General features: G+C 44.4%; 2 protein-coding genes across 4 annotated transcripts; one reads left to right on the forward strand and one right to left on the reverse strand.

The window, feature by feature from the left end:
- Positions 1–6,529: 6,529 nt before the first annotated feature.
- On the reverse strand, positions 6,530–7,624 carry LOC145357140 (venom peptide isomerase heavy chain-like). Its single transcript, XM_080210295.1, has one exon. It carries the CDS (start codon positions 7,622–7,624, stop codon positions 6,530–6,532), a length of 1,095 nt encoding a protein of 364 aa, XP_080066421.1.
- A 10,811-nt stretch (positions 7,625–18,435) lies between these two features.
- Positions 18,436–120,389, forward strand: LOC145356840 (tyrosine-protein phosphatase non-receptor type 22-like). Of its 3 annotated transcripts, XM_080209764.1 has the most exons (21): positions 18,436–18,632; positions 38,735–38,843; positions 46,116–46,192; positions 47,849–47,944; positions 59,808–59,846; positions 61,820–61,891; positions 65,655–65,714; positions 68,746–68,888; positions 70,556–70,622; positions 71,120–71,197; positions 77,308–77,400; positions 90,245–90,327; positions 95,520–96,367; positions 100,887–100,958; positions 102,180–102,292; positions 104,705–104,732; positions 107,384–107,422; positions 111,226–111,320; positions 112,777–112,807; positions 114,947–115,027; positions 119,859–120,389. In XM_080209764.1, exons 1-21 carry the CDS (start codon positions 18,543–18,545, stop codon positions 119,918–119,920), a joined length of 2,376 nt encoding a protein of 791 aa, XP_080065890.1. In that variant the 5' UTR covers positions 18,436–18,542; the 3' UTR covers positions 119,921–120,389. The 3 variants fall into 3 exon arrangements, with proteins under 3 accessions (XP_080065890.1, XP_080065891.1, XP_080065892.1); XM_080209765.1 differs by lacking the exon at positions 61,820–61,891; XM_080209766.1 differs by lacking the exon at positions 47,849–47,944.
- The last annotated feature ends 5,678 nt before the right edge of the window (positions 120,390–126,067 follow it).

The following is a 126,067-nucleotide window of genomic DNA, read 5'->3' on the forward strand; positions in this document are numbered from 1 at the left end:
TTCAGGATTGTAGGGATCCAGCACAATATGTCCATCATTATATTTATAATACTTCTAGCACCTTACACTTCCCTGGATGTGTGCAGTTCTAGGAACACCCAAAGGGCTGAGTAAGAAGTCTCACAACACCAGGTTAAAGTCCAACAGGTTTATTTGGAATGACAAGCATTCAGAACATCGCTCCTTCATCAGGAGAGTTGGGTTCACAAGCAGGGCATATACAGACAAAGACACAATTGCAAGATAATGGTTGGAACGCGAGTCTTTACGGGAACAGACAGTGCAAGTGGACAGAGGGTTAATCACAGCTTGGCACCATCCAGGTCAAAGCAGCTCATTGGTTGGGCACCCCATTTACCAGCTTCAACATACATACACTCGCTCCAGCACTCTGGCTGCAGTGTGTACTCGTGTGGACACAACAGGCTGTTGTACAGGCAATGTGTACATTGCCTTAACAATCAGATTGAAGAATTGGGAACTGAAGGACTGAAAAGCAAGTGGAAATTAAAACTACTAAATCCCATATCAGATCAGGTCCAGAAATAGAAATAAAGAGAAAGAAAACAAAAATGCATTAAGACGGTGTGAGAATAGAAGAGAGAAAGGACATTTTTGAAGAAAAAAACTTATTAAACTTTATATTCTTTGGCACAGTGGTTAACACTGCTGCCTCATAATGCCAGGGACCCGCATTCGATTCCCGGCTTGGGTCACTGAGTGTGCAGAATTGCACATTCTCCCCATGTCTGCGTAGGTTTCCTCCAGGTGCTTTGGTTAGGTGCATTGGCCATGCTAAATTCTCCCTCAGTGTACCCGAACAGGTGCCAAAGTGTGGGACTATGATCTTGTTGAATGGCGGGGCAGGCTCGAAGGGCTAGATGGCCTACTCCTGCTCCTATTTCTTATGTTCTTATGACTAGGGGATTTTCACAGTAACTTCATTGCAGTGTTAATGTAAGCCTACTTATGACACTAATAAATAAACTTTAACTTTAATTTAAAATCTCCAAAATTAAAAGCTGAAATTCGTCTTCCATGCCGGAGAGCTAACTGGCAGGAGTCGATATTTGATGCACGTGTTAAAGTAATACGTAGTCTGAAATAGACAATAGTTATCTTTCTGTGATGAGTTTAGTTTGTGTCAAACACAAATTCAGGAACTTCACACTATTCAAGTGTCACGCTACTGTGCCTTCAAGAAATGTACTTATTTCATATATCTTGTGCAGAATTTTTTATTAGCAGGCAGTTTTATGTATCGGTGCTATTTTGCCTCTACACAGCAGTCCCTGTTGTTACTGCAGCAGCACAATTGATCTTAATTGCTGGAATGTTTGTTCTGATCTGGAATAATGCAGGATTATCATTCTTGAGGTCTTCCCTGGGGTTTTCCAAAGTGTGGCTTGAATAGATTTTGACAGGAGAAGTCAGGTGACTGGGTAGGGCTGGGCTTACAGAGTGAAACTCAGTTCAGTTGTTGTTTTGGAACTAAGAAGGGAAGTACCTGTTTCAGTCTCTGGAGTCTGGAGACTTAGGATCTGCCAGAATGTTGGTCTCTTTCTCTGAAGTTGTTCGATTTGAAGGTAACTCTTTCTCTGACAATTGCTGTATGGGAGTCAGAAAAGCAGGTGTCTTTTTGTCTCTGCCCAGAGGGATTAAAAGGCTGGAAATCTGGCACTCGCGTATACATATCTGTTCTTGATGCTACTTGGTTCTGAAGAGGGATGTATGTCTATGGGGATATTGATTACATTGGAACCAGTGGATAACTGTTAAGAATTATATGCTGTCATGTTTAAGTATTTCAAGTGGTAAAAGTTATGTTAATTCTTTTTGTTGTGTTTTAACTGCATTGCTAAATAAACAAATAAAACAAATAAAAGCTTCCTAATGGGTCAATCACACAAAACCTGGAGTGAAATATCTTATGCAGCCCCAGGCAGCACAGTGGCACAGTGGTTAGTGCTGCTGCCTCACAGCGCCAGGGATCCGGGTTTGATTCCCAGCTTGGGTCACTGTCCGTGCAGAGTCAATAGATTCTCCATGTTTCTGCACCCTGTCGGTGTTCCTTACTGGTATCTAGGGCATGGGAGCATCTCATTGTCAGCCGCTCACTGCTCAGTGCCTGACCAAGGGACCTCGCATGAGAGCTACCCCATGTCTTTTCTTCCCACTCCCCTCCCTTTGCCCTTTAGGGGATTTTCACAATAGCTTCATTGCAGTGTTAATGTAAGCCTACTTGTGACTAATAAATAAACTTTAACTTTAACTGTGGTCTGGGTCCATCATCGATCCTGGGCCTTGATGCATGTATTATTTGGAGCAATCACTGCCCTCCCAGGGGTACTGCTGAGCAGTATTGGCCAGCGGCTCTCGCAGGGTGGGATTTTCACCTCCAGAACTCTTGATCCCAGGTGAGGACCACCACTGCCCAGTTAGAGGCACCAATACAGATAATGGGTGAGACCCCCATCACCTACATCAAATATTCCCATAGTTTCAGGATTGGACAATGGATGTAATTATCGCGACTACTTTGAGCACATTTAAGAAATTGTTATTCCGGACACTTTTACCCTTCTTCTGTCTTTGAATTCTTTACATCCGTCTAAGAAAGGAAATGAGATCTTGGTTTTTAAATCTCAAACAATAAACAATATTCCTGAGAGCACAATATTCCCTCTGTACTGTCAGTGTCAGTGTGATGATTGACCCTTATCTGCTGTGGTATGGTGATTGTCCCTTCAGGGGCAACACAATCAGCCTGGATTATGTATCCAGGTCTCTGGCTTGGGGCTTGAACCCACGATCTGCTGACTCAACGTGGCTGCATCAACAGACTAACCAGAAACATGTTATTTGATAGGATCGTCTGTGCATATCTGCTAAAGCAATCTCTAGTGCTCTGTATACACTTGTCTTTCTCTGTGGGCTATTTCATTCACCACAGTGAAATAGTTAAAAGACTAATGATAAAGAATGTTGATTAACAGAGCCACACAGTAGAGAATCACAAAGATCATTTTGTTTTATTCATTCGTGGGATACGGGCATCACTGGCTGACCAGCATTTATTGCCTATCTCTAGTTGCCAGTGTGCAGAGGGCAGTTCAGAGACAACCACATTGCTGTGCTTTTATTAAATTCAAATTCTACCATCTACCTTGGCAGGATTTGAACCCAGGTCCCCAGAATATTAGCTGAGTTTCTGGGTTAATAATCTAGCAATAATATCACCAGGCCATCATCTCCCCTACATCATAATATGTTGGCCACTAGGGTAGAAAATGGACGGTATTTCTCCAGAATTTTGGGCAACTGATGGAGACAAGGCAAATAAATTTAGTCGTGGGACAGCTTCTCAGATCTGCCGAGGTTTATTGCCCCACTGCCAAAATTGTTGAGCCCTTTAAACCTCTAGATCAGGTGCATCAACTTTATTTCTCATGGATATGCTCATTCAGGGTCTTACTCTGCTTCTGGATCTTTGAAGGAATTTATCACTGAGGCACAGAGCAAGCATTGTGTCTTGTGTCCTATCATAGATTCTACCCTCCACTAATCCCTACTCACAGCCCTTGAATAGACTCTTCCCTATCACATGGTCGATCTTGATCCCACAACCTTACTGAGTCAAGATATGGATCTGCTGGTGTTGGACTGGGGTGGGCACGGTAAGAAGTCTCACAGCACCAGGTTAAAGTCCAAGAGGTTTATGTGGAATCACAAGCTTTCGGAGAGCTGTCCTTCCATCAGGTGAGTGGAGATTTGTGTTCACAAACATATAGGCAGAGACACAATTGCAAAGTAATAGTTGGAATGGTTGAAATTATAGGTAATCAAGTCTTTACAGATACAGACAGTGTGAGTGAAAAGAGGGATAATCACAGGTTAAAGAGATGTGAATTGTCTCAAGCCAGGACAGTTAGTAGGATTTTACAAGCCCAGGCCAAATGGTGGGGGCTACATGTGGTGTGACATGAACCCAAAATCTCGGTTGAGGCCGTCCTCGTGTGCGGAACTTGACTCTCAGTTTCTGCTCTGCGATTCTGCATTATAGTGTGTCTTGAAGACTGCCTTGGAGAACATTTATCTGAAGATCAGAAGATGAATGCCCTTGACTGCTGAAGTGTTCCCCAACTGGGGAACTGTGGTCCAGGATGAAACACACGAGTTGTAGAATTGTGCCTGGAGATTTACAGTTGTCAGTATTGAAAAAAGATGAGGACGATCATGACAGATGCTGAAGGATGCCTCATTAGAATGGGATATGGCGCTCAACTCATTGATCAACAATTCTGATGGGCCACAGCGAAAAACTGCACTGACCTCCTCAGAAGACAAACAGAGTACCACGACCAACAAGAGTACCCTTTGTCATCCAGTACTTCCCCAGAATGAAGAAACTACAACATCTCCTTCAGAACTTTCAACATGTCATCGATGAAGACAAACATCTCTCCAAGGCCATCACCACAACCCCACTACTTGCCTTTAAACATCTGCACAACCTCAAACAGACCATTGTTCTCCAGCCTTCAGGAGAACAGCGACCACAGCAACCTCTGAGATGTGTCAGGCCATCGACATGGATATCATAGAAATAGGAATCATAGAAACCCTACAGTGCAGAAGGCCATTTGGCCCATTGAGTTTGCACCGACCACCACCCCACCCAGGCCCTACCCCCATATCCCTACATATTTACCCATTAATCCTTCTAACTTATGCATCTCAGGAGTCTAAGGGGCAATTTTTAGCATCACCAATCAACCTAACCTGCACATCTTTGGACTGAGAGGAAACCAGAGCATCTTTAGGAAATCCATGCAGACACGAGGAGAATGTGCAAACTCCACACAAACGGTGACCCAAACGGGAATCAAACCCAGGTGCCTGGAGCTGTGAAGCAGCAGTGCTAACCACTGTGCTACTGTGCCGCCCATATCACCATTACTCATGAGAACACCACCCATCAGGTACACGGTACATACTCATGCCACTCAGTTAATGTTGTCTAACTCATACACTACAGGAAAGAATGTCCCGAGGCACGGTACATCGGTGGGACCTTGCAGACACTACGACAATGGATGAATGGACACAACACAACAGTCACCAGGCAGGAGTGTTCCCTTCCAATCGGGGAACACTTCAGCGGTCGAGGGCATTCAGATCTTCGGGTAAGCATCCTCCAAAGCGGCCTTCAATTCACACAATGCAGAGTCGTTGAGCAGAAACTGACAGCCAAGTTCTGCACACATGAGGACGGCCTCAACAGGAATCTTGGGTTCATGTCACACTATATGTAACCCCCACCATTTGGCCTGGGCTTGCAAGATCTCACTAACTGTCCTGGCTTGAGACAATTCACACCTCTTTAACCTGTGATTATCCCTCTCTCCACATGCATTGTCTGTACCTGTAAAGACTTGATTAACTGGAGAGTCTCACATTCCAACTGTTATCTTGCAATTGTGTCTCTGCCTATGTATGCTGTGTTTGTGAACCCACCTCTCCAGTCATCTGATGAAGGAGCAGCGCTCCAAAAGTTATGATTCCAAATAAACCCAGTGTTGTGAGACTTCTTACTGGGTCAAGCCAGTGTTTAAGTTTGAATGAGATGCATCAGCTACGCTAAATTCTCCTTCAGTGTACCTGAACAGGCACCAGAATTCGGCGACTAGGAGATTTTCACAGTAACGTCATTGTAGTGTTAATGTCAGCCTACTTAGAACATAGAACATAAAACATAGAAAAACTACAGCACAAACGGGCCCTTTGGCCCACAAGTTCTGCTTAACATATCCCTACGTACTAGGTTTATCTATAACCCTCTATCTTACTAAGTCCCATGTACTTATCCAAAAGTCTCTTAAAAGATCCTATTGAATCCGCCTCCACTACCACTGCTGGCAGCCGATTCCACTCCCCCACCACCCTCTGAGTGAAAAACTTACCCCAACATCTCCTCTGTAGCTACTCCCCAGCACCTTAAACCTGTGTCCTCTTGTGGCAACCATTATAGCCCTGGGAAAAAGCCTCTGAGAATCCACTCAATCAATACCTCTCAACATTTTATACACCTCTATCAGGTCACCCCTCGTCCTTCGTCTCTCCAAGGAGAAAAGACCGAGCTCTCTCAACCTATCCTCATAAGGCATGCCACCCAATCCAGGCAACATCTTTATAAAGCTCCTCTGCGCCCTTTCTATGGCTTCCACATCCTTCCTGCAATGAGGCGACCAGAACAATAATACTTGTGGCAATAATAAGTATTTTTAAAAATTTAAAGCTACAATTTAATGCCGGAAATAAAAAATCCAAAGCAATTTGCAAGTCTGCATTTTCTATTCTGATAAATATTTAATATTCAAATTTAATCAGAAGAAAAAAAATATATAGTTCATAGAAATACACATGAATCAGCTTTGCACTGCATCATGGAACAGTGAGAGACTTGGATGCAGTTTGGAAGTTGCTTTGCTGGACTGTGCATTGGTCCTTTCCACTGACAGCATCTCTGTCAGATTGTGAATATGGTGACCAGCAGTGAGCAGAGATGGACCAGCACAATCCCAATCGCTGAAAAGGTGTAAATGTTCCCGCTTGCTTTCAGTCTAAGTCTTAGTGCGGCTTCTGTCCTTGTGTGTAGTTTGACGCTTGGACTGGGTGTGGCTATAACTGAATGGTTTTCTACACCATGAGTGCTGACATTATGTATATGCACCTTTATCATGACTCTATGCTTTCGATTTGCCAGCTGTGCCCCGTACTCCTTGAAATTGAACCTCCTACCATACCGTCCGGTGATATGCTCAATCCAATTAAGGTAAGACTTGGCCACAGTGAAGACTCCAGGCCACCGCTTCTCACAATCACTAACCCAGCTTACCAACCCTATTAAGAAATATTGTTCTGTTTCATTGACTTTACAGACTAAGGGGCCTCCACTGTCCAAGTGACAACCAGTAGTGTCATCTTTTTTGAACTCCATACACAACATTGTTGGTTGGAGACCGCCACTGAAAACTGTAGCATTGCATTTTTTGAAGGAGAAAATCTTCACAGGTATTTCTTGCAGAGTGTCGATGATGTCTTCGCCTGTCTTCATCCAGCCTGTGATTGTACAGTCAACCCAGATATTCCCAAAGAAGATCTCATCATTTGGGAAGCACACAGGCATGGCATATCTTCCAAAAGAGATGCGCTCGCTCACTCTAACCAGTGCGACATCATTTGCCCCTGTTTCCTCATCGAATCCTTCATGTAAAATGATGTTCCGAGGACTGGAATAGCGTACCCAGGTTTCCGGTGTCAGTTGCTTGTTCAGTCCAATGACCACCACAAGCTCCTCCAGGGTTTGTGTTATTGGTGGCATGAAGCAATGGGCGGCAGTGACAATCCAGAAATCGTTGATGATTGCCCCACCACAGAAGTGCTTGTTCTCCACTGCCAGCTCAATGCTCACTTGCCAAGGCCAGGTACTGTACAGGGGTTCCCCTGGGAAAAGTTTGCTGTTACCCCATCGGATTCCACACGTGGCACGGCTCGCAGTCAAGAACGGGACAGCCTGAAGAAACATCAAAATTGCCAGAGCATGGAGCAAGACCAATGTCATTGCGTCTTTGTCTTAACACATTTTCCTTTTGGTCATAGAGAGGCGGTTAAGCCTTCAAACGTGAGGCTGGTTTGAGTGCTTTGGCTTGTATTGCTTTGGGTGTATGCTCTATTCTGTAACAGGGGGTGGGGGGCTGCTGGTGACATGATGATGAATGAGTTTTGCATGAGCTGGAGGTTTGTGTTTGTGAGGTCACACCTCTTTTACATAGAGAAGGTCATGTGATCAGTCAGCACATGATGACGTCACTGGGAATTATGTTGTCACTTCAGGAAATGCTTCATAAATTGAAACTATTTAGGTCTTTCTTTTCATTTCAACCCGCACCCGACTCCATAACCAAAGCTCCATCAATGTCATGACTATTTAATCTTACCCTATCAATGACTTGCACTCTCATCTCTCAGGTAGAAAGAACCTCATTCCAGAGATTTGAGCAGAAAGTCCAGGTTGACAGTGGCAGGGAAACTATTGGAGAAAATGCTGAAGGAGAGAAAAGCTTGGGTTAATTAGGGATATTCAGCATGACCTTGGCAAACAGAGATCAAACCTAACAAATCTGAGAACATTTTTTCAAAAATGTGAACAAGGGTGTGGATGAGCATAGTGCATTTGATGTAGTTGATCTGGATTTGTCAAAACCTTTGACAAGGTCCCACGTGGGGTACTGATCAACAAGGTTGAAGCACAAGAATTCAAGAAAACTCAGTGAGATGAATCCAAAAGGATGGTGGTAGAAGGCTGTTCAAGTGACTGGAGGCTGGTGTCCAATGGTGTACCACAAGGTTCAGTACTGGGACCCTTATTGTTGTTATACATAAATGATATAGATGAGAATGTGGGGGGAATAACAACCAAATTTGCAGATGACACTAAGATTGGGAAAATGGTAAATAGTTTAGGTTACAGGAAGATATGGATGGGTTGGTCAGATGGGCAGGGCAATGGCAGATGGTATTATCCCTGATAAGTGCGCAGAAGACGTAAGAAGACAAGGGAGTGTTTAATGAATGGCAGGACATTGGGAAGCTCAGAGGAACAGATGGATCTAGGGGTACTTATTCACAGATCCCTGAAGGTGGTAGAGTAGGATAGTTAAGAAGACATGGGTGACACTTGCTTTTATCAGTCAGTTGCACAGAACATTGGTTAGGCCACAGCTAGAGTACTGTGTGCAGTTCTGACCACCTCACTATTGGAAGGATGTGATAGCATTAGAGGGGGTACAGAGGTACACCAGGATGCTGACTGGGATGGAGAATTTCAGCAATAAGGAGAGATTGGATAGGCTTGGATTGTTTTCTCTAGAACAGGGAAGGCTGAGGGGGGACATGATTGAGGTGTATAAGATTATGAAGGTTATGGACAGGGTGAGTAGGGAGCAGCTGTTCCCCTTGGTTGAGGTGTTAGTCACGAGGGGGCAGAGTTTTAGGCTACGAGGCAGGAGATTCAGCGGGGATTTGAGAAAAAAACTTTTATTCAGAGGGTGCTGGAATCTGGAATGAGCTGTCTGGGAAGGTAGTGGAGCCCTGAAACCTTACAACCTTTAAAAATTATCTGGATGAGCACTTGAAACGTCATAAAATTCAAGGATATGGGACAAGTGCTGAAAAATGGGATTAGCGTGACTTTAGTGGTAGTTATTGTTGGTGCAGACTCGATGGGCTGAAGGGTCTTTTCTGCACTGTATGACTCTATGACATCCCCAATGATGGTACAAAGGGTCAGTGCTGAGGGAGTGCCGCACTGTCAACGGTCAGTACTGAGGGAGTGCCGCACTGTCAGTGGGTCAGTGCTGAGGGAGTGCCGCACTGTCAGTGGGTCAGTGCTGAGGGAGTGCCGCACTGTCAGTGGGTCAGTGCTGAGGGAGTGCCGCACTGTCAGAGGGTCAGTGCTGAGGGAGTGCCGCACTGTCAGAGGGTCAGTGCTGAGGGAGTGCCGCACTGTCAGAGGGTCAGTGCTGAGGGAGTGCCGCACTGTCAGAGGGTCAGTGCTGAGTGAGTGCCGCACTGTCAGGGGGTCAGTGCTGAGGGAGTGCCGCACTGTCAGGGGGTCAGTGCTGAGGGAGTGCCGCACTGTCAGGGGGTCAGTGCTGAGGGAGTGCCGCACTGTCAGGGGGTCAGTGCTGAGGGAGTGCCGCACTGTCAGGGGGTCAGTGCTGAGGGAGTGCCGCACTGTCAGGGGGTCAGTGCTGAGGGAGTGCCGCACTGTCAGGAGGTCAGTGCTGAGGGAGTGCCGCACTGTCAGGGGGTCAGTGCTGAGGGAGTGCCGCACTGTCAGGGGGTCAGTGCTGAGGGAGTGCCGCACTGTCAGGGGGTCAGTGCTGAGGGAGTGCCGCACTGTCAGGGGGTCAGTGCTGAGGGAGTGCCGCACTGTCAGGGGGTCAGTGCTGAGGGAGTGCCGCACTGTCAGGGGGTCAGTGCTGAGGGAGTGCCGCACTGTCAGGGGGTCAGTGCTGAGGGAGTGCCGCACTGTCAGGGGGTCAGTGCTGAGGGAGTGCCGCACTGTCAGGGGGTCAGTGCTGAGGGAGTGCCGCACTGTCAGGGGGTCAGTGCTGAGGGAGTGCCGCACTGTCAGGGGGTCAGTGCTGAGGGAGTGCCGCACTGTCAGGGGGTCAGTGCTGAGGGAGTGCCGCACTGTCAGGGGGTCAGTGCTGAGGGACTGCCGCACTGTCAGGGGGTCAGTGCTGAGGGAGCGCCGCACTGTCAGAGGGTCACCCACAGTGAGAGGCTGATTGGAGTTATCTCACTGGAACTAGAAGCAATCTCATTGAAACCTGCCATTATGTTTTGTAAAGCATTGCATCACTGTGTGATTAGTCACATGACATGCTGTGACATCACCAGAGGCAGTCATGGGTTTTTATCTCTCTTCCTGGACTCCATTCAGGCAGAATCTTGTAAATAAAGCTGCATTGTGTTGTTTGCACAGTGTGGCACCTCAGAAATCCATTCTCCTTGTTGTCAGGTTAGTCACTTTACACAAATACAGCAAGGAAAAACTGGCGATGAGGTTGATTTTAAACAGAAATTAACCAGGTTCTGAAGTTTTTTTCAAACCGTGACTTTAGCACAAAACTGAGTAACGACATCGGGAAGACAAAAGATAAAAATAACTCAATATCTCAACTCTCACGCAGGTCAGAATAAAACCCTCCTCTGCAAGAAGACCCTGAGTAGGTCAAGAAACATGAGGAGTGAGCGAGCGTTTACCTCCGTCATTGTCATTCGTGACCTTGAGGCCAGAAACTTGACTGGAGTGATTCAGTAGTTCTGGGAAAGATGGGATCAGATTTTGGAGGTGACAGTATTTTCAAGGACCTTGAAGAGGAAAAAAAGTTTGGAGGTGGAATGGTAGTTTGCAAGGATGGTGGGGTGAAGTGTTGTTATTTTTAGGAGAGGGGTGCAGGCAGAGGGAGCGCACAGACAGAACATTCCCTGTGACCCAAGATCAGCCCCCAGTGACTACGGCTTGACTCACTCATAAGAACATAAGAAATAGGAGCAGGAGTCGGCCATCTAGCCCTTCGAGCCTGCCCTGCCATTCAATAAGATCATGGCTGATCTGAAGTGGATCAGTTCCACTTTCCCGCTTTCTTCCCATAACCTTTAACTCCCTTGTCTATCAGAAATCTATCTACCCGTGACTTAAATATATTCAACAAGGTAGCCTCCACCACTTCAATGGGCAGAGAATTCCAGATATTCACCACGCTTTGAGTGAAGAAGTTCCTCCTCAACTCTGAACTAAACTGCACGCCCCCCTCCCCTTATTTTGAGACTGTGCCCTCTAGTTCTGTTTTCCTTTCTAAACAGGAAGAATCTCTCTACCTCTACCCTATCTAGCCCCTTCATTATCTTATATGTCTCTATAAGATCCCCTCTCAGCCTTCTAAACTCTAACAGGTACAGGTCCAATCTATTCAATCTCTCCTCATAAGCTACCCTCCTCATCTCTGGTAGCAACCTGGTGAACCTTCTCTGTACTCCCTCCAAGGCCAATATCTCCCTTCGCAAATAAGGGGACCAAAACGGCACACAGTACTCCAGTTGCAGCCTCACCAGTGCCCTGTACAGTTGCAGCAAGACCTCCCTGCTTTTATATTCTATCCCCCTCGCTATAAAGGCCAACATTCCATTCGCCTTCTTGATCACCTGCTACACCTGCAGACTGAGTTTTTGCGATTTGTGCATAAGGACCCCCAGGTGCCTCTGCACTATAGCATATAGCTTTTCACCCTTTAAACTCTCAGCAGTGTTTTAGATAAGCTGAAATCTAGAAGACTGGGGCCAATGTGGGAAGCACTAGAATAGCTACACCTGGAGGCAATAAAAATAATGATAATGCTTTCAACAGCAGATGGACAGGGGCAGATGAGGAGTCAGGCAATCTTACAGTTGGGCATATCAGTGGCTCTGGTAATGCATAGGTGTGGGGTGGAACATTTGATTTGGCCTGAGACCGCAGTCAGGGTGTGGGGTGTGTTATGGTTCGGGTCAGAAACTCCAAAGAGTCTTATGGAGCCACCTGGATCATAAGTTTTGCATCTTGAATTTGGCTGGATAAGCATGAGATGTTTCACTTTGGATATGATTCAAATGACTGACTAGGGAGCTTTTATCAAACAAAGTTTATTTAAGAAAATGGTTAACATGTATAATAAGAAAATTAGCAATACGTTTTATCAATTATAAACAAGAAACAGAACAACCGCTAAAATATATAACCTTTAACAAATATATCTCATCAAAACCAAAACCGTTCATCTGGATTCACTCAGAAAAAATTAAAGTCAAAACAGCTTCTCAGAACTCCAGGGAGAGACTCTCTGGTCAAGCTATCAACTGCAGAATCTTTACTACGGGAAGGTAAGACTTTTCTCTCAGAAACCAGCAGAGTTTCCAAAACAACAGGGAGAGAGGGAAAACATTTCTTTTTAGCTTGCTGTCTCTTCTAAAGCTCAACTCTAACTGCAACCAAACACAAAATGAAACCTTGAACTTACTGGGAAAAGAACTGTCCAAAAACATGTGACTGTCCTCTTAACAGTGCAGGATTGTAAAACTTTAATCCCAAAGTAAACACCAAGAACCCCATTTAAGCCACTTAAGTAGCAATAAAAGGACATCTCCAGTCAGGACATCACTGAAGTTGTGACAGCTGCAGAAATCATGATTTTAAAAAAATCTCTTAAAGGTACACTAACGTTACAGGTGGCATTCATGGTGATGTGCAAATCTATCAACTTATTTCATTTTTTTAAAGCTGATATCCAGTCCTCTTGTCTGCAATCATTTACTCATGATTACTTACTGTTGTGTGAGGGGAGTTACACAGATTGAAGGCAAAGTTTTGATCCCTAAGATAGGAAAGTGGCAAAAAACAAAAATGGTAAAATAGAAATCTTCACTACAGTTGGTTGTTCCTCTAATTAAACCGGAACTCAATGAAGGAGTCATTGCAAAGATATTCATTAAATATTTTCTTTCTAATTCGCTCAGGAAACTGCTTCTGAATTTTCAGCTGAAATTATTATTTGGTGATTAAACCCAAGAGAAGGAAGGAAAGTTTGGATTAAAATAGAGAGAAAAGAGACAAAAAGAAAAAGTCAAAGAAGATTTTTTAAAATTTTTCTTACTTTAAATTTCCAACAACATTTAAGTTGTTGCTTGGTGGAAAAATTTGAATATTACAGAAAAAGAAGAGACATGTTACTGAAGCATTTTATTTGCACTGATCAGGCTGACCGTATAAATATCAAATTCCATCCCATCACAACAATTCCCTATAGTATACATTGTTGTGAATATTTGAAATTTGACATTTTTGCATTTGGCAATGTGTCTCTCTTTACAGCAGTAACAAATAAATTCCAAAGGAATGAGATTCCACAATCTAAAGATTAATTTTCAATGTGATTGTGTGTGTGTGTGTGACTTAATACGTATCTAAGTGCGTGTGTGCCTCCACGTACGACCATGCATACGTGTGTGTGTGTGTGTGTGTGTGTGTGTGTCTTAATGTGCATCTGAATGTGTGAATATGTGAAATATGTGTACATGACTGTGTGTTGGCATTCATGATTGCCTGAGTGTGTGTGTGTTTATGTGTGTGTGTGTGTGTGCGTGATTGATTGTGTATGTGAGTGTGTGTGTGTGTGAGAGTGAGTGATTGTGAGTAAATGTGTGTGTGAATGTGTGAGAGTGTGTGTGTGTGTGTGTGTGTGAGTGTGAGTGATTGTGTCTGTGAGTGAGTGTGTGTCTGTGAGTGAGTGTGTGTGCGCGAGTGTGAGTGAGTGTGTGTGCGCGAGTGTGAGTGAGTGTGTATTTTATAATTGTCTAATGTTGGGGTAGTTTCTTATCTGATATTTATACTATGAAAGCTCTGGAAAGTTAAGCAATATTTATATTAGACCTTATTGCGTTGCTTGTTTTATTAAAATATTCCTTTAAAACCAACTGTCAGTGTGTCACCTCCAAGACAATCTCAGTTTTCTACCTGTAAGTGACAGTGTACCGTTCCATTGAACGGCTGCTTATGGAGACAAACACAAACTTTTCAGGTGAGTTTAGTGCATATTGCTAAATACAATAATGTTGTTCCCTAGTGAGTTTCTCAGCGAGATATTGTTAGCGTGTAGCTTCTGAAATAACAGGGCATCTCAGACAGCAACTTCTGTGTTTCCACATTCATGTGCAGTTGCCACAAGTCTGATTTCAACATTAATATTGGGGAGAGAGAGAGAGAGCACTGTCCACATCACCGTCACTTCTGCAAAACCCAGTCTGATGTGATCTCTCAGCCACTAGATGGTGGTGTTGCACACATTAGAATTCAGCATCAAGCTAACTGGTCAATAGTGGACGGCATGTTTTAACAACTCTCCTCCTATCCCCCCATCTCCCACCATCAACATTGCTGTAATAGCATAAGATATTAAATTTAAGGAATTTCTGTTCCCTTCTCCTTCATCCATTTATGTAACTAGCTTTAAATGCATCAATACTATTCATCTTACCTGCTCCCTGGGGTGGAGACTTCCCCATTTCTCCTGAATTCCCTGGTTGATTTGTTGCTTGCTCTCTTATATTTATGGCACCTAATTTTCATCCCAATATTGACCTGCTCCAACCCCGTCACAACTTTTAAGGACCCCCGGTCAGGTCACCCCCTCAGCCTCTCTCTTCAGCCTGTTCCTGGTTGCATCGGGCGTCCACATCAACCACAGGAGCGAGAAGTCACAAACACAAAATGAGTGAATGCCCAGACAAACTGTTCCTGCCCATGTTGTCTGAGGGGTGAATACTGCCAGTGTGTGCATCTCTAAGTAAACAAACCAGATACATGCCAGGTTCTCTGTGGTTACTCATTCCACTGTTTCTTGATAAGCTGTAAAATTTCCTCCAGAAAGGAATCAAGGCAAAAGTTTATTTATTAGTGTCACAAGTAGGCTTAGATTAACACTGCAACAAAGTTACTGTGACAATCCCTTAGCCACCACACTCCGGTGCCTGTTTGGGTGTACTGATAATGAAGTTAGCATGGTCAATGCACCTAACCTACATACTTTTTGGACAGTGGGAGGAAACTGGAGCACCCGAAGGAAACCCATGCAGACATGGGGAGAATGTGCAAACTCCACACAAAGTGACCCAAGCCAGGAATTGAACCTGGATCCCTGGCACTGTGAGGCAGCAGTGCTAACCACTGTGCCACCATTAAATCACCACCAGTCAGCAACTTATGGTCATCTGGGATTCTGGTGACTTTATCTTTTACATATTTGACCAATCAAATAGTTAGCGTAAGAACTAGATCCCTCGAGCCTGCTCCGCCATTCAGTAAGATCATGGCTGATCTTCTTGTGGACTCAGCTCCACTTACCCACCCACTCACCATAACCCTTAATTCCTTTACTGTTCAAAAATGTATCTATCCTTGCCTTTAAAACAAACAAAAGGATTCACTGTGATACAGATTAAGAACACTTTGTGGGAATCTCTGAAATTAGGGTGTTGGTTCCTCAGAAAGAAATTGCAATTAAAGAAAACATTGATTTTGCTGCTTTCATATTATCGAGAAATCCCCCTGTCAACCGGAGTATGGCAAATAACGGTGAAATTAACGGCCAGTCCATCTGATTTGGATGAATGATAAGTGCTGATCAGGAAATCGGGAATAATTCTTCTGTATGAGCTATAAGGAGAGGCTGGATAACCTCAGTTTATTTTCCCTGGAGCAGCAGAGGCTGAGGGGAGACCTGATGGAAGTTTATAGAACTAAAGATAGAGTTGAAATGTCTAATACTAGGGGGCACGTATTTCAGGTGAGAGGGGGAAAGTTCAGAAGGGATGTGAGGGGCAAGTTTTTTTACATACAGGGTGTCTGGAACATGCTGCCAGGGTGGTGGATACGATAGGGGCATTTAAGGAGCTTTTAGATAAGCACGTGAAATGTAAGGAATAGAGGGATATGGACCTAGGACAGGCAGAAAAGGTTCGTTTAACTTGGCATCATGTTCAACACAACATCATGGGCCGAATGGCCTGTTCCTGTGCTGTGCTGTTCTATGTTCTTCTTCAAGTGTCATGAGTTCCACATGAACAGATAGACAAGACATCAATTTAACTTTTCTTCTGAAAGGTAGCACGTTGGACAGTGGTATTAGGAGGTGGCATCAGCATGGATGATGGGTTGAAGTTTCTGGAGTGGGCCAGGACTCCACAATCTCCTGACTTTAATGAGAGAGAACCTTCCACTGACTCAAGCTGACAATATTTTTGTTGTTTTTCATGGAGTTGTTAAAGATCCTTAATCACCCTCAAGAAAGTAGCGGTGAGCTGCATTCTCAAACCACAGCTTTCCATTAGACATTAGCACAAAAATGATAAAACTATCCACCTGACCCAATAAAAGCAAGGACAAACTGGTTAACAAGCTGTTTAAACTTCCTTTACAAGATGGAGCATATGGAACAAACTTGAGAGGCCGAATGGCCTGCTCCTATGCTCAATTTTGAGAGTTGAGGATTCCTACTCTGATCAATGCGTCAATGTGTAAAATCCCATAGAATCATAGAATTGTTACAGTGTAGAAGGACGCCATTCAGTCCATCGGGTCTGCGCCAACCACAATCCCACTCAGGCCCAATTCCCATAACCCCATGCGTTTACCCTAGCTAGTCTCCTAACACTAAGGGGCAATTTAGTGTGGCCAATCTACCTAACCAGCGTGTCTTTCAGACTGTGGGAGGAAACCCACACAGACATGGGGAGAACATGCAAACTCCAAACAGACAGTGACCAGAGGCTGGAATTGAACCAGGGTCACCGGCGCTGTGAGGCAGCAGTGCTAACCATTGTGCCACCGTACTGCACACATTGCACAGTCAATAACTAATAGATGATTTGAAGCATCCCAAACATGTTGGATGAAAGCAGCGAGTTGTGTTACAGCTCATTACATCCCTCATTACTCTGCATCTCTCAATTAGGAATGAAAATCTTTGCACAGCAAAGCCACAGAAAAACCTAAGACCCAAATACTGTTCAGAGAGTCTCAGAGATCAGGAACATATTGAGGAGATAAAGAATTGGTGACATAGCAGAATAGTTATGTAGCTGGACTAGAATTCCGGAGGTCCCAGAAATGAGTTCTGACTGTAACAGGAGGGGAATTTAAATCCAATTAAGTAAAATCCAGAATAAAAACCTAGTTTCAGTAATAGTGACCATGTAACTAGTCACTTGTAAAGACTCACCTGGTTCACTAATGTCCTTCAGGGAAGAAAATCTGCCATCTTTATCTGGTCTGGCCTATGTGTGACTCCAGACTCACAGTAATGTGGTTGACTCTTAATGACCCTCTGAAATGGCTGAGTGAGACAATCCATTGTCAAGAAAGTGCCAAAGGGCAGGGTTACAATGGGCGGACAATTGGCCGCCAGCTACTTCACTCCAGTGCCAAACTTGAATTCCAGTCCTAGGGTCTTTCAGCGAGGCAGGGTTAGAGCGCATGGTAAGAATTACATTTAAAGATGGCACAGTGGTTAGCATTGATGCCTCACAGCGCCAGGGACCCGGGTTCAATTCCGGCCTTGGGTCACTGAGAGTTTGGAGTTTGGATGTTTGCCCCGTGTTTGCGTGGTTTTCCTCCGAGTTCTCCAGTTTCCTCCCACAGTCCAAAGATGTGTGGGTTAGTTTGACCAACCATGCTAAATTGACCTGAGTCTCAGGGCATTAGCAGGATAAATATGAGGGGTTACGGGAATATGGCCTGGGTGAGATTGTGGTCAGTGCAATCTCGAGCGGCTGAATAGCCTCCTTTTGTACCGTCGGGGTGGTACAGTAGCGCGGTGGTTAGCATTGCTGCTTCACAGCGCCAGGGACCTGGATTCGATTCCTGGCTTGGGTCACTGTTTGTATGGAGTCTGCACATTCTCCCTGTGTCTGCATGGGTTTCCTCCGGGTGCTCTGGTTTCCTCCCACAGTCTGAAAGACGTGCTGGTTAGGTGCATTGACCCAAACATGTGAGGCAACTAGGGGAATTTCACAGTAACTTCATTGCGGTGTTAATGTAAGGCTACTTGTGACTAATAAATAAACTTTAAAAGGGTTTCTACGATTCTATGAACTATTACAAAATGCGTTTGCCAAACTTTTTTTTTAAAATTTCAACAATACCCCTTTAAATCTCCCCCCCTGCTGACAGAGACAGGCGGCACTAGGACCCATGGAGAGTCTATCTATGTTCCCCTCTCTCTGACCACAGTAACAGTGACTGATTATTTCCCTCTTGCTTTTGTTCAAACCGCAGACATGCAGCGTAGAGTCCTGCCCTTCTGGCCAGTTGAGGGCTCAGCCTTTGTCATGTCCTGTAGCAGCTGTCCGGATCTGGCAGCCGATTCCCAGCTCTCAGCATGGATCAGAGTTCCATCCTGGTGAGGTTCCTCAGGCAGGTCCAGCACAAGAGGAGCAGCAGCGAGGAGAGCATTGCAGGGGAGTTCCTGGTAAGTCTACTCTCCGAAAGAGTTTCTGGAGGCAGCCGGCACAGCGCACGCAACAAGTGCCGGGCTGACTGGAAGTTAAGGTAAGAAGGCTGGAAGGGGTGGACAGAGGAACTGCTTTCCCATCCAGTGAGAGATCTGAACCTGGGATCCTCCTGTGCCTTCAATCATCAGAAGGTCTTTTTCCCCCTCTCTGAATGTCTGACAGAGGAATAAAACTCCTGCAGCATCAAAAAAAATAAGAAAAGTTCGTCTGCAGTGGGTCATTCCGGCAGAGGATGAGGCCATTCAGCCCATTTATTTCATGCTGGCTGACTCTGTGGAGTCAGTCCCACTTGATGACCTGTCCTGTAGATGTTTGGATTGGTGGCCCAGTCGATTGAGTCAGTTTTTCTAGGGAAAAGAGACGTGAGTGCTCTGAAAGAATCTCAATAACTGGAGGGTTACCTCAGAGTGTCAATAACAGCTGTGGGTCAGGGAGTGTGTCTGTATACACAGGGAATCTTTGTGAGTATGTGCCAGACCTTAGTGAGGCACCTGGAGTACCGTGTACAGTTTTAGTCACCTTAAGGAAGGATATGACTTCAATGGAAGCAGCTCAGAGAATGTTCACTCAACTGGTTTCTGGGACAACCGGGTTATGTGGAAAAAAGATGGCGCTCGAGTGAGGCAACTTGTTGCAAGCTGTGGCCAGCATATCTTCTAATTCTATCTTTCATTCTCGTTCACTGCTTCTAAAACTTTATTCTAATTCTTTTAAACTCTCTAACGATGCTTTAATGCAATATTTGTACCTCGCATTAAGTTGATCTTTCCCACCACCCTAGCTATGACTTTAACACTACATTCTGCACTTTCTCGTTTTGTTCTCTGTGAACGGTATGCTTTGTCTGTATCGTGCACAAGAAACAATACTTTTCACTGTGTGTTAATACATGTGACAATAATGAATCAAATCAAAGGGTGAACAGTTTGGAATTTAGAAGAATGAGAGGTGATCTTATTGAAAGATACAGGATAGTGAGGTGATTGTGAGTGAATGCTGAGAAGTTTCCCCTTGTGGGACAGTCTTCAACCAGGGAACCCATTTTAAAAATGAGGGGTTTCCCATTTCAGACTGAGATAAGGGGAATATTTTCCTCTCAGGTTGATAGCCTGTGGAATTCTCTTCCACGGACAGCAGTGGAGGCTGGGTCATTAAATATATTCAAGGCTGAGTTGTACAGAGTTTTGATTGGAAAGGGAGTCGAGAGTTGGGGGGACAGGCAGGAGAGCGGAGTTGAGGCCACAGTCAGATCAGCAATGATAAAGAACAAAGAAAATTACAGCACAGGAACAGGCCCTTCAGCCCTCCAAGCCTGCACCGACCATGCTGCCCGACTTAACTAAAACCCCCTACCCTTCCGAGGACCATATCCTCCTATTTCCATCCTATTCATGTATTTATCTAGATGACCCTTAAAAGTCGCTATCCTATCTGCTTCCACTATCTCCCCTGGCAGTGAGTTCCAGGCACCCACCACCCTCTGGGTAAAAAAACTTGCCTCATAAATCTCCTTTAAATCTTGCCCCCTTGCACCTTAAACCTATGCCCCCTAGTAATTGACTCTTCAGCTCTGGGGAAAGGCTTCTGACTATCCATTCTGTTCATGCCCCTCATAATCTTGTAGATTTCTATCAGGTTGCCCCTCAACCTCTGTCATTCCAATGAGAACAAACCAAGTTTCTCCAAACTCTCCTCATAGCTAATGCCCTCCATACCAGCCAACACCCTTGTGATTCTTTTCTTACCCTCTCCGAAGCCTCCACATCCTTCTGGTAGTGTGGCGACCAGAGTTATTATATTCCAAGTGCGGCCTAACTAAGGTTCTATAAAGCTGCAACATGATTTTCCAATTTTTAAACTCAATTATCTTATTGAAACATATAAGATGATTAGAGGTTTAGATAGGGTGGACAGTGATAGCCTTTTTCCTCGGATGGAGAAAGCTAGCACGAGGGGGCATGGCTTTAAATTAAGGGGGGGGTAGTTATAGGACGGATGTCAGGGGTAGGTTCTTTACCCAGAGGGTGGTGAGGGATTGGAATGCCCTGCCAGCTGCAGTTGTAAATGCGCCTAGTTTGGGGGCATTTAAGAGATCCGTGGATAGGTTTATGGACGAAAAGGGATTGGTTTAGGTTAGTGGGTCATTGTTTTTTAACCGGTCGGCGCAACATCGTGGGCCGAAGGGCCTGTTCTGCGCTGTTATGTTCTATGTTCTAATTCCCTGACCAATGAAGGCAAGCATGCCATATGCCTTCTTGACTACTTTATCCACCTGCGTTGCCATTTTCACTTTCATCTGTACACCCAGATCTCTCTGCCTATCAATACTGTCAAGGGTTCTGCCATTGATAGCATATTTCCTAAACTGTATTAGATCTTCCAAAATGTATTACCTCACACTTGTCCAGATTAAACTCCATCTGCCATCTCTCTGCCCAAGTCTCCAACCGATCTATATCCTGCTGTATTCTCTGATGGTCTTCATTGCGATCCGCAAATCCACCAACCTTTGTGTCATCTGCAAACTTACCAATCAATCCAGTTACATTTACTTCCATCTTATCAAATGGCAGAGCAGGTTAGAGGGGCCATATGGCCTATTCTTAAATCTCATGTGTCAATCATTGTCATTTTTTTGAGGTGCTTCCACAGAGAAAAAAGTCTGAAAACTCGATCTTTGGAGTTAACCTTTGCAACAATCCTCCTCTAAAATGTAAAGATAATGTGAAATTTTGGTCAACGTTGGTCCAAACCTTTTTTTAATCAGGACTTTTGTCTTAATATAATTGTGTCTCTCCATAGTGTTCTCCAACCACCTGAAAGGGGTTTGAAGACAGTTTTGAAGATAGGTTACTGGTTTATTTTTAGTGCTTTTGTAGTGTGTGACTGCTTACAGACCACTGTTCCATATAATGGAGGGTGGTTCAAAACGGATATCTAGGCTACAGGAGCTAACAGACGATCTAGATGAGTCATGTAATCTGGCTAAGAATGTAGAGAATCCAGACTCATGAAAATATCTCTTGCAGTCTTGTGTGTGTGTGTGTGTGTGTGTGTGTGTGTGTGTGTGTGTATAATACTACTGAATAGCTCATGCTGATAAAGCAGACAAGACCATTTGGCCTATTGTGCAAGTGCTAGCTCTTTCAAAGAGCCAATCACAGTGTCAGAGACCTACGTTTGATTCCCAGCTTGGATCACTGTCAGTGTGGAGTTTGCACGTTCTCCCTGTGTCTGCATGGGTTTCCTCCGGGTGCTCCAATTTCCTCCCACAGTCCAAAGATGTGCAGGTTAGGTTGATTGGCCATGATAAATTAGCCTTAGTATCAAGGGGATTAGTTGTGTGAATATGAGAGATTACAGGAATAGAGCCTGGGTGGGGTTATGTTCTATGCAGACTCGATGGGCCAAATTGCTTCCTTCTGCGCTGTAGATTCAATGATCATTTCAACCCACTCCCCTGTTCTTTCCCCGTACTGCTAATAATACTGTATTTATCCAGTTCAGCTTTGAAAAATTACTATTGAATCACCTTCCACCGTACTTGGAAGGGATATTGATTCGCCAGAAGGTTTACTGGGGCTCCAGTTATAGGGAGAGATTGTATTCCCAGGAGTAGTATGGAGGTTTAGGGGGTAATTGTAATTGCAGTTTTTAGGGTTTTAATAGGAATTGGTAGGTGTGATAGTGTGACCCCTTTAAGGGGCAATTGGTCATGGGTCACATGACCAATCCAGAACCTAAAGAAAAGAGAATTACAGCACAGGAACAGGCCCTGTGACCCGCCAAGCCTGCACTGACCGTGCTGCCTGACTTAACTAAAACCCCCTATGTTTCCGGGGACCATATCCCTCTATTCCCGTCTCATTCATGTACTTGTCAAGATGCCCCTTAAAAGTCACTACTGTCTCCGCTTCATGGCCTGTGGCACGGTAGAGTATAGGTTCGTCGAGAAGAGACCCAAGTTGCAAGCAAAGGAATCAAAGGGACAGGAACTGCATCTGAGCTGAGCTTGTATATATTGCTTTGCTGCTAGTGTTTAACAAATCACCATTGTGATTCAAAACTACCTCATCTCGTATTACCTGGCCCTACAATAATAGGGTAGATAGAGAGAAAGTTTCTGCTGACGGGTGTGTGTAGTACCAAGGGACATTATGTTCAAATCAGACAATTCTGCAAAGCACGTCTTCAGGCAAAGATTGTTAGAAATATACAACATTTATCCATAAGAAGCAATAGATGCTCAATTAATGATTTTAAATCAGAGATTGATAATACATGAACATGTGAACTCGGAGCAGGAATAGGCCACTCAGCCCCTTGAAGCTGTTTTCCCCATTCTATGAGAACATGGTTGATCTGATTGTACGGCATGGTGATATTGTGGTTAGCATTGCTGTCTCACAGTTCCCGGGTTCGATTCCTGGCTTGGGTCACTGTCTATGTGGAGCTTGCACCTTCTCCCCGTGTCTGTGTGGGCTTCCTCCGAGTGCTCCAGTTTCCCCCCACAGTCCAAAGATGTGCGGGTTAGGTGGAGTGGCCATGCTAAATTAGCCTTAGTGTCCCAGGATGTATAGGCTATATGGATTAGTGGGGTAAATGTGTGGGATTGTGGCAATAGGGCCTGGATGGGATTGTGGTCAGTGAGACTTGATGGGCCAAATGGCCTCCTTCTGTCCTGTAGTGATTCTATAATAAGCTTTTTTTTCATTCTTTACGCCAAAATGGATCATTTCACATTTGCCTGCTATGTAATCCACTTGCCAGATGTTTGTCCACTCATTTAAACTATCTATATCCCTTTCTAGCCATCTTATGTCCTCTTCACAACTTACTTTCCCATCTATCATTGAGTCATCAGCAACCATCCCTTTAATCCCTTCATCCAAGTTATTTATATAAATTGTAAAGAGTTGAGGCTTCAGCAATGATCCCTGTGGCACACCACTAGTTACATCCTGCCAACCAGAAAAATACCCATTTATGTGTACTCTCTGTTTCCTATTAGCTAGCCAATCTTCAATGCATGCCAATGTATTACCCCCTACACCAAGAGCTTTTATTTTCTGTAATAACCTTTGACATGGTATCTCATCAAGTATTTTCGGGAAGTTAATGTACAACACTTTATCCACAACACTTGTGAATCCCACAAAGATCTCCAATAAATTAGTTAAACATGATTTGCCTTTCACAAAACCATGTGGACTCTACCTGATTGCCTTGAATTTTTCTAAGTGCCATGCTATAACATCATTAATAATAGCTTCTTAACTTTTCCCTCTGACAGATGTTAAGTTAATTGGTCTGTAGTTTCCCATTTTCTGTCTTCCTCCCTTTTTTGAATAAAGGAGTTGCATTTGTTATTTTCCAAACAAATGGAATTTTCCTTGAATCTAGAGAGTTTTGGAAAATTAAAACTAATACATCAACTGTCTCACTGGCCACTTCATTTTAGATCATAGGATGAAGTTGACCCGGGAATTTGTCAGCCCACGGCCTCAAAAATTCACTCAGTACCACTCCCCTGTAATTTTCCTGAGTTCCTCCCTCACTTCCTTCCATTTCCCGATTTACAGCTATTTCTGGGAGGTTATTTGTATCCTCTATAGCGAAGGCCGTTGAAAATACCAGTTTAATTCATCTGTCATCTCCTTGTTTGCCATTATCAATTCCCCAGACTCATTTACTATAGGATCAACTCTCTCTTTTTTAACTCTTCTCTTATTTAAATATTTCTCTATCTTTATGTTTCTAGCTAGCTTTCCTCATACTCTAATGTTTCCTTCCTTATTAATCTTTCTTTGTTGTTTTTTATATTCTGCCCAATCTTCTGACTTGCCACCCATCTTTGTGCAAAAATATGCCTGTATTTTAACTTTGATGTGGGCTTTAACTAGTTTTGGTTAACCATAGATGATGAGTCCTTGGAATTTTTCTTTCTCTTTGGAATGTGTCTATTCTGTGTATTCTGAAATATCTCTTTAAATATCCACCACTGCATTTCTATTAACCCGTCCCATAATCTCTTTGACCAGTTCACTTTAGCTGGCTCTGTTTTCTTGCCCTTGTAATTACCGTTATTCAAGTTTACATATATAGGGAAGCCTTGCTAAAATTTTACAGGGTTTTGATGAAACCACACCTGGAGTACTGTGCTCAGCTTTGGTCTCCAGATTTAGGGAAGGATATAGTTCCTCAAAGCCCTAATGTACAGTAGTTGTCACTACCCTCCTGTACTGCAGTGAGACCGGTCTGTGTCAGTGATTATGTAAGAGTGCTAGAGAAATGTTATCAGCAATGCCTCCATCACATCCCCAAGATTCAATGGGAGCCACGGCGAGCAAATACTATGTATCTCTTGAAGCCAGCTCCACAGGTCTTTAGATAAAACTCCTGAAAAATCAGTTTTGACAGATGGTGGCATGGACAAGTTGGGCCAAAGTGCCTGTTTCCATGCTGTAAACCTCTGTGACTCTATGAATGAACAGTGTATCCAAATGGTCGAAAACGGTGGCATAGTGGTTAGGACTGCAGCCTCACAGTGCCAGGGACCTGGGTTCAATTCTGGCCTCGGATCATTATCTGTGTGGAGTTTGCATGTTCTCCTTGTGTCTGCGTAGGTTTACTCTGGGGTGCTCCAGTTTTCTGCCACAGTCCAAAGATGTGCAGGTTAGGTTGATTGGCCATGCTAAATTGACCCTAGTGTCGATGGATTAGCAGGGTAAATGTGTGGGTTTACAGGAAGAGGGATCTGGGTGGGATTGTGGTCGGTGCAGACTCGATGGGCCGAATGACCTTCTGCACTGTGGGGATTCTTCTCCTGCAGGTCCTGTTTTCTCAATTCTCGAATGGTCAATATTCCAGGGAATGACAAAGAAAATATTAGGCTTAGCTGCACTCTTCTGTCTCTCAAACTGAAAGTAAAATTCAATGATATTAGGATCACTGCTACCTTGGAATGCCTTCACTATGAGTTATCAATTAATCCTATCTCATTACACAATATCAGAGTATAGCCTGCTCCTCAGTTGTCTCCAAAATGTGCTGCTCTAAGAAAATGATCCTTAAAACATTTCATAAACTCTTCAGCTGAGTTTTCTCTGTTGCCCGATTTTTCAAGTCTATATGTAGATGCAAGCGCCTGTGATTAATGCCATACCTTTCTGACATGCTCCCAATATCATTTTTACCCTGTCCAACTCAGTGGTTACAATTAGGGGGAATCTAGATCACTCCCACAAGTGATTTCTTAGACCATAAGACACAGGAGTAGAATTAGGCCACTCGGCCCATCGAGTATGCTCCGCCATTCAATCATGGCTGATTTTTTTCTCATCCCCATTCTCCTGCCTTTTCCCCATAACCCCTGACTGCCTCCTTATTGATCAAGAACCTAAATTCTTGCCGTTATTATTTCTCATCCCAATCCAAACCACTTCTACATACAGTCATCCCCCTCTAATGTGCTAACACCATCACTAATTAACAAAACCATCCTTCCATCTTTTCCTAGCTTCCTGTTCTTCCTAAACATCAGATACCTTTCAACATTCAGGTCCCAATCTGTGTCATCCTGTAGCCATATCTCTGCAATTGCTATCAGATTGCACTCATTAATCTCTACTGTATCATCAGTTTGTCTGTTTTGTTTCGCATGCTATGTGTATTTAGATACAAAGCCTTTACATTTTTTTTAATTGTTTTACTAACTTCTAACCTTATCTGCTGATTTACTCTTAAATTTGTGCACTCTGTTCCTTCCTGTCATGGCCTGTTTATCATTTCCCAGATTAGATAAATTCCTCTGCACCCTGAAGAAATGTCTCAAACTCTGGTACTGGACAGGAAACACAGCCTTAGTACAACACTCTCGCTTCATGCTACAGATAACAGTGTCAATCCCCCTCACCATCCTCTCTCCTACGACCACTACACTCTTTTCTGCTTTCCCCCACTTGAATGGCCTTCTGGACCATGGTGTCGTGGTCAGTTAGCTCATCCACCCCGCAGCCCCCATTCTCATTCTAACTAGCTGAAAGAACCTCAAACCCGTTGGACAATTACAGAGGCTAATACTCCTGCCTTCTGGCTCCTCTTACCTGCCTCAGCTGCAGTCACACACCCCCTGTCCCTGATCACTTCCTAACCCAGAAAACCCTACCCTAAGGTATGTGACCACATCCTGAAACAGTGTCCAGGTAACTCTCTCCCTCTCTGACATGTCGCGTGTCTGCAGCTCAACCTCCAGCTCAATCACTCTCAGCCAAAGTTCCTCAAGCCACAGACACTTACAGCAGAGGTATTTGCCGTGGATCACAATGTTACCCAGGAGCTCCCACATGCTGCAACCTTAGCACACCACCTATAGTCTCCTTATTTGAGAAAGGATATACTGGCACTGGAGGGGGCGGCAGAGGAGATTCACTAGATTGATTCCAGAGTTGAGAGGGTTGGTTTATGAGGAGAGACTGAGTAGACTGGGGCTATACTCTTTGGAATCACAAGAACGAGGGGAGACCCTTTAGAAACATATAAGATTATGAAAGGAATAGATAAGATAGAAGCAGGGAAGTTGTTTCCACTGGTGGGTGAAATTAGAACTGGGGGCGTAGCCTCAAAATAAGGGGAAGCAGATTTAGGACTGAGTTGAGGAGGAACTTTTTCACACAAAGGGTTGTGAATCTGTGGAATTCCCTGCCCAGTGAAGCAGTTGGGGCCTCATTGAATGTTTTTAAGGCAAGGATAGATGCATTTTTGAACAGTAAAGGAATTAAGGGATATGGTGAGAGGGCGGGTAAGTGGAGCTGAGTCCACAAAAAGATCAGCCATGATCTTATTGAATGGCGGAGCAGAATTGAGGGGCCAGATGGCCTATTCCTGTTCCTACATCTTATGGTCTTATCCTGCCATTCTTTCGTGTTTTAATCATTTAATTGAATCATTTATTTTCTTTTATATATTTTCTTAATCCTACCACAAATTCCTGTGCTATTTTAATCCTTAAGAATAGAATGGAATCATACAATCTTAGTGTAGAAGGAGGCCATTTGGCCCATCGAGCCTGCACCACCCACAATCCCACTCAAGCCCTATCCCCATAACCCCATGCATTTACCCTAGTTATTCCCATTGACATTTCGGGGCAATTTAGCATGACCAATCCACCTAACCCACGCATCTTTGGACTGTGGGAGGAAACTGGAGCACCCAGAGGAAACCCACGCAGTCATGGGGTGAACATGCAAACTCCACAGGGACAGTAACCTGAGGCCAGAATTGAACCAGGGTCCTTGGCACTGTGAGGCAGCAGTGCTAACCACTGTGCAGCCATGCCGCCCATATGGACCTTACACCCTCACCAAACAGTTAGCTTCTTCCCTTACAGTAGAGCAAGAACCAATTCATAAAGAATGAAAAGGTTAGAAATGAGAAGGAGCTCCTCTTTCTAAACTCCCTCAACTCACCAACTCTAGCACTCCATTCAAGGTCACAATTCAGTGATGTGTTTATGCTGTACAAGGGTAGGCTGTGAAGCCAAGGCAGGTAGATGGGGTTAGGAGGCTGGATCAGCTGTGAAAACACAGTAAGATCCAAGGAAACAGAAGCAGTAGGCTGCCATGTGGATTTTTGAATCTGCTCTTCCATTCATTACGATCATGGCCAATCTTCAGATCAGCTTCACTTTCTTATCCACTTCCTGCACATCCATTGATTCCTCGTTCCTATGTTCCAGATTCACCAACCAAGGGAAACAACTTCTCAGTATATCCACCCTTCAGCATCTTATTCACTTCAATTAGATCACCTCTCCTTCTTCTAAACTCCAGAGAATGTAGACCCAAACATTCAGCCTATCATCTTAGGAAGGCCCCCTCACCCCGGGGTCAATCTTGTGATCTTTCGCTGTACTGCCTCCAATATAAGTCATCATCATCATTGTTGGTTGTCCCTCAATTCAAGGGTGACATCTTCTCGAAATCACAGGTTTCTGCAAAGCGCCCTCATGTGACTGAACAGGCCAATTAATGTCCCACAGATATTTGAGAAATGGGGCAGAACGTCCCATGAAATATTGGGATTTTGAAGTGTAGAATTTGTTTCCTTTTCTTTCCTTCTCTGCCTCATTATTAAGATGTTGTGACTCAAAGCGCGGTGCAGTTTCATAGAATTATACAGTGCAGAAGGAGACCATTTGGCCCATCGAGTCTGCACCAACCACAATCCTACCCAGGTCCTATCCCAATAAACATTTGCCTTAGCCCTGACACTAAGGGGCAGTTTAGCGGGGCCAAACGACCTAACCTGCACATCTTTGGACTGAGGGAGAAAACCGGAACACCCAGAGGAAACCCACACAGACACGGGGAGAATGTGCAAACTCCAAACAGACAGTGACCCAAGCTTGGAATCGAACCCAGATCTCTGGCGTTAGTAGGCAGCAATGCTAACCATCGTGTCACCATGCTGTCGTGGATGACAAATGATCCCCATTTTGAATGCTTGTTAGCAAGTTTCTCCCAGTAATTAATGCCAATAATGCAGTGCTTCCAGGAGATCTTCAGAGAGCCTTTGAAGTATTTTCTTTGTCCTCCCCTGGGATAATGGTCATTTGAGAAGACAGGACCTGCTGGAGAGATGGTTTTCGCCATCTGGGCACAGTGTCCAGTCCATCAAAGCTAATTTTTTAGGAGTTTTACCTGAAGATCTGTGGAGCTGGCTTCAGGAGATACAGTAGTGTTTGTTTGACCTGGCTTCCTGTGAATCTTGGGAGTGTGTTGGAGGCTTTATTGATAACATTTTTCTAACACTCTCATGTATCACTATCACAGTCCAGGTCCCACTGCAGTACAGGAAGGTGGTGACATCTACTGCAAATTAGGACTTTGAGGAACTACATCCTTCCTCAAATCTGGAGACCAAAACTGAGCACAGTACTCCAGGTGTGGTTTCATCAAAACCCCATAAAATTTTACAGGGTTTCCCTGTTCGTGTCCTCCAATTTCCATGTAATAAGGCCAATATGCTGTTTACCTTCCTAACCACTTGCTTTAACAGCGTGCAAACTCCCTGTGTTCCTTGTGCAAGTGTGCCCAAATCTCTCTGAACATCAACAGTTTCAAGTTTCATGCGTTTTTATTTTCAGTACCGAAGTGAATAACCTCACACTTCACCGCACTACAAACTACCTGCCACCTTTCTGTCCGCTCACTTAGCTTGGGCCTATACTCGTTGGAGTTTAGAAGGCTAAGGCGTGATCTTATAGAGATACGTAAGATAACGAAGGGGCTAGATAGGGTAGAGGTAGAGAGATTCTTCCCGCTTAGAAAGGAAACAAGAACTAGAGAGCACAGTCTCAAAATAAGCCGGGGTGGGGTGGGGGTCAGTTTAGAACAGAGTTGAGGAGGAACTTCGTCTCTCAGAGGGTGGTGAATCTCTGGAATTCTCTGCCCATTGAAGCGGTGGAGGCTACCTTGCTGAATATGTTTAAGTCACAGGTAGATAGATTTCTGATCGATAAAGGGAATTAAGGGTTATGGGGAGCAGGCGGGTCAGTGGAACTGATCCACTTCAGATCAGCCATGGTCTTATTGAGTGGCGGGGCAGGCTCGAAGGGCTAGATGGCCTACTCCTGCTCCTATTTCTTATGTTTTTATGTTAGCTTGCCTATGGGCGGAGGATTCTCTAAACTTGGCAAAATGACAGCGGGTGGACAAAGTGGGCTTGCGTGGCTTTCTCTGCTGTCCCATTCAGGGCTTGAATAAAGCAGCAAGAAGCAGGTCCCATGACCCCACGCAGACAGTGGACACCACAGAAGCAAGGGTGTATCCCCATCCCGTGAATGATATTATTGTTTGACTAATTACGTTTCCTTTGACATTTTGATTTTTTTTTACAGTGCCTGTCATTTTCATTTAACTTACTGATTTTTTAAAGTTATATTCAAAATGAGCGTATATAAAGAGAGTGAACTGGGACACTGAGTGCATAGTTAGGAGGCAGAGATGTATAATGATGCGTTCTGTGAATAAACCTAGTATCAAGGAAAAGATCAAAGTCACAGGTGAGATTATCCACTCATGCGCCCCCAAGACCAGAAACTAACCCCCCTGAATTCAATGTATCTTTACCAAAGTTTCTGCCCCCACTCACTACGATTCCATTGGGGGGCTGGAAGGGAAAATTCCAGCCCTTGTTTCAAACTTTACCATCTGGCTTCAATCTTTCTGCTCCTATTTCTTATGTGTACGCAGTCACATTTCCAATTAAATTACAGTTGCTGCAATTCTGCACAGATGCATAACTGAAGCCAATCTATTTGCTTGTTGCTTGGGTGGCACAGTGGTTAGTACTGCTGCCTCACAGCGCCAGGGACCCGGGTTCAATTCCGGCCTCAGGTCACTGACTGTGTGGAGTTTGCACATTCTCCCCGTGTCTATGTGGGTTTCCCCCAGGTGCCCCAGTTTCCTTCCATAGTCTAGAGGTGTGCGGGTTAGGTTGATTAGCCGTAGTAAATTGCTCTTTAGTGTCAGGGGGATTAGAAGGGTAAATAAGTTATGGCTGGGATTGTAGTCGGTGCAGACTCAATGGGCCAAATGGCCTCCTTCTGCACTATAGGGATTCTATCATTCTATGTAACTTCACAGTCAGTTCTGCTCCTCTCACTAATTCTCAATTGCCAGACTTGCCTTCAGCTGCCTGGACCTAAAGTTCTTGAACTCACTTCCTCAGCGTCTCCACCTCTTTATTTCTCCCGCTATCCTCCTATAAGATGCTTCTTTGACCATGGTTTTAGTTATCTGCCTTAATATTTCTTTCTGTGACTCAGTGTTAAATTTTATCTGCTAATGCTCTTGTGAAGCACCTGGGAGTGTTAAAAGGGGCTATATAAATGCAAAGCTGGTATTGGTACAAATTGCAATGCAACAAATGGAACTTCCTCACTTTGTAGAAAAGTCTGAAAGGCGAATGATGTTTGGTGGTTTTGATTTTGATCTTGAAATTGGCAAAACAATGGTTCCTTATTTGCTGGTTTGACTGCACTTGGCGCGAAACAATAGTTCTTCATTTCTGCAGGAAACACAAAAATAATCATAAAACATAAATTCACAAAGACTGCTGCAAATTAGCTGCTGCTGGAGATGGCACGGTTATATTGAAGGGGAAGCTAGAAGCAGACAGGAGGGAGAATGCAGTAGAATGAGACGGCAGATTAGTTGTGAAGACGCAATTAGATTGTAAGGAAGCTCCGGTGTATCAGCCCCAGTAAAGATATCAAATCACTCTCAGGTTTCCTTGAAAGAATCCCCAGATTGCTAATCATTCCTAATAGCTACACACTCTCAATTCTGCTAACAACCTTGGTAATCTTTTCTGCAGTCTTTCCAGGCGGGCAGCATGGTGGCACAGTGGTTAGCAGTGCTGCCTCACAGTGCCAGGGACCTGGGTTCAATTGTCGGCTTGGGTCACTGTCTGTGCAGAGTTTGCACATTCTCCCCATGTCTGTGTGGGTTTCTTCCGGGTGCTCCGGTTTCCTCCCGCAGTCCGAAGATGTGCAGTGAATTGGCTATACTAAATTCTCCTTCAGTGTACCCAGACAGGCGCCAGTGTGTGGAGACTCAGGGTTTTTCACGCCAATTTCATTGCAGTGTGAATGTAAATCTACTTGTGACTAATAAAGAAACTTTACTTTCCAGTGTTTCAGTATTCTGTTTCTGATCTGTGGCACATCTCCAATTACATAAAATATGCCTCCAGTTGCACACACAGTTTTTCCTATTTTGGTTTGGAATTATCTAATCAATGGAGCAATGTGTCTTAAGAACAGCCTTTCAAAACCTCCTCAGAGTTCAATCAGGGCTAACTGGTGACTTTCACACTCATTGGCTTCAGAGCTGGTGAGAGCCCCACATCACCCCCATTCAGGAAGTTCCACCGTGTTAATCAGGCAATGGTAAACCCAACATCGAGAATCCCTGGGAGGTGGGGGGGAGGGATGTGATTGTCCTGCCCATCAAGAGCTATTGACCAATCAGAGACCACCAGCTCTTCATTGATTGGCGACATCACTGGATAGGCGGTGTCTGCTGTCCACCTGAGGTCTCGGGTCATCACTAGATCCTGGATCACCCCCTCCCCTCCTCCCCGCCACCCTCCATCTAAAGCTCACAAGCAAATACACCAAGGCTTTGGGTTTCCAACAGGGCAAATTAGATGATATGGTGGCACAGTGGTTAGTACTGCTGCCTCACAGCGCCAGGGACCCGGGTTAAATTCCCGACTTGGGTCACTCTCTGTGCCGAGTCTATACGATCTCCTCATGTCTGTGTGGGTTTCCTCCGGGTGCTCCAGTTTCTTCCAAAGACATGCGGGTTAGGTGCATTGGCTGTGCTAATTACTCATTCGGTTTACCCAAATAGGCACCGGAATGTGGCGACTAGGGGATTTTCACAATAATGTAAGCCTATTTGTGACACTAACAAAATTTTAAAACAACCCACTTGCCATTGGGTGAACACCAGTGACAATGGGTTAAGGTTTTTAATGGACGTTAATTGCCTACTTTAGGGCTGCCATTGGCTCTGGGACGGAAGAGCCACCTACAAACCTTTTGGTCTCAAATTTAATTGGGTCCCCGCCCATCTGATTAAATGTCCCAGACACACCCAGGGAGGGGGCATTACATTCCACCCGTAGGGACCACACCCGCTAAGGGGGGCATGCAAACTGAGTTTAAAAACAAACTTGCAGAACCAATCAACAGCACTGCCCTGCACCGCACCCACCCCCCCCCAACATGTCCAAACCCCACCCATCTGTATTATGTTCAATTGTCCAAACACTGGAATGAATTCAAAAGAACATTGAACACTGCACAAATAATTGAATCCATTTTAAATTCACAGATCCAATCTTGAGTACCGGTCCAGACTCAATGGCCAGGATTTTACAACCTCACTCAGACAAGACTCGTAAAATCCCGCCCGAGACCAACAGCGAATTCCATTCTGTGAGCCTGGATTTGGGGTGGACTAGGCGATAAAATTCCGATCAATATGGCATTAAATTCTGTAGTATCAACACTGAAATTAATTAAAAAGAGCATCAGCCTCTGTATGAATAATTTAATCCACTTGAAACCACTTTAAAATTAAAAGCAAATTCTAAGTTTATAAATTTAGAAACTTTTATTTGAGTATTGCTAAAAAAGTCATTTTATCAAAGCTTTTTGTCTTGCACTCATCAGGACAATTGCAAGAATACCAATGTCAGGGGTAACAACAGCTTTATACTGTATGAGAAGATGGTGTTGATTGGTTGGCAAGTGGACTCTAACTGGTAGAGCTGTTGCCATGGAGAATGCACCAGTTAATGGTGCCTGACAGTTAACTGCCAAGCATTGTTTGAAAATTTAAATCAGGCAGCTTGACCTGATTGGTTAAAGCATTGCCCTGAGGAATGAAACAGTGAATGGCTGTCACTTATCCTGTTAAAACGGGCGCAATGTGCAGACAGAAAAAGCATGTATACACACACATTGCATATAAAGTTCTTGTTTCCACTGACATTGGCATTCTTGCAATTGTCCTGTTGAGTGCAAGACAAAAAGCTTCAACGCAATGTATGTTTTTTTAGTAACAATCAAGTCCTGCATTGCCAAACAATGATTAAACTTTTACTTATTCTGCTAGGCTACACTTATAATATTGTAAAATACACTTTACCACATATTTCATTTAAGTACTTTGAAATTCATTTCAAGACTTTTCTTTGTTGGCTTACAATAAATTAAACGTTGTATAAATTTATAAAGATGATTAAAAATCTGAAAAATTAAAAGTAGTTTAAAAAATGCTTAAGAATGTGAACAAATATGCATTATAACACTACAAGGCCTCTGACCTCAAGGGGAATGTGCCTCAGCATTCCTGGACCTCACCAGTCCGTCTCATTGTTCTCTCCAATGACCATTACAACCTGCAGCCAATAGAAATAATCCCTAAAGCTCCAGCACAAAATGGTAAGGCCGAAGTTTAAACTGTGGCCAACAGTGTGTGCCCACAAATCTGAAGACCAAACCCAAATTCCAAGCAGAAGATTGCACCTTCAATGTAGCAGTCCTGCCAGTTATAGACAATCATCTTTTTCACTTTGGAGTAATATCAACAACCTACATTTATATAGCATCTTTAATGTAGTAAAACATCCCAAGGCAAACACAGCTGAAGTGTCATATAGGGAGACTTTAGGATAGTTGGCCAAAAGCTTGGCTAAGGGTAGAGGAAGGCAAGTAGATTTGCATTCATAAAGCAATTTAAATGCCGCAAAGCATCATTTACAGCCAATGAAATGTTTTTGAAGCATAGTTACTGTTGCAATGCAGGAAATACACCAGCCAGGTCCCACAACAGCAATGTGATATTGATCAGATAATCTATTTTTGTGATCTTGGGATGTTATTTGAGAATCTGCGCTCACGTGCTGCAGTGGGTCTCGAACTTATAATCTTGAACTGATGCTTCTCAATTAATCACTGATTGTCAGTTGAGCGAAGTAGTTTGTGGCTCTGGTATTACAATGGTAGAGGCTTTTCCAGTGTTCTTCCCTGCTGTGTCCCTGTTCTGATGCCATATCCACTCCATCACCAGGACTATCTCAGCCCTCATTCAAAACATTCATCATAATATTGCCAGACTTCACTACTCCAATGCCATACTGACCGGTCTAATGTCTTGTATCCTTCATAAACTTGAACTTATCCCAAATGTTAATGTTCATATCTCAGCTCACACCAAGTCCTGTTCAGTTATATTGGCTCCAGTTCAAGCATCAATCACCTCAATATTAAAATTTCATCTTTGTTTTCAAACCTCTTGATAATCCCACTCTCGACCTCTCTTCGTAACCTCAGCCAACCTGACAACCTTTAATATCTCTCTGCTCCTCCAATTGTGGACTCATGTGCGACCCAGCTTTGGGTTGTTCCATTACTAGTAGCCATGTCTTCAGTTGCTAGACAGTAAATTCCTTCACTAAACCTTTCCACCTCTCTCTTCTTAAAACTTGCCATTGTTGCCCAGTGGGTCACATTTTCACTTCTGAGTTAGAAGGTTGTAGATTCAAATCCCACTTCAGAGACGTGGGTATAAAAATGTAAGTGTCCACCCACAGTGCAGTACTGAGAGCGTGCCACACTATTGGATGAGGCACCTTTTGAATGAGATGTTGAGCAAAGTTCCTGCCTGCCTCCTCAAAGGGGTGTAAAGTTTTCATGTCACCAGTTCAGAGAAGAGAGGAGTGTCCCCTAGTCTGCTGGACAATAGTTATCTCGCAAGCAAGATCACAAAAATAGATTATCTGGTCAATATCACATTGCTGTTGTGGGACCTGGCTGGTGTATTTCCTGCATTGCAACAGTAACTATGCTTCAAAAATGTTTCATTGGCTGTAAATGATGCTTTGTGGCATTTAAGTTGCTTTATAAATGCAAATCCACTTGCATTCCTCTACCTTTAACCAAGCTTTGGCCAACTATCCTAAAGTCTCCCTATAAGACACTTCAGCTGTGTTTGCCTTGGGATGTTTTACTACATTAAAGATGCTATATAAATGTAGGTTGTTGATATTACTCCAAAGTGAAAAAGATGATTGTCTATAACTGGCACTCGTCCCCTTTAAAGCTTTAAAACCATTGAAGTGTTTAAATTATCAGGTTGTATTGAAGGTTGTTAGTGAGGTTCCTGGTTAACAAAAGCCTTTGTGTAAAACTGTAAGTAAAAGCTTCTACCAACATGTAATTGATGCTATTTTTAATGTTTCTAAAATAAGACCAGTTTGTAGAATGCTACAAAATAATTTCTTGTCCTTGACTTCCTTTCAAAGGGGCCAGTAGTTTGCTAAATGCCTTTCAAAAGCAGAAAAGAGTTGGTGTTTAATCTTGCATCACCCTTTTTTTTAAATCCATAGAATGGGTCACTAACCAACGAGCCATGCTAACTATTTGATTGGTCAAATAGGTAAAAAGTAAAGTCACCATAATCCCAGATGACCATGGGCTGCTGACTGGGGGTGATTTAATGGCAGCACAGTGGTTAGCACTGCTACCTCACAGCATCAGGGACCTGGGTTTGATTCCCGGCTTGGGTCACTGTCTGTGTGGAGTCTGCATGTTCTCCCCGTGACTGCGTAGGTTTCTTCCCACATTCTGAAAGACGTGCTGATTAGATGCATTGACCCGAACAGGCACCGGAGTGTGGTGACTAGTGGAATTTCACAGTAGCTTCATTTGCAGTGTTAATGTGAACCTCACTTGTAACTAATAAATAAACTTAAATTTAACTGGAAGATCATCACATTTCAGGTGAGAGGCAAGGTTGAGAAGGCAGGGCCTTCATAAATAACCTCAAGCGGGTATGGGAATTAAACGGTGCTGTTGGCATCACCGTATCATGAACCAGCCATCCAGCCAACTGAGTTAACTAACTCAAATAAGGTCTACCATGCATCTTGTGATGAAATTATTGTAGTGTGATTCCTTAACCATCTCTTCAATTCAGAATCCTGTATGCTGTACCTGCGCAAATAGTGTTCCCCTCCTCACCCAACTCAACTGCAGTACACTCAAAGAGAGGCATTGAAAGGTGTGAACCTAAAGAGCAAAGAGTTCGAATACATAATTCCCCAAAGTATGGGGACAGATACATAAAGATACAAGAAAAAACCAACAGCAGCGGCATAGAATGCAAGATTAAAGATGGCAGAATTAGAGAAAGACATTGGTTGCGCCAAAGTTAGAGCCAATTTGGATGGCCCATAATTGAAGAATAATGAAACCATTGAGAGTGAAAACTGTAGATTCACCTGGAAGATACCAGAGATGGGGAATAGAGTTACAAGACAGAGCTGGGAAAATATGACTGTGCCCATTAGAGAGAATAAGGTTAAGATCAGATGTAGTAACAGAATTTTTAACTCACCAAGTGTTTTGAAAAAATTATTACTTTGGGGGAGTCGGAGAGGAGGAGTCATCAATTTCAATTTCTTCACTGTGGGAGTGAGAGGAGAGATGAAGGGAAACGTGTTTACATACAGAGGATTGATGAAGCAGAGAAAGACCAGTCATCTGTTAGGGGAAAACCACAGAAATCCTACTGGTGCTCCGGTTACCTCCCATAATCCAAAGATGTGCAAGTTAGGTGGATTGGCCATGTTAAATTGTCCCTTCGTGTCAGAGGGACCAGCTAGAGTAAATACATGGGGTTCTGGGGATAGGACATAGATGGGATTGTGGTCAGCGCAGACTCAATGGGCTGAATAGCCTCCTTCGGCATCATCTGGAGAAAAATTTTAATTTATTCATTAAGTTAAGTTTAAGTTTATTTATCAGTGTCACAAGTAAGCTTCATTAACACTGCAATGAAGGTTCTGTGAAAATCCCCTGGTCGCCACACTTTGACGCCTGTTCGGGTACACTGAGGGAGAATTTAGCATGGCCAATGCACCCTAACCAGCACGTCTTTCAGAAGGAGCCTATCGCGTCTACACCAACAGCAATCCCACCTAGGCCTTATCCCCGTAACCCCACATATTTACCCCACTAATCACTCTAACCTACGCATCCCGGGACCCTAAGGGGCAATTTACCATGGCCAATCAACTTAACCCACACATCTTTGGAGGGCGGGTTAGAAGCTGAGGAAGGTACAGAGCTACATGGAAATATCAGGGCAGTGGAGTTCGTTTGGGCTTAATGTCTCACAGAGATGGGGCGGACACCCTCGATGATATGCTTAAGTTTGGTTAATAGTGGAAACGAGGTGGTGTGGGGACCCACTCCACAGTTGATAGCCTTTCAGGTTCAATAAAAAGGAAACTTGACTAGGCTGTGTGATTAATGGCCAATTCAATCTTAGCCACCTTATACAATGGCAATAGTTACTCACCCCTTTCGAGATGAGTGGCCTTCTGTCATTGTAAAAGGAAGGCTTTGCTAATGCAAGTTCATGTGGCACCAGTTTATAAATCTGTCTGTGTTGTTCATCCTAAATTCCCGCAGAGATTGAAGAGACAGTCAGTGAAAAACAAGAATGACAAACTCTATCCGGCGAGTCAGGCAGAGAAACAAGACAACACCAAGAAAAATCGCTACAAAGATATTACGCCTTGTAAGTCAACATTTTCCATTTCAAATGTCCCGATGCTTTTCACAGGCCTCTCTGATGCTGCTGCATTCCAGAGAACTTTTTTAACTTCTGCTCAATGTTTCTTGCCTTGAAGTCATTACCAAGGATCTTGGGTCGCTTGCAGAGAGGGAGAAACTCACTGCATTTGGAGGGTATTGTTGGATGCCTAGTCATACAAGATGGGCTAAATTTGAAGCACTTGCTCTCAAGCCTGGATTCTCACTCCAGGATCGATAGTGTAAAATCTGGACATTGCACAATTCTGACCGGGGGAAAAACGCCCCAGAATTAGGGATTTTCGTTCCGGGATGGTGGGGTTGTCTTAAGCCGGGCATGATGCCCCTGGAACGGGTGAACAGGCTGCCGAGTATGGAGGTGGGCTGGGAAGTAGACCTTCCTCTGTGTTCTGGTACTCTGTTGAAGTTTTTACAAAAATAGAGTAAAACATTAAAAGCCCTCCAGCTTCACCCCTCATATCGCCTCAATCTCCCCTCCCATATCCAAGCTAACTAATGCCCCCCTACACCTCTCCCCAATGGTGCTTCATACCTATGTACCATGTCATGCCTCTCATTCCCACCCATGCCCCCACCACCACCCTTTGCCCTTATACCTACCTTGCCAACTCATGCAGTATCCACCATGAGCAGATCTTAGGAGCCATGCTGAGATAAAATAAAGTGAAAGTATCTATTGATGAATTCAAAATGTATGTAAGAAACTGTCTTAGTCATAAAAACGCATTGCTACATTTGCACTTCTTTAACCTACATCCTTATGAAAACAAACATTTCATTCAAGTCATTAATCCCCGATAAAAACAAGCTTCCAAATTCACAGTCCTACTTCAAAGAATCTATAATCTCTTGAAGTTGTCGATCAAAATGTGAAACTCAAGGCACCTACTGTGAAAATTGATGATTGTAAAATTAGTCATGCAGCATTAACCCAGTAGCCCTAAAGTGTGTGTCAACAAACAAAGTGGGAAAGCAAGCAATGATCTTTTTAAACACCCAGACATTTTTTTTCAAAGATTTGAAGTGCAGGAGCATTGAATGCCTTTGCCAGCTCCTCTGACAGTTCCATGAGCTTGACAGTTAATAGCTTATGCATTTTGATGAACATTTTAACCTATTTTTAACAATCCCAAAGGCACTTACCCCAAAGAACACCTGACTTGTCCTAAAGGTGTCCTGACAGCAGATCCAAAGTGATAAACTATCTCTCTAAAAGAGATCTCTCCAAAGGGCTCCACAAATTTCAGACCAGCCCCTATCAGGGCTAACCTTTACTTGGCGTGTTTCAGACGCATCTGCTGGAATATTAGCACCTCACCTGCCCGAGGCTCGTAAGATCCCACCTGAGGCCAAGGCTGAATATCTTTTTGTGAGCCTCACTCGCCCTTCTGAACCACATTTACCAGCCCAATTCTGGGGCAGACGTGCCAGCAAAGTTCCGGCAATCAGCTCACCAAAATCACACAAGTGGAGGCAGCCACTGATTTAAGTTAGTAGCTGCCTCTGCAAAATACACATGCGTGAATCCTGATCCAGGCCCATTTTTGCCTCCACAAAAATGAAAGGTTCCATGTTCGAGGTGAGATTTCCAGATTTTGGGCTTGTCCACCATTTTTGCAATGATGGAGAGCACCTCTGCCAGTACGAAAATCAGGCCTCGTAAGTCAGTCAATGTTTCAGTAATGGGGACCTTACCCTGTGCAGGATGCCAAGAATGATTTTTCTTAGCATTTTGACAGAATTGGGCAGAAGGTTAAAATGTTAACAATCTGAAAATGAAGGCAACCTACCTCAAACCTGCACACATGTTGTCAAAGACGTTTAATACTCCTGTCCTTCAAATCTTTGAAAATAAATGTCTGGATGTTTAAAAAGATCATTGCTTGCTTTTTCATCTATCTTTTGACATAGACCTGAGAGCCACTGCTACTGGATTAGTGCTGCACGACTGATTTCACAACCATCAGTTTTCACAGTAGGGTGCCATTAATTTCACAGTTTGATTGGCAACTTCAAGTGGTTATAGACTCTTTGAAATAGGACTGTGAATATCTGAAGTTTGTTTTTATAAGAGATTAATGACCCGAATGAAATATTTGTTTTTATCAGGATGTAGTTGAAGGAATGCAAATGTTGCAAGGGGAACCAAAAAGTGAGGTTGAAATCATTATTGAGGAAGTTTGCGTGCATCCATTTGACAAGATTTCTATTTTAGCCCATGCTGGATAGGGGCCACTTTGGGATAACACCAGACAACAGGATCCAGAAAACATACATCATGTTTTGTTGCATATTGCTGGACATTTCTATTGCTAGGTACCATGGTCAGGGCTGGTAAAAGTGGTTCAGAAGGGCCAGATCCTTCAGTTAAGTGAATTTACTGCTTGTGGGCCAGTAGGAACAATACTGCTTCCTCTTAATCCAACATAGTTACCTGTAACAAGCTCTATCTCATATATATAAAACAAAAGAACAATGAAAATTATAGCACAGGAACAGGCCCTTCGGCCCTCCAAGCCTGCACCAGCCATACTTTAGTAAAACCCTCTATCCTTCTGATCACCATATCCCTCTATTCCTAGTAAGGCTTCATGTATTTGTCCAGACGCCCCTTAAAAGTCACTATCGTATCTGCTTCCACTACCTCCCCCGGCAGTGAGATACAGGCACCCACCCCCTCTGTGTAAAAACAAAACTTACCTCATACGTCTCCTTTAAACCTTGTCACTCACACCTTAAACCTGTGCCCCCTAGTAATTGACTCTTCCACCCTGGGAAAAAGCTTCTGACCATCCACTCTGTCCATGTCCCTCATAATCTTGTAGACTTTCATCAGGTCGCCCCCTCTACCTCTGTCATTCTAGCGAGAACAAACCAAATTTCTCCAACCTCTTCTCATTGCTAGTGCCCTCCATACCAGGCAATGTCCCGGTAAGTCTTTTCTGTACCCTCTCCAAAGCCTCCATATCCTGTAATATATATATAAATGCTCCAATGTAATAAGATGGACACCAAACCATATCTGCTCCCAATCATCAATCCTGCCTGATCACTGATTCCTCCACAGTCACCAATACTCGAAATATCAGCAAACACCTCATCTAATCAATACTCCCAATCTTCACCCTCCACCTCCTCCCCAAAATTCCCGTCTTCCTCCCAGATAAAATTAAAGTTTATTTATTAGTCACAAGTAAGGCTTACATGAACACAGCAACATAGTTAATGTGAAATTCCCCTAGTTGCCGCACTCCAGCGCCTGTTCAGGTCAATACACCTAACCAGCATGTCTTTTAGACTGTGGGAGGAAACCCACACCGACACAGGGAGAACATGCAGACTCCGCACGGACAGTGACTCGAGCCGAGAATCGAACCCAGGTTGTTGGCGCTGTGAGGCAGCAGTGCTAACCACTGTGCCACCGTGCAGCCATACCCAAGTCCCCCCTCTAGTCTCTCCCTGCCTAAGAACGAGCTTCATAAACCTCCTTCACCCACCCCCACTATTACCGCTGGCCCCAACCATTAATCCTGGCTGCCCCTATGTTACTGCCCACTTGTTGCAGGATTTTCTCATTTGACGGGCAGCCAAACTACTCAATCAGGCTGTCTTTCACGCTGGGAGTCGGTGTAAAAAGCATGGTAAGGAGTTAAAACTAGTGGACGCCCAATGAAATGCTGACCCCATGACTGAAATTTGTACAAAATGAGTATAAGATGTGAATTTTTCTGAATTTGAATGTAAGGTGTTTTAGTTTCTGATCACTCACTGTCTGTCAGTTTGTGGATTTTGATTCTTGGAACCTGGTAGCTTCCTTTCTGTGATCGCTGCTGTACTTGGCACCAATGCCGAGTTACCCTTGAGCTGAATTTTATCCTGCAGCTTAAAGATCTAAGAAGATAACACATCTGTGAATATATACCTGTGGTTAAGAACCTCTTTTCCCCAAATGATGGAAATAATTGATACAGCTACACTTAGAATATGATTCTGGTCACCACTGCACAAGATGGCACAGTGGTTAGCACTGCTGCTTCTCAGCGCCGGGGATCTGGGTTTGATTCCTGGCTTGGGTCACTGTCTATGCGGAGTCTGCACGTTCTCCCTGTGTCTGTATGGGTTTCCTCCCACAATCGTGCTAGTTAGGTACACTGGCCATGCTAAATCGGCCCTCAGTGCACCTGAACAGGCGCCAGGTGTGGCAACTAGGGGAGTTTTACAGTAACTTCATTGCAGCGTTAATGTAAGCTTATTTGTGACACTGATAAATAAACTTTTTAAAAAATATTCTTGCTATTAAAAGTTTGCAAAAGAGAACAAGCAGAATGATTGAGGGACTGGATTGTGAGGAGCATCCGTGTAAATTGGATTTGTTCCCGATGGAAATGAAGCTGTGAAAAGGCCAGATAAATGTTATTTTTAAGATTCTAAAGGGACTAGATAACAAGATGTAGACCCGGATAACACTGGGTTTAAAGGGGTTAAATTGTAAATTAATTTGTGTGAGTAAGTGTTCAATCAATGGATGGAGGAAATACTGGAAGTGGTTAATACAGACTCTTTCAAATACAGATTAGGCTGATTTCTTTCAGAAAATAATACCTTGGGCCCCTTGAGACGTGACATGCAGTGAATGTAAACATGCTCAAGAGGAACAGATGACTTTAGACCTACAGGCTGGAACTCTCCGACCTCACCCATGCTAGGAATTTCCAGTCCCGCTGCAGTGAATGGAGTTTTGGCTGATTGCCAAAGCTCTCCCCCACTGGGGTCTCTCATCACCTCATCTCTGGGTCTGTTGGAGACACGTTGATAGAGTTTGATCACTGTGATTAGTCAATAACTGCAATATCATTTGGGGTAGCACAGTGGTTAGCATTGCTGTCTCCTAGCACCATGGACCCAGGTTCAATTCTGGCCTTGGGTCATTGTCAGTGTGGAGTTTGCACATTCTCCCCGTGTCTGCTTGGGTTTCCTCCAGGTGCTCTAGTTTCCTCCCACAGTCCAAAGTTGTGTGGGTTAGGTTGATTGGCCATGCTAAGTTGACCCTAATGGCAGAGGGATAAACAGGGTAAATGTGTGGGGTTATGGGAATAGGGGCTGGGTGGGATTTGGTCAGTGCAGACTCGAATGGCCAAATAGTCTCCTTCTGCACTGTATGGATTCTATGATCATTGGCTTGAGCTGACAGGTAGCAGATAACATTTGTGCCAAACAAGTGCCAGACAATGACCATCTCTGACAAGAGAGTATTTAACCATCAGCTCTTGATATTCAATGGTATTATCATCACTGAATCCCCCACTATCAACATCCTAAAGATTACTATTGTCTGGAAACTGAACCAGCTTAGCCACATAAATACTGTGACTACAAGATTAGGTCAGAGGTTAGGAATCCTGCAGCAAGGAACTCACCTCCTGACTCTCCAAAGCCTGTACATCATCTACAAGGCACAGGTCAGGATTATCATGGAAAGGTCTCCTGGCCTGGATGAGTGTAGCTTAAGCAACACTCAGAGAGCTCCATACCATCCAGGACAAAGCAGCCAGGTTGATTGGCACCACATCCACAAATATTCACTCCCTCCACCATCAACACAGTAATAACAGTGTGTACCATCTACAAGATGCAGTGCAGGAACTCACCAAGGCTCTTTAGAGAGCAACTTTCAAACCCTTGATCACTACCACCTAGAAGGACGAGAGCAGCAGATACCTGTGAAGACCACCACCCGAAAGCTCCCCTTCAAGTCACTCACCATCCTAATTTGGAACTACATCGCCTTTCCTTCACTATTGATGGTCAAAATCCTGGAATTCCTTCCCGAACAGCACTGTGGGTACATCTACACCATATGAACTGCGATTGTTCAAGAAAGCAGCTCACCGTTACCTTCTCGAGGGCAATTAGGGATGGGCAATAAATGCTGGCCTGGCCAGTGACACCCACTTCCCATGAATGAATGAGAAAAAAATCATGTGACTACCAGAATGGTGGAAGGTGAACGAGATGGAGTCTGGTCTTCCATTGTCTAGCCTGTGTTTCGATGACATTGTAATAAAGAGCCGTGGGAGCAGATTGTGGAAGACTGATAGAATCATAGAGGTTTACAGCATGGAAACAGGCCCTTCAGTCCAATTTGTCTATGCCACCTTTTTTTTAAACCCCTGCGCTAATCCCAATTACCCACATTTGGCCCAGATCCCTCTATATCTATTGTACCCATGTAACTATCTAAATGTTTTTAAATGACAAAATTGTACTTGCCTCTACTACTGCCTCTGGCAGCTTGTTCCAGACACTCACCACCCTCTGTGTGAAACAATTGCCCTTCTGGATCTTTTTGTATCTCTCCCCACTCACTTTAAACCTATGCCCTCTAGGTTTACACTCCCCTACCATTGGGAAAAGATATTGATTATCTAGCTGATCTGTGCCCCTCATTATTTTATAGACCTCTATAAGATCACCCCTCAGCCGTCTACGTTCCAGAGAAAAAAAGTCCCAGTCTATCCGACCTCTCCTTATATCTCACACCATCAGGTCCAGGTAGCATCCTAGTAAATTTTTTGCACTCTTTCTATTTTAATAATGTCCTTTCTATAATAGGGTGACCAGAACTGTACACAGTATTCCAAGTGTAGCCTTACTAATGTCTTGTACAACTTCAACAAGACGTCCCAACTCCTATATTCATTGTTCTGACCAAGCATGCCGAATGCTTTCTTCACCACTCTTGTCCATCTGTGACTCTACTTTCAAGGAGCTTTGAACCTGTAACTCCTAGATCTCTTTGTTCTGTAACTCTCCCCAATGCCCTCCCGTTAACTGAGTAAGTCCTGCTCTGGTTCAATCTACTCAACCCCGCAATAACGTGTTCTGATGTGGAGATGCCGGTGTTGGACCGGGGTAAACACAGTAAGAAGTCTCCTGATCACCAGATGGGAACTTATTGTCCAAGCATTATGTCTGCCTTCAGAGCCCTTTCAGGAGGTGATTCTACTCCATTCCAAAAGCTTTGTGCTGTTGGATAATCTATTTCATGCGACCCTGGGTACGTGGTCATGGTTCACTGGTTTTAAATTTCTGAAATCACCAAGTTGATGGAAACAACAGCAGCCTCTGTGTTAAATAAATCGCTTAGCTCCTCTGCTCCTCTTAGCTCAATGGGTACAGCAAGGAAATGGAAAATGTGTGCTGGGTGTGTACGTATGATTTGCATTTTGTTTTTCAGTTGATCACAGCAGAGTGCAGCTGTCACTGATAATTTCCGACAGTGATTCTGATTATATCAATGCAAGTTTTATCAAGGTATGCATTTTCTAAATGGAAATAGTGCCATAAAATAGCCGGCGCCTTTCAGTTGAAACCATCGCCAATGCCGCTATAGTTGGGGGAGGGGAAAGGTGCTTTTCACCCGCAGGTGAAAGTAACAAAGTCTGGAAAAACCAAGGTTCTTCTTACAGCAGAGAAAGTTAAGAGGAGATTTAACAAGAGTTGGTCAAAACCGTGAACTGTTTTGATCGCGTAATTAAGGAGAAACGTTTTTCAGTGGCTGAGCTTGGCAAACAGAAGGTATAAGTTCAAGATAATTGGCAAATGAGCGCACTGTGACATGAGGAAACATTACTTTACTCAGTAAGTTGTTGTGGTCCAGAATGCACTGCCTGAAAGAGTGGTGGAAGAAAATGCAATAGTAACTTTCAAAACAGAATTGGAATAAACATTTGAAAGGAAAATGCTTAAGGGCAGGCACTGCTGCTTCACAGCTCCATGGATCTGGGTTCGATTCCCGGTTTGGGTCACTGTATGTATGGAATCCGCACCTTCTCCCTGTGTCGGTGTGGGTTTCCTCTGGGTGCTCCAGTTTCCTCCCACAGTCCGAAAGACGTGCTGGTTAGGTGCATTGATCCAAACAGGCACCGGACTGTGGCAACTGGGAGAATTTTACAGTTACTTCATTGCAGTGTTAATGTAAGCCTTACTTGTGACTAATAAATAAACTTTTATCAAATATGTAAGAAGCCCAACAAGAAAATAAACATTGCTGGACCTGGTAAGGAAAAATGAACCAGAGCAGATAAGAGAAGGGGAGCGTCCGATAATAATATTATAACATTTATAAGACAAAGATAGAAAGACAAAAGTAGTAATAAGATCAAAGTAATAGACTGGAAGCCAACAGCGAAGGAATAAAAGTAGAAGTAAGGATGATAAACTGGAAAAAATTGAGAAATAAAGAGATAAAACAACAGTATTTAAGGAAAGATTAATGGAGTTCATGGCACATCATGTGAAAGCCATCATATCTGATAATGAAGACCCTTTTCCAGTGTTACATTAAGGATTTTCTCCATACTTTGTACACCTCTAAGTTGCCTGTTGGAAAAGGACCAAAAGTCACAACCTTCTGTCTCTGAGGAGCGAGTGGTGGTGGCTGAGCCAGGCTAACATTCACCTCACTACAAACCTGAGAATAGATCACCGCGTCTCCAACTAGATAGCTAGCAAAATATGTTCTTTGCCATGATAAATTCTGTGACTTGTAGTTCTTCTGATAAAGCATATTTTACAACAACCAATTTAAAATGGGCAGCATTTAAAGCATCCGCTTAGAAAGGAAACCAGAACTAGAGGACACAGCCTCAAAATAAGGGGGGGGGGGGAGCAGTTTAGATCGGAGTTGAGGAGGAACTTCTTCTCTCAAAGAGTAGTGAATCTCTGGAATTCTCTGCCCATTGAAGTGGTGGAGGCTACCTCGTTAAATATGTTTAAGTCACGGGTAGGTAGATTTCTGATCGATAAGGGAATTAAGGGTTATGGGGAGAAAGTGGGAAAGTGGAACTGATCCGCTTCAGATCAGCCATGATCTTATCGAATGGGGGGGCAGGCTCGAGGGGCTAGATGGCCTACTCCTGCTCCTATTCCTTATGTTCTTAAGTTCATTTCTAAATACTTTTGTCTCAGGGAGTGTACGGGCCAAAAGCCTACATAGCAACACAAGGTCCTTTGCCCCATACAGTGTTGGACTTCTGGAGAATGCTGTGGGAGTATAATGTCCTGGTAAGTTTTATATTTGTTCAATCTAATTCTTGAATTCCATGCTGTCTAAAATTTGTAAACTTCAAGCAAAATATTGTGACTAAACAATATTGCAGTTCCCAATGAAAGCAAAATATTCCAAATGCCGGGAATCTAAAATCAAAAAGAGGAAAGAGACCCCAGTAAGAAAGAGATGGAGTTATAAGGGCAGCACGGTGGCACAGCAGTTAGCACTGTTGCCTCACAGCTCCAGGGACTTGGGTTCGTATTCCCGGCTTGGGTCACTGTCTGTGTGGAATTTGCACATTCTCCCCATGTCTGCATGGGTTTCCCCCAGGTGCTCCGGTTTCTTCCCACAGTCCAACGATGTGAGGGTTAGGTTGATTGGCCATGCTAAATTGCCCCTTAGAGTCCCAGGATGCATAAATTAATAGGGTAAATATGTGGGGTAACCTGGAGAGGCCTGGATGGCATAGCTGTCTGTGCAGACTCGATGGGCCGAACGACCTCCTTCTGCACTGTTGGGGTTCCGTGGAATTCCATGAGTTAAAGTTTGAGGTCAATGACCTTTCATCAGAATGTTAGAAATATAACTGTGATTTAAGGCAAATGCTAGTTTTTATTGTGTAATTCTGAATATTGAGGATTCTTTAATTAGAATTAATTCTTGGGCAAGGTCTGCATTTATTGCCCTTCCCTAGTTACAATGAATTGATTCACCTAATTAGCTACTGAGGCATTTCCGAGAGTTGTTAAATGTTAGCTGTGTTGGTGTGTGTAGGAGCCAGGGTAAATCCCCCTCCTTAAAAGATGTTGGTGAATGGGTTGTGGTTTTATAATACACTCAGATACACTGGTCACTTTTTCTGATACCAGTTCCCTATTTTGAGGTATTTTTTAAAAAACTGAATTCACACTTTGAAGGGATTTGAATTCATGTCCAGATTATTAATTCAACAGCAGTCCAAAGGGTGACTGCTGCCCTTTTTAAATTTAAGTTTATTTATTTGTGTCACAAGTAGGCTTACATTAACACTGCAATGAAGTTACAATGAAAATCCCCTAGTTGCTACGCTCCAGCGACTGAGGGAGAATTTAGCATGGCCAATCCACCTAACCAGCATACCTTTCAGACCATGGGAGGAAACCAGAGCACCCGGAGGAAACCCACGCAGACACTGAGAGGATGGCACAGTGGTTAGCACTGCTGCCTCACAGCGCCGGGAACGCTGGTTTGATTCCCGGCGTGGGTCTATGTGAAGTTTGCACATCCTCTCAGTGTCTGCGTGGGTTTCCTCCGGGTGCTCTGGTTTCCTCCCATGGTCTGAAAGGTATGCTGGTTAGGTGGATTGGCCATGCTAAATTCTCCCTCAGTCGCTGGAGCGTAGCAACTAGGGGATTTTCATTGTAACTTCATTGCAGTGTTAATGTAAGCCTACTTGTGACACAAATAAATAAACTTAAACTTAAAAAGGATTGCAGGGCTGTGAGGTAAGAGCTTGCAGAGTGGGGCTAACAGGATAACTCGTTCAAAGAGCTAGCACGTGTGTGATGGGCTAAATTGTCTCAATGCAAGATGATTCTATAATATCACCGGCCTAACCTACCTCCACAGGTCTGAGTCTGGGTGAGGGTTTATTGGCTCTTTGATTTAAAGCTTATGAATAAATTGCAGAGTCAGGAATCTGTACAAACTTCATAAAAATGAACTCCAACACTTGCTGGGACTTTATGTGGTATGGAATAATTCTGTTGTGTTCTGAACACAACTCGCCACGTAAAATGAAGCAATTCCTTCATAGAATCCCTACAGTGCAGAAGGAGGCCATTCAGCCCATTGAGTCTGCGCCAACCACAATCCCACCCAGGCCTAACCCCCTTAAACCCTTAGCTAATCTGCTGACATTATGGACAACTTATGACGTCCAAGGAATCTAACCTGCACATTTTTGGATCATGGGAGGAAACCAGAGCACCCGGAGGAAACCCGCACAGGAACGGGGAGAATGTGCAAACTCCCCACAGACAGTGACCTAAGCCGGTGTGAGGTGGCAGTGCTAAGCACTGGGCCACCGTTTTGTTGCTTTATGATTAGGTCTGAATTTCTGGAAGTCTTGCAAGATGAGTCAGAACTGAGATCTTTGTCCAAATGCACAGCTGAGAAATGATAGTGAAAAGTCTCCAGCCACTGTGCCAATTGGTCAATCCGTGTCAAAGTATTGCAAGTTGCTGCACAGATTGTTGAAACTGGGCAAGGGGCAGTTAAAGAGGAACCCTTCTCCTGTATGTTCTTGTATCACGGTTTGCTGCTTATTACACGGGCGGTATGATAAATGCTATGATGTTTTCATTTACGGAATTACAAATAGAATTGTTTTTATTAAAAAATTGCAATGAATTTGCAGAATGTTCAGGGCATGAGCCTGTCAGGAAAAAAGTTTTGGCAGAAATGATTGTGGCCAATTCCACAGCTTCTCTGTTTTTTTAATTTGTTGGTACGGATGTGGGCATCACTGACTAGGCCAGCATTTATTCCCCTTTTAATGTAGCTTCCACATTCTTTGTTTCTGGTTTTGAGGTTTAAAAGCAAGAAATTCAAATGGTAATTTAACCCTTTTGCAACACTGTGCAGTAACCCAGATCCCAGAGTTCGATCGTGACACTTTCACAACTCAACTTACTTTTAGAAAATCAGGAAATAAAGAATTGGACGCAGATGAAGTGACTGTGAAATTATTAGAACGTAGAAAAACTACAGCACTAACAGGCCCTTCAGCCCACTAGTTGCGCCAATCATATCTCTACCTACTAGGCTTACCCATAACCATCAATCCTACTAAGTTCCATGTAATCATCCAGAAGTCTCTTAAAAGTCCCTATCGAATCTGCCTCCTCCACCACCACCAACGGCAGCCAATTCCATGCACCCACCACCCTCTGAGTGAAAAACTTACCCCTGACATCTCCTTTGTACCTACTCCCCAGCACCCTAAACCTTTGTAAAATCTCATGTGGGTCACTAACATCCTTTAGGGACGGAAACCTGTTGTCTTTGGTTTTATTTGATTTATTATTGTCACGTGCATTAGGATACAGTGAAAAGTATTGTTTCTTGTGTGTTACACAAACAAAGCATACTGTTCATAGCATACATAGGGGAAAAGGAACAGAGTGCAGAATGTAGTGTTACAGTCATAGCTAGGGTGTAGAGAAAGATCAACTTAATGCAAAGTCAAAAGTCTGATGGCAGCAGGGAAGAAGCTGTTCAGGAGTCAGTAGGTATGTGACCTCTGATTTTTGTATCTTCTTCCCAACGGAAGACAGTGGAAGAGAGAATTACCAAATCCGGGGTAATTGTTTATGCTGGCTGCTTTTCTGAGACAGTGGGAAGTGTGGACAGAGTCAATGGATGGGAAGCTGGTTTGTGTGATGGATTGGGCTACATTCACAACTCTTAGTTGTTGGTTGTGGTCTTGGTCAGTGCAGGAGCCATACCAAGTGGTGATACATCCAGAAAGGATGCTTCCTATACATCTATTAAAATTAGTGAGAGTTGTAGCAGGAATGCCAAATTTCCTTAGCCTCCTGAGAAAGCGTTCATCTGGTTTAGTCCTGAACATGACTCCAGTCCCACATCAACATGGTTGACTTTTAACCACTCTCTGAAATGGCCTACTAAGCTACTTAGTTGTATCAAATCTTTATCACTGTTTCAAAAAGGAAGCAACTCAACGTCACCTTATCAGGTCAATTAAGGATGGGCAATAAATGCCTGTATTGTGGCGCAGTGGGTAGTGCTCCTGTCTCTGAGCCAGAAGCTCCAAGTTCGAGTCCCACCTCAGGATTTAATGGCCAACAAAGCTGGATCAATAACGCAGTCAAACAGGTTGAGTATGTAAATCCTTCTAATCATACCAATGGCTGGCGGTAAGAGCAGCCACACTTGACAAAGATTGGCACCACTCAAGCTATAAGCCTCTCGTGACAGACCAGTGACTTGTTCCAGAAAGAAAACCTCACTATGAAAACAGACGAAAGTCTGCTTTGTGTACCACCAGATGCAGGAAGTGAAACAATGACAATAAATACCAATACTACCACTGATGCCCACATTCCAAAACTGAACAAAATAAACAGAGTTCTTCCCCTTTTTATAATTTTGCTGAACTTCCTTACTATTTATACAGGAAAATCTTGGAAGTTAAAATAAATTGCTATCATTACTGACAAACTGTAAGTGTGTAATTTCCTGAGATATCATTGCCAGTACAGGGTTTGCTAACAGTGGGTGTGAGTTGCAGAATCAGGCTGAACCTCTGTCAGACTAATCTGTCAAAGCTCCATGTCACCAATGAGCGTTTGTGGAATTATCCCTTCGTTGTTCATATCTAAACCCGAAGTCCATAGGGGAATGACCACCTCCCAGTGACTTCAACCATGGCATGGGATCAATTTCCATAAGGAAATTTTAACTTTCTCCTATCGTCCTCAACACTATGACTCCAAGTTCCAGATTATTGGAAACAAGTCAAAACATTCTTCAGCTCATTGCTGACAAGTTTGAAGTTGTTGAAACGGGAGGAGGCCATTAAGCCCATCTCTCTCTCAACGTCAGTAAAACAAAGGGGATAGACATCTACTTTAGGAAGTGTAGTGGAGGACATGTCCCTGTCTACATCAACGGGGATGAAGTGGAAATGGCCAAGAGCTTCAGGTTTCGTGGAGTCACAACTAGTCCTGGTCCCTCCATGCCAACACTATAGTGAAGAAAGCCCACCTGTGCCTCTATTTTCTCAGGAAGCTAAGGAAATTCGCCATGTCTGCTACAACTCTCACCGACTTGTGATGCACCACATCCTTTCTGGATGTATGGTATGGCTCCTGCTCTGACCAAGATTGCAAGAATCTCTGAAGGGTCATGAATGTAGCCCAATTCATCACACAAACAAGCCTCCCATTCATTGACACTGTCTGTATTTCCCACTGCCTCAGAAAAGCAGCCAGCACAATCAAGGACCCCACACACCCAGATATTCTCTCTTCTATCTTCCTGCAATGGGGAAAAGATACAAAAGTCTGAGGTCATGACTCAAGAACAGCTTCTTCCTTGCTGCCATTAAACTTTTGAATGGACCTGCCATATATTTGATTGATCTTTCTCTACACTCTAGCTATGACTGCAACACTACATCCTGCACAATCTCATTTTCTTCTCCCCTACATACTGTACGAATAGTTGGCTTTATATAGCGCGCAAGAAACAATACTTTTCACGTGTGACAATAATAAATCCAAAAAACATTGTGGTTGATCAACTCAGACCCCATCGAGTGTCAGGTCCAGACTTTACATGAACACTTTGCAGCTTGGGTGCTCCTGTTTTCACTGACTGTAATTTTTACCTTCTGGCGTGATAAATAAAAATATAGATTTATATCAAGACTTGATCAAGCTGAGGCCATGAGTGTGGACCATCCATGTTCCATTCAATTCTCAGCTTTGCACGCAAGCCTGCATCCATCCCACACCCAGGATCACCTTCTCAAATAATGCTGTCCTTCTGTGAATTGTTCCCTGTGACACTAAAGGCCTCTTTCATACCTTTGTTATCTTCAGAATTGATTTGTTCACAATTCGCTGTTGAGGTAACCACAGGAAGTCTCCACTCTATCTGCACCTTGTCCAGTAGCCCAAAATTAAACCCTGCACACTCTTGTTATCCTTTCTCTAATGATCTCCATTAGCTGTCTAGCCCTCAGAGCATCAATTCCGAAATTTTCACCTGCACATTCATAGCCTTGACTCCCTCCCTCAGATTTGTCCCAATTTCCCCCTTTGCTCCTTTGATTATTATCTGTACAATTCCCTCTCTCTTCTCCCCCCCAACCCCACAAACAACTATTACCTTCAGCCACTATGACCCCACACCCCACACTTTGCAACATATTTCCAAATTTAGCAGCATTTTGAAACCAATTGAGAGCCCAAACTATTCCTTCCATTTGCTCATTTGCCTCATCCCCTTAGAGATTGTTTTCCTTGACTTACTGATTCAGTAAGATCAGGGATGGTGGTAAAAGGGGGGGGGTGGGGGGGGTGAGTGTGGCATTGTTAGTCAGGGACAGTATTACGGTGGCAGAAAGGACGTTTGATGAGGACTCATCTAGGTAGTATGGGAATTTTCTATAGACCTCCAAAAAGTTCCAGAGATGCAGAGGAAAGGATTGCAAGGATGATTCTGGATAGGAGCGAAGTTACAGGGTAATTGTTATGGGGAATTTTAACTTTACAAATATTGACTGGAAAAGCTCTTTAGTTCGAGTATTTTGGATGGGTCAGTTTTTGTCCAATGTTTGCATTAGGGTTTCCTGACACAGTAGATAGGCCAACAAGAGGCGAGGCCACATTGGATTTGGTACTGGGTAATGATCCAGACCAGGTGGAGGTAGGTGAACACTTTGGTGATAGTGACCACGATTTGGTTATGTTTACATTAGCGATGGAAAGGGATAGAGTTATAGCTGAGAGAAAGGAAATTATGATGCGATTAGGCGAGATTTAGGATGCATAGGATGTGGAAGGAAACTGCAGGGGATGGGTACAATTGAAATGTGGAGCTTGTTCAAGGAACAGCTACTGCGTGTCCTTGTTAAGTATGTACCTGTCAGGCAGGGAGGAAGTGGTCAAGTGAGGGAACCGTGGTTTACTAAAGAAGTTACATCGCTTGAGAAGAGGAAGAAGGAGACTTATGTCAAGATGAGATGTGAAGGTTCAGTTAGAGTGCTTGAGAGATACAAGTTAGCCAGGAAGGACCTAAAGGAGAGCTACAAAAAGCCAGGAGGGGACATGAGAAGTCTTTGGCAGGTAGGATCAAGGAAAACCCTAAAGCTTTCTATAGGTATGTCAGGAATAAAAGAATGACTAGGGTGAGACTAGAGCCAGTCAAGGACAGGAGTGGGAAGTTGTGCGTGGAGTCCGGACAGATAAGAGAGGTGCTAAATGAATATTTTTCATCAGTATTCACACAGGAAAAAGACAATGTTGTTGAGGAGAATACAAAGATACAGGTTATTAGACTAGATGGGATTGAGGTTCATAAGGAGGAGGTGTTAGCAATTCTGTAAAGTATGAAAATAGATAAGTCCCCTGGGCTGGATGGGATTTATCCTAGGATTCTCTGGGAGGCTAGGGAGGAGATTGCAGAGCCTTTGGCTTTGATCTTTAGGTCATCGTTGTCTACAGGAATAGTGCCAGAAGACTGGAGCATAGCAAATGTTGTCCCCTTGTTCAAGAAGGGGAGTAGCAACAACCCTGCTAATTATAGACCAATGAGCCTTACTTCTGTTGTGGGCAAAGTTTTGGAAAGGATTGTAAGAGATAGGATTTATAATCATCTAGAAAGGAATAATTTGATTAGGGATAGTCGGCACGGTTTTGTGAAGGGTAGGTTGTGCCTCACAAACCTTATTGAGTTCTTTGAGAAGGTGACCAAAGAGGTGGATAAGAGTAAAGCAGTTGATGTGTGTATATGGATTTCAGTAAAGCAATTGATAAGGTTCCCCACGGTAAGCTATTGCAGAAGATACGGAGGCATGGGATTGAAGGTGATTTAGCGGTTTGGATCAGAAATTTACTAGCTACAAGTGGTTGATGGGAAATGTTCATCCTGGAGTTCAGTTACTAGTAGTGTACCACAAGGATCTGTTTTGGGGTCACTGCTGTTTGTCATTTTTATAAATGACCTGGATGAGGGCATAGAGGGGATGGGTTGGTAAATTTGCAGATGACACTAAAGTCACTGGAGTTGTGGACAGTGCGGGTGGATGTTGCGGGTTACAGAGGGACATAGATAAACTGCAGAGCTGGGCTGAGAGGTGGCAAATGGAGTTTAATGTGGATAAGTGTGAAGTGATTCACTTTGGAAGGAGTAACATGAATACAGAGTATAGGACTAATTGTAAGTTGCTTGGTAGAGTGGTTGAGCAGAGATATCTCAGTGTCCATACGCATAGATCCCTGAAAGTTGGCATCCAGGCTGATAAGGTTGTTAAGAAGGTGTACGGTGTGTTAGCTTTAATTGGTAGAGGGAGTGAGTTTCGGAGCCATGAGGTCATGTTGCAGTTGTACAAAACTCTGGTGCGGCCACACTTGGAGTATTGCGTACAATTCTGGTCACCACATTATAAAGAAGGATGTGGAAGCATTGGAAGGGGTGTAGAAGAGATTTACCAGGATGTTGCCTGATAGGGTGGCAAGGTCTTATGAGGAAAGGCTGAGAGACTTGAGGTTGTTTTCGTTAGAGAGAAGAAGTTTAAGAGGTGACTTAATAGAGTCATATAAGATGATCAGAGGATTAGATAGGATGGACAGTGAGAGCCTTTTTCCTTGGATGGAGACGGCTAGCATGAGGGGACATAGCTTTAAATTGAGGGGTGATAGATATAGGGCAGATGTCAGAGGTAGGTTCTTTACTCAGAGAGTAGTAAGAGCACGGAATGCCCTGTCTGCAACAGTACTGGATTCACCAACATTAAGGGCATTTAAATGGTCATTGAATAAACATATGGATGAAATTGGAATAGTGTAGGTTAGATGGACTTCAGATTCGTTTCACAGGTCAGCGTAACATCGAGGGCCGAAGGACCCACACTTTGCAATATATTTCCAAATTTAGCAGCATTTTGAAACCAATTGAGAGCCCAAAATATTCCTTCCATTTGCTCATTTGCCTCATCCCCTTAGAGATTGTTTTCCTTGACTTACTGATTCAGTAAGACCAGGATTGGTGGTAAAAGTGGGGGGTGGGGGGCGGGTGAGTGTGGCATTGTTAGTCAGGGACAGTATTACGGAGGCAGAAAGGACGTTTGATGAGGACTCATCTAGGTAGTATGGGAATTTTCTGTAGGCCTCCAAAAAGTTCCAGAGATGCAGAGGAAAGGATTGCAAAGATGATTCTGGATAGGAGCGAAAGTTACAGGGTAGTTGTTATGGGGAATTTTAACTTTACAAATATTGACTGGAAAAGCTCTTTAGTTCGAGTATTTTGGATGGGTCAGTTTTTGTCCAATGTTTGCAGGAGGGTTTCCTGACACAGTAGATAGGCCAACAAGAGGCGAGGCCACATTGGATTTGGTACTGGGTAATGAACCAGACCAGGTGGAGGTAGGTGAACACTTTGGTGATAGTGACCACGATTCGGTTATGTTTACATTAGCGATGGAAAGGGATAGAGTTATAGCTGAGAGAAAGGAAATTATGATGCGATTAGACGAGATTTAGGGTGCATAGGATGTGGAAGGAAACTGCAGGGGATGGGTACAATTGAAATGTGGAGCTTGTTCAAGGAACAGCTACTGCGTGTCCTTGATAAGTATGTACCTGTCAGGCAGGGAGGAAGTGGTCAAGTGAGGGAACCGTGGTTTACTAAAGAAGTTACATCGCTTGAGAAGAGGAAGAAGGAGACTTATGTCAAGATGAGATGTGAAGGTTCAGTTAGAGTGCTTGAGAGTTACAAGTTAGCCAGGAAGGACCTAAAGGAGAGCTACAAAAAGCCAGGAGGGGACATGAGAAGTCTTTGGCAGGTAGGATCAAGGAAAACCCTAAAGCTTTCTATAGGTATGTCAGGAATAAAAGAATGACTAGGGTGAGACTAGAGCCAGTCAAGGACAGGAGTGGGAAGTTGTGCGTGGAGCCCGGACAGATAAGAGAGGTGCTAAATGAATATTTTTCATCAGTATTCACACAGGAAAAAGACAATGTTGTTGAGGAGAATACAAAGATACAGGTTATTAGACTAGATGGGATTGAGGTTCATAAGGAGGAGGTGTTAGCAATTCTGTAAAGTATGAAAATAGATAAGTCCCCTGGGCTGGATGGGATTTATCCTAGGATTCTCTGGGAGGCTAGGGAGGAGATTGTAGAGCCTTTGGCTTTGATCTTTAGGTCGTCGTTGTCTACAGGAATAGTGCCAGAAGACTGGAGCATAGCAAATGTTGTCCCCTTGTTCAAGAAGGGGAGTAGCAACAACCCTGCTAATTATAGACCAATGAGCCTTACTTCTGTTGTGGGCAAAGTTTTGGAAAGGATTGTAAGAGATAGGATTTATAATCATCTAGAAAGGAATAATTTGATTAGGGATAGTCGGCACGGTTTTGTGAAGGGTAGGTCGTGCCTCACAAACCTTATTGAGTTCTTTGAGAAGGTGACCAAAGAGGTGGATAAGAGTAAAGCAGTTGATGTGTGTATATGGATTTCAGTAAAGCATTTGATAAGGTTCCCCACGGTAAGCTATTGCAGAAGATACGGAGGCATGGGATTGAAGGTGATTTAGCGGTTTGGATCAGAAATTTACTAGCTACAAGTGGTTGATGGGAAATGTTCATCCTGGAGTTCAGTTACTAGTAGTGTACCACAAGGATCTATTTTGGGGTCACTGCTGTTTTGTCATTTTTATAAATGACCTGGATGAGGGCATAGAGGGATGGGTTGAATTTGCAGATGACACTAAAGTCACTGGAGTTGTGGACAGTGCGGGTGGATGTTGCGGGTTACAGAGGGACATAGATAAACTGCAGAGCTGGGCTGAGAGGTGGCAAATGGAGTTTAATGTGGATAAGTGTGAAATGATTCACTTTGAAAGGAGTAACATGAGTACAGAGTATTGGACTAATTGTAAGTTGCTTGGTAGAGTGGTTGAGCAGAGATATCTCAGTGTCCATATGCATAGATCCCTGAAAGTTGGCATCCAGGCTGATAAGGTTGTTGAGAAGGTGTACGATGTGTTAGCTTTAATTGGTAGAGGGATTGAGTTTAGGAGCCATGAGGTCATGTTGCAGTTGTACAAAACTCTGGTGCGGCCACACTTGGAGTATTGCGTACAGTTCTGGTCACCACATTATAAAGAAGGATGTGGAAGCATTGGAAGGGGTGTAGAAGAGATTTACCAGGATGTTGCCTGATAGGGTGGCAAGGTCTTATGAGGAAAGGCTGAGAGACTTGAGGTTGTTTTCGTTAGAGAGAAGAAGTTTAAGAGGTGACTTAATAGAGTCATATAAGATGATCAGAGGATTAGATAGGATGGACAGTGAGAGCCTTTTTCCTTGGATGGAGACGGCTAGCATGAGGGGACATAGCTTTAAATTGAGGGGTGATAGATATAGGGCAGATGTCAGAGGTAGGTTCTTTACTCAGAGAGTAGTAAGAGCACGGAATGCCCTGTCTGCAACAGTACTGGATTCACCAACATTAAGGGCATTTTAATGGTCATTGAATAAACATATGGATGAAATTGGAATAGTGTAGGTTAGATGGACTTTAGATTCGTTTCACAGGTCAGCGTAACATCGAGGGCCAAAGGGCCTGTACTGTGCTGTAATGTTTGATGTTCTATGTTCTTTGTTCTTTACTGGGGAGGCAACAGCACAGTGGGATTGTCACGAGGTTAGGGATCTGGAAGCCCAGGTGACACAGGTTCAAATCTCTTCATGGCAAATGTCGAAATTTGAATTCAATAAAAATAAATGTGGAATTAATTGACCATGAAACCATTGTAAAAATCCATTCAGGTCACTAATATCCTTCAGGTAAGGAAATCTGCCATCCTTACCTGGTCTGGCCTACAAGTGACTCCAGTTCCACAGCAATGTGGTTGACTCTTAACTGCCCTCTGAAATATAGTAAGTCACTCAGCTCAAGGGCAATTAGGGATGGGTGATAAATTCTGGCATAGCTGGTGATGCCCACATCCTGCGAATGGATTCAAAACAATATATGTTATGGAAACTTTTTCTTCTTTTAACTGCACGTTGCTGTTGGCGGCTGAAGATTGGAGCCCAATATCAGAAACTGTCATTTTGATGTGTTTGTTTTTCCTTTGTTCTCTCAGGTGGTGGTCATGGCTTGTCGAGAGTTTGAAATGGGACGGGTAAGTTGGCATAGCACACTGTGTCCCACTACCGCCCAAACCCCCATTCCTGTGTGAAGTCTGTGCGTTCTCCCCATGTCTGCGTGGGTTTTCTCCGGGTGCTCCCACATCCTGAAAAATGTGCTGGTTAGGTGCATCGGCCATGCTAAATTCTCCCTCATTGTACCTGAACAAGCACCGGAGTGTGACGACGAGGGGATTTTCGCAGTAACTTCATTGCAGTGTTAATGTAAGCCTACATGTGATAATAACATAAACTTTGAAAGTTAAAAACTTACACACACCCACATCCACACACAGACATATGCACACACACACACGCAGATGTGCGCACACACGCATACAGACACACACACATATCTATTCTTTTAGCCTTTTGAATAATTGAAAAAAATGTATGAATTATTATTCAAAGAAGTTACGCTCATGTTTTATAAATCACCAGTGAGGCTTCAGCTGGAGCACTGTGCCCACCCCTGAGCATCAGACTTTAGGATGTCTGGCGAGGGTGTGGCTGATTTACAAGAACGTTAACAGAGAGCTGAGAGACTTTAGTTAATGTGGAGAGACTGGAGAAGTTGGAATTATTCTCCTTAGAGCAGAGAAGGTTAAGAAGCAATGTAATATACTATGAGGGGTCTTCATAGTGTAAAAGGAATAAGGATTGGTGCACCAATGGACAAATACTTACAATGACAAAAGAATCAGATGGGGGGGAGCAGGTAAGGGGTAAATTTGTTTTACGTAGGGCGGAATTCTGCCACTTTTTTGGCAAAGTGTCTTCTCGGGGATTGGGGGCTGGGGAACAAAGGATAGAACATCGGCAGCATTGGTGGGTTTTCCTGTCGTATTTTTAAATTGGTGGACAAATAAAATGTAAGGGACGTCTTGACAAGTACATGAATGAGATGGGACTAGAGGGATATGGTCCCTGGAAGCGTAGGGGTTTTTAGCGAAGTCAGGCAGCATGGTCGGTGCAGGCTTGCAGGACCGAAGAGCCTGTTCCTGTTCTGTAATTTTCTTTGTTCTTTGTTCTAAAGGGCGGGTCCCACAATGTCATTGCTAACAGGGCAGGTTCTGAGTGAACCTGTCCCACCAGCAACTTAGGTTTCTGAAAGATTGGAGTGCTGCTTCTAAAGTATAGCCAGACGTAAAAGATTAGAAATTGAAAGATTCCCAACCCAATGCAAACCCCCCCCCCACCATCCCATCACAGAGCTCTGCCCTCCTTCTCCCCTCCCCCAATCCCCTGGCACTTCTCCCATGGAACTCGAACCTCCCCCAACACCAACACCATGAAAATCACCCCCTTCCACCCCTATGGAACCCCCTCCTGGCACTGTCTGGGCACAGTCCCCAGCATTGCCTCCTGGCACTGACCCCCTGGCACTACCCATAAAGACTTGGGATTCCCGTTAGGCCATGGCCATGGGTGGAGCCAATTGATTGGGGAAATCTTGTTGTTATAAAAGCCATTTTGGGATCATGTTCAATTCTCTACCTCATGGCTATTCCTGCTCCCGGCAAAAACAGGAGCAGAAATTTCACCCCAGAGTTTTTTAAGTGCATCTTGACACACACTTTACCCTTTCTGGAGAATATTGGTGGAAGGATTCCTGTGCTGATTATCCATCCATTGAACCACATCATGACCACATCTTCCATGACCAACAAGTCAAGGTTCGGAATGTGAACCCTGAGCATCTAATCCAGAGGTTGCGAACACTACCAATGCACCACAAGACCTTCGTATTTGACACACTGAGTTTAATGATCTGGAATGTGTTGCTGAAGGAGTGTTAGAAACAGGGGAATTGGATAAATATTTGAATGGGGAAAATAAATTGCAGGGGGTGGCAAAAGAGCAGAGGACAAATTGGTTAACTTTTCAAGAGGCCTGCACAGGCACCTTGGGCTGAATGGCCTCCTGTGCTGTATTTTCTCTGATTTATGTCTGTCTTTACTTTTTTTAGAAAAAGTGTGAGAAATACTGGTCAAACATCGGAGAGGATCCATATCAAACTGGGCCATTCCGTGTTACTTGTGTGAGTATTTTAACAAGGGGTGAATTCTCTTCCCTCTGAATAGGAACACCTTATATCAGCTCCCTGTTTATAATATTCTCGATGACTGTTGGAGAGCATTTGGGGGCAGTGCCTATTCTATCAAAAGGTTTTGGTAGGCTGTAGAAAAGGGCCAGGAGCAATATGGAGCAGGGGTAATTAATAGGAGTAAGTAATTGGGAGAAAACCAACTTTGATGGGATGAGAATGGATCTGAGTTGAGTGATTTAGAATGGCAATTTGCCTGTCATATGAGGAACAGTTGAGGACTCTGGATCTGTAATCGTTGGAGATTAGAAGGAGGAGGGGGGATCTTATTGAAACTTACAGGATACTGTGAGGCCTGGATAGAGTGGACGTGGAGAGGATGTTTCCACTAGTAGCAAAGACGAGAACCAGAGGGCACAACCTCAGGCTAAAGAGACAATCCTTTAAAACAGAGATGAGGAGGAATTTCTTCAGCCAGAGAGTGGTGAATCTGTGGAACTCTTTGCCACAGAAAGTTGTGGAGGCTGAGTCATTGAGCGTCTTTAAGGCAGAGATTAATAGGTTCTTGATTTGTAAGGGGATCAGGAGTTACGGGGAAAAGGCAGGAGAATGGGGATGAGAAAAATATCAGCCATGATGAATGGCAGAGCAGACTCAATGGGCCGAGTGGCCTAATTCTCTCCTAAGTCTTATGGTCTTATAGATGTTGGCAGAAAGAACAGTGGCTAAACAACTAGGTATTTTCAGAAAGGCAGAATTGTAGATGATGTCAAGGTAAATTTTTTTGAAGGGGAATAGAAGGACAAATAAACAGATGACGGGAAAGATGGATGTGAAGATGGAAGGAAGAAGTGCGTGTATGACAGATGTCAGGTAGCAAACACAACTGAGATTCAGGCTGAATATGGAAGGACCAGGGGAGAAGTCCAAAAATTATTAAGTGTCAGGTGATTTGTTTTGGCAAGAAGAATATGGAGAGACAGTATAATGGGGAAATTCTAAAGGAGATGCCAGAACAGTGGGACCTTGGTGTATATGTAAATGAGTATGGAAGACGGTAGGGCATGTTGGGAGAGCAGTTAATAAAGCACAGAGTAGATTGGGTTTTTTTAACAGGATCATTGAGTACAAGAGTAAGAAGGTCATGTTGAACTTGTATGTGACACTAGTTAGGCTTCTTCTGGAGCACTGTCTCTGTATCTGGACCACACTTGAAAAAGGATTTGAAGGCATTGAAGAGAATACAGAGATGATTTATTAGAATGATCCCAGGAATAAACAACTGTAGTTATGAATATAGAGTCATAGAGGTTTACAGCATGGAAACAGGCCCTTCAGCCCAACTTGTCCATGCTGCCTTTTTTTTAAAACCCCTAAGCTAGTCCCAATTGCCCGCATTTGGCACATATCCCTCTGTAACCATTGTACCCATGTAACTGTCTAAACACTTCTTAAAAGACAAAATTGTACCCACCTCTACTACTACCTCTGGCAGCTTGTTCCAGACACTCACCACTATGTGTGTGAAAAAAATTGCCCCTCTGAACCCTTATGTATCTCTCCCCTCTCACCTTAAACCCATGCCCTCCAGTTTTAGACTCCCCTACCTTTGGGAAAATATATTGACTACCTAGTTGATCTATGCCCCTCATTATTTTATAGACCTCTATAAGATCACACCTCAGCCTCCTACACTCCAGAGAAAAAAGTCCCAGTCTATCCAGCCTCTCCTTATAACTCAAACCATCAAGTCCTGGGAGCATCCTAGTGAATTTTTTCTGCACTCTTTCTAGTTTAATATCCTTTCTATAATAGGCTGACCAGAACTGTACACAGTATTCCAAGTGTGACCTTACCATGGTCTTGTACAACTTCAATAAGACATCCCAACTCCTATATTCAATGGTTCTGATCAATGAAATAAACCATGCTGAATGCCTTCTTCACTACTCTGTCCACCTGTGACTCTACTTTCAAGGAGCTATGAACCTGTACCCCTAGATCTCTTTGTTCTGTAACTCTCCCTAACACCCTACCATTAACTGAGTAAGTCCTGCCCTGGTTCAATCTACCAAAATGCATCAACTCACATTATCTAAATTAAACTCCATCTGCCATTCATTAACCCACTGGCCCAATTGATCAAGATCCTGTTGCAATCCAAGATAACCTTCTTCCCCGTCCATTATGCCCCCAGTCTTGGTGTCATCTGCAAACTTTGGTAGATTGAAAAGGTTGAGTCTTTTAACCTTGGAGAATAGAAGGCTGAGAGGGGACTTGATGGAGATAGTCAAGATCCTGAGGGGATTCGGTAAGAGTAATGAAAAACTCAAGAGAGCATCGAGGACACAGATTCAAAATAATGAGCAAAAGGAGTAAAAGTGATGTGAGGAAATATTTTTACACCCAGGGGGTGTTTAGAGTCTGGAATGAACGTCCTGTGAGACTGGTAGAGGCAGGTTCGATTGAGATGTTCAAAAGCAAATTGGATTGTTATGTGAAAAGAATGTGCAGGGTGGTGGAACTGGGTAGAATGCTCTTTCAGAGAACCAGTGCAAACTCAATGGGCCAAAAGGCCTCCTGCTGCACTGAAAAGATTCTGTAACTCTGTGAAATTTGTTTTTGCTTGCAATCAGGAAACAATGGTTTACCCGTCTTTATTGCAAAGATGTTTGAGTTACGTACAGCTTTCATAAAACTACAGTTGGAGGACCGTCTACAGGCCTGGGCCGGAATTCTCCAGCCGATCACACCCCACCGGCGCTGCAAGCGAGGACAGAGAATTTAGCACTCGGACTTGGGACCACAGAATCCCGCCGGCATGGACGGCTGGGAAATTCCAGCCCTGAAATCCACACCTAGGAGAGGGTACACTTGTTTTTGAGGGGATGCCACCAAGTTTACCAGAATTGACTCATGGAATGGGAGGGTTTACCCATGAGCGGAGATTTAGTGGAATCAGCTGACACTCTCTGGAGTTTAAAAGAACGAGAGCTCACCTGATTGAAATGTATCAGTCCTGAGAGGCTGTTTTCTCTGGTTAGAGTCTACAATGAGGTTCGCAGTTCTAGGATAAACGGGGCAGACATTTCAGACTGAGATAAGCAGAGGTTGCTTTACTCAGAGAGCTGTGAATCTTTGGAATTCTCTACCCCAGAAAGCTGTGAATACTCAGTTAATGGAAAGTTCATGAAAATGCCCTTCATATTTAGAAGTATATTTACAAAAGCACAAAGGAAGGCAGTCATTTAATTCTGAGCTTTATATTTACTGATGGGGTTTCTCACTCTGGATATGTTCCTGGAGGTTATATCGCACATTAAAATTTTAGAACGTTTGAATTTTAAAAGGGGAACTGGATAAATTTTTGAAAATGAAAGATGTACAGGACTATGGGGAAAGAGGAGCAGCAGAACTATGTGACGGCATGGTGGCACAGTGGTTAGCACTACTGCCTCACAGTGCCAGGGACCCACTGTCTGTGCAGAGTCTGAACATTCTCCCCGTGTCTGCGTGGGTTTTCTTCGGGTGCTCCAGTTTCCTCCCATAGTCAAAAGACATGCTGGTTAGGTGCATTAGCCATGCTAAATTCTCCCTCCATGTACCCGAACAGAAGTCAGAGTGTGGCGACTAGGGGATTTTCAAAGTAACTTCATTGCAGTGTTAATGTCAGCCTATTTGTGACACTAATAAGTAAAGTTAAATAGTTCCCTTCACTTTATTAATGTTTATTCAGAGTCTCCCTCTCATTCTGCAGGAAGAAGAGAAGACCAAATCAGAATATATCATTAGAACATTGAAAGTTCAGTTTCAAAATGTAAGTAATATGATTAAAGGAATTGTGGTTAAATGATTATGGTAAAAACACACAGTTATCATCGTCAATCTGACATTATTAACTCTTAAACTGCTGGCTTCTTGGGACAAACAATTTTCTTCTACGTTTTCAGCATTGGTTATGGAACATTGATATGGTGATTAATATTTGAGTGAAAATATTTTTGCTGTTATTGCTGTCAATTCAGTGAAGTTATAAAGATTTACAGCATGGAAACAGGCCCTTCAGCCCAACTTGTCCATGCCACCCCTTTCTTTTAACCACTAACCTATTCCCAGTCGCTGGCATTTGGCCCATATCCTCGATACCCGTCGTACCCATGTAACTATCTAAACGCTTTTTAAAACACAGAATTGTACCCACCTCTACTACTACCTCTGGCAGCTTGTTCCAGACACTCACCACGCTCTATGTGAAAAAAATTGCCCCTCTGGACCTTTTGTATCTCTTCCCTCTCACCTTAAACTGATGCCCTCTAATTTTAGACTACCCTACCTTTGGGAAAAGATATTGACTATCTCACTAATCTGTGCCTATCGTTATGTTATAGACCTCTATAAGGTCACCCTGAAGCCTCCTGCGCTCCAGAGAAAAACGTCCCAGTCTATCCAGCATCTCCTTATAACTCAAACCAGCAAGTCCCAGTAACATCCTGGTAACTCTTTTCTGCACTCTGAACTGTACACAGTATTCCAAGTGTGGCTCTACCCAATGTCTTGTATAACTTCAACAAGATGTCCCTACTCTTATATTCAATGTTCTGACCAATGAAACCAAGCATGTTGAATGCCTTCTTCACCACTCTGTCCACTGTGACTCCACTTTCAAGATGCTATGAACCTGTACCCCTAGACCTCTGTATTCTATAACTCTCCCCGATACCCTTCCATTAACTGAGTAAGTCCTGCCCTGGTTCGGTCGACCAAAATGCATCACCTCACATTTATCTAAATTAAACTCCACTTGTCATTTGTCAGCCCACTGGCCCAATTGATCAAGATCCTGCTGCAATTCTCGAGAACCCTCCTCACTTTCCACTATGCCAGAAATCTTGGTGTCATCTGCTAATTCACCATCCGAATTGTCTTATTAAGTCAAATTGTACATGAAATTGATGGGCCAATCAGGGAATCTTTTTCTTGTATTTGACCAGGAGTGTCAGTTCCTCTGGCACTCCCAAAGCTAGACTGCTGACTGTGAGTACTCTGTGTACTGCTGCTGGAATCGTAAATCGAGGGATTTTGATGAAGGGACTTTAGCATCCAAAGACTTATTACAAAAATATAAAACACAAAATATAAATCCCTGTCCTGCTGTTCCTCTGACTAACCTTCCTCTCTCTTGGTGTCCATTTTCTACCTTTTCAAATCTTATTCTCTCACTCACTCTGCGTTCTTTCTCTTTCACCTTGATTTTGATCTTCCCCATTTCCCTCCAACCCCCACCTTGTTCTCTGAGTCTAACCTCTCCTGATGTTCTGTCCTCCCACCCTCTCCCTCCTCACCTTGTGTTGTCATTCACATTCTCACATCTCCGGAAGACTTGGGGAAAACTGAATCTTCAACACTGGCCTATCACAATGACTCCCCTCTCCTTCCATGCCTTTAGAAACAGAGCTCAATGCCAGCTGAAAAAGAACTGTCCCGTCTAATCCCACTTCCCAACTCCTGGTCCATAGCTCTGTAAGCGACGGCACCTCCAGCGCACATCCAAGTGATTTTATGAAAGGGACAAGCATTTCTGCCTCCACTGCCCCTTCAAGCAGTGAATTCCAGACCCTCTTCATGCTCTGAGGGAAATATATGCCACAATGTCTGTTTAATCCAACTGCCGATTACTTTAAATCTACGCCCCCAATTATTGACCCCCCCCAAGAAAAATAGATCCTTCCTATCCACTCTATCCAGGTATATCATAAATTTAAATAACTTCTAATCTGCCATTCTTGCTCAGACATGTGGCTCCAGAGCTACAGTAATGTGATTGACCCTTAACTGCCAATCAAGCCACCCAGTTGCACAGGGAAGCACAGCAATTGTTGACCTTACCTGAGACATCCACATGGCATGAATGAATAAAAGCAATGCAGTCATTTACCAAGTGCCGAGCTTCAGCCTACATATTACTACCCAGTGTAAGGTTTGATAGCCTTTCACTGGTGCTCTCGGTGCTTTTCCTATCTCTGCCGTGTTAATTATATTTCGTTGCAGTACAGCTTTCCGACCAATGCAATCCAACACCATTCAGCTGTGTTGTGTTATACAGTTTTCACTGAAGTCCGTGCCTGTGTCTAAAGCAGTGATGGCTGGAGCCTGTGGCTTATCAATGAATTTTGTTGAAAAAGTAGTGCCACTTGGAGTTGGAGTTTAGAAGAGGGGAGATCTTATAGAGACATAGAGGATAATGAAGGGGCTAGACAGGGTAAAAGCAGAGAGACTATTTCCACTTAGAATGGAAACAAGAACTAGAGGGCACAGCCTCAAAATAAGGGGGAGTCAATTTAGAACAGAGTTGAGGAGGAACTTCTCCCAGAGAGTAGTGAATCTTTGGAATTCTTTGCCCATTGAAGCAGTGGAGGCTACCTCGTTAAATATGTTTAAGTCACAGGTAGATAGATTTCTGATCAATAAGAGAATTAAAGGTTATGGGGAGCAGGCGGGTAAGTGGAACTGAACCACCATCAGCCATGATCTTATTGAATGGTAGGGCAGGCTCGAGGGACTAGATGGCTTAGATACTTAAACACATTTAACGAGATAGTCTCCACTGCTTCAATGGGCAGAGAATTCCAAAGATTCACTACCCTCTGGGAAAAGAAGTCCCTCCTCAATTCTGTTCTAAATTGACACCCCCTTATTTTAAGGCTGTACCCTCTAGTTCTTGTTTCCATTCTAAGTGGAAATAATCTCTCTGCTTCTACCCTCTCTAGCCCCTTCATTATCTTATATGTCTCTACAAGATCTATGTTCTTATGTTCTAACTTAGACTGTGCTGTCTGTTTCTAACCTAGATCTATCGGACTGTATATCAACTCCACTATATCAACTGGCCAGACCATGGCGTTCCATCTACAATAGATCCCATCTTGGAGTTGATCACGGACATGCGGAATTATCAGTCACATGATGACATTCCCATCTGTGTCCACTGCAGGTAAACAGCACAAAGGATGACTGACAGATCATAATAAGTACACAGGACAAGTTCAAGGCCAGTTCATATTACTCTTCAATAGCTTGTGGCTTGCCAGAGGGGAGAAGCCCGGCAGTGAGAGAAACTCCCTTGGCAATATTTCATTTTCTACTGTTGTTTCTACACAATCTGATAAAAAAAGATGCTTATGGTTTACCCTCCCTAAGCTGCTTTACTAGCCCTGAATCATTCTAATCAATATTTGCTGCTTGTCTGGGTTAGGAGAATAACATTGTAATCTTAGTTCTGATCCCTGATTTATATTGCCCTAATTTAGTTTCAAAATTCCCTTTTCCCCACTCAATCTTTATTGCCTGTTCCTAACTGTCCTTCAGAAACTGGTGTGAGCCAATTCCTTGAACCACTGCAGTCCATGTGTGAGGGAATTCCAGATTGTTGATCCAGTGTTAATGAAGGAATGGTGATTATAGTTCCATGTCAGGATTGTGTGTGATTTGGAGGGGGAAGTTGGAGCGGATAATGTTCCCCTCTGCCTGTTTCCCTCATCCTATTGAGAATGGAGAGGGCAGTGGGTTCATTCAGGGTGGGCATGGTGGTACAGTGGTTAGCACTGCTACTTCACATAATCAGGGACCTGGGTTCAGTTCTTGGTTAGGGTGACTGTGCGGAGTTTGCACATTCTCCCCATGTCTGCGTGGGTTTCTTCCACGTGCTCTGGTTCCCTGCCACAGCCCAAAGAAGTGCAGATTTGGTGGATTGGCCATGCTAAACAGCCTCTTAACGTCAGGGGAACTAGCTCAGGTAAATGCATGGGATTATGGGGATAGGGGCTGGGTGAGATTGTGGTTGATACAGACCCAATGGGCCAAATGGCCTCCTTCTGTGCTGTAGGGATTCTATGATTTCTATAATTTCATTCTAGGGATAGAATATTTACTTAATGCGCACGTGACATACCTGCCCAGTCTTAAGGACACGCCCAGGTTGCTTGCTGCAGGTAAACAAAGACCTCCCAAATACAACAAATTCAATTTGAATAGAATCCCACTGTCATTGTGCTACAGTCAAGTGACTTTCACTGTCTGTAAATCCAATAGGAATGAGCCGGCAGCAAACAGAATGACGGGTGGAGAGAAAAATAAGTTTTTAAAAGGAGTTCTTCTGGACCTCACAAGGAAACTGTGAGGCAAATCCTATCCCCCAGTCTCCCAGCCTCCTGATTGGGTGACTTGCTTTCCCTTGTATTGAGAATGACCAAGGGCATTTCTTCAACATTAGTGGTAGTTAAGGGGCAATCAGATGAACACATGGATAGAATGGGAATGGAAGGATACGGACTCTGTAAGTGCATACGGTTTTAGTTCAGGCATCATGATCAGTACAGGCTCAGAAGGCCGAAGGGCCTGTTCCTGCGCTGTACTGTCCTTTGTTCTTTATGTTGAGTGAAGTATCAGCCCGGAGTCTGACGTCCTGAAACCGGGGTTTGGAAACTGTGGCTCCGGACGCCCAGAATCAGGAACAATAACTCTGCCACCAAACCCATCTCACACTGAAATTATCCTGGTCCTTGCTGAGGAGAGCAATGGCAGTTTTATGTGGGATCGGAATGGTTGTCCTCTGTTTGACCCTCTCTTAATGTGTGTCTCTAACTCTCCTCTATCTGACAGTGCTGGCTGTGGAAGGACGGGGGTGATCTGTGTCATTGATTATACCTGGAAGCTGCTGAAGGATGGGGTAATGTTATCTTTTTATCCTATTTGCATAAGAGAAGCCACTTTGAGTAGCAACTCTGCACCAGAACAAGGAACTGAGAGATCTAAAAATGCATTTGGCTAGAATATCTCAGTGGGACCTTTTTGAGGCTCTTTGGTTGGAAAATGTTTGAAGTAAATACATTTGCCGCAAGGACAGCTGGAGAAATTTCTGAGAAACACATCAGTACGTTTCTTCTCAACTTCCCTGATCACTTTACAACCAAAACTTTGTACCATCCGCAGATTTTGAAATTGACCCCTGCACACCAAGATCTACATCATTATTTTATATCAAGGAAAAGTCAGAGCCCCTATACAGACGTCCCCCCCCCACCGGGGAACACCAATACAAACCTCCCCCTAGCCTGATCATTCTCGCTGCTTCCTATTAATCAGCCAGTTTGTTTGAATGTCTGGTTTGAACCTGATTCCACCACCCACAAACTGAACATTTTTATTGATGTTTTTCCATTTCAGATAATTCCAGAAAATTTCAGTATTTGTGACTTGATTCAAGAGATGAGAAATCAGAGACCATCGATTGTACAAACCAAGGTACTGATGAAGTTATAAAGGATGCACAAGAGGTCCAAGGAGCATTGACGTGTCAGCACTTTACAACAGGATCATAATATCTTTCCTTTTTCTTTCCTTTTCTTTGTTTCGCATTTCTCTTTCTTTGTAACTTTTCCTCATTCATGTTTGCTTCTTCTTGCTTACTTTCTATTTTGTGTTTTTTTCACAGTTGCACAGTGGTTAGCACTGCTGCTTCGCAGCGCCAGGGACCTGGGTTCGATTCCTGGCTTGGGTCACTGTCTGTGTGGAGTCTGCACGCTCTCCCCGTGGGTTTCCTCCAGGTGGCACCCGGTTTCCTCCCACATTCTGAAAGATACATTGGCCCGAACAGGCACCAGAGTGTGGTGGCCAGGGGAATTTCACAGTAACTTCATTGCAGTGTTAATATAAGCCTTACTTGTGACTAATAAATAAACTTTAACTTTTTCTCGGTTTTCCCTTTCTTTTGCTGTCTCATTCTCTTCTCTCTTTTCTATCTCTCACACTTTCTCACACTTTTACTTCTCTTTATCTCTTCTTTTCTTTGCTATCTCCTGCTCTTTCTCTTCATCTCTCGTTCCCTTTTGTTTTGGACCGTGTTTAAAAAACTGGCTTTGGTGTTGATCAGATTTCTGTTCTTTTGTCACCAGCGGAAAAGTTTAACCTTCTTTTGTGTGCTGGAGTCTGCTGTTGGGGCGGGAGTGAAACAGCTTTTAACATTGATATTGATGTGTTTTCTTCACTGTGGATGGAACTGTTTAGAAGTTAAAGTGGTAAAGTGGAAAAGACCCAGACTTTAATATCTGTGTCAAATGACTTAATGCTTTACGCCTTAAAATAACCTTTACACACAAAACAAATCAGCAGTTCCACAAGTTGTTTCGGATTATAAAACTCTTTCATGCGTGAGCTTCCTGCTCTGTATCTGAAAATAAATCTGGCTAAGCAGCGTCACTTTATGGAAAGGTGACTTCAACAGAAACTTGACTCAAACTGGAACATTCGACACTTCACACCCTGGACTGAACCTGCCGCCTGCCTACCCATCCATTCACTGAAATATCAAACCTCGAGTTGTGTTCTATCTCAGCACTGCTGAGTTGAATTGGGACAGTCGTAGCGACTGGAGAAGACCATTCTTCCATCCCACCCACCACCCTGCATGAAAGGAACATAGGAGCTTTGACTTGGGGCCAGGAGGAGGCCATTCAGACCCTCAAGTCTGTACGTTGATCTGTCTCTCACCTCCATTTACCCAATTTTGCCCCCAATCCCTCAATAATTTTATCAACAAAGGTCTATCAAACTCAAAGAGGCGACATGGTGGCACAGTGGTTGGCACTGCTGCCTCACAGTGCCAGGGACCTGGGTTCAATTCCCTGCTTGGCTCACTTTCTGTGTGGAGTTTGAGTCTCTGTGTCTGTGTGGGTTTCCTCCACATGCTCCGGTTTCCTCCTACAGTCTGAACAATGTGCTGGTTAGATGCATTGACCCGAACAGATGCTGGAGTGTGGCGACTAGGGGAATTTCACAGTAACTTCATTCCAGTGTTAATATAAGCCTTACTTATGACTAATAAATAAACTTTATTGAAAGATCCAAATTGTCCCAGAAATGTTATCACATGTAGAGAATCTTTGAGACAAGAATTCATGTCCAGAGAATCCAGGGAAATGGGAATAATCCATAAAGCAGAGATGAGATAGGAGATCAATGAAGATGGTATTGAATAGGGGAGCAGGCTCAAAGGACTTTATACCTTTCTCCTGCTCTTTACGTTCTTATGGAATAGGGTAGGCCATTCAGCCCCTCTTTCTGTCTTTGAGTCATGGAGGTTTACAGCATGGAAAAGGGCCCTGTGGCCCTACTTGTCCATGCCGCCTGTTTTTTTAAACCCCGAAGTTAGTTCCAATTGTCCGCATTTGGCCATATCCCTCTATACCCACCTTACCCGTGTAACTATCTAAACGCTTTCTAAAAATCAAAATCGTACGCACCTCTACCACTACCTCTGGCAGCTTTTTTTCCAGACTCTCATCACCCTCTGTGTGAAACAGTTGCCCCTCTGGACACATTTGTATCTCTCCACTGTCACCTTAAACCCATGCCCTCTAGTTTTAGACTCCCCTGCCTTTGGGAAAAGATATTGACCAACTAGCTGATCTATGCCCCTCATTATTTTATAGACCTCTATAAGATCACCCTTCAGCCTTCTACGCTCCAGAGAGAAAAGTCCCAGTCTATTCAGCCTCTCCTTACAACTCAAACTATCAAGTCCTGGTAGCATCCTAGTAAATCTTATCTGCACTCTTTCTAGTTTAATAATATCCTTTCTTATAATAGGGTGACCAGAACTGTACACAGTATTCCAAGTGTGGCCTTACCAATGTTTTGTACAACTTCAACAAGACGTCCCAACTCCTGTATTCAGTATTCTGACCGATGAAACCAAGCATGCCGAATGCCTTCTTCACCACTCTGTCTGCCTGTGACTCATTGAATTTAGTCATGACCTGTACAGTCTGAGGCTCACAAACACTGGCAACACAGCCCTTGAAACCCAGACAACTTTTATTTGACTTTATTCATTCATAGGAAGTGTGCATCACTGCTAATATTTGGCTAGCGCATTGCCCATCCCGAACTCACTCCTGTATTGGGTTGACATTTTCCACTTGCTGGCTTGACCTGGTTTGGGGGAAGGGCTGCTTTTAGCTTTGTTGGAAGCCTCATGGTTGATCCTAATCAGAACCCCAAAATTTGTCAGTATTAGCAACCAGAAATCTCTCGAGGTTCATGAGTCAGGGAGTGAAAGGTAATGTTGAGGCCTCCAAGGCTCTCCAAATGCCCATGAAGATATTAAACATGGACAAGTGAATGAGTAAATTGAATAATTCGGGTTCCCAGTGAGGAACTGCACCCATCGGGAGTACAGCTTGTGTTGTGTATTTAATTTCTGTATTCTGTGCTTCCAATTCCTTTCTTCCTGTCTGATTTCCAGCACTTTATTATCGGCAGCCTGGGCCTAAATCCATGGAACTTCTTCCATAAACCTGTCCCTTTCTTTATCCCCCTTTAATCTATTTCTTTGTCCACGCAATTGGCTAAGTGTCTGAATATCTCCTCATGTGGGTTGGTGTAAAATTCCTGTCAAATCACACTCCCGTCAAGCTCCTTTTTCACTCCATAGAATCCCTACAATTCAGAAAGAGGCCATTCATAGAAACATAGAAGATAGAAGCAGGAGGAGGCCATTTGGCCCTTTGAGCCTGCTCCGCCATTCATTACGATCATGGCTGATCATCCAACTCAATAGCCTAATCCTGCTTTCTCCCAAAACCTTTGATCCCATTCACCCCGAGTGCTATATCCAGCTGCCTCTTGAATACATTCAGTGTTTTGGCATCAACTTCTTCCTGTGGTGATGAATTCCACAGGCTTACCACTCTTTGGGTGAAGAAATGTCTCCTCACCTCCGCCCTAAATGGTCTACTCTGTATCCTCAGTCTGTGACCCCTGGTTCTGGATTCCCCCACCATCGGGAACATCCTCCCTGCATCTACCCTGTCTAGTCCTGTCTGAATTTTATAAATCTCTCTGAGATCCCCCCTCATTGGTTTGAGCTTCAATGAAAACAATCCTAACCTAGTCAACCTCTCCTCATACATCAGTCCCGCCATCCCCAGAATGGTAAACCTTTGCTGCACCCCCTCCTTCCTCAGAAAAGGAGACCAAAACTGCACACAATTCAGTCCATCGAGTCTGCATTGACCCTCCAAAAGAGCACTCTAACTCTTGTGGAGTTCAGTATGTTCATTGATTTGCATAATCAATCATGTCCATTTAATGGGCATTTTTTTAACTTTAATCATGGGACTCTGATTCAGAGCATTGAATGTTTTTGTGACTTGCATAGTAAGAATCATAGAATCCCTACAATGCAGAATGAGGCCATTTGGCCCATTGACCAACCACTATCCCACCCAAGCCCTATTCCCGTAACCCCACATATTTACCCTGCTAATCTCCCTGATACTAGGGTCAATTTATCATGGCCAATCAACCTAACCTGCACATCTTTTGACTGTGGGAGGAAACCGGAGCACCCGGAGAAAACCCACGCAGACACGGGGAGAACGTGTAAACTCCGCACAGACATACCCGAGGCTGGAATTGAATCTGGGTCTCTGGCACTGTGAGGCAGTAATGCTGACCATTGTGGCACCGTGCCATTAAGATTCAATAACTTCCCATTTTAACTCAAATAGAATTAAGCTGCATTATTTCCTGCAGACTGATCCACTGTGAAAACCTTATTCTCCATGGTAATAGATATGAGCTGAGTTCTCACCACTGCACAGCTGAGTTGTGGCCATTGAATGTATAATCTGGATTAATAAAGCACCCTGAGTACAATAACTCGTCGCAAGATATTTCACTGTAATGATTGTCAAACAATATTTGACATTAGGTCAAAGGAGGAGAAATCAGGGCAGGAGATCAGAAGATTGGTCACTAAGTGTTTTAAAGAGTGTTTTCGGAGGGGAAGGGGAAGTAGAGAGAGTTAGGAAGTGAACTCCAGATATTTGTGGCCTTAGCAGCTGACATTCAGGGACATTAAAGGGTTAAATTAAGAGGACAGTTTACTTAAAATTGAGTTATTCCCCTTGAGTTTTTAAATTTGTAGGTGATCTTTTCAAGACAGTTAAAGGACTGCGGTAAGGTGGGCTGAATGAAACTGTTTCCTCTGCTGGAACAGTCCAGAACAAGTGAAAAGATTTTTTGCTTATTCTTCAATGACGGTCCAAAGATGTGCAGATTAGGTGGATCAGCCATGCTAAATAGCCTCCTAGTATCAGGGGGACTAGCTAGGGTAAATGCATGGGGTTATAGTGGGATTGTGGTCGGTGTACCCCCGATGGGCCAAATAGCCTCCTTCCGCTCTGTAGGGTTCTATGATTCTATCATATAATCATCATCGCCCAATCTTAGATTGTTGGCTGCTGTACAGCTAAAATCCAGAAACTTCCAGCTCCGTTAACTGAAACATCTCAAACTCTGAGGAAGGTTGGAACGCAAAAAACTGCAGCAGGCGACGGTGCAGAGGGACCTCGGGGTCCTTGTGCATGAGTCGCAAAAACCCAGCTTGCAGGTGCAGCAGGTGGTCAGGAAGGCGAATGGGATGCTGGCCTTCATAGCGAGGGGGATCGAATATAAAAGTAGGGAGGTCTTGCTGCAGCTGTATAGGGCATTGGTGAGGCCGCAGCTGGAGTAGTGTGTGCAGTTTTGGGCGCCGCACCTGCGCAAGGATATTTTGGCCCTGGAGGGAGTGCAGAGGAGGTTTACTAGGCTGATACCGGAGTTGAGGGGATTGAGCTATGAGGAGAGGCTGAATAAACTAGGCTTGTACTCGTTAGAGTTTAGAAGAATGAGGAGAGATCTCATTGAGACGTATAAGATGATGAATGGGATGGATAGGATAGAGGTGGAGAGACTCTTCCCGCTCAAAAAAGACAGTAGGACTAGGGGGCACAGCCTCAAGATAAAGGGGAGGCGGTTTAGAACGGAGTTGAGGAGGAACTTCTTCACTCAAAGGGCGGTGAATCTCTGGAATTCTCTGCCCGTTGAAGTGGTGGAGGCTGCCTCGCTAAATATTTTTAAGAAGCGGGTTGATGGGTTCTTGATAAGAGAGGGGATTAAGGGTTATGGGGAGAGGGCGGGAAAGTGGAACTGAGCCACAACAGATCAGCCATGATCTTATTGAATGGCGGGGCAGGCTCGAAGGGCTAGATGGCCTACTCCTGCTCCTATTTCTTATGTTCTTATGTTCAAACGGAAATGGGTAGGAGGTAGGAAAAGGGAAGAACAACATGATTTCTGAATGTTTGCATGTATGTGCATCTGTGTATGTTTGTGAATTTCTGTGTGCGTGCATGCGTCAGGTGTGTACATGTGTGTCTGGTATTTGGGCGTGCGTTTGTCAGGCGTGTGTGCATGTAGTTTAGTATTAAGTATCAGCCAATGATTTAATGGCCTTTTCTCCTTGTTCAGATTATAACTTGACCGGAAGTCTACAGTTAGTAACAGTCTGTTGCCTTTCTGTATTGCAGGAACAGTATGAGCTAGTCTACAATGCAATCAGTCATTTGTTTGAGAAGCAGATAGAATTCCTGAATACCAACACAGCCTTCTGTGAAGATGAGGTGAGCTTATGTCTTCCTTAGAGCCGTACAACCTTTAAAAATACTTGGGCATTTGAAGTGTTATAACATCCAAGGATACGGGACAAGGATATGGAAAATGGGCTTAGTTCACCAGCAGAGGTAGATATTGTCTGTGTAGACTTACTCAGTGGGCTGAAGGGCCTTTTCTGCACTGTGTTACTCTATATTAGTTCTGTGCTTTGTCACTGAATTTTCCACTAGAGTCTCTTCAGCAACCCACACTCTGAAATCATCACTTGACATATTTCCAGTCTCAGAACCATTCATGATTTCACAAACTCTACTAGACTTCATTACCTTCCCTGTTTAGAATCATAGAATTCCTACAGTGCAGAATGAGACCATTCAGCCCATCGAGCCCCTGCATCGACCACAATTCCACCCTGGTGCTATCCCCATGACACCACGTAATTATCCCACAAATCCTCCTGACACAAAGGACAATTTAGTGTGGCCAATCAACCTAAATGATGTAGAGATGCTGGCGTTGGACTGGGGTAAATACAATAAGAAGTCTCACAACACCAGGTTAAAGTCCAACCAGTTTATTTGATAGTAATCCCACAAGCTTTCCGAAACGCTGCTCCTTCGTCAGGTGTGTGGAAGGTTCTGATCAGAGAAGAGTGTATAAAGTCACAAACTGTGTGTGTCTTCATATGCCCTCTGATCAGAACCTTCCACACACCTGACAAAGGAACAGCGTTTCCGAAAGCTTGTGGGATTACTATCCAATCAACCTAACCCAAACATCTGTGGAGTGTGGGAGGAAACCAGAGCACCCGGAGGAAACCCACGCAGACACGGGGGAAACATGCAAACTCTACACAGACAGTGACCCTGAATTGAGCCTGGGTCCCTGGCGCTCTGAGGCAGCAACGCTAACCACTGTGCCACCGTGCTGCCCCCAATTTAGTTGAAAAAAGGCCCAATTCTGACATCCATAATCGATATGGCCTCCACCATGTACCACACCAACATTTAACACAGACAGTGGATTACGTTGCACAGAAAGCGATGACCATTATCCACTTGTATCAGCTTATGGTTTAAAGTTGCTGTATTTAGTCTTTAAGAGCTGTTTATTTCAGACAGGAACAATTCTGTTACTTGCTATAATAAAAACCAAGAATGCTGGAAAAACGCAGCCAAGTCTGGTAGCATCTGTGGAGGGAGAAAACAGTTAATGTTTTCAGTTCCTGTGACTCTTTTTCAGAGTCATCTTTTATCCCAGATTTCCAGCATCCACAGTATTTTGCATTTATTTCAGTGTTACTCACTAGTTTGCACAGTGTTAAGATGCACTGAATACCAAGCAAACATAAGTTAATAACACAACAACATGCATTTATATAACACCTTTAACATAGTAACCTCCCCACTCAAAACACTTCACAAGAATGATGACCACACAATATTAGACTTGGTTAAGAGGCAATTTTCAAAAAATGTCTTAAAGACAGAGAGATTTGATTTTGATTTGATTTATCATTGTCACATGTATTAACACACAGTGAAAAGTATTGTTTCTTGCGCGCTATACAGACAAAGCATACCGTGCATAGAGAAGGAAATAAGAGAGTGCAGAATGTAATGTTACAATCGCAGCTAGAGTATAGAGAAAGATCAGCTTAATGCAAGATAAATCCATTCAAAAGCCTGACAGCAGCAGGGAAGAAGCTGTTCTTGAGTCAGCTGGTATGTGACCTCACACTTTTCTATCTTTTTCCCAACGGAAGAATGGGTGCATGGGGGTCCTTAATTATGCTGGCTGCTTTGCCGAAGCAATGGGAAGTGTAGACAGAGTCAATGGATAGGAGGCTGGTTTGCAAGATGGATTGGGCTACATTTACAACCTTTTGTAGTTCCTTGCAGTCTTGGGCAGAGCAGGAGCCCATACCAAGCTGTGATACAACCAGAAAGAATGCTTGCTATGGTGCATCTGTAAAAGTTGGTGAGAGTCGTAGCTGATATGCCAAATTTCCTTAGTCTTCCGAGATGAATGGGATGAAAAGGTTTAGGAAGAAAATTCTGGAGTTTAGGGAGAGCTTCAAGGTTTAGGGTTTAGGTTTAGAGTTTAGAGGCAAAGAACAAAAGATTCCCTACAATTCAGGAGAAGGCCATTTTACCCATCGAGTCTGCACCCACTTTCCAAAAGAGCATCTTACCCAGACCCCCCTCATTACCCTATTCCTCTAACTGAATGCATTCACCATGGCCAGTCCACCTAACCTACACATCATTAGGATTTAGAGTCTTGGGTTTAGGGATAGATTTGCACAGTTTAGGGATGAGGGAGAGAATTCAGAGTTTCGGGCCCAGACAACTGAAGGCATGGCCATCGATGGTGAAGCAAGAGGCTAGGCCCTCGGAGGGTTGTGGGGTTGGTGGAAGTTACAGTGACGGGGAGGTGAAGCCATGGAGGGATTTGTAAGTAATGATGTGATGGATTTGCTGGACTCTGAGCCGGTGTAGTCCAGAGAGCGTACGGAGCGATGTGTGATTGAAACCAGGTGCAAGTCAGGGCACAGGCAGCAGAATTTTGGATGAGCTGAAATCTGTGACGGGAATTTGGAAAACCAACAAGGGATAGATTAGAATAATCCCTCTTTAACCTTCAATTACCTTTAGTGGGTTTAAATCCTTCTAATCCCCTCTAAATGGTATGTGTGGAGTTACAGTTTGTATAAGCACTGGTTAAATAAAGCGGCTGTCCAGAGTAAACCCGGGAACACCTGCTCCAATGGCCGCTTATACAAAGGGAACATTTTAGTCGTGTAATGGACTGACGTAATCATGCTGTACTGAACATGGCATAAAGTGGGCAAATCGTGTTCACATGACCATGCCCAGTGTAAGCAGGGAGAACCTGTACCTCTCGTTCCTCACCAAATTCACTGCCCCTTATCCATGACTCCATAACAAAGAAAAGTACAGCACAGGAACAGGCCCTTCGGCCTTCCAAGCCTCTGCTGATCACGATGCCCGCTTAAATTAAAACCATATACACTTACGGTCTCCGTATCCTTCCATTCCCATCCTTTTCATGTATTTGACCAGTTGCCCCTTAAATGCCGGTATTGTACCTGCTCCCACCCCCTCCCCCAGCAGCGCATTCGCCACCCTCTGTGTAGAAAGCTTGCCTCGCACATCTCCTCTAAACTTTTCCCCATGCATCTTAAACATATGTCCCCTAGTACTTGACTTTTCTACCCTAGGAAAGGGCATCTGACTATCCAGTCTGTCCATGCCACTTATAATCTTGTAAACCTCTATCAGGTCACCCCTCAACCTCCATCATTCCAATGAGAACAAACCGAATTTATAAGTTTTCTATGATGCCCAGTCCAGGATGCCCCATTCGAAGCCTAACCAATATCAGGTACAAATCCACCCTGCCTCCATCCCCCAAGTACTTTGAAGTCCCTTTTCTGTGATGTGTTTCTGGTGAGAGTATCTCTACACTCTCAGATCCTCCCTTGGAAATTGTATTTTTCAAATCCCATTCTCTGTAATTCAATCCTGGGAGAAAATTGTTTCTGAATTTCTGATAATATGTTGATAAAATAATGGAGCAAATTTTCCCATCCCATCTGCCATGGGAATTGTAACGGGCGGGACACAAACCATGCAAAGGTTCATTGGGTGGAATTTTCTGGTCTCAGGACAAGCGCAGCAGGAAAATCCTGCCCAATGGGTATCGTGTTTCAGAACTTGATTACACTTTCCTCGCTTGATTTCTTTTCCAGGCAGTCCAATTTCTGCTCCTTTTCTTGGAGAAATTATTCCACCTTTTCCTGATTAATGAAATGCCAGTTTATCTGGTCAGGCAACATCGATCTGAAACAGAGTTAATGTTTCAGGTCAATTATGACCCGTCATCAGACCCGCTGAACGATCCTCAGCTAGGAATTTCTGTTCCCACCTCCATAGATGCTGCCTGACCTGCTGAGTATTTCCAACATCTTCTGCTTCTATTTCAGATTTCCACATCCTTGGGTGGCACGGTGGCACAATGGTTAGCAACGCTGCCTCACAACACCGGGGAACCAGGTTCGATTCTGGCCTCAAATGACTGTCTGTGTGGAGTTTGCATATTCTCCCCGTGTCTGTGTGAGTTTCCTCCGGGTGCTCCAGTTTCCTCCCACAATCCAAAGATGTGCGGGTTAGGTGGAATGGCCAGGCTAAATTGACCCAGCGTTAGGGCATCAGCAGAGTAAATATGTAGGGTTACCAGAGTAGGGACTGGGTGGGATTGTGGTCGGTGCAGACGCGATGGGCCGAATGGCCTACTTCTGCACCGTAGGCGTTCTATGATCCATTTTGAAATTCCAACAAAAAATAAGTTTAAAATACTTTGTGTGAAAAAAGGCTATATAAATTTGTACAAACGGTTGATTGGCCATGCTAAATTGACTCTTAGTGTCCCAAAGTGTGTGGGTTAGGAAGATTAGCTGGGTAAATACAGGAGATTACAGTTAAGCTTGGGTAAGAGTTGGTGCGGACTTGATGGGCTGAATGGCCTCTTTCTGCATTGTAGGGATGCTGTGATAAATTTGATGAAATGGTGCCTTGACATAGCAAAAAGCCTTGTATTTTGTAAAGAAGATGTCTTCAGGGCAATGGAGAAAGAGCAGGGAAGGGGCACTAGTTGGATGGGCCTTTCAAAGGCCAGCACAGATACCTTAGGCCAAGCACACTTTATAAGAGGGGATTTTATGGCCTCACTCGACCTGAGACCAGAAAATGCCACCTGAGGTCAACGGACCTTCCCATTGTCTGCCTCTCGCCTGCCCCTCACCCACTCCAATTCCCATGGCAAGCGAGCTGATAGAATTCTGGTGATAATATTTTTCTCTTTGGTTTTATATTCTTCATCATGGTCACTTCCCTTTATTTGCTTTTCCCAGTTTGAATTTGTGTCATCACTCAGGAGCGCAGCTTGTCACTTGTCATAGTCTTAGGATGGGATTTTCCCGTTGCACTTGCCCCATGGTCGGAAAATCCCTCCCGAGGTCAATGGAACTTTGCATTGTCCATGTCCCACCCGCTACAATTCCCGTGGTGGGTGGGATGAGAAACTCCCGCCCGTAGCGTGAAACAGGACAGAAAGAGGCCCTTTGGCCCATTGTGTCTGTGCCTGCCATCAAACACTCTATTCCAATCCCATTTCCCAGCACTTGGTCTGAAGCCTTGTACGCAACAGTGTCTCAAATGCTCATCTAAATGCTTCTTAAATAGCCTTCATAGCATCATACAACCTTACAGCGTGTTATTCCTCTACAAGCTCTTTGTGTCCAATTAGTCCCATTCTTTTCTCCAAAGTCCTGCAACTTTTTCTTTTTAAATATATGTCCAACTCCCTTTTGAAACCCACTATCTGCTTCCACCACTCTTTCAGGCAGCACATTCTAGATCACAACAACTCACTGTGCAACAAAATTCTCCTCATTGCCCTGTCTCACTCAATTACCAATGATCTTAAATCTGCACTCTCTTACTACCCACTCTGTTGCCAGCGGAAACTATCTCCATCAACAGTTCAGTTCAATCTCCCATTAATCTCCATTGCCTTGAACCCAACAATCGAATTAGTTCCATAGAATCCCTACAGTGCAGAAGGAGGTCATTCAGCCCACAAATCTGCACCGACAAAAAAGGCACCTTACCCACCCCCCTTATCCCCATAACCCCGTACATTTAACATGGCCAATCCACCTAACCTGCAATTCTTTGGAGTGTGGGAGGAAGCTGAAGTACCCGGAGGAAACCCACGCAGACACAGAGAAGGCGCAAACTCTACACAGACAGTAACCCCAAGCTGAAATTGAACCTTGGCGCTGTGAGACTGCAGTGCTAACCACTGTGCCACTGTTCATCAGTGAAGTCTGCAAGGAAAAACATCTCAGACAATTGCAAGGAAAATAATTGAATTTATTAATAGGAGATTTTGTACGATACTGGGGGAGGATGGAAAAGTGGTTGAACTAGGAGCAGGAATAATCCATCTGGCCCCTCGAGCCTGCTCCGCCATTCAATAAGATCGTGGCTGATCTTTTCATGGACTCAGCTCCACTTACCCACCCGCTCACCATAACCCTTAATTCCTTTACTGTTCAAAAATTTATCTATCCTTGCCTTAAACACACTCAATGAGGTAGCCTCAACTGCTTCACTGGGCAGGGACTTCCACAGATTCACAACCCCTCGGGTGAAGATGTTCATCCTCAACTCAGTCCTAAATTTGCTCCCTCTTATTTTGAGGCCTTTTCCTCTAGTTTTACTTTCACTCGCCATTGGAAACAACTTCCCTGCTTCTATCTTAGCCTCTTCATAATCTTTTATGCTCCGATAAGATGTCCCCTCATTCTTCTGAATTTCTATGAGTAAAGCCCCAGTCTACTCAGTGTCTCCTCATAAGCCAACCCCCTCAACTCCGGAATCAACCTAGTGAATCTACTCTGTACCTCCTCCAGTGCCAGTATATCCTTTCACAAGTAAGGAGACCAAACTGTACACAGTACTCCAGGTCTGGCCTCACTAGCACCTTATACAGCTGCAACATAATCTCACTGTTTTTAAACTCCATCCCTCTGGTAATGAAGGACAAAATTCCATTTGCCTTCTTAATTACCTGCTGCACCTGCAAACCAACTTTTGTGATTCATGCACAAGGACACCCAGATCCCTCTGCACAGTAACATGCTGCAATTTCTTTTACCATTTAACTAATAGTCCATTTTGCTGTTATTCCTATCAAAATGGATGACCTCACATTTACTAACATTCAACTCCATCTGCCAGACCCTCACCCACTCACTTAGACTATCTGTATCCCTTTGCAGACTTTCAGCGTCCTCTGCATACTTTGCTCTGCCGCACATCTTAGTGTCACCTGCGAATTTTGACACACTACACTTGGTCCCCAACTCCAAATCAGTGATGTAAATCATAGTGGTCCCAACACTGATCGCTGAGACACATCACTAGTCACTGATCACCAATCGGAAAAACACCCATTTACCTCCCACTCTTTGCTTTCTGTTAGTTAACCAATCCTCCATCTATGCTAATACGTTACCCGTCACACCGTGCACCTTTACCTTATGCAGCAGCCTTTGGTGCGGCACCATGTCAGATGCCTTTTGGAAATCCAGAGACACCACATCCACAGATTCCCCACTGTCCACAGTGCATGTATTGCCCTTTATGAACCCATGCTGTATCTTCCCAATGGGACAATTTATATCCAGATGTCTCGCTATTTTTTCCTTGATGATAGATTCAAACATTTTCCCAACTACAGAAGTTAAGCTAACTGGTCTATAGTTACCTGCCTTTTGTCTACCTCCTTTTTTAAACAGTGGTGTCATATTTGCTGTTTTCTAATCTGCAGGAACCACCCGAGTCCAGGGAATTTTGGTAAATTACCACTAGTGCATTTGCTGTTTCCCCAAAGCATTGGGCTTTGTCCAGGACAGGCTTGCATTTTGATTTGATTTGATTTATTATTGTCACATGTATTAGCTTACAGTGAAAAGTATTGTTTCTTGCACGCTACACAGACAAAACATACCGTTCATAGAGAAGGAAACGAGAGAGTGCAGAAGGTAGTGTTACAGTCATAGCTAGGGTGTAGAGAAAGATCAACTTAATGCAAGGTAAGTCCATTCAAAAGTCTGACAGCAGCAGGGAAGAAGCTGTTCTTGAGTCAGCCAGTATGTGACCTCAGGCTTTTGTATTTTTTTCCCAACAGAAGAAAGTGGAAGAGAGAATGTCTGGGGTGCGCGGGATCCTTAATTATACCGGCTGCTTTGCCAAGGCAGCGGGAAGTGTAGACGGAGTCAGTGGAAGGGAGGCTGGTTTGCGTGATGGATTGGGCCACATTCATGACCTTTCGTAGTTCATTGCTGCCTTGGGCAGAGCAGGAGCCCATACCTAGCTGTGATGCGACCAGAAAGAATGTTTTCTATGGTACATCTGTAATAGCTGGTGAGGGTCGAAGCTGACATGCCAAATTTCCTTAGTCTTCTGAGAAAGTAGAGGCGTTGGTGGGCTTTCTTAACTGTAGTGTCAGCATCGGGGAGCAGGGCAGGTTGTTGGGTGATCTGGGCACCTAAAAACTTGAAGCTCTCGACCTTTTTCTACTTCATCTCCATTGATGTGCATAGCAGTCTGATTGGGCGTTAGTTGTAAATAACGTGCTTTCTCTCAAAGTATCCACTCAGCTTCTTTGGGAACGTACAGCACTGGCAGGGTGCCAAGTGCTTATTTTTGTAATGCCTTCTATTTGTCAACTTCCTCCTTGAATGAGCTGCTGCAGAACAGCGCAGAGGGCTGTGGTTTTTGCACAGTGTGAGTCTTCTATGATTGGCAGGTTGACACGCACACCGGATGTGGTAAAACAGATGGTAAGCAAATAAACAGTTCTGCTGGAGAATCAGCCCTGTACTCAAAAGCTGAACATTTAGATTTTAACGAAAAAAACATGAAGTGGCTCTTCTGTTGAAGTCTTTACTTTAATCATTTTCTAACACTGAAAAAGATTTGCTATGGGGGTATGGCAAGGCGGGGGAGGGGGGGCGTGGTGGCTTGGGTAAAGCCAATGTGCTAAGATTGCATCACAGCGCTCAGATACAGAGAAGGTTCAGCAACTTCCGGATCAGCTCCTGGTCCGTGTAAGACCAAAATGAGAAGCAGTAAGTTATGTTTGCAACAATTAAATAACCCGTAAAATTCCCATCAAAGCCTTTTCAAACCTTCAGTCGGACGCACAGTTTACAACCAGCCAGTCAAACTCCAACCAAAGATTGGGATCTGTGAGTTGTTGAAATGAATCAGCTGTTTACAAAACACGGGAGATTAGGCACACGAGCGTTTCAAATATACTATTTCTTACATTTTTTTAAACTTCAATTTATTAGTTGCCAAGGTGTTGGGAGCAAGAGGAAAATGTACAGGTTTTGTTGGCGGTGAAGAAAGTCATCCATAGAGTTTATCTGCCTTCCAATTGGTGGAAAAAAACAAGTCACAACAAGAATGGACCAATCCCTGGAGGTCAGGAGTGAGGTGATGGCTGCAGGTCACATGATGAGACCTCCAGATAAACAACCAATCAAAGTTGGCATTCCTGGTGTAAAGGCCAATACCCAGTATACGTAGCACTCGTGCACTACTGTACCCCCAAACCCCTACACTGCTATACCCCAAAATCCCTACACAACTATACCCTGAGCCCATACAATACTGTACCCCCAAACCCCTACATTGCTATACCCCAAAATCCCTGCACAACTGTACCCTGAGCCCCTACAATACTGTACCCCCAAACCCCTACACTGCTGTACCCCAAAAACCATACAGTACTGTATCCTGACAGCCCTGCACTGCCGTATCCCAAAACCCCTACACTGCTGTACCCTGAAACCCCTACAATACTGTGCCCCAAAATCCCTACACTGCTGTACCCCAAAAACCATACACTACTGTATCCTGACAGCCCTGCACTGCCGTACCCCAAAATCCCTACACTGCTGTACCCCAAAAACCATACATTACTGTATCCTGACAGCTCTGCACTGCCGTACCCCAAAACCCCTACACTGCTGTACCCTGAAACCCCTACAGTACTGTGCCCCAAAATCCCTACACTGCTGTGCCCCAAAAACCATACACTACTGTATCCTGACAGCCCTGCACTGCCATACCCCAAAATCCCTACACTGCTGTACCCCAAAAACAATACACTACTGTATCCTGACAGCCCTGCACTGCCATACCCCAAAACCCCTACAGTGCTGTACCCTGAAACCCCTACAATACTGTACCCCAAAACCCTAAACTATTGTACTCCAAACCCTTACATTGCTGTATCCTGAAACCTCTACACTACTGTACCCCAAATCCCCTACACGACTGTACCCCAAAACCTCTTCACTGCTGTACCCTGACCCCTACACAACAATACCCCAAAACCATATACTACTGTACCCCAAAAGTGCTACACTACTGTACCCTAAAACCTCTTCACTGCTGTACCCCAAAACCCCTACACTACTGTACCTCAAAACCCTACACTATCATACCTCAAAACCTCCCCACTGCTGTACTCTGCAACCCCTACACTACTGTACCCTGCAATCTCTACACTACAGTACCCTAAAACCCCTACACTAGTATACCCCAAAACCCCTGCAGTTGTACCCTGCAACCCTTACACTACTGCACCTCAAAACCCTACACTACTGTCCCTGAAACCCTATACCACTGTACCCCAAAAACCCTACACTGCTGCACCCCAAAACCTCTACATTACTGTACCCTGAACTCCCTACACTATTGTACCCTGAAACCCATACCCCAATGTATCCCCAAAACCCCTGCACCACTGTATCCCAAAACTCCTACAATGCTGTAACCCGAAACTCCTACACTACTGCACCCCAAAAGCCCTACACTACAGTACTCTGAAATCCCTACTCTGCTGTAACCTGAAACTCCAACACTATAGTACCCTGAAACCCCCACACTATTGTATTCCAAAACCTCTACACTACTGTATCTTGCAGGCCCTACACTGGTGCACCCTGAAACCCTTACACTGCTATACCCCTGAAACCCTACACTTTTGTCCCCTGAACACCTACACTACTATACCCCAAAAAGCATACATTGAGATACCCTGAAGCCCCTATACTATTTTACCCCAAAATCCTGACAGTGCTGTACCCCAAAACTCCTAAACTATCAGACCCTGAAACCCCTACACTACTGTACCCCAAAACCCTGTACTGTAGGGTTTCTATGATTCTGTGAAAACACCCACCCTATTTTATCCCAAACCCCTTACACTACTGTACCCCAAATCCACGACAGTGCTGCAGTAGTGTAGCCTGTGACTGAATGTCCAGTGGCCATGATGTCATTATCCCAAATACAGTTTAATTGCACCATGTTTCTTTCTTTAACAGTTTGGATCTATTATTTTTTCTTTGTTTCCTTCTCCCTCTTTCCTTTGTCTCTTTCCTTAATTCTCTTCCTTTTATTCTTTCTTTCTTCCTCTCTCTCTCTCTATATATGTATGTGTATATATAGCTTTTCCTTTCCTTCTCTCATGATTTTCTTTTTTCTATTTCATTCTCTCACTTTCATTCTTCTCTTCCATTTTCTTCCCCTTCTCTGTCTCATTTCTTTCTCTTTCACTTTCTCTGTTTCTTTCCTTCTGTTTCTCATTTCCATCTCTGTTTGGCAGCTGGACTTGGCAACTGACCAAGAATGAACAACATTTTTGTGAATGTCTCTGGCAAGGGCAGCATCTGTTGCCTTCCTCAATGATCGCTGGCCTTGTCAGTGACACCCAGCTCCCATAAAAGAATTTATTTAAGTTGGTCTCTCTCGGTCTGCGAACAACCTACAGTGAAGTTCTTGATGTTGAATTGATTGGGATTCCCAAAATTCAGAACAGAATTTGGGGAGTTGGGAATAAGAAGGTGGGGGGGGGGCGTCTGGGGAACGTTTGCACCGCAAATCAGTATCATGGGAGGAGAGTGAAGCAGTAAAAATGGGCATGAGCGACAGCAGGAATGTTAATATTGGCACAGCAGAATGAGAAAGGGGTCAATGAGCCAAAACCATGATCCTGCCTGTTTCAGGGAACTCACAGGCCACTAAGATGAGCAACTTCAGCCCCTCATTCCTCACTAGGTCCAGCAGCCAAGATCCAAACTCAGTTTTGCTAATGTGCAATGCACAAATTCTGCATGCACAGTTCTCCTGTTTAAACTGCTTTCTCTTTAAGTGAGTACGGTTGATGCTGATTTGAACGGGTGGGTTTGTGAGCAGCTTGTCACTGAGGGTGTTGAGTGACTGTGGTTTCAGTCAGGAAGTCACACTGAAACTAAAACTGCAAATGGCATTGCTTACGGGAAGGCGCTGACCCAGTGCATCTCCATTCAGGCTATAGATGGTCTGCATGTAGATCAGAGAGAGAGAGAGAGAGAGAGTGTGTGTGTGTGTGTGTGTGTGTGTGTGTGTGTGTGTGTGTGTGTGTGTGTGTGTGTGTGTGTGTGTGTGCATTGAGTGTGTTTGTGTGTGTGTGTCTGTGATTGTGTGTAGCTTAGTTACAGGCAGAAACTTATTCTCCACCCAGTATTAGTTGACGTTTCTACCTGTGCTGCCGCTGCTCTGATCTCCTTTCATCCTTCTTTGTCCTCTGAAAAATACTTTTTACTCTTTCCCAGTACCCAATGAATTCTCACTCATCGTCACCGCTCAATCTCTTTCCTGCTTCCATTATTCGATTTGCTACAGCATAACCCACTGGCTCTTTTGGCTGCCCAGTGACAATGTCTCAGATGTTGTGTTTTTTTCTCACAAGTCTTCGCTGTAGAGCTTTATATAACCTGCATTCTCGAATTGAAACCTGACCTTGCCACTTGATCATTTGTCTGCAATTGATTTCAGAATCTCCTGGGTGTGAAATTGGTCTCTGCCAGTTGAAACATGCTTATAGCAAGTTGCCGGCTGATATTTTACCATGCTTAATCTTACCCTCACAGAACAATGGTTCAAACTTTTTTTTTGCAAACTCATTTTCCATTCATGCTGCCACATTCACTTGATTTGAAATTGTTGCCAGTATTTTACAGGTTAATGGAAAGTAACTCCAAGTGTGTAGAAAATCAGCTGCAGGTTCACTGCAAGCCTGATTCACATGGCTGGCATGAACCAATTTCACTCATGTTTGAGTTTCAATAAATCCTGTGCTCAGTGATGTCGAAGAGGCTGGATTCACTCATGGTTTGATTTTGTGTTTGTACTCCAACAGGCTAATGAGCCATGCATGGCGTTAGAGGGACCTCAACAACTGTTAAGCCCCATCCCTGTCTCGGCAAACTCATCACATCACAGGTAACATATGCATGGTGCCCAATAATATGGATCATAGGCCTGTAACTTACTGTGATATGTCAGTATTTCCCTATCTCTATAACCTCTTCCAGGCCTCCTATTACTCTGGAATTCTCCAATTCTGGCTTCTTATCCTTCTGCAGAGCCCATCACCCCAACTTTGGCAGTCATGCCTTCAACTTAGACACTAAGCTCCCTCGGTCTCAGTCCTCCTTAAGTCCCCTATCTTTGACTACAACCTTTGACCTGTTTTAATAGCACTTTATGTGGCTTGCTGTCAAATTTTGTTTGATAATGTTCCTGTGAGTTAATTATATTAAAGGCACTATATAGATACCAGTAACTAGTAATGGAACCAATGAATCAGTCATGGAAATCAGTCAATAGCAAGGCACAGAAGCCTTTAGGTTAGATTGTCTTCTACTTTCACACACAACCTATGTTGTGTTTGTTGGCAACATTCCAACCGCACGTTACAGCATGAAACACTGACCCTCCCCCCCCAAAACCTCACTCCATTAATCAAATGGACTCAATCCTGCCAGTCATGTGGCAGGGATTCGCTGTAGTCGCTGAATAGTCGGTGCTTTTTGCCACGTTGACAATAAACACGAAAGTCAGCTTTTCAGTTAGTGTCTTATCAACAGAGCTGGATAAGGCAGTCATGCAGCAGTTATTGGAGACACTCAGAAATTCATCAAACAACAACCACTTTGAACAAAGATTAAAGCACAAACATAAAGAACATGATGGAATAGTGTCCACGCCAGAGTGACACACCCCTTCCCACATAGACCTGAATCCATATTTGCATTCTGAATGAAGATAAATATCCTCACTGTTAGAGACCTGGATAGGCTGACCTTAATCCTAGCAGCTCCACACAGCTTCATATCGTTTCTGAATACATGCTTAAGATTTTGAGGACAAAACCTCATGCATTGGCCGGGAACACAGCTGTTTAACAAAGTGTCCTTACAAGGTTGCTTTCAATCACGCCTCAGATGCTTCAAGCTAATTTCATGCTGTACCTGTCCTGGGAGTGTTTGATGGGGACAGTGTAGAGGGAGCTTTACTCTGTATCTAACCCCGTGCTGTACCTGTCCTGGGAGTGTTTGATGGGGGGACAGTGTAGAGGGAGCTTTACTCTGTATCTAACCCTGTGCTGTACCTGTCCTGGGAGTGTTTGATGGGGACAGTGTAGAGGGAGCTTTACTCTGTATCTAACCCCGTGCTGTACCTGTCCTGGGAGTGTTTGATGGGGGGACAGTGTAGAGGGAGCTTTACTCTGTATCTAACCCTGTGCTGTACCTGTCCTGGGAGTGTTTGATGGGGACAGTGTAGAGGGAGCTTTACTCTGTATCTAACTCCGTGCTGTACCTGTCCTGGGAGTGTTTGATGGGGGATAGTGTAGAGGGAGCTTTACTCTGTATCTAACCCCGTGCTGTACCTGTCCTGGGAGTGTTTGATGGGAGACAGTGTAGAGGGAGCTTTACTCTGTATCTAACCCCGTGCTGTACCTGTCCTGGGAGTGTTTGATGGGGACAGTGTAGAGGGAGCTTTACTCTGTATCTAACCCCGTGCTGTACCTGTCCTGGGAGTGTTTGATGGGAGACAGTGTAGAGGGAGCTTTACTCTGTATCTAATCCCGTGCTGTACCTGTCCTGGGAGTGTTTGATGGGGGACAGTGTAGAGGGAGCTTTACTCTGTATCTAACCCCGTGCTGTACCTGTCCTGGGAGTGTTTGATGGGGACAGTGTAGAGGGAGCTTTACTCTGTATCTAACCCCGTGCTGTACCTGTCCTGGGAGTGTTTGTTGGGGATAGTGTAGAGGGAGCTTTACTCTGTATCTAACCCGTGTGTGTACCTGCTCTGGGAGTATTTGATGGGGACAGTGTAAATTTGACTGGAGCCCAGTTTCATGGGTTTATGCTAAAATGGGCCAGCATCATTTCCTGCCTGTTAATTGTGTGGTTAAGTTTTATGGCTTGGGTGATTTTATTACTCTGTGACCAGGCACAGTGTATACAGCTCAGAAACACCTTCTGCTGCCTGCGTCTCACGCTTTGGGTATTGCACAATGCTACCGACCAAGTATAAAATTGACTCCACAATCGATAATCTTTCCTTAACCCAAAAGTTAAACATTTGAATCAGGAAGTAGCGTCAAATTTGACTTCAGTCGATGAGTTGTGCATTTTAAATGAAAATGTTATTGGTCAGTATTTTTTGAGTTTTCAGATGAGCTGAATGGCAGGTGGAGCCTAACTTTGATCTAATTCAGTGTTCAGACAGACATCTGGAAATTGATTCCCAGATGCAAAAAGTAATCAAAAAGGGGATTGAAATGTTGGCTTTTATCTTGAGGGAGGCTGGAATACACAACAGAGAACCTTCATTCAATCTAACTGGAGCCATGCATTCATTTTTAGACACTGCATGTCCGGAAGGATATAAAAAGTAAAAAGTTACAGTTTATTTATTAGTCACAAGTAAGGCTTGTGCAATGAAATCATTGTGAAATTCCCCTAGTCACACCGTCTGGCGCCTGTCCGGGTCAATGCACCTGACCCACACATCTTTCAGATTGTGGGAGGAAACCAGATCATCCGGAGGAAACCCATGCAAACACGGGGAGAACGTGCAAACTCCACACAGACAATGACCCAAGCCGGGAATTGAACACAGGTCCCTGGCGCTGTGAGACAGCAGTGCTAACCACTGTGCCACCGTGCCACCTGCCCTGTGGAGAGGCAGCGTAGATATGAGGATATTTACTGCCTTGAGTTTTGGAGATTTGGGGATGAGATCATTAAGGTGCTTAACTTGATTTAGGGATTAGGCAAGAGAGAAACTATTTCTTCTGATGTGGGGAGCTCAGAACAAGGAGACAGAACCTTAAAATTCAAGACAGGTCATTGATTTACACCCAAAGGAATCTGGAAACCTGGAATGTTCTAGACACAAAATAGGGTGTGGATTCTGGGGTACAATCCTGAGCTTTCAAGATAGTGATGCATCGGGTTTTGTTCAGAGAAGGGACATGGAGCAATGCAGGCAAGTGGATTTGAGGTACAGATCAGCCATGGCAGGACAATGTTGGTAAATGTGAAAGCGTTGATTTTGGTAGGAATAACAGCAAAATGGATTATTATTTAAATGGTAAAGAATTGCAGCATGCTGCTGTGCAGAGGGACCTGGGAATCCTTGTGCAACAATCACAAGGAGTTGGTTTGCAGGTACAGCAGGTGATTAAGAAGGCAAATGGAATTTTGTCCTTTATTGCTAGAGGGATGGAGTTTAAAAACAGCGAGGTTATGTTGCCGTTGGATAAGGCACTGGTGAGGCCACACCTGGAGTACTGTATACAGTTTTGGCCTCCTTACTTGAGAAAGGATAGACTGACACTGGAGGGGGTGCAGAGGAGATTCACTAGGTTGATTCTGGAGTTGAGAAGGTTGGCTTATGAGGAGTGACTGAGTAGACTGGGGCTATACTCATTGGAATTAGAAGAATGAGGGGAGATCTGATAGAAACATATAAGATTATGAAAGGAATAGATAAGATAGAAGCAGGGAAGTTGTTTCCACTGGCGGGTGAAACTAGAACTAGGGGCATGGCCTCAAAATAACAAGAAGCAGATTTAGGACTGAGTTGAGGAGGAACTTCTTCACACAAAGGGTTGTGAATCTGGAATTCATTACCCAGTGAAGCAGTTGGGGCTATCTCACTGTATGTTTTTAAGGCTAGGATAGATAAATTTTTGAACAGTAAAGGAATTAAGGGTTATGGTGAGTGGAGCTGAATCCACAGAAAGATCAGCCATGATCTTATTGAATGTTGGAGCAGGCTCGAGGGGCCAGATGGCCGACTCCTGCTCCTATTTCTTATGTTCTTGACAAGTTCCAGTTGCAGAAGGACGTTCTGGTCCTATGTAAGATTGTTCAATCAGTTTTGGTGCCACTACTAATGTTCCTTAGAGTTTCAAATCCTCCATGTTTGTCTTGGAGTGGATTTCAGAGCCACAGCACTGCCCTCAGACAACTATGGATGGGCAATAAAAGCTGTCCCAATAATGAATAAAAAAAAGTTCAGTGAATTTCATTAGCAGGGCAGACAATGCGACACCACTTTTGTGAAAAAGACAGCAACATTTATACATCCTCACCTGATGTTGCTGTGACATTTCCACATAAATAAAAGTGAGCGCCATTATCCTCCATGTTACTTGGCAAATGCAATATCATGTGGATTTTGTCACTTTGGTGGCAAAAAAACAGGAAGTAAGATTATTATCTGAAGGCTGGTAGTTTAGGAAAAGGGAAGGTGCAACCTGACCTGGGTCTCAGGGTGGAACAGTCGCTGAAGATTGGCATATAGGGACAGCAGGCAGTGAGGAAAGCTAACGGCACGCTGGACTTGAAAACAAAAGGATTTTGAGTGTAGGAGTAAGGATATCTTGCTGCAGTTGTACTGGGTCTTGGTGAGGCCACACCTTGAGTGTTGTGTGCAGTTTTGGTCACCTAGTCTGAGGAAAGATATTCTTGCTATTGAGGGAGTCCAGTGAAGGTTCACCAGGCTGATTCCCGGAATGGCAGGACTGACATATGAAGGGAGACTGGATCATACTGGGTTTGTACTCACTGGAATTTAGAAGAATGGGAGGGGATCTCATAGAAACAAATAAAATCCTGATGGGACTGGACAAGCTAGATGCTGGAAAAATGTTCCCGGTGTTGGGGAAGTGCAGCATCAGAGGTCATAATCTAAGAATAAGATGTAACCCATTCGGGACTGAGATGAGGAAGAACTTCTTCACTCAGAGAGTTGTAAACCTGTGAAATTCTCTGCCACAGGAAGCTGTTGGGGCCAGTTCAATATGTTCAAGAGGGAACTGCACGTGGACCTTGTGACTAAAGGGATCAAGGGGTATGGAGAGAAAGTGGGAGTGAAATACTGAAAATGCATGATCAGCTATGGTCATATTGAATGGTGATGCAGGTTTGAAGGGCCGGGTAGCCTACTCCTACACTTATTTTCTATGTTACTTTAAAGTGAATTCTTGGGCCAAAATATTCACAATAATTCAATGAACGAAGAAATGAAAATGATGTGACACAGGAATTTTGTCCATGATAACTGACTAAAAGTCCTTTGCAATTTTCCTCAATGCATTATCCTTACCTTTACAGCTCACCAAAAGAGGAAAAGAGTTTGAGATTCGTGGAACAAGTGATTCCCGATTTACAAACCTCAGATCAACACACAGAATTTGGTTTTCGCCCCCTTGGACACGAGCAGTCTTACAGATTAATAGGGGATTTGAACAGTAACCCTAATGCGTATGGAAATGTCTCAGGGCCCCAGGACCCCTCCTCCTGCAGTACAAGATTCCCCCCAGAGAGCAGGCCAGAAAGACAGCTGAGCATGGACGTTGAAGGGACACCGTGGGGGGAAGTGTCCCAGTACTCAGCAAGACTTCCTCCGGAGGCACAAGAGTTTACGAGCAAGACCCCCCTAACCAGGGCCAAGTCAAATCCCTTTTCTACCACCAGTCATGAAATCGAATATCTCACAGAACCAGTTAAACAGTGTAACCCCTTTGCTTCTCTGGAAGACCTGCTAAGTTCCTCTTCAAGTGGATATTCTTGGTCTAAATCAAACAGCTTGCCAGCTGTAGGGAAAACCTGGAGCCCCTGTCACTGGGAATCTGCTCAGGAAGAGAATAGCGACATTGTCGAAGATCCAGACAAGGGATACTTCATGCATCTCAGTTCCCCTGTCCACTTCCTCTCCCCTTATTTTACTGAAGATCCCTATTTCTCACCTCCAAACTCGGCACAATTCCAATCCCCGGATAACAACGCTCTCTCCTGCCTGGATGCTCCCTGCCATTACCTCGATAATCTGATTCTAGCTGGTTGTCGGTCTGAGAATGAATACAGTGAGTTACCACCTGTCCCGGGTTACGTGGAACCTCCTCTGGCCCAGCCACTGGAAGAGGAACGTCGACACAGTGCTGCTGAAGCAAAGAAAAATGGTAAGTTCGAATCTCAACACTGCCAGATTTTTTGATTTGTATTGTTAAATATTGTATTGTCCTGATTAATAAGGGGATCAGGGGTTATGGGGAAAAGGCAGGAGAATGGGGATGAAAAAAAATCAGCCACGATTGAATGGTGGAGCAGACTCGATGGGCCGAGTGGCCTAATTCTGCTCCTATGTCTTACGATCTTAAAGCAGTTTGATTGCCCCAACTGGTTCAACAATACCTTTCAGAGAGGGAAACCTGCCAATTTTACCTCCCCTGGTTTTAGTGTTTAGTAAGTGGTCTCACAACACCAGGTTTAAGTCCAACAGGTTCATTTGGTGTCACGAGCTTTCAGAGCACTGCTCCTTCATCAGGTGAGTGGAGAGTTGGGTTCACAAACAGGGCATATATAGACAGAAGCTCAATTGCAAGATAATGGTTGGAATGTGAGTTTTTACAGGTACAGATGATGTGAATGGAGAGAGGGATTCTACCAACCATCCTGGCTTGAGATAACTCACACCTCTTTATCCTGAGAATATCCCTCGTGATACCAAATAAACCTGCTGGACTTTAACCTGGCTTTGTGAGATTTCTTACTCTGCCTGCCCCAGTCCAACGCTGGCGTCTCTACATCCTGCTTTAAAGTCGTTGACTCTTAGATGTCCTCAGACACAGCTGAGCAAATCAGCCAAAACATTGCAATACCGTGGAAGCAAGTTAATTACACAGATCACAAAGGTGTCAGTTGTGGGTAACACTCTCACCTTTCTGAATACAGAGGGCGACAATTGTGAAATTTGAATGCTTAATCCAGGCTGACACCTGCAGTTTTAGGCCAGAATTTTACTGGCACGCCTGCCCGATTCCAGGAACGAGTGAGGCTCGGTGATATCCAGCGCCGTACCCAGAGTGCGCTATGTTGATAAATTTTAACCAAATGTCTGCTCTCTGAGCTGAATGTTAAAAAAAAAATCCCATGCAACTGTTTTGATGAAGAACAGAGGTGTTTTCTCTAGTGCCCTGGTAAATATTTATCCCATGACCAATATCACTGAACTGTGGGAAATTATAGGGTTGTAAAAGGCACTATACAAATGCAAGTGGCACGGTGGCACAGTGGTTGGCACTGCTGCCCCCAGGGAGCGGTGTTCAATTCCGGCCTTGGGTCACTGTCGATGTGGAGTTTGCACGTTTTCCCCGTGGGTTTCCTCTGGGTGCTCTGGTTTCCTACCCTAATCCAAAGATGTGCAGGTTAGGAGGATTGGCCATGCTAAATTGCCCCTTAGTGTCAGCGGGATTAGCAGGGTAAATACGTGAGTTGTGGGGATAGGGTCTGGGTGGGTTTGTGTTCGGTGCAGACTCGATGGGGCTCTTTCTGTGCTGCAGATTTCTGTGATTCTGCTATGAACAGAAAGTATCCCTCATAGAGCCGCCAAATCTCGTGACACAATTTGATTTGATTTATTATTGTAACATGTATTAACATACAGTGAGAAGTACTATTTCTTGCGCGCTGTAGAGACAAAACATACCGTTCATAGAGAAGGAAATGAGACAGTGCAGAATGGAGTTAGGTGGTTGGGTGTAGAGAAAGATCAACTTAATGCAAGTTAAGTCCATTCAAAAGTCTGGCAGCAGCAGGGAAGAAGCTGTTCTTGAGTCGGTTGGTACGTGACCTCGGACTTTTGTATCTTTTTCCCAACGGAAGAAGATAGAAGACTGGGCCTGTACTCGTTAGAGTTTAGAAGGCTGAGGGGGGATCTTATAGAGACTCACAAGATAATGAAGGGGCTAGATAGGGTAGAGGTAGAGAGATTCTTCCCGCTTAGAAAGGAAAACAGAACTAGAGGGCACAGCCTCGAAATAAGGAGGGGGGGGTGCTGTTTAGAACGGAGTTGAGGAGGAACTTCTTCACTCAAAGGGTGGTGAATCTCTGGAATTCTCTGCCCGTTGAAGTGGTGGAGGCTACTTTGTGGAATATACTTAAGTCACGGGTAGATAGGTTCCTGATAGACAAGAGGATTAAGGGTTATGGGGAGAAAGCGGGAAAGTGGAACTGATCCACTTCAGATCAGCCATGATCTTATTGAATGGCAGGGCAGGCTCGAAGGGCTAGATGGCCGACTCCTGCTCCTATTTCTTATGTTCTTATGTTCTTAGAATAGAGAATGACCGAGGTGTGTGGGGTCCTTAATTATGCTGGCTGCTTTGCTGAGGCAGTGGGAGGTGTAGACAGAGTCAATGGATGGGAGGCTAGTTGAGGGGAGGAGGTGGGTGGATCATCCCTTTAAGGTAATGCATGTGTGTGAACAAATATATATCGGGATAAGAGCAGGAGACCCCTCAGGCCAGCTCCACCACTGGCTAAGATCATGGCTGAACTTTGACCTGAACACACTCCTGCCTGTTCCCCATATCTTTTGATGCCCCAAGAGATCAAAAATCTGCCCAGCTCAGTCTTGAACATGGAGACTTAGGACAGAATTTTACCAGCACATTCACCCAAGGTTCATACAATCCTGCCCAAGGCTAATGGAAAGTGCCTTTCTTTGAGCCTCATCTGCCCCCGGAATTGGGGCAGGCACGGCGGTAAAATTCCGGCCTAAAACTGCAGACTGTGCTCCAGGTACGGACTCGACAAAGCCCTGTCCTGCAACAAGACTACCTTGTTGTTGAACCCCAGCCTCTTCCTAATAAAGTGCAAAAGAATTTGAAACCCCACTCTCACCCTGTATCACCGCTCCCCTTAATTCACTGAGAGATCAGAAAGCTATCGATCTTAGTTTTGAATATAATCAATAATGGAACATACACAAGCCTCTGGGGTAGAAATTTCCAAAGATTCACAACACTTTGTGTGAAGAAATGTCTCCTCATCACAATCCTAAATAATTGATCTCTCATCCTGAGACTGTGCCCATGTGTTCTAGATTACCCAGCCAGTGGAAACAATCTGACAGTGTTATTTGTCTAAATTCCAATGAATACAGGCCCAATTACTTCATCCAAGATCAATCATCTCATCCCAGGAACAAACCTTCACTGCCCGGTCACCAAGGCTTGTATATCCTTCTTTAAATGTGGAGACCAAAAATGCACGCAGTATTCCAGATATTACCGCACCAAAGCCCTGTACACTCGTAACAAGACTTCCTTGAATTCCGCTGCCCTTGTAATAAAATACAAAGGGTTTTTAAACCCTGACATTGTAGCCTGGGTTTTCACTGAGTCTGGGTCGCTCAGGAGCCCATTAGAAATGGCGGGCAAATCCCTATTCTGGGAATCCCAATCCCATTCCTGGGCTATCTGATTTTTGGGAGTGCTTTTAAAAGGTGTGGGCTTGTTCGTGTCAAAAGCCCCCAGGCGGTACTCCTGACCTGACCAGCTCCATTGCGGAGGTAGGCATCTTCTGTTACTCCACAATTTCCATGGAATCAGGCCAGGATTTTAAAGAGTCGTGGTTCACTGTCTCTCAGAGGAGCTTGCATGATGAGACCTGTTGAAAGAAAAGCTGAAAGGTCCTCCCCATGTCCCCTATGCCAAGCTCTACCCTTTCACCCACTTTGTACACCCCCCTCATGCTCCCTATTTCAAGCTTTCAGCTTCTATCCATTCCCTATGACCACTTATTTCCCCTAAGCTAAGCCCATCTTTTCCACTCCCTATTGCTCCTCATGCCCCTCTGTCAAGCTCTGCCCTTCCACTGACTTCCTATGGCCACTCACTCCCCCTATGTTAAGTCCAATCTTTCCACCCCCTACAGCCCCTCACACCCCCATATCAAACACTGCCCTTCCATCCATCTCATTTGTCCAATCTGTGGCCCTTCCATGACCGTTGGCCCACTCACTATCCACTATCTAGAACCAATGAATCTTATCGTGACAATTGAATGTGTTAAAAATGCTTTATGTAAAACAAATAATTCATTCATAACTTTCTACCGTGTTTTTAAAACATCAGTTCACTTAGAAGGCAATAAATGTGTCCAATTATCCAGACCCTTCAGAATATCAATAATGAAAGCCACTTAATGCAATATGAACAAACATTGTGAAATCGAGAGTAGAGATCAGAGAACCTGAGCTGCCAATCAAACAATGTTGTCTTTGGGGCCCAGCTGTTTCAACAGTAGCAATGGATATCTGTACTCTCAGCCAAGCCTCATAAATGTGCACATTCTGAATGCAAGTCTTCTTTCTGTTGTCATTTCCTGATTCTCCATTATCACTCACTGCAGACCTGTAATCACCAATAATCTACATGCCCTTAACCTGCCACGATGGAGGGGTGATGGGGATGAAGATGGAAGATTTTGGGAATGGGATGTGACCCAGTAGTTGTTTGGTATGGCATCCTCCGAGTGTACACGACTCACTAAATTAACTGGTAGTGCAGGCTTAGCTCAAATGGTCAAAACCATTGTGGTTTGTGCAGTTTTCAGAGATTTGTGGTGATACTTCAATGGAAGGCCTTTGGTTAAGTGTTGACTAAAATTAATCTCCTTCAATTTGGTTTTTTTCAGATTCCGATGAAGATATCCCTCCTCCTCTGCCTGAGAGAACTCCTGAATCCTACATCCTCGCGGATGACCCTGGTAAGTGGATTTCTCACCTCTCCGGAGGGGGCCGGTTGCAGCTTGTTACAGCTTGCAACAGGAACAACTGTGCGATAATTCGTGTCACAGGAGTCCAGACCACAAGCCAGAAAGATCTGGAATGATTGGACTCTAATTTACCCCAACTAATACAGAGAAGTGTGAGGCCATTCACTTTTGGTGCAGCAGAATATTGTTTTAAAGGCGTGAAACTTTTAAATGTTGATATTCAGAGAGATGTGGGCTCACTTGTACAAGGAACACGCAAATCTAGGATACAGTTACAGTGACTGATGAAGAAGGCAAATTTTGGCCTTTATTGCAAGGAGATTGGAGTACGGGAATGAAGAAATCTTGTTTCAGTTGCACAGTGCTTTGGTGAGATCCATACCTGGAATAGTGTGTGCTGTTTTGGTTTCCATACTTAGGGAAGGATGCACCTGCATTGGATACGCTACATCAAGCATTCACTAAATTGCTTTCTTGGTGGAGAGGGTTGTCCTCTCGTAAGAGGCAAAGTGAATTGGGTCTCTATTCTCTGGAGTTCAAAAGAATGAGAAATGAAACTCTTGGGGCTAATGGGATTAAGAGATATGGGAGGGGGGGAGGCAGTATCAGGATATTGAATTTGATGATCAGCCATGATCAAAATGAATGGCAGAGCAGGCTCGAAGGGCTGAATGGTCTCCTCCTGCTCCTATTTTCTATGTTTCTATGAGGCAGCATCTATGAGGCTTGACAGGGTAGGCGCTGAGAGATTGTTTTCCCTCGATGAGGTGTCTTGAACAAGAGGTCAGAGTTTCAGGATCCAGGGCCAGTCAGTTAGGACTGAGGGGAGGAGAATTTTCTTCACTCAACAGGTTGTGAATATTTGGAATTTTCAACCCCAGAGGGTTGTAGAGGCTCCATCACTGAATAGATTAAAGGCCGAGACAGGCAGATTGTTGGTGTCTCAGGGAATTAGGGGAGTGGGCAGAAAATGGAGTTGAAGCTCAAGATCAGCCAGGATCATATTGAATGATGGGCCGAATGGTCTACTCCTGCTGCCATTTCTGATATTCTTTAGTGAGAAACTGCCTCACAGCCGGTGGTATCAATGCTCAATAAGATAGGACAAAAAAGTAGTCCTGTGCCACCAGTGCACATTTTGTAACTAAAACTATTCCTGTACTGACAGGAAGCATGGTTAATCATTCCCTGGTTCACTCTCCTCTGATACAGAGCCAGTGCCAGCTCCTCCACCATCTCGGAAAATTGGAACATCTTCAGAGTGGAGTGGATCCACCCAGTCCAAGACCTTCGTAGAATCCACGAATGTGAAGACACGGAGTAAGGTAATGGACACAAACTCCCAAGTCAACATTTAAATAACCGAAGGCAACAGGATTGGGCAAGTAACCTGAGGCCATTCCAAACGCCTGCACAGCAGATTTGGAATGCTTGTGTTAGTTTCTTGTGGGTGTAAAACAGGGGCAACCCTGACTGATTCAGTTACCAGATGTCCAGTGCCCAATCTACAGCAGAGATCAGACCACTGTGAAAATCTTTAAGCCATCCCTGGCAGCCTCCCAGACAGGAGTTGGGCTTTCTCTCGCTCAGTGAGAAAGTTTAACGCCTGTTCAAGGACTCCTGAGAAATGAGTTTCGATCAGCAGAACAGGGAATGGCCCAGTGAGCGTCTCAGCCTCATCACATCTGACCAATTCAGGCCTCGCTGGGTGATTGTCATTCACTCCAGGAAATGTTTGATGAGACAGTGTAGAGGGAGCTTTACTCTGTATCTAACCCCGTGCTGTACCTGTCCTGGGAGTGTTTGATGGGGGGATAGTGTAGAGGGAGCTTTACTCTGTATCTAACCCCATGCTGTACCTGTCCTGGGAGTGTTTGATGGGGGGACAGTGTAGAGGGAGCTTTACTCTGTGTCTAACCCCGTGCTGTACCTGTCCTGGGAGTGTTTGATGGGGGGATAGTGTAGAGGGAGCTTTACTCTGTATCTAACCCCATGCTGTACCTGTCCTGGGAGTGTTTGATGGGGACAGTGTAGAGGGAGCTTTACTCTGTATCTAACCCCGTGCTGTACCTGTCCTGGGAGTGTTTGATGGGGGGGATAGTGTAGAGCGAGCTTTACTCTGTATCTAACCCTGTGCTGTACCTGTCCTGGGAGTGTTTGATGGGGGACAGTGTAGAGGGAGCTTTACTCTGTATCTAACCCCGTGCTGTACCTGTCCTGAAAGTGTCCAACTATATTTTCACTATTTCAGTGATCCCCCATTTAACCCTACAGCATCTCCGATTCTAAAGCTCAGAGCACCTGCATCCTATCCAAACTGAGGCATATCCACCCATTAAATCAGATCTCATTGGCCATCATTGATTTATGTGTCCTCTGGTGTTCTGCATTCAAACTCCCTCTCTGCATTAATCAATCCATCCCCATCCACCTCCAAATGTCACTGCTGCCTTTAGCTCCCATCTGACATGTTGCATCATGTGGAAATCCCTCCCTTAACCCTCTATCCACTCTGTGTAGAATTCTGCCTTGGCCCTGCCGGCAGGTTCGATGCCGGGCGACAGGGAAGAATTTGGCAGGACTGCAACAATCAGCTTCCAGCCGGTTTGAATTTCCCACGGGATCATCTGCTGGTGCCCATCCTGATGGATCAGGAAAGCTACTGGAAGCCGGCATGAAGCTGTTTTGCTTCCCGCTGGTGGATGCAGGTGAAAGCCCTGCCAGAATCCTCCTGTCCGCCCTCCTCCCACAGACAGGATTTCCCACAACACCAGCAGAAAACACACCTGTCCAGAACACATCTGGAACAACATGGTGTGCAGATGTTCAGATCCACCCAAAGAATGCCTGGGGCTGTCTCCAGAGTTTGTGATGGAGGCCGCCAGCAGCACTGGACCCAGGAACACCACAGCAGTGGGAGGGGAGAGCATTTACAGGTGGGCCTTCCCGATTCAGTGTCACCGAGGAAGTTCATCTTCCGATCTCGTGCACTCCCGAAAATCCATCTTTACTTTCAGGAGGTCCATCTTTTTTCTTCGATAACGGGTCAGTGATGTTGGGCGTGTTTTCAATATGACACACGGATATGACATAGAAACATGGCAGATAGGAGCAGGAGGAGGCCATTTGGCCCTTCGAGCCTGCTCCGCCATTCATCATGGCTGATCACCCAACTCAGGAGCCTAATCCTGCTTTCTCCCCATAACCTTTGATCCCATTCACCCCGAGTGCTATATCCAGCCGCTTCTTGAATACATTCAATGTTTTGGCATCAACTACTTCTTATGGTAATGAATTCCACAGGCTGACCACTCTTTGGGTGAAGAAATGCCTCCTGACGGTGGATTATGTCCCATCAGCCCTTGTCCGCCTCGGAATATGGTGCAAAACAGCTGTTGCGTAATTAATGAGGGCGGTGCTGGAAGATACACAGACGTGGGTTCCTGCTGGCCTCTGCAATGGGAAAAACTCCAAGTTCCTGCCCCCACCTGGAGACTTATTCCCAGATGAGAGAATTCCATGCACTGTTTCTCCCCAGTCTTTGAAAATTACACTCTATCCAGCACCTCCCCTTAACGTTACACTGTACTTTCTCTACACCTACCTGAGCTTCCTTGTTCAATCTATCCACAGGATAATAACACTAATATTTGTGGAAAATTCCATTTATTTCACTGTGTTGTTAGCAGATTGATAAAGTTAAACTTACGATTCATTGATTTGTCTTTTTTTTTCAGAGTTTAAAGTTGAGAGCCTTTAGGTTGGGTGAGTGTTGTAGATAATTATTTCGTTCAGCTTTTCTCTCTTATCATCCTTGGGTATCCTGTTGCGTCAGCAGGACTGACCTATCAGAGGTGGCGGCATGATGGCATACAGTCAGGAGGGAATGTTGACGGCATGGTGGCACAGTGGTTAGCACTGCTGCCTCACAACACCAAGGACCCAGGTTCGATTCCTGGCTTGGGTCACTGTCTGTGTGGAGTCTGCACATTCTCCCCGTATTTGCATGGGTTTCCTCCAGGTGCTCCGGTTTCCTCCCACAGTCCGAAAGACTTGCTGTTTAGGTGCATTGGCCACACTAAACTCTTCCTCAGTGTACCCGAACAGCTGGCGGAGTGAGGCGACTAGGGGATTTTCATGGTAACTTCATTGCAGTGTTAATGCAAGCCTACTTGTGACAAATAAACTTTATCTTTTACTTTATTTACCCTGGGAGGGAGTTTTCAACATTGACTCCGTGCCCCAGGAAATCTCAAGGCATCAGGTCAAACCTGGGCAAGAAAATCTCCTGCTGGTTACCACCTGTGCCAAACTGTAAAAATTGTGACTCGACTAATCATATTGGTATCTTATAAAAATGCCAGAAACTTTAGTAACTTTAATTGTGAGTAATTCTAGTAATTATTAAGTGTGTCAAAAATTTGTAACCACATTAATAAATCTAGTAAGTGTTCAGAGTCATTGGGCAGAATTTTCCAGTCCCGCCGCCACGGGATTCGTTGCGGGCAGAACACAAACCATGCAGAGGTCTGTTGACCTCGGGTGGGATTTTCCAGTCTTGGCCAAGCACGGCTGGAAAATCCTGCCCATTGAGTCATTGCAGCATAGAAGGAGGCCATGCAGCCCACTGGGACCATGCTGGTAACCGAGCCATTCTAGTAACCACGCAGGTGACTTTAAGTTAAACTTTGGGATTTCTTTTGGGCTGTTGGATTGGATTCGGAAGAAAGAGGTGCTTCTAAACTGGATCTTTTAAAAATCTGTAAGATTCAGACAAGTTTCTCTGAGCAGAGTGAGAGGGCCAGTCACAAAACCTTCCAAACTTACGACCACCACCAATTCGAAGGACAATGGCAGCAGCCGCATGGCGACACTACCTGCAAATTGCCCTCCAGATCACTCGCAATCCTGACTTGGAACTATATCGCTTTTCCATCACTATCTCTGGACCGAAACCCCCGAACTCCCACCCTGCCCTGTAGTTGTATCTACACCGCACGGACTGCGGGGAGCTCACAAACGTGGCTCCACAGCACCTTCCCAAGGGAAGGTAGGAATGGGCAGCAGATGGCAGCGTTGGTAGTGATGCTCACATCCTAGTGATTAGTTTTTCAAAATTTATCACAGCATAATTGATGTATCTTTTGTTGTTTAAAGGACATTTCTAGTCGTGAACACACTTGAGTCAAGAATTTGTTTTGCTTTGAATCTGTTTCGGTGTCACTGCTCTTTGCAACTCTCCCTGGTATTAATTTTCAGATGATCAAATATTTTGGAGAGGGTTAGTGGGTGAGGGATGCTCAGCTAATGGGCAGAATATTCCTGAAAAAAGGCAGTGTCAGATTCCATCTGAAAATCGGTGAGTCTCTCCCCAGGGAAGCAGTGCCATTTTTAAAAGGCACCCCAATCTCAAATTAAAGTTAAAGACCCCCTACCCCATCACCCCCCCACCCCACGGACATCGGGACCACCAGCAGACAAGGAGAACACCTTGTCTGCAAACTTCCCCCCAAACACTTAATGAGGGGGTCACAAGTCACACCAGCCATCATCGCAGACATCGGGACATTAACATCAAAGCCACCCCCTGCAATGCAGGCACAGCCCCCTCACCACTAGAGGGCACACACTGGCACATTGGTTAGCACTGCTGCCTCACAGTGCCAGGGACCCAGGTTCAGTTCCGGCCTCGGGTCACTCCCAGTGTGGAATTTGCACGTTTGCCCCATGTCTGCGTGGGTTTCCTCCGGGCATTCTGGTTTCCACCCGCAGTCCAACAATGTGCAGGTTAGGTTGATTGGCCATGCTAAATTAACCATTAGTGTCAAGGGGATTAACAGGGTAAATGTGGAGGTTACAGGAATAGGGCCTGGGTGGGATTGTGGTCAGTACAGACTCGATGGACCGAATGGCCTCCTGTGCTGTAGCGATTCTATGATTTCATTGCTGCATCCCCCACCCTCTCCTCGCTAAGTTGGTACTGACAGGGTGCCAGTAGCAGGTTACTGACCACCAGGAGGCCACACCAGCCCCCTTCCCTCCGGTGTGGTCAGCTCAGCCGCTGGAGAGCAGTAACGATTCCTGCTGATGTGGCGTCTTGCTGGCGAGCGGAGCGTCTGACATCCCCGTAAACAACAGCATAAAGCCACTCCTGCCTTTTAAAGCTATTCAAAATGGTGGTAATTTGGCTCACACCCTCACTGGGCAAGAATCTGATTACATCACAGTGGGGGCGGGCAGGATCTCATTCAGAGATCTCCGGAGAGCAAATCCTTTACGGCCTTCTCATGAGAGTTTACAGCCATAACGGGATTTGTGGTGATGGTGAAAAGGCTTTTAGACCTCCCCCCAATGTCGACAGGTTTACGCTGTTAATTTTCTTTCACCAACTCACTCAGTGTTTATCTCTCCTATAGAAAGAAAGTGTGACTCGTTATCAGTTCCAACTTCAACCGGTGAGTGTTATTCTCCCTCCTTTTTTGTGTCTCCTCAACATCCTCAGATTTTATGCAGTAAATGGCAGAACTCTTAGGAGTATTGATAAGCAGAGGGATCTGGGTGTACAGGTACACAGATCACTGAAAGTGGCAATGCAGGTGGAGAAGGTAGTCAAGAAGGCATACAGCATGCTTGCTTTCAGTGGCTGGGGCACTGAGTTTAAAAATTGGCCAGTCATGTTGTAGCTTTGTAAAACTTTATTACGCCACCCTTGGAATATAATGTTCAATTCTGCTCGCTGCACTACCAGAAAGATGTGGAGGCTTTGGAGAGGGTACAGAAAAGATTTACCAGGATGTTGCCTGGTATGGAAGGCATTAGCTATGAAGAGAGATTGAAGAAACTTGGTTTGTTCTCACTGAAATGACAGAGGTTGAGGGGCGACGTAATAGAAATCTGCAAGATTACAAGAGGCATGGACAGAGTGGATAGTCAGAAGCTTTTCCCCAAGGTGGAAGAGTCAATTACTAAGGGGCACAGGTTTAAGGTGCGAGGGGCAAGGTTTAAAGAAGATGTATGTAGGAAGTGTTTTACACAGAGGGTGGTGGATGCCTAGAACTAGCTGCCAGGAGAGGTAGTGGAAGCAGATACGAAAGTGAGTTTTAAGGGGCGTCTTGACAAATACATAAATAGGATGGGAATAGGGGGATATGGTCCCCGGAAGGGTAGGGGATTTTAGTTCAGTCGGGCAGCAAGGTCCGTGCCAGCTTGGAGGGCCGAAGGGCCTGTTCCTGTGCTGTAATTTTCTTTGTTCCCTGTTCGTTGTTCTATAAAAGTTGGCACTGGACCCTCACCATGGCCTGAATTTTACGCTCCAAGAATGGGCACACACCCAACCTGAACATGTTTAAAATTGTGCAAAATGATGTCGGGCTTGTATCCTGATGTCATCGAGAAGGTGTGCAACATTGAGGCTGATGAGCACGTGTGAGAATCGGACCCACCAGCAATTAATGGCCCAGTTAATGCCATTAAAAAGCCTAGCAACACCAATTTTATGTTGCCCATGCGATTTTGTATTAGAGACATCTTCTCTGCAGAAGATGAACAGGTGTTAAATTCGCATCAGTTTGTCATCTAAGGGTGGAATAAAAGATCCTGGAACACGAGCAGTTCTGTTTTATTTGTGTATTTTGCTGCTGACACTTTTCCTTTTGGTCGTGTTAATTCTCTCAGCCTGTTTACCTACGGATCTGTGTCAAAGTTCGAACAATATCGATCACTGAGTCCAAACAATGAAAACACTTTTACAATGAAAAGATGTTTACAAAAGCCTTGCAAATCAAACGCCATTTGGAACATAGCCACTGTAATTATCGTAGGCGGGGCAGGGAGGAGGGTAGGAGGGATGGGGGTTGTTGAGCTGAGGGTAGGGGCTCTCTGACCCTCGGTCTCCCTGTGACCCAGCCTTCATTCTGACCCAGCACAGACACTGCAGCTTTCGGAGGCGTCCCCTCTCACCCAGTGGCCGATGGACAAAATGAACAAATCCCGGCATAAATAAAAACAGATTTTTTCAAAAAGATTTCCCTACAAAGGGGGACAACCAATCTTCAATTGCAGTCCTGAGTACCTCCTCCCTCACTCTGCCTCCCTCCCTCACCTTGCCCACGATCTCTAGCTGTGCTAACCCTGCTGTAATATCAAGCAGAGCAGATGCCCCCTTGATGCCATTGGGGTGTTCTGTTCTCTGGAGGTCAGTGAGTTATGGGTTCAAAACCCTCGCCGGAGAGTGCTGAGTGAGTGCTGCACTGTTATGGCGCCAGCGTTCAAGCAAAACGTTCATCTACCCTCTCAGCCTAATGTGAAAGACCCAACATTGCTGCCTGTGGGATCTTGCTGTGCACAAGGTGACAGGCTGGCACATTTTCGCAGTGGCCATACTTCACAAAGCAACGAGGCGTTCTGGGACATCCTGAAATCATGAAAGCTGCTGGAGAAATAATGATTCATTCTACTTTATTCCTTCACTGACGCGAAGAAACGAAGGGAACCCCTGGACCCCACCCCGCCCCCACACTTTCCTCTCTCCCCACACACACACAACGTCCTCTCAGTTGCCACAAAGTTGAATTGTTGGATCAGTGGCAGATGCAGGGAAGGGCCTGTAGATTTTCGAGGCCTATTTCAGAGCCACTATTTACAGACACGCTGAGCGAGTGAAGATTTTAATCAGGATCAGCTCATAGCCGAAAGGCTGCAATAATAGCAGCAAATTCCTGTTGTCGGGCTGTCTGATTTCCCTCAGGAAGTTTAATTGAAGTTACCAAAGTCCTGGGACTCGGGCCCAATTCATTCGCCTGTTCACACTGTCAGGCCAATCAGAAGATGCGTTTCACACTGGGCGGGCCGTGATTGGCCACCCAGCGTGGAATTACACTGAAAACACCAGGCGTGAAATTCAGGTCCATGTTTCAGAATCACTCCCTATGTTACAAAATAGAACCACCCAGCCAGCATTCATCAAGGCTCCACAAAGGACAAAGACCCAGCTGACCCTGCAAAGCATGGTATGGTACAGTGCTTGGCACCGCTGCCTCACAGTGCCAGGGACCTGCGTTCGATTCCCGGCCTCGGGTGACTGCCTGGGTGCACCTTCTCCCCGTGTCTGCGTGGGTTTCCTCTGGGTGCTCCAGTTTCCTTCCACAGTCCAAAGATGTGCTTGTTAGGTGCACTGGCCACGCTAAATTCTCCCTCAGTGTACCCGAACAAACGCAGGAGTGTGACGACTAGGGGATTTTCACAGTAACTAGGGGATTTTCACAGTAACTTCATTGCAGTGTGAATGTAAGCCTACTTGTACTAATAAGTAAACTTTAACTTCAGCACTCCTTACTAAGATCGGAGGACTTGTGCCAAGATTGGGAGATCTGTCCCACAGATTGGTCAAGCAACTGCTTGACACAGTCATTCTTAGCCAATCATACTTACAGATAATGTCCCAGACACCACCATCACCATTCCTGGGGATGTCCTATCCCACCAGCTGGACAGATCCACCAAATGTGGCAGCACAGTGCTACACTGTTGAGAGGGAGTTGCTCTGGGACTTCTCAACATTGCCTCCCAGACCCCATAACGTCTCATGACACCAAGTCAAACAGGGGCAAGGAAACCTCCTGCTGGCTCCGTGACAGTGTTGTGAATCTGTGGAATTCCCTGCCCAGTGAAGCAGTAGGGGCCTCACTGAATGTTTTTAAGGCAAGGATAGATAAATTTTTGAACAGTAAAAAAATTAAGGGTTACGGTGAGCGGGCGGGTAAGTGGAGCTAAGTCCACGAAAAGAGCAGCCATGATCTTATTGAATGGTGGAGCAGGCTCGAGGGGCCAGATGGCCGACTCCTGCTCCTAGTTCTTATGTTCTTATGTAAATGTACCAACTGCATGCACTGACTATACTTGTGCTACATGTTTGGAGAAGGAATCCACCCTCTAATTCTGAGAGCTTGCCTGCAGGATATGAACTTTATCACAGGACTGTCCCCTTTGAATTTCTCCAATCAGTCCTGTGCTTCCGATGGCATTTTGTTTCTCATTAAATTAATTTTTCAAGTGTAAAGAAAGTAGATAAATACAAAATGTGCAGTCATTAAATGTTTTTCATCTGTCAGGATAGTAGAAATTCACATCCTAGATAGTCCCTGAGTGCAAGTCTCTGTAAATGGTATATCCTAATGTTTCCCTGGTCTGTGTCCTGGTCATTCCGGGTGATTCCCAGTCTTGGCTTTGATGCCTCCTTATTTCTTCATTTCATCTCCAGCTTTGCCACAGTCGTCCTCTGGACCACCTTTATCACCTGAGACTGTCGATTCCAGATCATCGACTGATTCCAGCAAACCCTTCGCGAGGAGCAAGGTGAGGAAGGTCTTATCCGTGACCGTGTTTAATCCTGCTCGGTGAATGTTGTTGGGACTGAATTTTCATCAATCAATTACAGGAAATTTGCAGATGAAACAAAAGTTGGCCGTGTAGCTGATAGTGAAGAGTTGTTACCTCTGGAATCATATCAATGTTCGGTTGAGTGGGTGATAAAGTGTCAAATGGAATTCACTCCAGAAAAGTGTGAGGTGATACATTTAGGGGGGCAAACAAAGCAAGGGAATGCTCAATAAACTGGAAGATATTGAGAGAGGTTGAGGAGATGAGAGACCTTGGAGTAAGTGTCCATGTTACGATAAACGGTTGTGGTGTAAGAATCACTTCAAACTGGTCTTTTATTTATTCATTCATGGGCGTCGCTGGCTGGCCAGCATTTATTGTCCATCCCTAATTGCCCTTGTTCAGAGGGCAGCTGAGAGTCAGCCACATTGCTGTGGCTCTGGAGTCACATGTAGACTAGACTGGGTAAGAACAGCAGATTTCCTTCCCTAAAGGGCATTAGTGAACCGGATGGGTTTTTTCGACAGTGGTTTCATGGTCATCAGTAGATTCTTAATTCCAAATACTTTTTGAATCCAAATTCGACCATCTACCGTCGTGGGATTCGAACCCGGGTCCCCAGAAAATTAACTGAGTTTCTGGATGAACAGTCTAGCGATAATACCACTTGGCCAACGCCTTCCCCTTAGGTACAAACTATTTTATTGTAAGCCTCTACTTCAATGCTGCAGGTCTACAGGGACCCCAAAGTGTTACAGCTGTTTCCATTTATAACATAATCAACGTTAGAGGGTTCACTGGCAATTATTTTAATGAGGTGATTAGTAGTATATTAACAGGTGGCAGGACAGATCAATAAGCTGGTGAAGAAAGCAGATGGAATGCTTTCCTTTATTGGGCAAGGTATTGAATGTATTGATGGAACTTTATGAATCACTGGTTAGGCCATAGCTGGAATTTCATGTACCATTCGAGTCACCCCGTTACAGGAAAGACATAATTGCTTTGGAGGGAGCGCAGAGGAGATTTACAAGAATGTTGCGAGGGCTTGAAGGGCTTGCCAGGGGCAGCACAGTGGTTGGCACTGCTGCCTCACAGTGCCAAGGACCCTTGTTGGATTCCCAGCTTGGGTGACAGCCTGTGTGGAGTTTGCATGTACTCCCCGTGTCTGTGTGGGTTTCCTCTGGGTGCTCCGGTTTCCTTCCACAGTCTGAAAGATGTGCTGGTTAGGTGCGTTGACCCGAATAGGCACCGGAGTGTGGCGACGAGGGGAATTTCACAGTAACTTCATTGCAGTGTTGATGTAAGCCTTACTTGTGACTAATAAATAAACGTTTTTTCAAAAATGACAATATATCAGGAATAATTCAAAACATCACACCAGTCTTTTTAAAGAACCTATTTATGATTCTCTGTCCCTCTCTGTTTACAGAGTATGAAAATTCTACGAAATATGAAGAAGAGTAAGTAGAACTGAGTTTGAAATAAAACTAATAATGATGCCATTGAGATCTAGAGTCATAAACTTATACAGCCGAGAGGTTACTTGGCTGTGCCAGCTATTCGAAAGAACTATTCAAATTATGCCGCTCCACTGCTATTTCACGTTGTCTGCAAATGCTTTCTTTACCAAATATTTATCAGGGTGATAAAGTTTTAACTGTCCAGGACAGCAGCAACTGACAGAACATCTGACATGCTCACTTTAGGAGTGTCACAGTAAATCTTAAAACAGGGTTAATCTGAGCCGATCTCACTCGCTTCAGTGCACTGTCTGTTTAGCATTCTGTCTCAGTAGAATGTTGGATAGTGTGTCCGTGCTAATTCATTCAACAGGTGTTTGTAGGATAGTCCTCTGGGCAAACTGGCTGCTTTGTTTGCAGTGGCTCAGTATCACTCTCACCTCTGAATCTCAAGACTGTGGGTTCAAGTCCCACTCCAGAGACTCGAGCACAGAAATCCAGGCTGACGCTTGCAGCTCAGTAATGAGGGAGAGCAGCACTTTCGGAAATACTGGGGACAATATTATGAAAAAAAATTCTAAGTGCATGAAAATGGGAGAGAGTCACACCATTTATTTACGCTACCTTATGGCACTTGGACAAAAAAAGATTCCAAAGGTGAATCTCATCAGTAGGGGGAGAGGGCGGACTCTGTTTGTGCTCACCGGTAATAACCTCCACTGGGGAACCTGTTGAGGTAAGTGTGCCTGGACGATTGCATCCAGGACTCACTAATCACACTTAAATAAACTGATAAATATTTAAATCAGTTGCACACTCTCCCCGGATACGAGGCTGATTATGCTGGCAGACCAGGGCTGGTAATATCCCGAGAGGCGAGAAACCAGACTAAGACCCAATTTTTCAGCCCTTGCCGGCTCGCCATGCCGAGTGTAAGATCGACCGCCCCCCCCCCCCCCCCGCCCCACGACCTTTTTTTTCAGGAGAGACAGTAAAACCAAGACCCCACCTGCCTCCTCAGGTAGGTGTGAACGATCGCACAGCAGCATTTGGAGAAGAACAAGGGAGTTTTTCCTGGAGGGGTGACCAATATTCGCCCCTCAGCTAACATCAATAAAACAGGATTATCTGGTCATTATCACAGTGCTCTTTGTGGGAGCTTGCTGTGCCCAAATTGGCTGCTGCATTTCCTACAATACAACAGTTAGTCACTTTAACCATTTCATTGGTCAGAAAGATCTTTGCCATGTCTTGAGTTGTCAAAAGAGTGAACAAGTCTGTTATTGATGGCAGTTTGTTGGGGTGAATTAGTGTCACATAAAACAAAATACATTAATACAAGAGTGACTCCCTGCAGTGAACATAAAACAGACCCATTGACAACTTGGAATCTATCAGCTTCTGGAGCTGGGGATTACTCAGAATGAAAGCGATTTGTAACAAGGTTCTTCTCCAGAAAATTGTCACCATATTTCCACAGACCAGAAACACACAGGGCGCTTATTATTTATATTAGAACTCTGAACTCCAGGTTCTCAGGGTTTCCCGGAGTAAAGCTAATGCCCCCAGTGCGGTGTTGAAGGAATTCCACACTATCAGAGGTGACACCTTTCAGGTGAGACACTACACCTGCCCCTCTCAGGTGGAATTAAAAGATTCCGTGGCACAAGTCAAAGAAGATTCCTTTCCCTGCCTGCCCACCCCACCCCACCCCACCCCACCCCCTGTCCCCTGGCCAATATTTATCCTTCTGTCAGCATCAATAAAACGGATTATTGAGTAATTTTCACAGCGCTGTTTGTGGGATCTTGCTGAGCATAAATTGGCTGCTAAGTGTCGAACGTCACAGCAATAACGACACTTCAAAAAGTACTGGGTTGGCTGCAAAATATTTTTAGGCATCTTGGAGTTGCGAAAGATTTTATATAAGTGCAGTGTTCCTTTAAAACATCACTCACTAATTCAATCTGTGAAGGACTGCATTGATCGACTGTCAGGAAGGAAGTTTATTTTTTCGACCTTTTAATTAGAAGTTTAATTTTGTGAAGAAGGACATTACAACTGTGCTAGTGGAACGTGTAATACTGTTCATAGTTAATGCTTCTATACACATGTCTCTATCTCTCTCCCTGTCATCAGCCATAACCGGCACCCCTGCACTGTCCAGGTCTCCAGTGACAGAACCAAGTACAGAACACACTCGCTCCTTTCTGAGTTTTGGTGAGTTTATCGGTGTTTACTAAAGCTGATATTTGGCATCTTTGTGATGGTCGTAGCACCTGTTTATTACAGAAACAGCCCTGGACACTTATTCAACACCCTAATTGCTACAATCTGGTTAGAGGCACTTAATGTTTAAAGAAAAAAATCTGAACATTCAAAAATAAACCAACAGAACTACCCCTTAAGATTTCACAGGGCTGGGATTCTCCCAGCTCCCTGCGCTGCTTTGAGGAGGCATCGACGGCGGTGGGGGCGTGGGGTGGGGGGGCCGGAGGTGGTCCTCTTGCAAGATTCGCATGAGCCCCTTTTATTTAACACAATCAGCTCCACACCAGAAATCAGTACCGAGCTGATTACCAAATGGAAAGGTCAAGTTCCCACTAGCAGGATTTACAACTACTCCCCACTAACGAGGAATAGGCATGCTTACCCTGCTGGTGGCGGCAGAGGCCATTGAGGTCCCTCCCCGGGAGGTTGGGGGCAAGGGGGGTGCCCCTTGGGCAGTGACAGCCTGGCACCCTGGCACTGCCCACCAGGCACCTTGGTGCTGCCCACCAGGCACCATGCAGTGCCAAAGTGGCTGAGCTAGAGGGGTTAGGGCATATTGGAGGGCAGGACGTATTGGGGGGGGGGTGATCAATGGTGGTGGGGAGGGGGGGTCATGTTGTCACCCTGCAATGAGATCAGTTGAGGAGGAAGTGAGGGGGTGATTGGGGTTGGCCATGGTGGGGGGAGATTGGCCATTGGGGAGTGGGGAAGGGGTGGGTCTGGTAGGCCAGTTATCAGGGTGGGGTGTCGGGAAGGCCGGTGATCGGGTGGTGCCTTGGGATGTCAGCAATCATGAGGGGGACACCAGAGATCAGGGTGCGGGTTCGAGAATAAGCTGGAGGCCAGCAATCGGGAGGTTGACGATGGTGCATATGTGCCATACTGCCAATGAGAGATCAGCACATGCGCAATGGCCCACTCAGCACTATGCTGCAGGCCTCTCCAGCAGAACTCACTTTCCAACGTGAATCCCGCACTCTTCAATACACAGAGTATCAGAGATTTGTTGCACTAAGTTCTGCCAAAAAAAGCGGCAGGAAATTTGCCCGTTTTCCCACCTGTTGGCTATTTAGTTTTGTTTTGGGAGAATCCCGGCCCACATTTTTAAACAATACCTATCATAAAGAATTAAGCAAAGCAAGCAGTATTAATGTTGTGCCTTATAAAGACTTAGGCTCTAAGCTCAATTCTACTTTTTATGAGTTCCCATATTTTATGTAATCTTTAACATACGAACATAGAGGATAGGAGCAGGAGGCCATTCGGTGCTTTGAGCCTGCTCCACCATTCATTACGATCACAGCTGATCATCCAACTCAATAGCCTAATCCTGCTTTCTCCCATTCACCCCAAATGCTATATCCAGCCGCCTCTTGAACACATTCAATGTTTTGGCATCAACTACTTCCTGTGGTAATGAATTCCACAGGCTCACCACTCTTTGGGTGAAGAAATGTCTCCTCAACTCCACTGTAAATCCTCAAACTGTGACCCTGGTTCTAGACTCCCCCACCATCAGGAACATCCTCCCTGCATCTACCCTGTCCAGTCCTGTTTTCGTTGGACCATCTTGAAAAGATGTATCGCTGTTCTCCAGAACTCGATCTGTTTTCTCTTTAGAATTCCAGCTATCTGTCAAGGTTCAAGATTTAATGGGAGTTCTTCCATTAACTTTTGGCAAAATGGCTCTCCAAATTCCTCCCAGTCTGAATTCCAAACTGCAGTACTCCTTGTGACTGGGTCTCCTTGTGACTCATACTTAAAACATTAGAAAATACTTCTGATTACCAATAGCCATAGTTTCAAACTGCAACCAAGCTGATTACTTCCCGAACTCCAATTGAAACAAGATTAACTGCCATTTACTGAGAGGATTACTGCAGATTTATTCCTTTAGCTTCCAGCTGAACAAATCTTCTTGTCATTTACTATTTTCAATGTTGTCTTAAACTGAATACGTGCTCCCAATCGCTGGCTGCTTCACGGACAATAAATCTCCTCTACCTCAGATTTAGGTCTGATTTTACCTCTCAACTTCCCAATGAGCTATAAACTACATCAGATCTAAAGCAGATCCAGCCTCTTAGCTACTTCTCTGTTGCTGCCTAAACCTTAACCGAATTTACAAAGATAAACTCAAAACAAAGAACGTCACTAAACCCCACCAATCTTCATGGTGATGTGATGCACACAGCCTGTTCCCAGATAGAAGTACAAATTAATTGGGGCGGCACGGTGGCACAGTGGTTAGCACTGCTGCCTCACAGCGCCAGGGACCCGGCAGTGGTCAAATCCTCTCATACCGGGAAATCAAACAGGACAAGATATGATTATTGGGAACAAGCTCATCTCCTGAGTCATTCAATTCCGGACTCATGTCACTGACTGTGTGGAGTTTGCACGCTCTCCCTGTGTCTGCGTGGGTTTCCTCTGGGTGCTCCGGTTTCCTCCCACAGTCCAAAGATGTGCGGGTTAGGTGCATTGGCCATGCTAAATTGAGCCTCGTGTTAGGGGGATTAGCAGGGTAAATATGTGGGAGTTACGGGAATAGGGCCTGGGTGGGATTGTGGTTGATGCAGACTCGATGGGCCGAATGGCCTCCTGGAGGGATACTTACATTTTATGTATCCTTTAACATACAAACATAGAAGATAGGAGCAAGAGGAGGCCATTCCTGGCCTCTTATAATTCCTTATCTTTTAATTCCAAAGCTTCCCTTAATTCTGGAAACCGCATGAATAGTTTATATCTTTTCCTGGAATAACCACAAACATCATATCTCCAGTTCCTCAGCTAAGTAAGACTACCTGCTGTTTAATGATTCTCATTCTTTAATTCTGACTTTATCCAGTTAGCAGGTTACCTTTTGAATTGTAATTACCTTAACTTTGTAACATTTCCAGCATCTCAATGTTCAGTGAAGCATCTAAGCTTCACTGAATTTACATTTAAAAATCAATTTCTAAAACTAAAAGCTGCACATCTAAAATACATGAGCAATGACATTAGGCAATATAACAAATTGAAGATCAAAATATCTATGTGATTTGTAAATGCCATCAGATTCTAGACAGGAAGAATATTTAAAATAAAACATGCCTACACTCCCCAGTTGAATCAACATCTTCAGCAACATTCAGAACTGATATATCCCTGCTATGTCCTTGCAATTTACAAAGTAAAGGGGTAATTTGAGTAAATATTCAAGCGAAGCGATAGGGTAAATGGTGAGAACCTGTTTCTTCTAGTCAGGAAGTTTAAGATTAGAGGAACTCTGTAAAAATTAAAGTCAAATCTTCCAGAAGTGAACTTAAAAATACACTTCAATATGCAAAGGGCAAAGGTTTGGAACTCTCTTCTGCCATCAGCATTGATTTATGTTAGATCAATTGCCAATATTAGCATTGAGATTGTTAGGTCAAAGGCTATTAAGAGATATGATGCAAAGGCAGGTTTTTGCAGTTCTGTCATTTGTCTGCCATGATCTTATAGAATGGTGTTACACGCCTCAAAAGTCTTCTCTTGTTCCTTTGTCTGCTGACCTACAGTCCAACCCTGCCTCGAATTTAAAATTCTTATCCCTGTGGATTTTTTCTCCGTATCTCATTACCACCTCCAGCCCGTTGGCCGATCAAGGCCGCCTGTGCTTTCCCCACTCCCTGCACTCTGACATCAGCAGCTGGGCCTTCAGCTGCACGGATCCTGAGCTCTGGAAGCCCATCCATAAATCTTTCCATTTCCGCGCTTCTCTCTCCTTTTGAAGATGCTCCTTAAAATGTACCTCTTCATTCAGGCATTTGGTCACTTTTCCTCGTGTCTCCTTATGTGACATTGTGGCAGTCGAGACATTCAAAAGGGAATTAGACTGTTATCTGAAAAGGAAGGATGTGGAGGGTTACGGGGAGAAGGCAGGGAAATGGCACGAGGTGAATCACTCACTCAAAGAGCTGGTATAGACATGATGGGCCGAATGGTCTACACCCGTGATTTCGCAAATTTTGTTGAATAAACACCTCGGGAAGTTTTACGATGATAAAAGGGCTATCTAAATGTAAGGCATTTTAGTAATATGCATGTCTGCATGCTGCTTGAGTGTTGCATTTGGTAAACATGTATTGTGATGTCTAACTGCTGGAATCAGAGAGAGACATGAATATAAAAGGACAAGAGGAGACCACATTGACAGCAGTTTCTCCCTTAAACGAATATTCACTTCTCATTCATCACTTTGTATAAATCGCAGAACAATGTTGTAGGTTAACGGTCATATAGTCATAGTTTAAAGAAATAGTTCTTCTCGTATTTATTTTAGGGAACCTTCTCCTGGATCAGTGCATTCCTATTTCCTTCCCTCCCTTAAAATCTGTAGGACCAGCTAGGCGATATTTTGTTACAGCATCAAGTGGGAAAGCTTGGAGCCCGAAAACTTCAAGAGGATGGAGAGCGTGGGTGCATATTCATCTGGCAGGCGTGAAACCCTTACCCACAATCATGATCAATTTTTACATGATATTGACTTTTACATATATATACGGTTATTACCGAGGGAGAATTTGGAACCCGCCACCACAGCGAGTAGTTGAGGCAAGTAGCAAAGACAATTTAAGAGGAATCCAGACAAACACACGAGGGGGAAAGGAATAGAAGGAAATGATGAACGGGTGAGTGAAGTGGGAGGATGTTCTTCTGGAGCATAAACATCAGCATGGTGCGCTTGGGCCACGTGGTCTGTTCCCGTGCCCTAAATATTTTGTAATTTGGCGTTATTTATTTATTACAGGATTCAAGAACCGCTTTGCGAAACCCAAAGGACCAAGGAACCCCCCTGAAGACTGGGTCTGAAGAAGCCTCATGGTCAAATCCTCTCACACCGGGAAATCAAACAGGACAAGATGTGATTATTGGGAGCGAGTTCATCTCCTGACTCATCCCAACAGAAATGCCACCTCCTGTGGAATGCGGAATCCTCTCACAAGGAGATGGAGGAATTCCTCCCCTCTGCCATCATAAACGCAGGAAATTGACATTACATCCTTGAGCTTTGCTTCCCCATGGCATTATTCACAAGCTCCCAAGAGGAGGGACAAGTCTGACATTTTAGGAAAAGTGAAATTGCACTCCCTGTCTTAGGATGACTGACTGATGCACAACTCAGGAACCTCAGAATCACAGTCAGATCTCATTACATATTTGAATTTTAAATCATTGCACTTCTTAAAGATCTGGAGCTCATTTCTGCTCCTCCTGGGTAGAAGAAGCATTTGTGCGCGATTGGGAAAATGATCATTTGAGCACAGATATCGGGTGTGTGTGTCAGCATGCCTCTGTGTGTGTGTGTGTGTGTGTGTGTGTGTGTGTGTGTGTGTGTGTGTGTGTGTGTGTGTGTGTGTGTGTGTATAGGGCAGGGATGGGGGTGTTTGTCATTCTGACAGTAGGAAGCTTAAACCGCTGGATGGCACTAAGTCTTTGCCTACGATGTATTTCTATGTTTTCGGTGGGTTGAGGGATGAATCTGTAATAAATTTATTTGAAGGACATCAATAAAGGTTCCCTATGATTTGTATTTTCACTGAGATTTTTCTTCTTTTTAAATCACAAACAGCAACAGGGCAGATTCAGTATGCTGTAGGGGTGGGGGATACAGGTAATCCAGTTCAGTAATGGGACAAGTAGATTTTTAAAAATTTTTCCACGGGACAGGTACATCACGGGCAAGGCCAGCATTTAATGCGTTCATTTATTAGTGTCACAAGTAGGCTTACATTAATACTGCAATGAAGTTACTGTGAAAGTCCCCTAGCCGCCACACTCCAGGTACACTGAGTGAGAATTTAGCATGGCCAATGCACCTAACCAACGCATTTTTCGGACTGTGCGAGGAAACTGGAGTGCCCAGAGAAAACCCACACAGACACGGGGAGAACGTGCAAACTCCACACAGACAGTGACCCAAGTTGGGAATTGAACCCGGGACCCTGGCACTGTGAGGCACCCATTTATTGCCCATTCCTAATTGCCCCTTGAAAAGATGGCAATGGGTTGCCTTATTCAGCCATTACAGTCCATGTGGTGTAGGTACACCCACAGTGCTGTTAGGGAGGGAGTTCCAGGATTTTGAACCAACAACAATGATGGAATAGTGATATATTTCCAAGTCAGGATGGTGTGTGACTTGGAGGGGAATGTCCAGGTGGCGGTGTTTGCATGTACCTTCTGTCCTTGTCCTTTGGTAGAGGTCACAGGTTGGAAGGTGCTGTTGAAGGAAGCTTGGTGAGTTGCTGCAGTACAGGTGATAGTATACACAGCTGCCATTGTGTGCCGGAGGTGGAGGGAATGAATGTGGTGGATGGGGTCCCAATTAAGGTGGCTGCTTTGTCCTGGATGGTTTCAAACTTCTTCAGTGTTGGAACTGCACTCATCCAGGGAAGTGGAAAGTATTCCATCATATCCTGACTTATGCCGTGTAGATGGTGGACAGGCTTTGGGGAATTAGGAGGTGAGTTACTCACCACAGAATTCCCAGCCTCTCATCTGCTCTTGTAGAGACAGTATGGATATGGCACGGCCTGTTCAGCTTCTGGTCAAAGTTAACCCCTGGAATTTTAACAGCGTGGCCAGAATTTTCCAGCCCCACCCCTGGTAGCAATGTTCAAGGTGTATCTTGATAGACACATGAATGGGAAGCAAACAGAGGATTAGAAACCATGTATCAGTGCAGGCTTGGTGGGCCGAAGGGCCAGCTCCTGTGCTGTGTTGTCCTTTGTACTGTGTAAGCAGACTAAGCTTGTTCTTTGTAGCAATTCAGATGTGGCAAACTCACTTTTACCAGTGGGAGCTGCTGATAATTGGTTTTAGGGGAAGCAGTAGCATAGCAGTATTGTCGCTGGACTAGTAATCCAGAGACCCATGGCGACAAGGTTCGAATCCCACCATAGCAGAAGGTGAAATTTGAATTTTAAAAAAATCTGGAATTGAAAGTCTAACGATGACCGTGAAACAATTGTGGATTGTCCCAAAAAAAAGCCCATCTGGTTCACTAATGACCTTTAGGAAAAGAAATCTGCCGTCCTTTTCCAATCCGGCCTACACATGACTCCAGAGCCACAGTAATGTAGTTGACTCTTAAATGCCCTCAGGGACAGACAGTAAATGCTGGCCCAGCCAGTGACATCCATGTCTCATGAATGAATAAATAGAAAAACAAAATCAGGTTCCTGTATCCCCAGTTCAGTTTTCTGGAAATTCGGAGTCTTTAGTGTAGCCTCAGTGAACAGAGTGCAGCAAGGAACTAAGTGTGAGCTTGGAGTTTGGTAAGTGGTGAGTTCAGTAATGAGGGGAAGGAAATGTTTGCTTCTCTTTGTCTTATCTATCTTTCTCACCCTCTAGGATTGGCCCTTACTCTATTACAGGGAGAGGAGCTAGATGTTAGGTGAGGACCTGGTAAGTTCAACTCTATCCCTGATGTTTTAAAAAAGTGCACAATTTGGTAAAGTTAATAAAATATATAAAAAGCACCATAAGTAGGTGAGTAATTTGATTAAATAATTATTTGAAATACATTAAGGATGGCTGGATAAGTGATGTGTCAAGGCTGCAGCATGTGGGAGCTCTTGGATCACAAACAGTAAGTGTTTGCAACTTGAGGAACTTTGGTTCAGAGTCATTGGAATTCAGTAAGTGGAAGAGTTTAAATTGTACAGCTGAGCTGTGGACACTAATTTGATTTTGATTTGATCTGATTTGATTTATTATTGTCATATATATTAGTATACATTGAAAAGTATTGTTTCTTGTGCACTATACAGACAAAGCATACTGTTCATAGAGAAGGGAAGGGGAGAGTGCAGAATGTAGTGTTACAGTCATAGCTAGGGTGTAGAGAAAGATCAACTTAATGCATGGTAAGTCCATTCAAAAGTCTGATGGCAGCAAGGAAGAAGCTGTTCTTGAGTCGGTTGGTATGTGACCTCAGGAACTTTTTCCCCATGGAAGAAGGTGGAAGAGCGAATGTCTGGAGTGCGTGGGGTCTTTAATTATACTGGCTGCTTTTTCAAGGCTGTGGGGAGTGTAGACAGAGTCAATGGATGGGAGGCTGGTTTGCGTGATGGACTGGGCTACATTCATCACCTTTTATAGTTTCTTGCAGTCTTGGATGAAGCAGGAGCCATACCAAGCTGTGATACAACCAGAAAGAATGCTTTCTATGGTGCATCTCTAAAAGTTGGTGAGACTTGTAGTTGACATGCCAAATTTTCTTAGTCTTCTGAGAAAGTAGAGGTGTTGGTGGGCTTTCTTAACTATAGTGTCAGCATGGGGGAGACAGGGGCTTCTGATTTGTTAAGTGGTCAGGGACAGGAGAATGTGACTGCGAGTGAGACAGGTTAGGGCGGGAGTCGCAACCTCTGTAATTGTCCAACAGGTTTGAGGTTCTGTCAGCTTGTTGGGATGGGAATGGGGGTACAGGGTTGATGAGCTGAGTGACCATGGCATCGTGGTACAGGAACCCATTCAAGTGGGGGAAGCGTGTAGTGGTAACATGGGACAGTATAGTGAGCTGGATCGGCACTGTTCTATGGAACAAGAGTGTGGATGGCTGTGTTGCCTGCCCCGTGGCAGGGTTCAGGGCATCTGTTCAGGGTTGGAGAGGAACTTGCAATGAGAGGGAGAGGATCCAATGGTTGCAGTCTGTGTAGGTACCAACAACACAGGCAAGATGAGGAAGTAGCTTCTGTAGGGTCAGTATGAAGAGCTAGAGACCAAATTAAGAAGCAGAACCACAAAAGTGATCATTTTTGGATTGTTGGACCATGAGCATATTGGCAAAGGACAAATAAGATTAGAGAAATGACTGTGTGGCTCAGAAACTAGTGTTGGAGAAGTGGGCTCCAGTTTGTGGGACTCTGGAACCAACTAAGAAAATTGGGATCTGTACAGTTGGGGTGGTCTACACCTCAACTGTTCTAGTGAGTGCATAACTAAGGAAGTAGAGAGAGTTTTAAACAGGAGAGGGGACATGAACTGGCAAGGTATCAAATTCTGTGGAAGATGTGGTAAACCAAAGAGTAAAGACAAGGCAAGAGAGAAAGGTATTAAACTAGGAAATGATAAACAGAGTACAAATTTAAGAGTAAACCAGCAGATGAGGCTAGATGCTACATAAATCGTAAAAGGTTCTGTATCTAAATACACTTAGTATTGGAAATAAAACAGGTAAACTGATAGTGCAAATAGAAATTAATAATGATTTGTAAGCATTAAAGAGAACTAGTGACAGGATGACATAGATTGGGACCTGAATATTAAATAGTATGTGACATTAAGGAAGGGCAGGAAGTTAAGAAAAGGTGGAGGGGTGGCTCTGTTAATTCATGATGATATTAGCACATTGGAGAGGAATGACCTGAGTTCAGGAAACCAGGATGTAGAAGTGGTTTGGGTTGAGATGAGAAACGATAAAGACAAGAAGTCATTTGGGGAGCTGGTGTGCAGGCTCCCAAGTTGTAAGGACAATAGGACAGGGTATAAATGAAGAGATAATAGGAGCTTGATAGAAAGGAACAACGATAATCATGAGGGATTTTAATCTAGCATGGATGAGGAATTCACAGAATGTTTTTGGGATGATTTCTTAGAACAGCACAATCTGGAGCCAACCAGAAAGCAGGCTATACTGGACCTGGTATTATGCAATGAGATTGGATTAATTAATAACATCATAGTGAAGGCATTCCCCCCCGCCCCCCACCATGGGCATTCCCAATCGTTACCCCCCCCCCCCCCACCCCCCGCCTCCCTCTGCCACTCAGCCCAATTGCAGAATGACAGCAGGTCCCCCACCCCCACAGATTGCACCCATTAGGCCCCACCCCTTTGGCACTGCCCTATGCCTGGTGAGCAGTGCCACGGTGCCCCTTGGGCGGTGCCAGGGGGCCCATGCTGGAATTGCCAAGGTGGCAATGCCCGGAGGGCATCCCCCCAGCGCCTAACCCCCCAGGGGGCCTCGATTGCCGCCACCCCTTCACTCCAGCGGAGTCGGGCTGCCAGTCCCCACAGGTGGGGAGCTACACTAAACCCTGCTGGAGTGAAATATCCCTGGCTGGGGTGGGGGGAGATTTCAGTCCCAGGCTTAGTGATGAGACTCAAATACATTGAAATTCTAATTTGAACGAATTACGCAGCTCCGTGCCGATTTCTGGAGCCAGAGATTTGGCTGCTGGAGATGCACAGAGGCTGTGCCACCCAGCGGGGAGCTTGCGAAACGGCCTCTGCTCGAGTCTCCTGGCCCATTGCGCTACAAAAGCAACGCAGTGGGATGGGAGAATCTCCCCCTCTGTGATTCCTAATGCATGAATCACAAAAGGTTAATGTGCAGCAAGTAACTCGGAATGCTAATAGAATGTTATTGTTTATTGCAAGGGGAATTTATTATATGCTATGCTTCAGTTGTACAGGGCATTGATGAGACCCCATCTGAAGTATTGTGTATAACATTGGTCTCCTTATTTAAGGAAAGATACAAATAAATTAGAAGCAGTTGAAGGAAGGTTTACTAGACTAATATCAGGAATGGGCGGGTTGTTTTACGAGGAAAGGTTGGGGAGGTTAGATTTGTATCCATGAGAGTTTAGAAGAATAAGATGAGAACGTGGGGCGAATGGAATCAAAGGTTATGGGGAGAAAGCAGGATTAGACCATTGAGTTGGATGATCAGCCATGATCGTAGTGAATGGTGGAGCAGGCTCGAAGGGCCAAATGGCCTCCTCCTGCTCCTGTCTTCCATGTTTCTATGTTAACTTGATCAAGACCTTTAAAAACTGGAGCAATATTGATGTGGAGAGGATGTTCCCTTACACTGGAGAATCTAGAACCAGGGGTCACTGTTTGAAAATCGGGTTTGCCCATTTAAGACAGATTTTTTCTCTGACAGCCGGGAGTCTCTGGAACTCTGTTGCTCAAAAGGCAGTGGAAGCAGAGTCTCCGAATATTTTT

The sequence above is a fragment of the Carcharhinus amblyrhynchos genome, chromosome 22, assembly GCF_965287045.1.
Source record: "Carcharhinus amblyrhynchos chromosome 22, sCarAmb.v2.hapA, whole genome shotgun sequence".
NCBI lineage: Eukaryota > Metazoa > Chordata > Chondrichthyes > Carcharhiniformes > Carcharhinidae > Carcharhinus > Carcharhinus amblyrhynchos.

Coding starts and splice junctions, on each gene's coding strand:
- LOC145357140 (XM_080210295.1), bottom strand. CDS start 7,624: ATGACATTGGTCTTGCTCCATGCTCTGGCAATTTTGATGTTTCTTCAG.
- LOC145356840 (XM_080209764.1), top strand. CDS start 18,543: ATGGATCAGAGTTCCATCCTGGTGAGGTTCCTCAGGCAGGTCCAGCAC. Junction 68,889..70,555: donor CCCATCTGTGTCCACTGCAG/GTAAACAGCACA, acceptor TCTATCTGACAG/TGCTGGCTGTGGAAGGACGG. Junction 112,808..114,946: donor TCTACGAAATATGAAGAAGA/GTAAGTAGAACT, acceptor CCCTGTCATCAG/CCATAACCGGCACCCCTGCA.